At 46.7% G+C, this 144,179-nt stretch overlaps 1 protein-coding gene across 2 annotated transcripts; it reads left to right on the top strand.

Annotated features, from left to right (window-relative positions):
- Positions 1 to 73,034: 73,034 nt before the first annotated feature.
- On the top strand, positions 73,035 to 104,390 carry LOC123052732 (probable (S)-ureidoglycine aminohydrolase). Of its 2 annotated transcripts, XR_006425010.1 has the most exons (13): positions 73,035 to 73,374; positions 78,604 to 78,691; positions 78,774 to 78,850; positions 79,284 to 79,323; positions 79,468 to 79,534; positions 80,388 to 80,473; positions 80,783 to 80,864; positions 81,198 to 81,254; positions 81,686 to 81,724; positions 81,933 to 82,003; positions 91,224 to 91,384; positions 103,744 to 103,797; positions 103,878 to 104,390. XR_006425010.1 is itself a non-coding variant. In XM_044476055.1 (12 exons), exons 1-12 carry the CDS (start codon positions 73,200 to 73,202, stop codon positions 103,948 to 103,950), a joined length of 909 nt encoding a protein of 302 aa, XP_044331990.1. In that variant the 5' UTR covers positions 73,037 to 73,199; the 3' UTR covers positions 103,951 to 104,390. The 2 variants fall into 2 exon arrangements, 1 of the variants encoding a protein (XP_044331990.1); XM_044476055.1 differs by lacking the exon at positions 91,224 to 91,384 and having other exon boundaries at positions 73,037 to 73,374.
- The last annotated feature ends 39,789 nt before the right edge of the window (positions 104,391 to 144,179 follow it).

A 144,179-nucleotide genomic window follows, 5' to 3' on the forward strand; every position in this document is an offset into this window, starting at 1 on the left:
AAGCACATCCAATTTGGATTCCTTGAAGGATTCGGTACCTTCGTGCATATCAATCAAAGTATCCCAAATTTCCTTTGCATTCTCAAGACGGCTGATTTTGTTGAATTCGTCGGGGAACAATCCGTTGAAGAGGATATCGCAAGCTTGAGCATTGTATTGCAACATCTTCAATTCTTCCGTGGTCGCTTCACGATTAGGTTCTCTCCCATCGAATAATTCGCTTTGCAAGCCAATACACACAATAGCCCAAACGGCGGGGTTATGTCCAAGAATATGCATTTTCATCTTATGCTTCCAACTAGCAAAATTAGTACCATCAAAGTAAGGATCTCTACGGTGGTAACTTCCCTCGCTAGATGTCATACTCTCCTAGGTTGTGAAACCAAGGCTATGATCACCAAAGCTATGGAAATCAAGGCAAATGGAGACCAAAGCTCTAGTACCACTTGTAGAATCGAAAGTATGTCTAGAGGGGGGTGATTAGACTACTTGACCAAATAAAAATCTAGCCTTTTCCCAATTCTAAGTCTTGGCAGAATTTAGCAACTTAGCACTAGTCAAGCAATCAACCTACACATGCAATTCTAGGAGTATAGCAGCGGAATGTAAATCATTGCATATGAAGGTAAAGGGGAGGAGTTTGGAGGGAGCAAACACAATGAAGACACGGAGATTTTTGGTGTGGTTCTGATAGGTGGTGCTAACGTACATCCACGTTGATGGAGACTTCAACGCACGAAGGGTAACGGCTGCGCGAGTCCACGGAAGGCTCCACCCACGAAGGGTCCACAACGAAGCAACCTTGTCTATCCCACCATGGCCATCGCCCATGAAGGACTTCCCTCACTAGGGTAGATCTTCACGAAGTAGGCGATGTCCTTGCCCTTACAAACTCCTTGGTTCAACTCCACAATCTTGACGGAGGCTCCCAAGTGACACCTAACCAATCAAGGAGACACCACTCTCCAAAAGGTAATAGATGGTGCGTTGATGATGAACTCCTTGCTCTTGTGCTTGAAATGATAGTCTCCCCAACACTCAACTCTCTCTCACAAATTTGGATATGGTGGAAAGATGATTTGAGTGGAAAGCAACTTGGGGAAGGCTAGAGATCAAGATTCTTGTGGTTGGATTGAAATGTCTTGGTCTCAACACATGAGTAGGTGGTTCTATCTCAGAAAATAAATGTTGGAACTGTAGGCACGTTCTGATGGCTCTCCCCCCGAATGGAGGAAGGGTGGAGGGGTATATATAGCCTCCACACAAAATCTAACCGTTACACACAATTTACCAAACTCGGTGGGACCGAATAGTGAAACTAGGTCAGACCGATTCAGTTCAAAATGTGAACGTTAGGATTTTCAGTGGGACCGACATGATCAACTCGGTGGGACCGATGTGCTAGGGTTAGGGCATAACTTGATCTCGGTGAGACCGATCACATGAACTCGGTGAGGCCGATTTCAGTAATAGGCAAACAGAGAGTTGGTCAGGCAAACTCGGTGGGACCGATCGCTCATTTCAGTGAGACCGAAACGTTACGAAAAGGAAACAGAGAGTTTGCATTGCAAACTCAATGGGACCGATCGCTCATTTCGGTTAGACCGAAACGTTACAAAGGGAAATAGAGAGTTTGCAATCCCATCTCAGTAAGACCGAGATCCCTATCGGTGAGACCAAACTGATTAGGGTTTCTGGCTATGGCTATGTCAAATGAACTCGGTGGCGCCGGATAGATCAAATCGGTGGGGCCGAGTTTGACTTTAGGTTTAGGACATATGTGGAATTGAGAAAGTGGTTGAGGGCTTTTTGAGCATATCACTAAGCATTTTGAGCAAACAAGCCATTAAGCAACACCTCATCCCCTTTTAATAGTATTGGCTTTTCCTATGGACTCAATGTGATCTTGGATCACTAAAAGGAAAATTTAGAGTCTTGAGCTTTTGCCAATATTGTCCTTAGCATTATGAGGGGTCCACATCTCTAGTCCATGCCATGCCAATCATTGAACTTTCTGAAATGATCATCTTGAAAGAGTATTAGTTCAATGAGCTATATGTTGTTAAGAATTACCAAAACCACCCAGGGATTAGTTGCACTTTCAGTATGAACCATGGAAAAGTTGGAATACATTAGATATTACACCAATATAAATAAATAATGAGTTCACAACAGTACCAAAAGTGGTGATTTATTTTCTTATACTAACGAAGCTTATGAGATTTTTTGTTGAGTTTTGTGTTGTGAAGTTTTCAAGTTTTGGGTAAGGATTTGATGGACTATGGAATAAGGAGTGGCAAGAACCTAAGCTTGGGGATGCCCAAGGCACCCCAAGGTAATATTCAAGGACAACCAAGAGCCTAAGATTGGGGATGCCCTGGAAGGCATCCCCTCTTTCGTCTTCGTCTATCGGTAACTTTAATTAAGGCTATATTTTTATTCACCACATGATATGTGTTTTGCTTGGAGCGCCTTGTGTGATTTGAGTCTTTGCTTTTTAGTTCGCCACAATCATCCTTGCAGTACACACCTTTTGTTGGGGATATTACTACTGGGCGTAAACCGGCCAGGAAAGGCCGGGTTAGCCCTATAATGGTTCAGTGTATCTGAAGCCCATGAAGACAAAGACGGTGACGCTTTATGAGGGCCGAGGGCCCAAAAGCCGGTTTAAGGCCTGTAGACATAAACCGGTATTAGTATGTAAACTTGTGTTGTAAGATAGAAAGAGCAGAGACCGAGCCGGACACGTCTATGAGCCTGCCTCGGGATTCTGTAAACCGACGGGCATCAACCCATGTATATAAGGGGACGACCCGACGGCGGTTCAAGGACAACAGACAACAACTCGAGACTCAGGCAAAGCGTATTCGCTCCCTAGTCATCGAAACCCTAGCAATTCCACAACAACTGGATTAGGCTTTTACCTTCACCGCAAGGGGCCGAACCAGTATAAACTCCCTGTGTCCCTTGTCCGCTTTAACCCCTTTAAGCTAAACCGCGTGATGGCTCCACGACTAAGTCCTTTCTCTAGGACATCTGCCGTGACAAAACCACGACAGTTGGCCCCACCATGGGGCTATCGCACGATGGTTTCGAGTTCTTAGAGGGCAGCTTCGAAGGACTCAAGGGCTACGCTATGGGCCGGATGACCAAGAGTCGTCGTGTCAAGCTCTACATCAACGATGCAGGCTGGGGCCCCGAGGCCGGCTCAATTGAGTACGGGTACCGGGTCCCTTTGGTGGCATACACGTTTTCATTGGCAAGATCGGCGAACCGGGCCCTGAGCCGGACATCTGCACCGACCTCGTCGAAATGGCTCAGCGTGCGAGATCTTCCCGGGTCAAGCCTGTCATGAAGCGTGCCTTCGTGGGACTCATCCACGGAGGGGAATCTGAGGATAGATCGGAATCTGGTGGTGAAACCGTCATTTATTCCGGCGATGAGTCATCGACTGGAGAGACCGAATCGTTATATCAGTTGCAAGATGGCCGGATTGGGGGCAGTTCCGATGGCGACAGTATTCCGGGCCCCATTGATCCGCCGAACCAGGTTGCAATCTTCATGGCCGGTACACAACCAGCACTCCAGTCTTCGACCGCAGCGGCGATGATTTCCGGATCAACAGCAGTGGCAGCGGCCGGGGCAGGAGGCCCTGTGCGACCGCCGGCTCAGGTTCTATCTGATTTGTTTGACGCTTTGGCAACGCTGATGACGGAGATTAACCCGGCGGACCAAGACGCACATAATGCGGAAATCGCAAAGGTGAAAGATCAGATCACCCAGGCCAAAGCCGACTTGGCAACAAAGGATATCAGGATGGCTGCGGTATGGGCCGCATTGGATGCACAGGCTTACCGGCTTGTGCTGGATCAGAGTGCGTCAAATGTTGTCCTGAAGAGGAGGTACCAATCTCGCCTGCCGCCGGTTTATGAGGCCAGGAAGCTCTTTAACACCCCAGGAGCGAGGACCAGTAATCCACCGATGTTAAATCGGGCGGAAGCACCTGGAGCGGGGGCGCCGGTTCAGCCACGTTTGATAGATCTGCCTCGCCAGAATCACGTTTCACCACAGCATGTCCCAACACCACCGGGTCATTACTCTAAACCGATGGACAACATTGTCGCTGCCGCTTCACGGCTGGCGGCCCTTCCGATCAAAGGCGAGTCTCCGGTGGCAGTCGAGACACGACGGGCTAGGGAGCTTCTTCAGACAGCTTTGGTTCAGCAGCAGGCTTATTCATATAGTCGAGAGAGGATCCATTCTACTCCCCGCCCAAGCTGGAGCTACAGCAGGCGTATGGATGAACCGGCTTTATCAAGCAATGCGCGGAACCGTGATCTGCCCCGTGGCCATAACCCGGTGGGTGGTGGTGGTGATGCTCAGGATGTGGTGGATCGCGCTAGAGCTCGTCGAGAAGCCGAGTTAGCAGCACAGCATGAGGCCCGCCAACTTACTCCGATTCGACCAACCACATCGGTGGAACCAGGGGTTACCTCTAGCTCTTTGGGAGTACTGTGTCTCGTCCCAGCGCTGCGCAACGTGCGCCTGCCTAAGGATTTCGAAGGCCCACAAAAAGTGCCGAATTACACCGCCGATTTATCCCCCGAGTCATGGGTGGAAAGGTATGAGATGCCAATGGAGATGCTGGATGTGGACGATGCAGCGTGCGCTAAATACTTCACCATGATGTTGGAAGGAACGGCTTGAACTTGGTTGAAAAAGTTACCAGCTAACTCCATTGGGCCATGGGCCGAGCTGAGGGCCCGGTTTATCCAGAACCTCAAGGATACGTGCAAGCAGCCCATGTCAATTGTGGACCTAGCTGCCTGTGTCCAGGAGGAAGGAGAATCAACAACTCATTGGGTGCGCCAGGTTTCGGAGATTTTGCATTCATCGGACCGCATTAACGCTGACACAGCAGTTTTAACGTTGGAAGGCAATTGCCGGTTTGCACCTCTGAAGTTGAAGTTGGGACGGCTCAAACGCCACTGCAATGATATGGGGACTCTCATGGCTGCTCTGGTGAAATATGCCGACTCTGATGGTACCAAGGACCCCGAGTCTGACGATGACAAGACGGGGAGGGGAAAGAAGAGCGGACATACCAAGGGGCAGCAGCACAACCCGGCGGGCCATGGAAACAACGGTAAGCGTAAAGCGGATAATAGCTTGGACTTTGTGGCTAATACCAACGCGCAGGATAAAGGCCAACGGCGTAAAGGTAAACCGCCCCAGCGCGGTGGAGGACCAAGTCCTAATCCAGACCGCCTATCTTATCTATTGAACCAGCCTTGCCCAAAGCACAGGACGAAGGAGAACCCGTCCACGCACCACTGGAAAGATTGTTACATCATGCAAGAGTTCAAAAACTCTGAGGTTTTTCGGTATGATCATGGACCGGGTGGCGGTTCAGGCCCCGGATCTCATGGGCCGGGTTACGGTGGAGGTAATTCGGTTCAGGCTTTCACGGCAACCAGAGTGGACAGGGCAATCAAGGCAATCAGGGCAACCAAGGTGGTTATAATAATCAGGGGAATTAGCAACAGCAGCAGCAGCAATCGGGTTACCAAGCAACCCGAAGCAGTTGAATAGCGGGCAGTATCATGTCTTCACCACTAGCCTGGACAAGCGCGATCAGAAGCTTCATAAAAGGGCAGTGAATTCCGTTGAACCGGCGGTTCCCCGATACTTACGCTGGTCTGAACAGCCTATTGTGTGGAGTCGAGAGGATCATCCGCCCCGGGTTGATAATCCGGGTCATCTGGCGTTGGTGGTGGCACCTCAGGTGGGAGGTTATAAGTTCACCAAAGTACTCATGGATGGGGGGAGTAGTATCAATATCCTTTATTATGAAATCTTCCGTCGCATGGGGTTAACAGATAAAAATCTTAAACCGTCCAACACGGTCTTTCATGGTGTGGTACCTGGTAAATCGACATATCCTGTTGGTAAGATAGCTCTGGAGGTTGCTTTTGGCGACGAGCATGATTCAAGATCAGAGAAGTTGACCTTTGAGGTGGTGAAAATCAAGAGCCCATATCATGCCCTGTTTGGACGACCGGCTTATGCTAAGTTTATGGCAAGGCCCTGTTATGTCTATTTGCAGCTCAAGATGCCGGGTCATAAGGGGACTATCACAGTGCACGGGAGCCGCAAGATCGCTTTGGAGTGTGAAGAAGGTGATGCGGCTTACGCTGAGTCAGTTTGTGCAACTGAGGAATTGAAGTTCTATAAGGACAATGTTGATCCGGCAGATATGACTTCATTGAAGAAACCAACTACAGAGCATGATCCGGCCTTGAAGTTTAAATCGGCTGATGAGACTAAGCTTGTTGACTTCGTGCCCGGCGATTCGTCCAAGCAGTTTAGCATCAGCGCTAAATTGGATCCAAAATAGGAAAGGGCGCTCATCGAGTTCATCCGTGAGAATCGGGACATCTTTGCGTGGAAGCCTTCTGACATGCCAGGTGTACCGAGAGAACTCGCTGAGCACACTCTCAATGTTGATCCCAAGTATAAACCGGTCAAGCAATTTCTTCGCCGGTTCAATGAAGAAAGGCGCAAAGCTATTGGTGAAGAAGTTGCCAGGCTCTTGGCGGCTGGATTTATCGTTGAAGTATTTCATCCTGAGTGGCCGGCTAATCCGGTGCTGGTGCTCAAGAAGAACGGCACTTGGCGTATGTGTGTGGACTACACAGATCTCAACAAAGCCTATCCAGCTGATCCTTTTGCCCTCCCTCGTATTGATCAAATCATTGATGCTACGGCGGGTTGCGAGCGTTTGAGCTTTCTGGATGCGTATTCTGGCTACCATTAGATCAAAATGGCAGTTAAGGACCAGGAGAAGACAGCCTTCATAACTCCTTTTGGAGCCTTCTGTTATCTATCTATGCCCTTTGGGCTAAAGAGTGCCCAAGCGACCTATCAGCGGTGTGTGCAGAATTGTCTTCATGATAAAATCGGCCGCAATGTTCATACATATGTAGATGATATTGTGGTGAAATCAAGGAAGAAGGAGACATTAATTGATGACTTGAAGGAGACCTTTGATAACCTGCGGGTTTATAAAATGATGCTTAATCCGGCCAAGTGCGTCTTTGGTGTACCGGCAGGCAAGCTCTTGGGCTTTGGGGTGTCTAACAGGGGCATTGAAGCTAATCCGGAAAAGATCAAAGCCATTACTTCTTTGGCCAAACCGAAGTGTATCAATGATGTGCAATGCCTGACAGGCCGGATTGCCGTGTTGAGCCGGTTTATCAGCCGCCTTGGCGAGAAGGCCATCCCTTTGTATCAGATGCTGAAGAAAACGGATAACTTCGTCTGGAGTGACGCCGCTAATGAAGCATTTGAGGACTTAAAGCGGCAGCTGGCTAATCCGCTGATTCTTGCTGCTCCGGTTGACAAAGAGCCATTGTTGCTATATGTGGCAGCTAACGCCCGGGCTGTTAGTGTGGCTATTGTGGTGGAGCGCAAGGAGGCAGGAAAGGAATATCCGGTTCAGCGGCCGGTTTACTATATCAGTGAGGTACTTATTGAGTCCAAGCAGAGGTACCCGCATTGGCAGAAGTTGGTGTATGGAGTTTTCATGGCAAGCCGGAAGCTTAAGCAATATTTCCAAGGTCATCCCATCACGGTGGTCAGCTCTGCTCCTTTGGGGGATATAATCCAGAACAGGGAAGCAACTGGCCGGATTGCTAAGTGGGCCATCGAGCTCGGGCCTCACGGGTTGAAATACATACCCCGAACGGCGATCAAATCTCAGGCACTTGTGGATTTTATCAATGATTGGACAGAACTACAGGCGCCAGAAGAGAAGCCGGATCATACTTATTGGACTATTCATTTTGATGGGTCCAGGCAATTGGAGGGCTCGGGGGCTGGAGTCGTATTAACTTCCCCACGAGGTGATAAGTTTTGTTATGTTCTCCGTTTAATGTTCCCTTGCACTAACAATGCAGCTGAATATGAGGCCTTACTCCATGGTCTTCGAATGGCTAAGGAGATGAACCTAAGCCGAGTTAAGTGCTTCGGTGACTCGGACCTGGTGGCTCAACAAGTGTCCGACACTTGGGATTCTAAGGACCCACTCATGGCGGCATATCGTCATGAGGTGGATATTGTTGCAGGTCACTTCAAAGGTTATCAGGTGGATCATGTGGACCGGCAGAAGAACGAAGCGGCGGACGCTTTAAGCCGTTTGGGTTCTCAACGTAAACCGGTTCCACCTAATGTCTTCCTGGATGTGTTGCATAATCCGTCCGTCAAGCTCCCTGGTGAAGAGGATTTGGCTATTCCTGATCCGGAAGCTCAGTTGGTGGCGGCTCTTCATGTTATTCCAGATTGGACGGTTCCATATTTGGCGTATATGAACCGGGGCGAGTTACCAGAGGATGAAACTTTGGCCAGGCAGATAATCCGGCGGTCCAAGTCCATGACGATTATCAATGGAGAGTTACATCATTGCAGTGTGACAGGGGCGTTTCAACGCTGTGTGTCTCCTGAAGAAGGCCGTGAAATTTTGCGTGAGATCCACGAAGGAGATTGTGGTCACCACGCCGGTTCAAAGTATTTGGTGGCCAAGGCATTTCGTCACAGTTTTTATTGGTTAACAGCTCATGTTGATGCCGAGGATTTGGTCAAAAGGTGTGATGGATGTCAAAATTTCTCACGACGTGCTCATGTACCGGCTCAAGAACTGAGGATGATTCCAATCACTTGGCCGTTTGCAACTTGGGGGCTGGATATGATTGGGCCCTTCAAGAGATCCAAGGACAAGAAGACCCACCTTTTGGTGGCGGTTGATAAGTTCACGAAGTGGGTGGAGGCAGAGCCAGTCAGTAAGTGTGATGCAGCTACGGCGGTTCAATTCATCAAGAAGGTGATCTTCCGATTTGGCTTTCCACACAGCATTATAACAGACAATGGTACCAATCTGTCAAAGGGTGCCATGAAGGAGTTCTGTCAACGTGAGCACATCCGGCTTGACGTATCATCAGTGGCTCACCCCCAGTCCAATGGTCAAGCGGAGAGGGCCAATCAAGAGATCTTGAGAGGCATCAAACCCCGGCTTATGGTTCCTTTGCAACGGACGCCGGGTTGTTGGGTTGAGGAGTTACCTTCTGTGTTATGGAGCATCAATACCACACCCAACAGATCAACAGGGTACACACCGTTCTTCATGGTTTATGGAGCGGAAGCGGTTCTTCCAAGTGACATCCGTCATGACTCACCTCGTGTAGCGGCACATATGTTGAAGCTGACAACGAGAAGGCACGGCAGGAAGCTCTTGACCTGTTAGATGAGGAGCGTGACATAGCAGCAGCCAGTTCAGCGATTTATCAGCAAGATCTGCGTTGTGATCACAGCTGTCGGGTTAGAACCAGAACCTTTCAAGAAGGCGATTTGGTGCTTCGGCTCATTCAGGATCAGACGGATATGCACAAGCTATCCCCCCTTGGGAAGGACCCTTTGTGGTCAGCAAGAATCTACACAACGGGTCATACTACGTAATCGATGTTCGAGAGCGCAAAGACTCATGTAAGTCGGAGGAGGAGACCAACTAGCCATGGAATATTGCTCATCTTCGGCCCTACTATACTTGAGCCATAGGCTCTGCTTATGTACATATTATGACAATGTATATATTATGATCAATATAATAAACTGGAACCTCAGCTAAAGCGGGGTATCCGTTTTTTTCTCACATCAAGTGTGGTTACATGGAGCTTCTGTTTATAAAGCGGTGTCCGGTTTACCCCTTGATTCAGCTTCTCAAAGCTTTATGTTACATCACTTGGGGGCTTGGTCGTATTCGAACCATAGCTACACCTCTTGATTGGCGCAATGCCACAGCGTCACTTGGGGGCTTGGTCATATCCGAACCATAGTCACACCTCTTGATCGGCTCAAAGCCAAATCAATCAGGGGCCAAAGAGAGTGTTGTAAAACAACAACTCAAACATAGGCACCCACTGAGCACAGCTCAAATGTTACTTGGGGATTCTTTGCTGTCGAAATGAACAAAGAATCTACACTTGTAATAGGCTATCAAGCCATGGCTTGGAAGCCTGGTGTATACACCTAAAACCCCGGGTTAACCTGCCTATTTAAGTAAGTTACTCCGCCCAGGTAAACCTGGTATGACCCTTCAAACTTTGACAAGTTATTCTAAAATACAGCCCTGAACTTGTCAAGTTAAAACGATGATTGGTTAAGGATTGAGGACCATCTTAAAAGGCTTTGTGAAATGGTTTAACTCAGTGGCCTGGCAGCCCATGAAAAGCCTCGAATTTGGGGCCTGGCAGCCCGTGAAAAGCCTCGACTACAAGGGTTTTTATTCGCTTTTTGCTAAGTTTTTACTCTTTTTGACAAGATTTGTGATGTTTTTAAACCGGTGTTCATCAACCCGGTTAGGCTGTCAACTCCAAGTTGTCAGTACATGATCAAACTATAATCCGGAGACTATCAGCCCGGTCTGGTTTTGACTCAAAGTCACCAGTATGGAATAAATCGGTGTTTATCACAGCCGGGAACGGTTTTCTGATAAACCGGCATCATATAACAGGAGTTACTTATACTCCGGATTAGGGTTATTACCCTCACTACAAAGTTGGCCAGCCAACACTATGCCTAAAGGTCACAGGTATCATATATTTCCATATTTGGTTATCTTTTACAACCTTGGTTATAAACCTTGGTCATATATATATATATATATATATATATATATATATATATATATATATAATATATTTGGGTATCATGACCCGCCCGGTGGTAAACCGCCAGGGTGCTTTAAGCTTCTTATCTGCAGGAACAGCTTGAATAAATAGCTATGGATTATGAACATCATATCTTAAGCATGGCGGATTAGCACGCATCAGTTGCAGATAAATATGCACGAAGGCATAACAGACCAAGTGTTTTAACTATCCTATTACAAGGCGTTTCAGTGCCCAAAGGGATAATTTTTTCTCAATAAGCATTGCAGCACGTGGAAGACTAAACCGGCCCCCGGATTATGATTGCTTATCAGATTGACCTGACGGCTGCGGATCATCTTGCACCGGTTCTTCTTCTTCGTCTCTACCCAGCGGCTGGAAGTCAACAATTGTCCAGTCGATCCCAGTTAAAGCTTGGAACACAGCTTCGTCGCCTATAAGGGTTGACGGTTCAATATCAGGGGCATAAGTGTGCTTACGGATTGGAGGGATCAGATTTTGCGCTTTAGGAGTCGGTGCAGCAACCCGTTTGTTATTGGTGTCATAGCTCGCCTGGTAAAAAGAAAGATCAGCTTCTTCAGCCAGTGGACGTACTTCCCGGTTTATGGCGCGAAGATCCTCCTGATCAAATTATGATCCGTCTTCTTTTAAGCTAGGATAGCCTTTAGCCACTTCCACCGGATCAAGGTCAGTTACCCATGCTTTTGCCCGCGTTAGTGCGGTCAAAGCACCCGCCGTTGCAGCAGATCTCTTTAGCTCTTCTACCCGGCAGACAGCATCGACAACCTTGATAAGGTTTCCTTAATTAAAGTGGGGGAGGCTTGTTGTGTGAAGCGGCACAGATGATCCGTTGTGCACCGGTATATAACTGCTCTATAAGGGTATAGGCAGCCTTCAGCTTCTTCTGAACATCAGAGCCCAGATGGCTAATGCGAGTTCCTGCATCATTTGACACATCAGTAAACCGACAACACATGGGAAGATATGATTGAAAGTATAAGGAAAAGATGTTTACCGAACACAGCAGCAGTCATGGCATGAATCTGCCGCTTTACGCCAGTCAGCTCATCTACCACCGGTTTAAGAGCTGCTTCTGCGTCTTCGACCCTTTTTCGCAAAGCGGATTTTTCTGTCTCCCAATCCGCCCGCTCTTTGTTGAAGCTTTCTTTCAGTTTCTCCATAGCATCTAGAGCGCTGATCAACTCTTCCTTGGCCTTGGAGGTTTCGGCTTGCTGGGACTTGATGTTCTCTTGCAGATCAGCGGTTTGGCTTTCCTTCTTGCTCAGCTCAGCCTATAAAGAGACAGATGTATAATGAGTTGACATTACATATTTGAAGTACCAAGCACATAACAAGTTATGCCCTTGATACTTGGGGGCTAATGCATATTTGCTCCTTATCAGAAATTTCTACAAGTCCCAAGCACAATACAAATATTAATCTTGGCACTTGGGGGCTAATGTGTGTTTGCTCAAAAACTGTTGGTATGGGAATTTTTCTACAGTCCCGGTTCATCTTTATAAAGTTAAACCGGCCCTTGGGGGCTATACCGGTGAAAGAGCAGTATGGACAATTTTAAAGAACCGGTTCATCTTAAAGAGGTAATCCGGTCCCTGGAGGCTAAATATGCAAAGTTAAGTTATGACAAAAGTCCCGGTTTAGATTGGTATCATAAACCGTCACTTGGGGGCTACTAGGAGTTGACAAACTGCAATTGGACAAAAGAGAAAAATAGTACTTACCTCATATCGCTCCTTCATCAAGTTTACCAAACTGGCTTCATAGTCACGGCTAGTATACAGACGGTTCAAGAAGCCAGAGTGAATGTCTTGAGCATTGAGATGGGCGTAGCTTGATAAATCGGTATTCCATTTGCCTTTGCCAATAGCAGAGAGCTCATCCTTGGCAGTATGCTTTGACAAAGTGACAGGATTGCCAGGAGTGGTGTGGCCAGTGCCAGTAATCATAATGTCATCATCTTTGTCATCAGCAGCCTTTACTAGAGTTGGCGGTTTGTTAGTATCCTTAACTGGACTGACCGGTTTGTCATCAGTTCGGACAGGGCTGGTTGGCTGGTCTGCATGGCTTGTAGTGTCAACTTGCACTTGTTCAGCAAGGAAGTCGTGATCTTGAGGCGGCGGATCATTAAGCATGGCGTCAGCGTCGGTTTCTTCCGAATCTGGAGTTTTTTCCGGTTCAACAGCTACATTATCATCAGCTGGTTTACTTAACCGAGCCTTCTTGCTAGGTCTCGGCTTGGTGCTGAGAAAAGATAAACATGAGGATCAGTACAGTATGTAAAGATAACACATCAAGAATAAAGACAAGTGCATAACTCACCCAGGAACTGTTTTGATGGCTGGAAGCTGTGTGGCCGATGACTCGCCAGAAGATGAGTGAGAAGTACCCTGGTAATTTGAATCAGATGGGTTAAGAGGCTGGCGGAAACAACCCGCTTTGGGGCATGAAGTGTCAAGGGTATAAGAGACCTCTGATCAGCGTTTCCGAACCAGAGTGTTCGGTAAACCGGCGGAGGTAACTACCTGGCCGCTGTGCCAGGTTGTGCCGCGAGCCTCGTGCTGCTGCGTCTTCAAAAGAAAGTTTGGGTCCAAGTAAGCAAGGGGGTGAGAAAATTTTACTTTCCGGTTTGCTCGACGGATTTTTGATGTTGGCAGAGGATCTGAATCAGAGGAAAGAATGATTACCTCTACATCATCAGCGTGACTGCCTTCAGCATCGTCCTGATAATAATCATTGTCAATGAGGTGTACGAAAAATGAACCAAGAGAGTCAAGTTCTACCTCTGATCCCGGGTTACCCACATCGTCATCAGCATTCAGCTCGGAGGATGCAGTGGTCCTTTTCTTGGCAGGTTTCTTAACAACCTTGGTCTTTGGGCGAAGTGGCTTGGCCGTTTTGTCTTGCGGCCTTGCCGGTTTGTCTTGTGGTTTCTTGTTCCAGGACGGATCATCACCCTGTCAGAAAATAGTAAAACTTTCGGAGAATATTTTGATAGAAGCAACCTAAGATAAAAAAAGAGTTATATGATTCTTACAGCTGGCGGTTTGTTGAAGGTGCAGAAAGGGAGTAGTCCGGTCTGGCTACAGACAGCCTCCAGTTCATTCAGCATCTTCTTTACAGCCTCAATAACTTCCGCATCTGTAAGCTGAGTATCAATGTGTCATTGAGCATCCTTCAAACTCCCTGTGTACTCACACATCAAACCGGAGCGTCGGCTTAAGGGCAGAATACTCCAGCTTATCCAACAACGGGGAAGGTCAACCCCTGTCAAAACGTTTGCCATGAAGGCTCTAAGCTTTGATAGTTGGGGGGCATAGTTGGCCCTTTCTTTTGCAGTCAACCTCTGAGGAAAAGGATGTGTATTACTAAGGCGGTGAGGGCGGTAACCCGGCAAGGGGTTCTCATTGGTTGGAGATGTATCTTTGCAGTAAAACCAAGTTTGGTTCCATTCTTTGGGGTGACTGTGGAGCTTGGGATGAGGGAAAGTAACTTCTTTCCTTTTCTGAACTACCATTCCACCCAATTCTGTATTGGGTCCATCCGTGAACTCTGTGCGATGGTTTAAGTGAAAGAAATCTCTAAACAGTTCGACTGTAGGTTCCTCTTGAAGATAAGCCTCACAGAAGACTTGGAAGTGGCAGATGTTGGTCACAGAATTTGGACCGATGTCTTGAGGGTGCAGCTGAAAACTGGCCAGTACATCTCGGAAAAATTTTGAACCGGGAGGGCTAAAACCTCGACCCAGGTGATCAGCAAACACAACTATCTCTCTGTCCTGGGGTGTAGGAGGATTTTTCAGGCCAGGGACCCTCCAGTGGATGACATTTTTCTTGGCTAAAGCGCCCATTGCAACACAGTTGTTTAACTGATCTTCAGTTACTCGAGAAGGAACCCAATTGCATTCATAGACTTGCTTGGCCATGGCAATGAAGATCTGAAACATGATTATTGACGGTTTAAAATTTACAATGGACAACTATAAAGCGGTATAAGGATGTAAGCATATTGTTAAACCGGAGTTGGTTATTTGTAAACCGGAGTCTGACAATGGAGACAGTACAATGATGAATGCATTGGCGGTTCAACAGGGGACTAATGGTATCTACTGGGTCATCATTTTTCTATGAAGTTAAACCGCCTATTCTGGTATTAAAGGTATATGTCTAAAAGGTGCGTAAGTGAAGGAAAAAACAAGTTTCACATCTTGGCTTGGTAATTTCAGATCTACCGCGCGTTGGAAAAACAAAATATATTCTAACCTAGTTTCCAGCGTGTTAAGAGTTCACCAAGTTCAGATGAGTTTTATATAAGGCAGATGTTCTAACAAGGAAGCAGGAGTTTAAAGTACAAGGGCATTGGAAAAAAGCAGATCTAACTAGCCATTGATACTACTGAAGAGAAACAAGGAAGAACATATTCAAGAACTTTGAAGAACTATGAAGAACACCGAGCCCTAATGGTGGATCTGGAGTGAGGAAAGAAGGAACTGACTGGTGCTAAGGAAGCAGCGGAGGATCGCCGCGTTACTCTGGTACGGTCTGGTTGATGCAGCGGCCGTCGTTGAGGCAGATGCGAAGGACGGCGGCGGCGGCAGAGCTTGAGGGTCAGACGGCGTGAGGAAGAAGATGACGCAAAGGGGCACGAGGGGGAAAGTGAAAGGGACCCCTCGGCCTTATTTATAAGGTGAATGGATAAAAGGTAGGCGCGAGAATCGAGGAGCCCAAAAAAATGGGATATATGACAGTTCTATTGCCTCGATTGTCGGAGGCCCATCAATGAAGGCGGGTTATACGCAGTTTTTAATAACAGATGACGTCATGGCGATTTATCATGGTCCTGGAAGGTGACGTCACGGCGGTTTACAAGACTATGTGAAGGTGCTGAAGAAGATTCTTTTTAAGTATTGAGGATTGACATGAACCAGTTCAAATCGATCTGGGGCCTAATGTTGGGGATATTACTACTGGGCGTAAACCGGCCAGGAAAGGCCGGGTTAGCCCCATAATGGTTCACTGTATCTGAAGCCCATGAAGACAAAGACGGTGACGCTTTATGAAGGCCCAGGGCCCAAAAGCCGGTTTAAGGCCTGTAGACATAAACCGGCATTAGTATGTAAACTTGTGTTGTAAGATAGAAAGAGCAGAGACCGAGCCGGACACGTCTATGAGCCGGCCTCGGGATTCTGTAAACCGACGGGCGTCAACCCATGTATATAAGGGGACGACCCGGCGGCGGTTCAAGGACAACAGACAACAACTTGAGACTCAGGCAAAGTGTATTCGCTCCCTGGTCATCGAAACCCTAGCAATTCCACAACAACTGGAATAGGCTTTTACCTTCACCGCAAGGGGCCGAACCAGTATAAACTCTCTGCGTCCCTTGTCCGCTTTAACCCCTTTAAGCTAACCCGCGTGATGGCTCCACGACTAAGTCCTTTCTCTAGGACATCTGCCGTGACAAAACCACGACACCTTTTGAGAGGGACATGCATGAATCATGATTTATTAGAATACTCTATGTGCTTCACTTATATCTTTTGAGCTAGGCAATTTTGCTCTAGTGCTTCACTTATATCTTTTGAGCTAGGCAATTTTGCTCTAGTGCTTCACTTATATCTTTTTAGAGCACGGCGGTGGTTTTATTTTATAGAAAATATTGAACTCTCGTGCTTCACTTATATTATTTTGAGAGTCTTTAAAAAAGCATGGTAATTTGCTTTGGTTATAAATTTAGTCCTAATATGATAGGCATCCAAGAGGGATATAATAAAAACTTTGATATAAGGTGCATTGAAACCTATGAGAAGTTTGATTCCTTATGATTGTTTTGAGATATAAAGATGGTTATATTAGAGTCATGCTAGTGAGTAATTGTGAATTTGAGAAATACTTGTGTTGAAGTTTGTGATTCCCGTAGCATGCACGTATGGTGAACCGTTATGTGATGAAGTCGCAGCATGAATTATTTATTGATTGTCTTCATTATGAGTGGCGGTCGGGGACGAGCGATGGTCTTTTCCAACCAATCTATCCCCCTAGGAGCATATACCTTCCTCAAAACAGCCACCATACCTACCTATTATGGCATTTCCATAGCCATTCCGAGATATATTGCCATGCAACTTTCCACCGTTCCGTTTATTATTGCACGCTTCATCATTGCCATATTGCTTTGCATGATCATGTAGTTTACATCGTACTTGTGGCAAAGCCACCATTCACAATACTTTCATACATGTCACTCTTGATTCATTGCACATCCCGATACACCGCCGGAGGCATTCATATAGAGTCATATTTTGTTCTAAGTATCGAGTTGTAATTCTTGAGTTGTAAGTAAATAAAAGTGTGATGATCATCATTATTAGAGCATTGTCCCATGTGAGGAAAGGATGATGGAAACTATGATTCCCCCACAAGTCGGGATGAGACTCCAGACGAAAAAAAAGAGGCCAAAAAATGAGAGAAGGCCCAAATAAAAAATGAGAGAAAAGAGAGAAGGGGCAATGCTACTATCCTTTTACCACACTTGTGCTTCAAAGTAGCACCATGATCTTCATGATAGAGACTCTCCTATGTTGTCACCTTCATATACTAGTGGGAACTTTTCATTATAGAACTTGGCTTGTATATTCCAATGTTGGGCTTCCTCAAATTTCCCTAGGTCTTCGTGAGCAAGCGAGTTGGATGCACACCCACTTAGTTTCTTTCTGAGATTTCATAAACCTATAGCTCTAGTGCATCTGTTGCATGGAAATCCCTACTCACTCACATTGATATCTATTGATGGGCATCTCCATAGCCCGTTGATACGCTTAGTTGATGTAAGACTATCTCCCTCTTTTTGTCTTCTCCACAACCACCTTCTATTCCACCTATAGTGCTATGTCCATGGCTCACGCTCATGTATTGCGTGAAAGTTGAAAAAGTTTGAGAACATCAAAAGTACGAAACAATTGCTTGGCTTGTCATCATGGTTGTGCATGATTTGATTTTTTGTGTGATGAAGATGGAGCATAGCCAGACTATATGATTTTGTTGGGATAAGATTTCTTTGGCCATGTTATTTTGAGAAGACATAATTGCCTTGTTAGTATGCTTGAAGTATTATTGTTTTTATGTCAATATTAAACTTTTGTTTTGAATCTTAAGGATCTGAACATTCATGCCACAATAAATAAAATTACATGAATAAATATGTTAGGTAGCATTCCACATCAAAAATTCTGTTTTTATCATTTACCTACTCGAGGACGAGCATGAATTAAGCTTGGGGATGCTTGATACGTCTCCAATGTATCTATAATTTTATTATTGTTCCATGCTATTATATTATCTGTTTTGGATGTTTTATATGCATTAATATGCTATTTTATATTATTTTTGGGACTAACCTATTAACCTAGAGCCTAGTGCCAGTTCCTGTTTTTTCCTTGTTTTCGAGTTTCGCAGAAAAGGAATACCAAACGGAGTCCAAACGGAATAAAACCTTCGTGATGATTTTTCTTGGACCAGAAGATAACCAAGAGACTTGGAGATGAAGTCGGAAGAGCCACAAGGCGGCCACAAGGACGGAGGGCGCGCCCCCCACCCTTGTGAGGCCCCCGTGCACCTCCTGACCTAATTCTTTCGCCTATATATTCCCAAAGGGTGGACGACAAAGTCCTTTGCCGTCAGCCAGCAAACGGGCCCATGTCCGGCTGAATGAACTAGGCAAAGGGCTGCTTTGCCATCAGCCATCCTAAGCAAGCAGACGGCAATGGACCTGGACGGCAGAGGGATAGGGTTAGGTCCATTAGGTGGCTAACGGCGTGATGTGCCGTCTGCTGGTAGACGACAAAGAAGCAAAGATCTTTGTCGTCTGCCAGTAGACGGCAAAGTGTCCAAATAGGCCAGCCCAGGTGCGCGTGCTGGGCCGTCTACTGGCAGACGACAAAGACCTTTGCTTCTTTGTAGTCTGCCAGCAGACGGCAAAGTGTCCAAATAGGCCAGCCCAGGTGCCCCCAGGTTGCACAGGTAGCTGCCACGTGGCAGCTTTGCCGTCCGCTGGCAGACGGCAAAGTGCCTGTATTGCCCTGGTTAATTCTGTTTTTTCTTAAATTCAATCAATTTCACAGATATATATATTCATTTCAAAATACTTTCAACAAGCATACATATCCCTGCCATATGGATATGATCATCCAACACATAAATATACCAAATCAAAAGTCCATATCCAACATATATATAGCCAACATATCCAACAATTAAGCAAAAAGTCCATATACAGTGGTTTCATCTATACATACATATATGGGTAGCTAGTTTCACATTGTTCATCCTACAAAATCAAAACAAAAAGGAAAGACAAGGAGAAGAGTAGACTCCATCAACGCAAGCTTCCGTGATCTGAAGCAAATCTGCAAATTGGGAAAGCAGAAAGTTAGAAGAAGAAGACTAGAAGAAGAAGAAGAAGAAGACTAGAAGAAGAAGAATTTTCTTCTCTTTCTTTTTCTCCTCTTCTTTATCTTCTTCTTCTTCTAACTAAGGTAACCTAGGTACTTATGCCATTTTTTAGCTAACTAAGCATATTAAGTCATTTTGGAGGAAAAAATGCTAAGTGTAGGTCATTTTAGAGCTAACCTAGGTAAATAGGTCATTTTGGAGCTAAGTAAGGTTATTATGTCATTTTCGAGGAAAATAAGCTAACTATATGTCATTTTGGAGGTAACCAAGATTATTATGCCATTTTTTACCTAAGTATGCTAAGTATGTCATAAATGAACTAAATAAGCTAAGTATAGGTCACTATTGAGCTAACCTAGGTAGTTATGCCATTTTTGAGCTAACTAAGCATATTAAGTCATTTTGGAGGAAAAATGGTAAGTTTAGGTCATTTTAGAGCTATCCTAGGTAAAATCGATCATTTTGGAGCTAGGTAAGGTTATTATGTCATTTTGGAGGAAAATAAGCTAAGTATATGACAGTTTGGAGCTAAACCAAGGTTATTATGTCACGTCGATGTTGTGTGGGCAAAGGAGGACTTTGAAGTAAGGCGGATCCCACAAGCATGTCTTGTGAGTCCATGCGTGTTTCTAATTATATCCCTTGAAATACCCTGGACGCTCTGGATCTGGCTCGAGAGCGTTTGACTGATTCAGGATCTCTTGACCTGTCAATGCAGGTGGTGCAGAGTTTTTTACAACTCTACCTTTGATGAAGTTCTTCTTGTCTTTCCTGAACTTATGGCGAGGATCCAGGAACTGTCTATGCAAGTCGAAGCAAGAAAACTTGCGACCGGGTTGCAGCAAACGAAACTCAAGAGATGCCTTGCATGTGGGGCACGGGAACCTTCCATGCACACACCAGCCAACGAATAGCACATACGCCGGTAAGTCATGCATCGAGTACATGTACCCGACATGCATTATGAAGTTCTGTTTGCTAAAGGCGTTGTATGTCTTCAACCCATTATCCCAAGCTTCTTGCAATTCGTCCTTAAGCGGCTGCATGTACACATTCATATTCTTTCCCGGATAGTTGGGCCCTGGAATTATCAACGTCAGGAAAATGTTCTTTCTTTGCATAATCTGTCTGGGGGGAGATTGAGTTGAATGACAAATACGGGTCAACAACTGTATTGGACTGCTGTCAGACCAAACACACTGAACCCATCCATGCTGATGGCGACTCGAGGATACCTTGGATCTGCCGCTTTTTCCGCATGTAATGCATCGAAGCACCTCCACGCTTCACCAACCGGTGTGTGCACCATCATCAGGTTCCCTTCTGTATCCAGTTGGGTTCTTTTGCCTGTTTTGTGCCATGTCATCTGTCTGGCCGTCTCTTTGACCATGAAAAGATGTTGAAGTCTTGGTACGATTGGCATATACCAAAGAACATTAACGGGGATTTTGGCCCGCGTCTTCTCACCCATACCGTTGTCTACCACAACATACCTGGATGACTTGCAAATGGGATAATAGTTCAAGTCCGCATACTGAAGCCTAAATAAGGCACATCCTTTCTCAAAGGCATGTATCTTCTCATAGGGCATCTTAAGAGCATGGAGGATTTTGTCTGACTGGTACAGGTTTGCAGGTAGTACATGGCCTTTGGGTAGAAAACGTCCAAATACTGTCATCATCGCGTTGTAGCATTCACTGCCCAAGTTGAATTGAGCCTTCAGAGCCATTATTTGTGAGATGGCATCCACCTGACAAAGCTTAGTATGCTCGTGGAGAGGATGTTTTGAAGACTCCAACATTTCATTGAAGTCCTTTGCAGATTCCTCCATCTAATTATCCGAGTCCCGAGCATCATCAAAGTTTTGCACCATGTCTTCCATCCCGATACCATACTCGTCGGTGCGACGACAAACCACCTCGGCTCTGGCATGTTGGGTAGACTCACCATGAAATGGCTAGACCGTATAAGCAGGCGTAAAACCAAACTTCTGTAGGTGTTTACTCATTTCAAGCTCGTTCCTCCTATGATACTTGTCGCACCGGACACAGGTGTTGGGGAACGTAGCATGCAATTTCAAAAAAATTCCCACGATCAAGCAAGATCTATCAGAGATGCATAGCAACGAGAGGGGGAGAGTGTGTCCACATACCCTCATAGAACGAAAACGGAAGCGTTAGCTTAACGCGGTTGATGTAGTCGAACGTCTTCTCAATTCAACCGATCAAGCACAAAACGTACGGCACCTCCGAGTTCTACACACGTTCAGCTCGATGACGTCCCTCGAACTCTTGATCCAGTAGAGCGTCGAGGAAGTAGATGAGTTCAATTAGCACAACGGCGTGGTGACGTTGATGATGAAGTTATTCGCACAGGGCTTCGCCTAAGCACTACGAAAATATCACCGGAGGTGTAAACTGTGCAGAGGGGCGCCACACACGGCTTGGAACAATTGTGTGTATATGAGGCGCCCCCTCCCACGTATATAAAGGAGGGAGAGTGGAGGAGGCCGGCCAAGGCGCGCCCCCAAGTGGGGAGGAGTCCTACTAGGACTCCAAGTCTAATTCGGACCCCCTTCCTTTTACCGAAGAGGGAAAGGGGGAAGGGGAGGGAGAAGGAGAAAGGAAGGGGGGCGCCGCCCCCTTTCCTACTCCAATTCGGACCGCTTCCAAGTGGGGGAAGCGCCAGCCCCTTGTGGGCTGGTGTGCCTCCCTCCCAAGGCCCATGTGGCCCATAACTTTCCCCGGGGGGTTCCGGTAACCCCCCGGTACTCCGATATTTCCCCGGAACCATTTCGGTGTCCGAATTCTATCATCCAATATATCAATCTTTACCTCTCGGTCTTTTTGAGGCTCCTCTTCATGTCTGTGATCTCATCCGGGACTCCGAACAACATTCGGTCATCAAATCACATAACACAAACAATATAAGTCGTCATCGAACGTTAAGCGTGCGGACCCTAGGGGTTCGAGAACTATGTAGACATGACCGAGACACCTCTCCGGCCAACAACCAATAGCGGAACTTGGATGCTCATATTGGCTCCCACAAATTCTACGAAGATCTTTATCGGTCAAACCGTAATGACAACATACGTCATTCCCTTTGTCATCGGTATGTTACTTGCCCGAGATTCGATCATCGGTATCTTCATACCTAGTTCAATCTCGTTACCGGCAAGTCTCTTTACTCATTCCGTAATGCATCATCCCGCAACTAACTCATTAGTAACATTGCTTGCAAGGCTTATCATGATGTGCATTACCGAGACGGCCCAGAGATACCTCTTCGATACTCGGAGTGACAAATCCTAATCTTGATCTATGCCAACCCAACAAACACCTTTGGAGATAGTTGTAGAGCATCTTTATAATCGCCCAGTTACGTTGTGACGTTTAATAGCACGCAAGGTATTCCTCCGGTATACGGGAGTTGCATAATCTCACAGTCAAAGGAATATGTATAAGTCATGAAGAAAGCAATAGCAATAAAACTTAATGATCATTATGCAGCTAATGGATGGGTCTTGTCCATCACATCATTCTCCTAATGATGTGATCTCGTTCATCAAATGACAACACATGTCTATGGTCAGGAAACTTAACCATCTTTGATTAACGAGCTGGTCTAGTAGAGGCATACTAGGGACACTGTGTTTTGTCTATGTATTCACACATGTATCAAGTTTCCGGTTAATACAGTTCTAGCATGAATAATAAACATTTATCATGATATAAGGAAATATAAATAACAACTTCATTATTGCCTCTAGGGCATATTTCCTTCAGTCTCCCACTTGCACTAGAGTCAATAATCTAGATTAAATTGTAATGATTCTAACACCCATGGAGTCTTGGTGCTGATCATGTTTTGCTCATGGAAGAGGCTTAGTCAACGGGTCTACAACATTCAGATCCGTATGTATTTTGCAAATCTCTATGTCTCCCTCCTTGACTTGATCACGGATGGAGTTGAAGCGCTTCTTGATGTGTTTGGTTCTCTTGTGAAATCTAGATTCCTTCGCTAAGGCAATTGCTCCAATATTGTCACAAAAGATTTTCATTGGACTCGATGCACTAGGTATTGCACCTAGATCGGATATGAACTCCTTCATCCAGGCTCCTTCATTTGTTGCTTCCCAAGCAGCTATGTACTCCGCTTCAACGTAGATCCCGCCACGACGCTTTGCTTGGAACTGCACCAACTGACAGCTCCACCATTCAATATAAATATGTATCCGGTTTGTGACTTAGAGTCATCCAGCTCAGTGTCAAAGCTAGCATCAACATAACCATTTACGACGAGCTCTTTGTCACCTCCATAAACGAGAAACATATCCTTAGTCCTTTTCAGGTATTTCAGGATGTTCTTGACCAATGTCCAGTGATCCACTCCTGGATTACTTTGGTACCTCCCTGCTAAACTTATACCAATTTTGGGGAACGTAGGATGCAATTTCAAAAATATTCCTGCGATCACGCAAGATCTATTTAGGAGATGCATAGCAACGAGAGGGGGAGAGTGTGTCTACGTACCCTCGTAGACCGAAAATGGAAGCGTTAGCTTAACGCGGTTGATGTAGTCGAACATCTTCTCGATTCAACCGATCAAGCACCGAACGTACGGCGCCTCCGAGTTCTACACACGTTCAGCTCAATGAAGTCCCTTGAACTCTTGATCTAGTAGAGCGTCGAGGAAGTAGATGAGTTCCGTCAGCACAACGGCGTGGTGACGGTGATGATGAAGTTATTCGCGCAGGCTTCACCTAAGCACTATGAAAATATCACCGGAGGTGTAAACTATGGAGGGGGGAGCCGCACACGGCTTGGAACAATTGTGTGTATAGAGGCGCCCCCCTCCCGCGTATATAAAGGAGGGAGAGGGAGGAGGCCAGCCAAGGCGCGCCCCCAAGTGGGGAGGAGTCCTACTAGGAATCCAAGTCCAATTCGGACCCCCCTTCCTTTTACCGGAGAGGGAAAGGGGGAAGGAGAGGGAGAAGGAGAAGGAAAGGGGGGTGCCGCCCCCTTCCCTACTTCAATTCGGACCCCTTCCAAGTGGGGGCGCGCCGGCCCCTTGTGGGCTAGTGTGCCTCCCTCCCAAGGCCCATGTGGCCCATAACTTTCCTTGGGGGGTTCCGGTAACCCCCCGGTACTCTGATATTCCTCGAAACACTCCGAAACCATTCCGGTGTCCGAATACTATCGTCCAATATATCAGTCTTTACCTCTCGATCTTTTCGAGACTCCTCGTCATGTCTGTGCTCTTATCCGGGACTATGAACAACATTCGGTCATCAAATCACATAACTCAAACAATATAAATCGTCATCGAAGGTTAAGCGTGCAGACCCTACAGGTTCGAGAACTATGTAGACATGACCGAGACACCTCTCCGGCCAATAACCAATAGCGGAACCTGGATGCTCATATTGGCTCCCACATATTCTACGAAGATCTTTATCGGTCAAACCGTAATGACAACATATGTCATTCCCTTTGTCATCGGTATGTTACTTGCCCGAGATTCGATCGTCGGTATCCTCATACCTAGTTCAATCTCGTTACTAGCAAGTCTCTTTACTCGTTCTGTAATGCATCATCCCGCAACTAACTCATTAGTCACATTGCTTGCAAGGCTTATCATGATGTGCATTACCGAGAGGGCCCAGAGATACCTCTGCGATACTCGGAGTGACAAATCCTAATCTTGATCTATGCCAACCCAACAAACACCTTCGGAGATACCTGCAGAGCATCTTTATAATCACCCAGTTACGTTGTGACATTTGATAGCACACAAGGTATTCCTCCGGTATTCGGGAGTTGCATAATCTCATAGTCAAAGGAATATGTATAAGTCATGAAGAAAGCAATAGCAATAAAACTTAACGAGCATTATACTAAGCTAATGGATGGGTCTTGTCCATCACATCATTCTCCTAATGATGTGACCCCGTTCATCAAATGACAACACATGTCTATGGTTAGGAAACTAAACCATCTTTGATTAACTAGCTAGTCTAGTAGAGGCATAGTAGGGACACTGTGTTCTGTCTATGTATTCACACTTTTATCAAGTTTCCGATTAATACAATTCTAGCATGAATAATAATCGTTTATCATGATATAAGGAAATATAAATAACAACTTTATTATTGCCTCTAGGGCATATTTCCTTCAACAGGGGCACCAGGTTTTTCTCTGGCCATTTGCAAATGCGGCTCTCACAAACCCCTTGGTTTTTGTTAACCATTCATCAGTCATGTCTTCCTGACTAGTGTGACCGGTGTACATCCATGCACGATCACTCATCTTGCCTAGCTACTGGACACACAAGAAATATATACATAATTCAGCAAACCATATTCATCAGTTAATGGAGTTTTTCAGTTTTATTACGTCCATGCAACCTAGATGCTAATAGGTAAAGATAGGTCCTAATCCCACCCTGAGTATGTGTAGATTGGGTTTGTTTTCCCATGCTCTACTCCGGATCCGACGAAAAATTTCGGCAGCACCTCCCCGCTGTTCTCCTGATACACGTCTCGGCAATAAGCAGAGAGGATGTGTACCCGGAGAACAACAGGGAGGCACTGACGAAATTCTGCATCGAATTCGGAGCAGAGCATATGGGAAAACAAACCCAATCTGCACATACTAGGACTATCCATGGATAATGTTGTACAATTCAAAAGAACCACGGTTATAAATATGCAAATGCATGCATATTTATAGATGTAACCCTTTCGAACGGGAGACGCATAGTGGTCATGCATACTGATGATGGAAGACACCTATAGCTAGCAAGTTTCATCGGCACGAAGACCGAAACAGAGCAAATGAAGGGGGGAGGAGGAGATGTCATTTATGCTCACCCACGAACGCAGGGGTGGAGCTCGTCGAATGCACGGGGAGGTCGTCGAACACCAGACCCTCGCAACGACGAAACAACTGCACATTTAAATCCACCCGATCAACACAAATATGATGTTTTTTATAACAAAATCGAAAAATATATGACCTAACTCATAATTCACAAATATATGACCCCGTCGGCATCTAGAAGGACGAAGAGCACCTTTTCGTTCAACAGGAGGCCGAAGAGGAGTCGGGGGTCGGGGGTCGGGGGTGTCTGATGACCCACAAGTATAAGGGATCTATCGTAGTCCTTTCAATAAGTAAGAGTGTCGAACCCAATGAGGAGCAGAAGGAAATGATAAGCGGTTTTCAGCAAGGTATCCTCTGCAAGCACTGAAATTATAGGTAACAGATAGTTTTGTGATAAGATAATTTGTAACGAGCAACAAGTAACAAAAGTAAATAAAGTGCAGCAAGGTGGCCCAATCCTTTTTGTAGCAAAGGACAAGCCTGGAAAATTTCTTATATGGAGAAAAGCGCTCCCGAGGACAAATGGGAATTATCGTGAAGCTAGTTTTCATCACGTTCATATGATTCGCGTTCGGTACTTTGATAATTTGATATGTGGGTGGACCGGTGCTTGGGTGCTGTCCTTACTTGGACAAGCATCCCACTTATCATTAACTTCTATTGCAAGCATCCGCAACTACAAAAGAAGTATTAAGGTAAACCTAACCATAACATGAAACATATGGATCCAAATCAGCCCCTTATGAAGCAACGCATAAACTAGGGTTTAAGCTTCTGTCACTCTAGCAACCCATCATCTACTTATTACTTCCCAATGCCTTCCTCTAGGCCCAAATAATGGTGAAGTGTCATGTAGTCGACGTTCACATAACACCACTAGAGGAAAGACAACATACATCTCATCAAAATATCGAACGAATACCAAATTCACATGACTACTAATAGCAAGACTTCTTCCATGTCCTCAGGAACAAACGTAACTACTCACAAAGCATATTCATGTTGATAATCAGAGGAGTATTAATATGCATATAGGATCTGAACATATGATCTTTCACCAAATAAACCAACTAGCATCAACTACAAGGAGTAATCAACACTACTAGCAACCTACAGGTACCAATCCCAGACTTAGAGACAAGAATTGGATACAAGAGATGAACTAGGGTTTGAGAGGAGATGGTGCTGGTGAAGATGTTGATGGAGATTGGCCCTCTCCCGATGAGAGGAGCGTTGGTGATGACGATGGCGATGATTTCCCCCTCCCGGAGGGAAGTGTCCCCGGCAGAACAGCTCCGTCGAAGCCCTAGATTGGTTACGCCAAGGTTCCGCCTCGTGGCTGCGGAGTCTCGTCCCGAAAGCTTGCTTATGATTTTTTCTCGAACGAAAGACTTCATATAGCAGAAGATGGGCACCGAGGGCCAACAGGGGGCCCACGAGGCAGGGGGCGCGCCCCCCACCCTCGTGGCCAGGGTGTGGGCCCCCTCTGGTATTTCTTCCGCTCAGTATTTTTTATTATTTCCAAAAACAACTTTCGTGGAGTTTCAGGACTTTTGGAGTTGTGCAGAATAGGTCTCTAATATTTGCTCCTTTTCCAGCCCAGAATTCCAGCTGCCTGCATTCTCCCTCCTTATGTAAACCTTGTAAAATAAGAGAAAATAGGGATAATTATTGTGACATAATGTGTGATAACAGCCCATAATGCAATAAATATCGATATAAAAGCATGATGCAAAATGGACGTATCAACTCCCCCTAGCTTAGACCTCGCTTGTCCTCAAGCGGAAGCCGATAATGATAAATATGTCCATATGTTTAGAGGTAGAGGTGTCGATAAAATAAAATACGGACATGAGGGCATCATGGTTAATCTTATAACAGCAACATATATGGATATTGTCATATGATTTCTTATGCTCAAGTAATAATCTATTCACAATGCAAAGTATGAATCAGAAACTTCATTGAGAACTAACAAACTATAATCTCAGTCATTGAAGCAATTGCAATTTATCATAACATCAGAAAGAGTCTATGTCAGAGCTTTTTAGCAAGTCCACATACTCAACTATCATTTAGTCTTTCACAATTGCTAACACTCACGCAATACTTGTGGTGACGGAGTTTTAATCGGACACAGAGAAAGATAGGGGCTTATAGTTTCGCCTCCCAACCTTTTACCTCAAGGGTAATGTCAACAATAATAGTTCATGCTAACTTACATCCAATTAGATATATATATATATATATATATATATATATATCAGGATCTTTCCAACATCTTGTGCTTGCCAAAGGATAAAATGTAAAAAGGAAAGGTGAAGATCACCCTGAATCTTGCATAAGGTAGAAGATAATAATAAAAGATAGGCCCTTCGCAAAGGAAGTAGAGGTTGCCATGCGCTTTCAGGGTTGGATGCACAAAATCTTAATGCGAAAGAATGTCACTTTATATTGCCACTTGTGATATAGACCTTTATTATGCAGTCCGTCGCTTTTATTTCTTCCACATCACAAGATCGTATAAAGCTTATTTTCTCCACACTAATCAATCATACATATTTAGAGAGCAATTTTTATTGCTTGCACCGATGACAACTTACTTGAAGGATCTTACTCAATCCATAGGTAGATATGGTGGACTCTCATGGCAAAACTGGGTTTAAGGGTTTTTGGAAGCACAAGTAGTATCTCTACTTGGTGCAAAGAATTTGGCTAGCATGAGGGGGAAAGGCAAGCTCAACATGTTGGATGATCCATGACAATATACTTTATCTCAGATATAAGAAAACATAACCCATTACGTTGTCTTCCTTGTCCAACATCAACTCTTTAGTATGTCATATTTTAATGAGTGCTCACAATCATAAAAGATGTCCAAGATAGTATATTTATGGGATAATTAGATTTATGCCCCTAGTTGTGTCCCACTCGGCTGTTTTACCCCTAATTTCCAAAACTCACCGCTTCTCTCCAAGTCACTTCGCTCCTCTTATGCTTTTGCCCTTTGACCGTTTGACCATCAGTTTGAAAGCTTCATAGCTAATTCATACTAAATCAGAAAAATGCAAATAAGATACCAAAATGTTTGGAAAAACATCAGCTATATGTCAGTGTCATTTGCATTCATGAAAAAAGTGTTTGAAAGTACCCATCTGAGTTTTAGCTCTTATGCTACTACCATGAATAGTAAAATCTAAAAAAATTCAAAAAATCAAAAAAAAATTGGTGGCCAAGAATGACAAATGTTTTAAGTGCTTGCCAAGTTTCATCAGGGAATGACATTCGTGGGAGCCCCGGCAAAAAAAACAATCAGCACTCCAAAATAGATTATTTTTTTGCCACGACTTCCATGAATGTTGTTCCCTGATGAAACTTGGCAAGCACTTAGAACATTTGTCGTTCTTTGCCACCATATTTTTTTTGAATTTTTTTGAATTTTTTTAGATTTACTATTCATGGTGGTATCAAAAGAGCTAAAACTCAGATGTGCACTTTCCAACACTTTTTTCATGAATGCAAATGACACTGACATATAGGTGATGTTTTTCTAAACATTTTGGTATCTTATTTGCATTTTTCTGATTTAGTATGAATTAGTTATGAAGTTTTCAAACTGACGGTCAAATGGTCAAAGGGCAAAAGCATAAGAGGAGCAAAGTGACTTGGACAAAACCGGTGACTTTTGGAAATTAGGGGTAAAACAGACGAGTGGGACACAACTAGGGGCATAAATCTAATTATCCCTATATTTATATATGAAACTTCTCTTTCTTTATTACTTCCTATTAATTGCAACGATGACCAAAACTATGTTTGTCAACTCTCAACAACTTTTAATCATCATACTCTTTATATGTGAAGTCATTACTCTCCATAAGATCAATATGATCTCTTTGTTTCTTTTTATTCTTTCTTTTTCTTTTATTCCCTCCAGATCATGGCAAAGTAATCAAGCCCTTGACTCAACACTAATCTTTATTATATAGCTCATGGACTCGATTACATAGAGGGATCATAAAACAAAACTCAAAACTAGATCATACTAAAACTTTATTCTACTAGATCAAGATAGTACTAAAAGGATCGAACTAAGAAAAAGGTAAAGATAGAGATTTTATGGTGATACGATACCGGGGCACCTCCCCCAAGCTTGGCAGTTGCCAAGGGGAGTGCCCATACCCATATGATTATATCTCCCTTGCTGGTGAGGAAGGTGGTGGAGTTGTTGATAATGTGGGCTTGTCGTCCATCTTCCAAGGCATAGGCTCACCATCATAGAAGGATGATCGAGTCTCCGGGATCCTCAAATCTGCAGCCAAACTCATCCTCTTGAATCTATATTCATACTCACAGTTTTGGTTTTGCAGGTCATAGATTTGGGCTTGGAGGTGCTCGATCTTCTCGTGAAGCTTGAAGATGGTCTTCCCAATGTTCTTGGCATCCAGCTTGTGGTTGTTGGTGAACTCCGCGATCATCATGTGGTTGGAGTTGAGTCCACGTTCCACCATCCCCTGGCACTTGAAAACTTGTTGCTCTATTGCTTCGAGCCTCGTCTCCATGCTTCCGGTCCCCTTCGGTCCCTCAACATCGCGGATGTGCAGCAACCCATCGTGCATCTCAATGGTTTGAGGGTGTCGCAGCACCTCCGCGAGGTAAGGGTTGATGACCTTCTCAAAGAACCTGTCCTTGGGGGTGCTTGGAGACGTCATGATGATCTAGATCTATCAGAAAAACAACTCGAAACGAAAACAGAGGACAATTGCGTGATACAGGAGTCAAAACCTTCGGGAGATTATATAATGAATTTTTACCGACCAAAATACGTACCATGCAAGAAAACGGAGTCCGGAGACCGCACGAGGTGCCCACGAGGCAGGGGCGCGCCCTCCACCCTCGTGGAGCCCTTGTGTCCTTCTCGGACTGCTTCTTATTTTTCTATTTTTCTAAATATTCCAAAACGGAGAAAATTGCCATTAGAACTGTTTTGGAGTCGGTTTACTTACCGTACCACATACCTATTCCTTTTCGGAGTCTGAAACGTTCCGAAAAGTGTCCCTTATGTATTCCTCCGGGGTTACGATTTCAATTACATTGGTTTCAACATTTATGGGATTACCTGAGATATAATGCTTGATTCTTTGACCGTTCACCACCTTCGGATTTGTGCCCTCGAAGTTGTTGATTTTTATGGCACCGGAACGATAGACCTCCTCGATAACGTAAGGACCTTCCCATTTAGAGAGAAGTTTTCCTGCAAAAAATCTTAAACGAGAGTTGTATAATAATACATAATCACCCACATTGAACTCACGCTTTTGTATCCTTTTGTCATGCCATCTTTTAACTTTTTCTTTAAACAATTTGGCGTTTTCATAGGCTTGGGTTCTCCATTCATCAAGTGAGCTAATGTCAAATAACCTCTTCTCACCGGCAAGTTTGAAATCATAAGTGAGCTCTTTAATAGCCCAGTAAGCCTTATGTTCTAGTTCGAGAGGCAAGTGACATGCTTTTCCATAAACCATTTTATACGGAGACATACCCATAGGGTTTTTATATGCAGTTCTATAGGCCCATAATGCATCATCAAGTTTCTTGGACCAATTCTTTCTAGATCTATTAACAGTCTTTTGCAAAATTAATTTTAGTTCTCTATTACTCAATTCTACTTGACCACTAGACTGTGGGTGATAAGGAGATGCAATTCTATGATTAACATCATACTTAGCAAGCATTTTACGAAAAGCACCATGAATAAAATATGAACCACCATCAGTCATTAAATATCTAGGGAATCCGAACCTCGGAAAAATAACTTCTTTAAGCATTTTAATAGAAGTGTTGTGATCGGCACTACTAGTTGGAATAGCTTCTACCCACTTAGTAACGTAATCAACAACAACTAAAATATGTGTATATCCATTAGAGGCAGGGATTGGTCCCATATAATCAACGCCCCAAACATCAAATGGTTCAATAACAAGTGAATAATTCATAGGCATTTCTTGACATCTACTGATGTTACCAATTCTTTGACATTCATCACAAGATAAGACAAACTTACAAGCATCCTTGAAGAGAGTAGGCCAATAAAAACTGGATTGCAATACCTTATGTGCAGTTCTATCTCCAGCGTGGTGTCCTCCATAAGCCTCGGAGTGACACTTGCGTAGGATCTCTCCTTAGGGAGATCAACATGAGTAGCAAAAGATTCACAAAAGGAAGCTACTATCTCAGAGTCAAGTCCAAGTTTAGTGCTAAATTTACGGAAAACATCGGTATCCATAAAAGATTTAACACAATCAAACTTAGGTGTCATACCTGACTCCTTACCTTCGTCGAGGTCCCAATCTTCAGAGTTGTGTTTAATTCTTTCCAATAAATCCCATTTGAATTCAATAGTCTTCATCATAAAAGAGCCAGCACAAGAAGTATCGAGCATGTTGCGATTGTTATCAGAAAGCCGAGCATAAATTTTTTGAATAATCATTTCTCTTGAGAGCTCATGATTGGGGCATGAATATAACATTGATTTAAGCCTCCCCCAAGCTTGAGCGATGCTTTCTCCTTCGCGAGGCCAAAAAAATTATATATATATATAATTGTGATCACGATGAACAAGATGCATAGGATAAAACTTCTGATGAAATTCCAATTTCAATCGCTTGTAGTTCCATGATCCCATATCATCACATAGCCTATACCATGTCAATGCATCTCCCTTCAAAGATAAAGGGAAGACCTTATTCTTGATAACATCACCGGGCATACCTGCAAGCTTAAATAATCCACAAATCTCATCCACATAGATTAGGTGCTCATCAGGATGTAATGTTCCATCTCCTGCAAAAGGATTAGCTAGCAGTTTTTCTACCATACCTGAAGGAATTTCAAAGTAGACATTTTCATTTTCAGTAGGTTCAGTAGGTTGAGGAGCAACTCTTTGCTCTACTGGTCGGGGTGAAGATACCCCAAACAAGCCCCTCAGAGGATTACTTTCCATAGTAACAATTGACAGTAAATTTCAGCACACTATATAAATTTTCCCTTACCAAATTCCACCTACCAAAGGTACTTCACTCCCCGGCAACGGTGCCAGAAAAGAGTCTTGATGACCCACAAGTATAGGGGATCTATCGTAGTCCTTTTGATAAGTAAGAGTGTCAAACCCAACGAGGGGCAGAAGGAAATGATAAGCGGTTTTCAGCAAGGTATCCTCTGCAAGCACTGAAATTATAGGTAACAGATAGTTTTGTGATAAGATAATTTGTAATGAGCAACAAGTAACAAAAGTAAATAAAGTGCAGCAAGGTGGCCCAATCCTTTTTGTAGAAAAGGACAAGCCTGGACAATTTCTTATATGGAGAAAAGCGCTCCCGAGGACACATGGGAATTATCGTTAAGCTAGTTTTCATCACATTCATATGATTCGCGTTCGGTACTTTGATAATTTGATATGTGGGTGGACCGGTGCTTGGGTGCTGTCCTTACTTGGACAAGCATCCCACTTATGATTAACTTCTATTGCAAGCATCCGCAACTACAAAAGAAGTATTAAGGTAAACCTAACCATAACATGAAACATATGGATCCAAATCAGCCCCTTACGAAGCAACGCATAAACTAGGGTTTAAGCTTCTGTCACTCTAGCAACCCATCATCTACTTATTACTTCCCAATGCCTTCCTCTAGGCCAAATAATGGTGAAGTGTCATGTAGTCGACGTTCACATAACACCACTAGAGGAAAGACAGCATACATCTCATCAAAATATCGAACGAATACCAAATTCACATGACTACTAATAGCAAGACTTCTCCCATGTCCTCAGGAACAAACGTAACTACTCACAAAGCATATTCATGTTGATAATAAGAGGAGTATTAATATGCATATAGGATCTGAACATATGATCTTTCACCAAATAAACCAACTAGCATCAACTACAAGGAGTAATCAACACTACTAGCAACCTACATGTACCAATCCCAGACTTAGAGACAAGAATTGGATACAAGAGATGAACTAGGGTTTGAGAGGAGATGGTGCTGGTGAAGATGTTGATGGAGATTGGCCCTCTCCCGATGAGAGGAGCGTTGGTGATGACGATGGCGATGATTTCCCCCTCCCGGAGGGAAGTGTCCCCGGCAGAACAGCTCCGCCGGAGCCCTAGATTGGTTCCGCCAAGGTTCCGCCTCGTGGCTGCGGAGTCTCCTCCCGAAAGCTTGCTGATGATTTTTTTCTCGGACGAAAGACTTCATATAGCAGAAGATGGGCACCGGAGGGCCAACAGGGGGCCCACGAGGCAGGGGGGCGCGCCCCCACCCTCATGGCTAGGGTGTGGGCCCCCTCTGATATTTCTTCCGCTCAGTATTTTTATTATTTCCAAAAACAACTTTCGTGGAGTTTCAGGACTTTTGGAGTTGTGCAGAATAGGTCTCTAATATTTGCTCCTTTTCCAGCCCAGAATTCCAGCTGCCGGCATTCTCCCTCCTTATGTAAACCTTGTAAAATAAGAGAGAATAGGCATAAGTATTGTGACATAATGTGTGATAACAGCCCATAATGCAATAAATATTGATATAAAAGCATCATGCAAAATGGACGTATCAGTGTCGTGTCTGGGTGTCGTGGTGCTGGGTGTCGAGGTGTCGGTGTCGGTGTCGGGGGTCGGTCTGTCGTGTCGGGGTCGGGGTGTCGTGTCGGGGTCAAGGTGTCGGGGGTGTCGTGTCTGGGTGTCGTGGTGTAGGGGTGTCGGGGTTACGGGGTGTCACGGCGCCGTGTCGGGGTTGGGGTGTCGTTTTCTTCTTCCTCCTCCTCTTCTTCTTTCTTCTTCTTCATCTTCTTCTTCTTCTTCCTTCTTTCTTCTTCTTCTTCTTCTTCTTCTTCTTCTTCTTCTTATTCTTCTTCCTTCTTTTCCCTTCTCCTCTTTTCTTCTCATCTTCTCCTCTTTTTCTTCTTCTTCTTCTTCTCCTCCTCCTCCTCCTCTTCTTCTTCTTCTTCTTCTTCTCCCTTCTACTTATTGTACTTTTCTTCTTCTTCTTCTTCTTTCATCTTATTTTACTTCCTTTAATTATGACTATTTAACTAAAACCTAGCACTAATCTAATCTAATCTAGCACTAAACCTACAACTAACATATCTAATCTAACAATTAAACAACAAAAATAAAACAGGAAAAAAATGGCTCACTGGAGAGGGCGTGGACCGGGGCTTCGGAGCGGCAGGGCAGCCGTGGCAATGGGGGCGACGGGGCCGGGGGGGCGGGGCGGCGGGGTCGATGGGGCGGCGGTGGCGCCAGGGGTGGCGGTGGCACCGGAGAGGCGGGCTGGTGGGGCGGCGGGGTGGTGGGGCGACGGGGTGGCAGCGGGTGGTGGGGTCAGCAGTGATCATCGACGAGGAAGAGGGAGAGAAACAGAGAGAGGGGGACGGGGTGGGGCGTGGCCGTTAGTTAAATTAAACGTTTGACGTATGCCACCCCTTTGCCGTGTGCCGTTTTGCTCTTTGTCGTTTGCTAGCAGATGGCAAAGAGTGGGGCCGTTAGGGTTTGCTAGTTAGTAGGCCAACCTCCCTCTTTGTCGTCTGCTAGCAGATGGCAAAGAAGTGGCTGATGGCAAATATGACCTTTGCCATCAGCTAGTTCTTTGTCGTCTGTTTTTTGGAAGCTGACGGCAAAGCCATCCTTTGTCGTCTGCTAGCAGATGGCAAAGAAGTGGCTGATGGCAAATCTTCTGATTCTAGTAGTGATAGAAGTCTCCGCTCCTCGGGAGGCAGGCTTGGGGAGCCGCCACTCGGGAGGTCTTGGCATCGTCCGCCTCGTGAGGCTGGGGGCCCTGGCGAGGGTCTTGTCTTGGAGGTCTTGTAGCTGGGCCATACCGGGCCGGCGATGGGCCCGCATCCTGGGCCGCAGGCAGGCAAGGCTGGGTACCCCCGATCCCAGAACACCGACAGTGCTCATTAACTCCTCCCTCTCCAGCTTGCTCCTGTTCATCATGAGCTTCTACAGTCTCCACGAGACCCACCAGCACGAGATCGCAAAATATCAAGGGCACTTCTACTGGGTCGGTGAGGGGGGCAAACATAAATTCCATATGGTTAGCTGGCCCGACATCCATAAGCCCCGTAACCAAGGCGGCCTCGGGATCATGTCGTCTAAATGCATGAACATTTCCTTGCTAACATGTTGGTTGTGGCGGATCATGAATGGTGAGGGCGGCCTCTGGTTGGACATCATCCGGAACAAATACCTTCGTGGGTAGCCGCTAGCCTTTTATTAGCGTTCTGGCGGCTTCCAATTCTAGCAATCGGTCATCCAGTTGCTTCCATCCTTCTCATTGGGACCTCCATTGAGATGGATTAGGGACCTCCACCCTGTTCTGGCTAGAAAGGTGGGTCGGGGACACCCCCTTTGCCGCACGATTCCCAACCGTGTTCAACATTATGGCCGAACCTAGAATCTTCGTCGGTATGTCCCTTAATGACTTAGGGCGTCTCGCGTTCCGGAGGTCATTTGGACCCCCGAATCTGGCCTCCTGGGAGGACCTTCTTGAGTGCATCGCCCTGCAACCCCTTGACGTGGATCAATCGCTTGATCGCATCTCCTGGCGCTTGGAGACATCCGACCGATTCTCAACCAAATCTCTCTACCAGGCTATTGCGCCAGTTCTTGCTCCCGCGCCATTTGTCCAGATTTAGGCAATTAGACTCCCTCTGAAGATTCGCATCTTCCTCTAGCAATGGATTCGGGGCCGAGTCCCCTCTGGAGTAGAGGTGCTCAGGAGGAATGGCCCTGGTGACGGACTCTGCCCCCTATGTGGGACGGAGGAGGACTCTAACCACATCTTCACGTGTGTCTCTGCTCAATTCCTTTGTAGTTGCTTCCGCGAAGCGATCGGTGGACAGTGGTGCCACACCAACTTCCCTGACCTATTTGAGAAGATATAGGCTTCCCCCAAACGGGATCACCACATTAGATGGTTGGGCATTGGGGTGCTCTCCTGCACACTTTGGACCATTCGTAATAAACTTGTGATCCAACGGATTCCTCTTCAACGTGGTACTAACGCGGTGTTCAACATTTGTGGGTATATGCAGCTTTGGCGGCCGCTTAGCCGCCCTCAGGATCGGGATGCCATCAACATAATCATTGCAGATCTTCGCTCGATGGCCATGAGACTGGCGCCTCCACTTCCTCCTCCACCTCCGGAGCTGGATTAGGCCTTGTGCTTTTGTTGTTGTTGCCGCCGCGGTTTCGTTCTTGTTTTAGGGCTTGTTGAGCCGTGCCCTCAGCAAAACCCTTGCACTCTATTTGTTCTATCGTTTTTGCAACCTTCTATGTGCGTGTGCGGTGTGAACTATTGTTAGATTTGTAGCTCTGGTGATTTTTTTATTTATAAAATGGGACAAAAGCCTTTTTTGATAATAAAGACACCAAGGTAATAAAGACAGAGAGCCTCAAAGGAAAAAGATCGAACAAACGCCGCTAGGAACGATGAAAGGCTTCATGAAATGCATACGAAGGTTTTGTCCATCGCGCGAGTGCTGCGATATGGCAACCGTCCTTAGCGCTCTCTCTCGCCCTGGCGACTAGTGAGTTCTTCGGTTGGCCCACGTTTCAGATCGCGATTTCTTCATGATTTCTCTTTCTTCCTGGGATTCTGATTTGCTCCGCGCCCGTGCTGTCGTTCGGGGTCCTTCTGCTCGCGGTTCGGGGTGATTCAGGGGCGATCCTGGCATCATTTCCCACCCTTGGCTGTGGTCGGTTGTTATACGTTCTTCTCGGCCATGGCTGGAGTAGGCAGGACCGTGGAGACTGAATATCGGGCCTTTGCTAGCGTGTCCCAAAATAGTGGTGGCACCCTAGTGTCGCCGCTGTTGGATCCCGGGATTTCGCTGCGGGGTGTCCCTGATGTGTCGTCGGGTGCGGCTGGCTCTGTCCAGGGCTCCCGTGTTGAGGAACTGTCTGAAAGGCTTCGATTGACGACAATTGAAGCCCAAATTGTGATGCTGGATGACGAAGATGAGGCAGACCCGATGGACCTGGCCCGAGCTCTTGTTGGGAAAGTTTTGGCCCCCAACGTTCTTCACATCCAGACTATCTCTGCGGCCATGAGGCCGGCTTGGGGCAATCCGAAAGGACTGCAGCTCCACCCTGCAGGGCATAACATGTTTGTTGCTGAATTTGGTTCGCAAGCAGATCATGCCCATGTGATGAATGGGTCTCCATGGATGTGGGGAAACATGTTGTATTTCTTAAGCTTTTTGATGCGGAGACCCAACTGCTACTGGTTAAGTTCGATCATCTGACCATATGGGCTGGGATTTTGGCATTACCTCCAAGATTAATGAAGGCGAAATTTGGAATGGAGTTTGCTAAGCCAATTGGCAGGATTATTCATGTGGAATCAGATGCTGATGGACGATGCTGGGGTGCCTACATGCGTGTCCGTGTCGAGATTGATGTGCAAGAGCCTGTGATTCGATATGTGACTGTGACCTCAGCGAAGTTAAAGACAACTGAGATGTACTCTGTAATGTATGAGAAACTTCCTTTTTACTGCTTTTCTTGTGGTCTGCTTGGTCATTCATCTATGTTGTGTCCTAATCCGAGCATCCGAGATGAGAACGGGGAGCTACCTTATGCATCTAGGAAATTGTGTGTTGATGATCCCTTGAGGAAAGGAGGCAGTCATGGCTCCAGCGAAGCTTTGTCTTCCTCTGAGTTCATGGGACATGCAGGACCTAAGTCTTCTTCGGCTGCTGGTACCGGTGCCAAAAAATCTGCTTGACAATCTGTTGGGGCTGATGTGGTCTCCTCGCCTATCACAAGAGGGTCGCAGGTCGGGGGTAGCCGTGGATGGTCTGGTCGTGGCCATGGTAGAGGGAGGTCTAACGGAGCCAGCAAAGAATTATTTGATGTGAATATTTCAAATCAGAGTTTATCTGGGCATAAGCGCAAATCAGCGAAGGCCCTCCATGAGGGGTCTACAAGCAAGGAGGCTGAGAAGGAGAGCACCGATTCTTTGGCCCTTGTGCTATTGCGGGATACTATAGAGGTAATAGGTGCTTGTGTGGTGCAGTCTAATGAGGATGGCAAGAAGAAACAGAGAACTACTCCAAACCGATCGGCGTATCCGGCGGCGGCTGCGGTGCAGCCCCACCAGACGCAATGAGTATCTTGTGCTGGAACTGTCGAGGCCTTGGGTCGGACTCGACAGTTGGCGAGCTTCGCTGGTTAGTGAAGCTTTACCGGCCCACCCTCCTCTTTGTGTCAGAAACGAAGATGAGGGAATCACGTGTACGGAATTTAATGTGGTCTTTGGGTTTTAAGGGTTGTTTTGATGTGGGTAGTGATGGTCTGAGTGGTGGCCTGGCCTTGTTCTGGTTAGAGTCTGTTGATGTTTCTCTGAAGACCGCCAACAACAGATGTATTGATGTTCATGTCACATTGGATGGTGGCCCTACTTGGCGTGCTACTTGTGTGTATGGTGAGCCACGAAGGGAAGAGCAGTATCATTTCTGGAATTTCCTTCACCGCATGCGGGCACAATGGAATGGTCCATGGATATGTTGTGGTGACTTTAATGAAGTTTTGTCCCAAGATGAACACTGTGGCCCTCGGGATCGTTCAGAAAATCAAATTGCTGCGTTCCGTGATTGCCTGTCTGAGTGTGAGCTCGTGGATTTGGGCTTCCCTGGACCTAAGTTCATGTGGTGTAATCGCCAGGATATGGACAGTCATGTGAAGGTTCGTCTTGACAGAGCAGTTGCAAATGGTGATTTCACTCGGTTATTTGATGGTTGTTGTGTGGAGAATGTCATTACTACTACCTCCGACCATTATGTTGTACTGATCCAGTTTTATCAAGAGAATTCTTTGAGGCGTCATATGCCTGTTCAGCGTGGTTTTAAATTTGAAGCTATGTGGTTGAGAGCGGATGACTACAGGGAGACTGTGGAGCAAGCTTGGGAATATGAAGGGACGGTTCTATGTCCTTACAATCCACCTGGTCAAATTTGAATCGTGTGGCTGGATGCCTTCGAACTTGGAGTAGGGACTCCTTTGGTTGCGTCCGCAAGCAGATTCAGAAATTGGAGAGAAGACTCAAGACAATCAGTTCCTCTCCTATTTCAGAGGCTATGCTGATCGAGGAGCGGACAATTGAAGGCCGCCTCTGTGAGTTGTTTGATCGGGAAGAGATTATGGAGCGTCAGCGTTCTCGGTGGACTGGCTTCATGAAGGGGACAGAAACACCGAATTTTTTCATGCCCGGGCAGCTGCAAGGCATCGAGCTAATAAATTTTCTGCTCTAGTGCGTGATGATGGCTCAGTTTGTAATTCGCAAAGCGAGATAAAAAAGGTATGGTTCAGGGTTTCTATGATAGTTTATTCACATCTAAACCTTGTGTTGCGATTGATGATGTTCTGGATTCTATTCCTCGAAAAGTGTCACCGGAAATGAATGAATATTTATGTAGACCGTACACTAATGCGGAGATCAAAACAGCCTTATTTCAGATGGGTCCTACTAAGGCGCCTGGTCCAGATGGTTTCTCTGCTTTATTTTATCAAACACACTGGGCGTTCCTGGAGGAGGATATTTGTCAGACCGTGCGAAGTTTTTTGGAGGGACGGCTAATTCTGGAGGGATTTTGTGATTTTGTGATCGTGCTTATCCCTAAAGTTCTGAGGCCAAAACAATTGAAGAATTTTCGCCCTATTAGCCTCTGCAACGTCCTCTATAAAATTGCTTCCAAGGTTTTGGCTAACGACCTTAAATTAATTTTACCTGTGGTGATTTCTGATTATCAGAGTGCTTTTGTCCCGGGCAGACTTATCACGGTAATACCTTAATTGCCTATGAATGCATGCATACAATCCGTCGTCAACGGGTGAAGCAACCATTTTTTGCTATGAAGATTGATATGATGAAGGCATATGATCGTGTTGAATGGTGCTATCTTCATGGTTGCCTTACGAGGCTTGGTTTTGCTCCGACATGGATTGACTCTGTCATGCGTTGTGTCACTAATGATCGTTATGCTATCAGGGTTAATGGTGAAACTGACTGAAGTTGTTGTTCCATCACGAGGTATCCGCCAAGGTGACCCAATCAGCCCCTATTTGTTTGCACCGAAGGTTTGTCAAGTCTGTTACTACAGAAGGAGAGATGTGGCGAGCTCCAAGGTATTCGTAATGGTCGTTATGGCCCACCTATCTCACATCTTCTCTTTGCCGATGATAGTATCTTCTTTGCAAGAAGTGATCCACAGAGTGTGGTTGCTCTGGAGGCTACCTTAGACAGGTACTGTAATGGTTCTGGTCAGCTTATCAATAAAGAGAAATCATCCATTTTCTTTGGAAATCATTGTGCTGAAGCGGTGAAGATTCGGGTAAAATCTTAGTTGGGTATTAGTAGTGAAGCACTTCAAAAATCATACTTGGGGATGCCCACTGAGGTAGGATAGACGCCTACGGCCATTTTCAAAATTTGGCCTGACAAGGCTTGGTAGCGGATGCATGCTTGGTCGGATCGTCCCGTGTCTCGTGCGGGCAAGGAGGCACTTTTTAAGTCTGTTATTCAAGCAATTCCGAGACATGTTATGAGTTGCTTCCAATTTCCCATCACAACGTGTGACAAATTCCGACAGATCATTGCCGACCAATGGTGGGGATGTGAGGATGGGAAGAAAAAATGCACTGGCGGTCTTGGGAATGGCTTACCACACCAAAATTTCTTGGCGGGATGGGATTCTGCGACATGGCCCTGTTCAACCAGGCCATGCTTGGACGGCAAGGCTGGCGCATGCTCACTTCGCCGGACTCCCTTTGCGCTCGCGTTCTCAAAGGCAGATACTTTCCTCATGGTGATTTCTGGCATGCCGAAGCCCCACGATCGGCCTCCTATACATGGCGCAGCATTTTGTTTGGTCGGAAGTTGTTGCAACAGGGGGTGCAATGGGGTATTGGCAATGGAGCGGCTGTTCGAATTATGGGTGATCACTGGATACCGTCCACACCGCCGGAATTGCTGCAAACTATGTCTCTGATACCGTCTTCTGCTACGGTCAAGTGTCTTTTGAACGAGGATCAAGGTTCCTGGTGTGAGGAAACGGTTCGAGCTTTCTTCCAGGACGAGATTGCAAATGAGATTCTGTTGCTTCCAGTTGGTCGACATGGTGAGGAAGATTATGTGAGATGGCCTCATACAAAATTTGGTGAGTACTCAGTTCGCTCGGCTTATAATCTGGCTCGAACTATTCGATTCCAAAGAGTACATAGTGTTTCTAGGCGTGGAATGACATCTGATGGTGAGGCTCCTAAAAAGAACTAGAAATCTATTTGGTCTATCAAAGCCCCTAACAAGATGAAAGTGGTTTTATGGAGACTTGCTCACAACTGCCTCCCATCTGGTGTCCAACTTCATCGCCGTCATGTGCCGACGTCCTACCTGTGTTGTTTTTGTGGAAGAACGGAAGGTATCGAACACTCACTGTTGTTCTGTCCTTTTGCTTATGAGGTTAGGTCGCATGTGAAGCAATTTTTTGACATTAAGTTATGGCGGTCTAATTTTTCTTCGCCAATGCAGTGGCTCTTTGATTTCCTCACACGTTCTTCTGACTTGATGGCTACAATCATGGCCGTATATATTTGGCATATTTGGGAGGCGCAAAATTCTGCACGAAACAATGAAGATGAGCCGCATCCTCTTCGTACTGCTTTCAAATTAAAGCTTATGTTGATCTGATCTTTCGGCATCTATACAAACTAGATCCTGCTCATAGGCGCGAGAGCATTGCTTCAAGCACTATTTGGTCTCCGCCGCCACCAGGTTATCTTTTATTCATGTCTGATGCTGCTATCTTCTAAGAACTAGGGAAGGTTGGTACAGAAGTGGTCGCTCTAAATTCTGATGGTCAATATGTTGTTGCCTGCCGAGAAACGACCAATGGAAGGCCTGTTCCTGAGTTGGACGAGGCCTTGGCTCTTCGACGAGCTGTTTATCTTGAACGACAGGAAGGATGCGACTCGGTGGTCTTCGCCCCAGATTGCCTTTCCCTGGTGCAGCGGGTCAATTCTCCTGTCCGCGACCGTTCATGTAGCGACCAGACCTCAAACAATCTAGTCTCTGTGCATCAGTGTCATCCCTGGATCGGTAATGCTGACAGGCACAGTACTTGAAGGATTTATAACAGAGTAGCAATCACACACTTATTACATCGAATAGTCTCAAGAGAGAACTTATTACAATAAATATGGCTTAAGGCCATCTATATACGATAACAACGGAAGGCTTGGAAGATAAAGTGAGTCCATCAACTCCAACGGCATCACTGAGTATAAGACCATGACCTATGGCTCCTTACTCGTCGTCTGAAAAGTCTGCAACATGATACGTTGCAGCCCGAAAACGGGTCAGCACATGGAATATGCTGGCAATGTAACACATAGAGAGTAATGAACAGAATAATGCTATCACTGCATGCATATTTGGCTGGTGGAAAGCTCTATGGTTACAGTTTTGCGAAAAGCCAATTTTTCCCTACTGCAAAGGAATATATTTTTATTTAACTACAAAGTTGGTTGAAAAATATTGAGAAGGTAAACCCCCTCTCAATCCCAATTAAAAGTAATCATTAACAACCCAACAAAATTAGTTAAGTATAAGATGATGAGATTCACATGATAATCCAAGAACTAGATACTCAAGATGTCCATAACCGGGGACACGGCTAACCATGATTAGATTGTACACTCTGCAGAGGTTTGTGCACTTTTCCCCACTAGACTCGATCTCCTCCGTTGGATTTCTCGCACTACATGGTGTTTGAGAAACGGATGACCGAGACACAGTCTTTCAGAAGCGTTAGCACCTTACGATGGGTAGACAGTTACACCTACTTTCCCCTACATCTGCTAGTCTACCACTGTAAGAGTTCACACGACTTAATCAACTATGCTAGAGCCCATAATAGCATGTGGCTACACACGGGAGTTTCTAGCATGAATAATCTCATGATCCCTTTGAGCCTGGGTGGCGGTCCATAAAAAAGGCAATCACTGGAATACCCAGGTGCCTCAATCCACCCAGATGTGTGTTTAAGTTGCCACCTTAAGTAAACCATTAATTAACAATCTCGCATCTGTCATGGATACACTCACCCAATCCACGTCTACTAGCATAGCATAGCAATAAGCAAACGTAGAAGTAACTCCCAAAGGTTGATAATAAAATAGGTAATAGGTACTACCTCATCTACTTCCCGATACCCACAATTTAATTAGATCCTAATCATGCACTTGTTTGAGGATTGATCTAATGCAATAAAACTGGGTATGAAAAGAGGTATGATCAAAGTGTTACTTGCCTTGCGGATGATCCGTGAAACCTAGAGACTCGAAGTAGCACGCTGCGCACTCCGGGTACTCTATCGCAAACAAACAAGCATACAATAAGCACTCATCTAATGCATAGGTAATACTCAAATAAAAGATCTAACCAGAAAGTTCAACTTAAGAACCCCGGTTTGCAAAAAGAATCAAATCAAACGAAGCAACAAAAGTCAAAGGGCGAAAGAAACAATCTTCGTTTACTAATCTGGACGTAAATCAAATTTTACAGTAGCAAAAACTTGTTTGAGTTGGTTAAACAGAAAGAGGGTTTTGATACGAAACTCTAGGCGCTTGAATCGCCTGATTCCGATAAACGAGCGAAAAGTTATACTAGAACGAAAAACAGATCGGAAATCGTGATCAGAAATAATCGCGGAAAATCCGAGAAAAAGAAAATGGACGTACAGGCTAACAATCGAACGTTCACTGTCTGCGAAAAAAACGAAAACCGTTCGTTAAAACGAACGAACGAGTGTTCGCTAAATAAACTAAACCGAAAAAACAGATATAGGTTTTTTTTTAAACGAACGAAAACCGGACGGAAAACCGAACAGTTTTCTCGAGGAAAACCGCCGGCGGCGGGGCGGTGCTCAACCTCAGCGGGGCGACGGGCGGCTCCGGTGGGGCGGCGGGGTCGGCAGCGGGACGACAGCGGGGCTCTGGCGTCGGGCGGCGGGACGGCGGGCGGCGGCGGCTCGGGCGACGGCGTTGGGCGGCTGCGGCGGCACGCGACGGCGGCGGCGGCGGAAAATCGGGCTAGGGTTAGGGTCTTCGGCGGCGGGGGCGACTTGGGCTGACGGGGCCTCGGGGGCGCGCCTTATAAAGGCCTGGCCGGGCGGGGTCCTGGCCGAATACGGCCCAAGGTCGGTTCGCGTTTTTTTTAAATAATTTCACGCAGAAAAACAAATAAAAGAAATACTAAACGGACTCCAAAAATCCCGAAATAAATTTTCCCCGACTTCTAAAAGCAAGCCGGACAAGATGAACATTTATTTGTGGCCTAAATGCAATTTTTAAAAACGCATATTTTTCCTAATTCAAATAATAATCAAATAAAATCCAAATAAAATCAAATATTTGTTTTTAATATTTTCCTCCAATATTTCATTATTTGTGGAGAAGTCATTTTATCCCCTCTCATATATTTTGATATGAAATATTTTCAGAGAGAAAATTAATTAAAACAAATGATCCTATTTTTAAAATTTGAGAAAACCCAAAATATGAAAATAACAAAATCCCCAACTCTCTCCATGGGTCCTCGAGTTGCGTAGAATTTCTAGGATCGCAAAACAAAATGCAATAAAATATGTTATGCATGATGATCTAATGTATAACATTCCAAATTGAAAATTTGGGATGTTACAAACCTACCCCCCCTTAAGATGAATCTCGCCCTCGAGATTCGGGTTGGCTAGAAAATAGGTGAGAGTGGTCCTTCCGTAGATCTTCCTCTCGCTCCCAGGTGGCTTCATCCTCGGTATGGTGACTCCACAGAACTTTGCAAAACTTGATAACCTTGCTGCGGGTGACTTGGCTGGCATATTCGAGAATCTTAACCGGTTTCTCCTCGTAGGTCAAATTACTATCCAACTGAATCGCTTCCAGGGGCACTGTATCTTTCAGTGGTATCTTAGCCATCTCCGCGTGGCACTTCTTCAACTGGGATACGTGGAACACATCGTGAACTCTCGACAATCCTTCGGGCAATTCCAACTTGTAAGCAACTTCTCACATACGCTCCAAAACTTTGTATGGTCCTACAAAACGTGGCGCTAACTTTCCCTTAACTCCAAAGCGCTTCACTCCTCGAAGTGGTGATACTCGAAGATAAACTCTGTCTCCGACTTCGTAAACTGTCTCCTTGCGTTTAGAATCCGCATAACTCTTCTGCCTGGACTGGGCTACCTTGAGCCTATCGCGAATCAACTTCACCTTCTGTTCAGACTCTTTAATCAAATCTGGTCCAAACAACTGACGGTCTTCAACTTTGTCCCACAACAACGGTGTCCTGCACCTCCTTCCGTACAGAGCTTCGAAAGGGGCCATCTTCAAACTGGATTGGTAGCTATTGTTGGAATAAAACTCTGCATATGGCAAATTGTCGTCCCAACTGGATCCATAATCTAGCGCACAAGCTCTCAGCATGTCCTCCAAAATCTGATTGACTCTCTCGGTCTGTCTGTCTGTCTGTGGATGAAAAGCGGTACTAAACTCTAGCCTGGTACCCAAAGTTTCGTGCAACTGATTCCAAAACTTTGAAGTAAACTGGGTTCCTCTATCTGATACAATGGTCCTCGGAACTCCATGCAGACATACGATCCTGGTCATGTATATCTTTGCCAACTTAGCACTAGTATAAGTGGTCTTTACTGGGATGAAATGAGCTACCTTCGTCAAATGATCGACTACAACCCATATCGAGTCATAGCCTGAACGAGTCCTAGGCAATCCCGTGATAAAATCCATGCCTAGCTTATCCCACTTCCATTCGGGTATCGGCAATGGTTGTAGCAATCCTGCTGGCTTCTTATGCTCTGCCTTCACTCTCAGACATACATCACAAACCGCTACATACTCCGCAATATCCTTCATTCCAGTCCACCAGAAACTGTCCTTCAAATCCAGATACATCTTGGTATTTCCTGGGTGAATCGAATATGGTGAATCATGGGCCTCTTGCAAAATCAACTTCCTAATCTCCGGATCATTGGGCACATAAACGCGGTCCTCAAACCATAAGGTATCGTGCTCATCCTCACGAAATCCCTTGTCTTTTCCTTTACTCATCCTTTCCTTTATCTTAGCAATTTCCTTGTCTGTCTTCTGAGCTTCTCTGATCTTATCCATCAAGGTAGACTGAATCTCCAATGCTGCTACATAGCCTCTCAGAACTATTTCCAAACATAGTTCGCGAAGATCCTCTGCTAACTCCTTGGGTAACTCTCCAGTCATGAGTGTGTTGACATGGCTCTTGCGGCTCAACGCATCAGCTACTACGTTAGCCTTCCCTGGGTGATAATGCAATCTCATATCATAATCCTTAATGAGCTCCAACCATCTCCTTTGCCTAAGATTCAACTCCTTCTGCGTGAAAACGTACTTCAAACTCTTGTGATCCGTGTACACCTCACAATGGTTTCCGATGAGAAAATGTCTCCATGTCTTCAACGCATGCACTACAGCTGCTAGCTCCAAATCATGTGTAGCATAATTCAACTCATGGGGTTTAAGTTGTCGTGAGGCATATGAAACAACTCTTCCCTCCTACATTAGCACTGCTCCAAGTCCTCAGCGAGAAGCGTCGCAATATACTTCATAATCCTTGCGTTGATCTGGCAGAATCAATACTGGCGATGTAACCAAACGTTTCTTCAACTCCTGGAAACTAGCCTCACATTCCTCAGTCCAATTGAATTTGGTGTCTTTCTTGAACAACTCCGTCATAGGCTTTGCAATCTTCGAGAAATTCTCAATGAATCTCCGGTAGTATCCTGCGAGTCCAAGAAAACTCCTGATTTATCCAACTGTCGTGGGTGCTTCCCAATTTGTCACAGTGTTAACCTTGGTGGGATCAACTGCTATTCCTTCTCCGGAAATAACATGTCCAAGGAATCCAACTTCCTTTAACCAAAACTCGCACTTGCTGAACTTGGCATATAACTGATGTTCTCTGAGCTTTCCAAGTACCAAACGCAAATGCTCCTTATGCTCTTCTTCATTCTTCGAATAGACCAGAATATCATCAATGAACACTACGACGAACTTATCCAAAAACTCCGTAAACACTTTGTTCATCATGTTCATGAAATAGGCGGGTGCGTTAGTCAGGCCAAATGACATAACGGTGTACTCATATAGCCCATACCTTGTGTAAAAGCTGTCTTGGGTATATCCTGCTCTCGAATCTTCAACTGGTGGTATCCTGATCGCGAATCAATCTTGGAAAATACTTTAGCTCCTTGTAGTCGGTCAAACAAATCATTGATCATCGGCAGTGGGTACTTGTTCTTGATTGTTACTTCATTCAATCCACGATAATCAACAACCATCCTCAACGATCCATCTTTCTTCTCCACTAGAAGTACTGGTGATCCCCAAGGTGACGAACTTGGGCGAATATATCCTTTATCCAGTAACTCCTTAATCTGCTTCTTAATTTCCTCCAAATCCTTAGCGGGCATCCTGTACGGTCTCTTAGATATTGGCCCTGTGCCTAGCAAAAGCTCAATCAAAAACTCAATGTCTCTATCCGGTGGCATGCCTGGCAACTCCTCTGGAAATACGTCAGGGAAATCCTTCACCACTGGCACTTCCTCCTGTAGAAATCCTGATAAGGAATTCACTTGAGTCCTCTTCGGCACATGTCGGGATACATACTTAATCCTTCTTCCTTCTGGGGTAGTAAGCAGGATCGTCTTACTGGCGCAATCGATGTTTCCTCCATACATCGATAGCCAATCCATTCCCAAAATCACATCCAAACCTTGCGACTCCAAAAATATTAGGTCTGAGGGGAAAACATGCCTACCTATGGCCAATGGCATTTGAAAACATCCTTGGCTTGCCATATACTCTGCTCCTGGCGAGGTTACTAACATAGGTGTTCTAAGAACTTTGGTGGGCAACTTAAACTTATCCACAAATCCCCTTGATATGTATGAATGCGATGCACCAGTATCAAAAAGGAATGATTGCAGTAAATGACTTAACCAAAAACTTACCTATTACTGCATCGGGCTGTGCTTCAACCTCCTCCACATTCACGTGGTTCACATGTCCTTTGTTGAAAGGGTTGGGCTTCTTCCCAGAGCTTCCATTGCCATTTCCATTCTTAGCTTCGGAACATTCATTTGCATAATGTCTAATCTTCTGGCATTTGTAGCAAGTGACTTGGCTTAGATCCCTCTTGGCTGGGGTCGATGGGTTGGTACGGTTCTGTCTGTTGCTTCCTCCATTCCCATTACCATTCTTGGGTCCACTATGGTTGTGCGAACCTCCTCATCCATGGGTATGCTGAAAAGGTCCTCCCGAATTTGGGGTAAAACGTGGCTTCTGATGAGCTCCAGAATTGTACTTGCCTTGTCCATACTTCCTCTTGCGGCTTTCAATCTGCTGCTGCTTCCCTTCAATCATGAGAGCTCTATCTACCAACTCCTGGTAGTTGTTGAAGGTTGCTACCATCAACTGCATGCTCAGCTCATCATTCAATCCTTCCAGAAACTTCTCCTGCTTGGCTGCATCTGTAGCAACGTCATCTAGGGCATAACGTGCTAGTTTACTAAAGTCCTCCACATACTGGCCTACGGTGCGTCCTCCTTGGCGTAAGTTGCGAAACTCACGTTTCTTCATGGCCATAGCTCCTACTGAAACATGGGCAGTACGGAAAGCTTGCTGAAACTGGTCCCATGTGACAGTGTCAATAGGGTGTGTGGCTGTGTAATTCTCCCACCATGATGATGCGGGTCCATCAAGCTAATGTGCGGCAAAACGCACTCTCTCCGCATCTGTGCATCCTGCAGTGGTCAGCTCCCTTCCAACCTTGCGGAGCCAATCATCTGCCACAATCGGCTCGGTGCTGTTGGAGAACACCGGTGGATTCAGCCTAATGAAAGTATGATGGAGACTCCCACCCCTCTCCTCGCCACCTCTGGCGACTCCCATGGCGATTCTAGGGTTTAACCCTACGATCTCCATCCGGCGAATCCAATGGACGGCCTCCTCCATTGGGACTTCTCCCCCGGCCTTAAGTTCGAGGCACAGGCGCGTGCACGGTTTGGATCTACGGTCCACTTCGTCACCAACCCCGGCTCTAAGGAATTCTTCCTTGAAGTTTCCTTCTCCTCGACCTCTTTTCCCCTCTCGGTGGATTCGGTTGGTTTGGCTCTTCAATCATGTATTTGAGGGCTCAGTGATGGTTTCAATGTTGTTCGCTTGGGTGATCGTCATTTCCGGTTCTCGGTGGCATCAAATCGAGTGGGTCACTTTATCTTTGGTCTACGGGATCGTATTTGGCCAGATTTTATCTGTCACTTTCATTTGCACCGTGGTACGGACGATCGCCCCCGGATTCAATCATGGCATGCGGACTCTATGCTGACTGGTTTGGCTTCTTCACCAGGTTCGGCTATCAAATCTAAATGGTTATCTTCACAGCATAATGTGCCTATGGATCCTGCATCTATTCCAGTGTTTCAGAATTTGGGTTTGATCCCGCCGCCGACGGACTTGCATTCTGGCGAGCCTCCTGCTGAGATCTCTTTGGTAGTTTTTTGGCTCCGGTTTCTCCGGATATTTTTCGGATTGGGTCCATATCCCTACCTATCTCCTCCGATAATCCGGCCAAGTTGCCTTCTTTTCGAGGTGGGTTGTTTAATATGGGATCATGGGAGTCCATCCCTGATGATACTCTTTACTCCATCTTGGATGGATGGCAGGCTGGTTATGATAATGACAGTGTTAAGCTCATGGTACAAATTTCATCAGTTCCAACCAAAGATTATATATACAAAAGGCTTAAACATTGTTCTATATGTGATCGGCTTGGACATGTCGCAGACACTTGCACTGGGTACTTTTGTCAAAGTTTTGGGGATGTTTCTGGGGATTGTTCTTGTTTTTCTTCACGTAGAAACTCCCACAAGCATGTGCCATGCAAGGTGGGCCCGGACCATTTAGGTCATCCATGCAATGCTTGCTCTGCAACTGACCACATGACTAGGCTTTGTCCTGGGCTTCGTCGTTGCACGCTTTGCCACCGTCTGGGTCATGCGGCCCGTTAGCCCAGATCTTGCAAATTTTTACCTCATTGGGCTTGGACACAAAAATCACTACAAGTAACAAAATCTAAGAGGATCTTGCCTCGGGGTGAGTCGGGTGTGTCTGCGTTTGGAAATTCTATGGTTGTTGGTATGGCCCGTGTTGTGAGGGATACGCGTGCTCGTTGCGTTTGGAAATAGAAACAGAAAATCCCACGCTCCTCGGACGTGGCCACCCCCCATTGCTTGACGATACGCCTCCCCGGTTAGGGTGTAGTCAATTCAGCCTGCCAAAAACCCCAATCGGGTGAGCCGATGTCTTCCTCGAGCTCACCACCCCCACCCTCATCGCCCCCGCTCCCATCGCCTTCGTCTCGGAGCAATCTCTATCCGTCATCGGCGATCTCCCTTCGGGCGGATACTAAACCTCCGGCAACTCAAGCTATGGCAAACTTCCCAGTGCGCCCGTTTGCCTTCGCTCCAGCTGGATTGACCTTCGACCATGGCCCTGCTCATCGAGTCCAGCGCCATGTCATGGTGGTAGATGATCCGCCCCTTAACCATGACAGGTACGCTATTGTTTTAGTCCATCCTCCAGTCCCTGATCATCAAAAGGAGTTCTGGCTAGCCGAGGTCTGTCGCATTATCACTGGGGATCTAGAGTATGATTTGGTGGATGATTTTATTTACCCGCTGGGAATTGGATGTGTGGTTTTTGCGGATATGGAGAGTAGGGATGCTGCCATTAGAGAGGGGCCTCACGCTCTGACTGAGGATTCTACTTTCTCTTTAGTCCCTCATGACGAATGTTTCAATATGCGCATGCCTGCTTTTGAATATGAGGTTTGGGTCATGTTTCTCGCTCTCCCAATGGACTATCAGACTGAACACTATATTCATAAGGCTGTCTCTAACTTTGGAAAACTTCTTGTCTGGCCACGCCCGGGTCACAACAAAGCTAGAGTTCTGGTTAAGTGTCATATCAAAGATGTTGCTGAGGTGCCGCATAGTCTGTTGGTTACCAGGGTTGGTTTGCTGCCAGGTCTTGCTCGATCTTGATCTGTCCCTGTGTATGTTCTGAATGGCAGAAATACTATTCCCAACTTAGTTGGTAATGAGGATGTTCCTCCCCTTCTGAATGCATCACCCCACCCATATGAGCTTCCATACTACACCCTCATGCAGCAGGCAAGAATTGATGAGATGACTGCACAAGATGCTCTGAATGAAGAGGCATGGAACGCCCCGGAACCTACCCAGGAGCACATTCAGGAAAATGGTTGGCCTATATCACTACTGGAATCAGCTAATTTGCCATCTGCCAGCTCTTTGCCGTCTGCTAGCTGACGGCAAAGAAGCTCTTTGCCATCAGCTACCCAAAAGCAGACGGCAAAGAAACGGCAGACGGCAAAGAAGCTCTTTGCCATCTGCGAGCTCTTTGCCGTCTGCCAGCAGACGGCAAAGAATCTTTGCCGTCCGCTGGCAGACGGCAAAGAGTGAGGTGGCCCCCACCCCCCGCCCGTTTGGGAAAAACTTAATGGCCCACCTCTTTGCCGTGCAAAAAGGCGGACGGCAAAGAGAGGCGGACGGCAAAGAAGGCACTACCTAATGGCCCGTACCCCCCGCCCGTTACTCAGTTTCTCCTCGCCGTTCTCTCGTCCCACCCCGCCGCGCGCCGCCGCCCCCACCACTCGCCGCCGCCCCGGGGCCCCGCCGCCCCACCGCCCGTCGCCCCCGCCGCCCGTCACCCGCCGTCGCCCCACCACCCGTCGCCCCCGCCGCCCCGTCGCCCCACCGCCCCGGCTCCCCGCCGCCCCACCGCCCCACCGCCCCCCCCCCCGGCCCCCCACCGCCCCGGGCCCGGCCCCCCGCCGCCCCAGGCCGCCTCCTCCACCGCCCCGCCCCCCTCCTCCACCGGCCTCCTCCACCGGCCCTGCCCCAGGTGAGCCCCCCCTTTTTCTGTTTTTTTCCTTTTTAGTTTTAGTTTAGATTTAGTTTTAGTTGTAGTTTTAGGTTTAGTTTTAGTTTAGTTTTAGTTTTAGGTTTAGTTTTAGGTTTAGTTTAGTTTGAGGAAAGAAGAAGAAGAAGAGAAAAAGAGGAGAGGAAGAAGAAGAAGAGGAGGAGGAGAAGAAAAAAGAAGAAGAGGAAGAAGAAGAAGAAAAAAGAGGAGAGGAGGAGAAGAAGAAGAGGAAAAAGGAAAGGAAGAAGAAGAAGAGGAGGAGGAGAAGAAAAAAGAAGAAGAGGAAGAAGAAGAAGAAAAAAGAGGAGAGGAGGAGAAGAAGAAGAGGAAAAAGGAAAGGAAGAAGAAGAAGAGGAGGAGGAGAAGAAAAAAGAAGAAGAGGAAGAAGAAGAAGAAGAAGAAAAAAGAGGAGAGGAGGAGAAGAAGAAGAGGAAAAAGGAAAGGAAGAAGAAGAGGAGGAGGAGGAGAAGAAAAAGAAGAAGAGGAAGAAAAGGAAGAATAGGAAGAAGAAGAAAAGGAAAAAAGAGGGAAAAACCCCGACCCGACACGGCACCCCGACCCCGACCCGGCACCCCGACCCCGACCCGGCACCCCGACACGACACCCCGACCCCTAGACCCCGACCCCGACACCCCGACCCCGACCCCGACACCCCGACCCCGAGCCTGACCCGACACCCCGACCCCGACACCGACACGGCACCCCGACCCCGACCCGGCACCCCGACCCTGACCCCCACACCCCGACCCCGAGCCTGACCCGACACCCCGACCCCGACACCGACACGGCACCCCGACCCGACACCCCGACCCCGAGACCCCGACCCCGACACCGACACCCTGACACCACACCCACCCTTACCCCGACACCGACACGGCACCCCGACCCCGACCCGACACCCCGACCCCGAGACGGCACCCCGACCCGACACCCCGACCCGGCACCCCGACCCGACACCCCGACCCCGAGACCCCGACCCCGAGCCTGACCCGACACCCCGACCCCGACACCTACACGGCACCCCGACCCCGACCCGGCACCCCGACCCGACACCCCGACCCCGAGACCCCGACCCCGACCCCGACACCCCGACCCCGACCCGACACGGCACCCCGACCCGACACCCCGACCCCGAGACCCCGACCCCGACCCCGACACGGCACCCCGAGACCGACACGACACCCCGACCCCCGACACCTCCCGAAAAGGTGTTCTTTGGCCTTCCAGAAGCCGACGGGGTCATATATTTGTGAATTATTAGTTAGGTCATATATCTTTCGATTTTGTTATGAAAAACATCATATATAATTGTGTTGATCGGGTAGTTTTAAATGTGCAGTTGTTTCATCGCTGCGAGGTTTGGTGTTCGACGACCTCGCCGTGCGTTTGACGAGCTCTGCCCCTTCGTTCGTGGGTGAGCACAAATGACATGTCCTCCTCCCCCATTAATTATTTGATCTATTCCGATGAAACTTGATAGCTAGCTATATATGTGTCTTGAATCATCAGTATGCGTAACCAATATGTGTCTCCCGTTCGAAAGCGTCATAGTTATAAATATGCATGCATTTGCATATTTATAACCTTGATTCTTTCGAATTGTCCAACGCTATCCATGGACAGCCCGAGTATGTTTAGATTGGGTTCGTTTTCCCATATGCTTTGCTCCGGATCCGACGCATAAATTTCGTCAGTGCCTCCCCTGTTGTTCTCCGGGTACACATCCTCTCTGTTTATTGCAGAGACGTGTATCAGGAGAACAGCGGGGAGGTGCTGCCGAAATTTTGCGTAGGATCCGGAGCATAGCATGGGAAAATGAACCCAATCTAAACATACTCGGGTGGGATTAGGACCTATCATTACCTATTAGAGTGTAGGTTGCATGGACGTAATAAAATTGACAAAGTAGATCAACTGATGAATATATACATGGTGAATTATATATATATATATATTTGTTGTGTGTCTAGTAGCTCTGAAAGTCAAGATGAGTGATCGTGCGTGGATGTACACCGGTCACACTGGTCAGAACAAATGGAGCACTGAATGGTTCACAAAAACCAAGGGGTTTGTGCGAGCCGCATTTGCAAATGGCCAGAGGAAAACCTGGTGCCCCTGTTTACGGTGCGGCAATTGGGAAAAGAGGACAGAGGCTGAAATGGGCAAACACCTGCAGAAGAGTGGTTTTACGCCCGATTATACGGTGTGGACATTTCATGGTGAGTCTGCCCAACGTGACCGAGCTGAGGTGGATCGTCGTCGCACCGACGAGCATGGTACCGGGATGGAAAACATGGTGCAAGACTTTGATGATGCTCGGGATTCGGACGAGGAGATGGAGGAATCTGCAAAGGCCTTCAATGAAATGTTGGAGTCTTCAAAACGTCCGCTCCATGAGCACACTGAGCTTTGTCAGTTGGATGCCATCTCACAAGTAATGGCTCTGAAGGCTCAGTTCAACTTGGGCAGAGAATGCTACGATGCAATGATGACAGTATTTGGACGCTTTCTACCCAAAGGCCATGTAATGCCTGCAAACCTGTACCAGTCGGACAAAATCCTCCGTGCACTGAAGATGCCCTATGATAAGATACATGCCTGTGAGAAAGGATGTGTCTTGTTTAGGCTTGACTATGCGGACTTGAACTATTGTCCCATTTGCAAGTCTTCCAGGTATGTTGTGGTAGACAACGGTATGGGTGAGAAGACACAGACCAAAATCCCCGTTAGTGTTCTTCGGTATATGCCAATCGTACCAAGACTTCAACGTCTTTTCATGGTCGAAGAGACGGCCAGACAGATGACATGGCACAAAACGGGCAAAAGAACCGAACTAGATGCAGATGGGAATCTGATGATTGTACACACATCGGATGGTGTTGCGTGGAAAAAGTTTGATGAATTACATGGTGACAAAGCGGCAGATCCGAGGCATCCTCGAGTCGGCATCAGCACGGATGGGTTCAGTGTGTTTGGTATGACGGCAGCCCAATACAGTTGTTGGCCCGTATTTGTCTTTCCACTCAATCTCCCCCCCGGACAGATTATGCAAAGAAAGAACATTTTCCTGACGTTGATAATTCCAGGGCCCAACTATCCGGGGAAAAATATGAATGTGTACATGCAACCGCTTAAGGACGAATTGCAAGAAGCCTGGGATAATGGGTTCAAGACATACGATGCCTATAGCAAACGGAACTTCATAATGCGTGTCTGGTACATGTACTCGACGCATGACTTGCCGGCGTATGCGCTATTCGTTGGCTGGTGTGTGCATGGAAGGTTCCCGTGCCCCACATGCAAGGGAGCTCTTGAGTTTCGTTGGCTTCAGGCCGGTCGCAAGTTTTCTTGCTTCGACATGCATAGACAGTTCCTGAATCCTCGCCATAAGTTCAGGAAAGACAAGAAGAACTTCATCAGAGGTAGAGTTGTCAAAAACTCTGCACCACCTGCATTGACAGGCCAACAGACCCTGGATCAGTTAAACGCTCTCGAGCCAGATCCAGAGCGTCCAGGGTACTTCAAGGGGTATAATTCTAAGCACGCCTGGACTCACAAAACATGCTTATGGGATCTGCCTTACTTCAAAGACCTCCTTTGCCCACACAACATCGACGTGATGCACACTGAGAAGAATATCGCCGAGGCACTTTTTGGTACATTGTTCGGCATAGATGGGAAGTCAAAGGATAATACTAAGGCTAGAGTCGATCTGGAGGCGCTATGTGATAGGCCGTTACAAAACATGAAAGAACCGAAAGGAAAGCAGAACTGGACGAAGCCAAAGGCATGGTTCAATCTTGGAAGGCCAGCTATGAGGGAAATTATCTTGTGGGTGAAAATGCAGTTGATGTTCCCCGATGGGTATGCAGCGAATCTACAGAGGGGAGCCAGTCTTGATAAATTGAAGATATTTGGTCTCAAGAGTCATGATTGGCACATATGGATTGAGCGGGTAATGCCGGTGATGTTGCGTGGCTTCATCCCTGAGGATGAATGGCTAGTACTGGCAGAACTCAGCTATTTCTTCCGTGTTCTTTGTGCGAAAGAACTATCGCCTGGCGTGCTAGAAGAAATGGAAGAGTTGGCGCCGGAGTTGATCTGCAAGTTAGAGAAGATCTTTCCACCGGGCTTCTTTAATCCAATGCAACATTTGATTTTGCATCTCCCGACCGAGGCAAGATTGGGGGGGGCCCGTGCAAAATCGTTGGTGCTACCCAACTGAGAGGATGCAGAAGACGCTTCGACAAAAATGTAAAAATAAACGTAGAATTGAAGCATCGATGGCTGAGGCATTCATCACTGAGGAGGCGGCAAACTTCGTGACAGCACACTACGAAGCCAAAAATCGTCATTTGCATAATCCGAAGCCTCGGTACAATGCTGACGACCCTAAAAAGGGTGGATCCAACCTCAGCCTATTCAAAGGGAATCTCGCACCAGCCAGTGTTTCAAATCCAGTATCTTTGGATAACGAACAATGGCGGACCATTTCGTTGTATATCTTCAACAACCTGATAGAAGTGCGGCCGTACATCGAGTAAGTTCTCGGTACATAGTTTCGCAACTTCTATTTCCTTTGAACTGCTCTTATTCCTGGATATTTCATACAGTCGATACGTCGCCTTATTCTCGTATGGAGCGGTGATCCAAAAGGATTCTGTCGAAGAGTATGAGCTTCTCGCAAAGCAAGGAGGCGGCTATCCCGGTTTCATCTCTTGGTTCAAACAAACGGTAATTTCTATTAGACTTGTAGGCTAATTTGTAGGCGGCTATCCCGGTTTCATTCGCTAATTTGTGCGTAATGCAACAATCCTTTCATATTAAACTTGTAGGCTAATTCAGAGTCTATGGACGCCGAATTGAGACAAGTCGCTAATGGTTTTGACTATAAGGTCCGTTCATTTGACAAATACGACATCAACGGGTATCGCTTTCGTACCTATGGCAAAGAGCTATCTATGGCCGACCGAAAGTCTACAAATTGTTGTGTATCTGCTATCGGCGAAGGAGGTACCGAGTATTATGGGAGAGTTGAAGCAATTTATGAACTTCTATTCTATGGTGAAAACCCACCGAATGTCGTAGTCTTCAAATGTTATTGGTTTCAGCCGAAGGAGACTAGAAGGACTCATGAACATATAGGGCTAGTTGAAATCAACCAAAGCACCCATTTAGATGTTCCTGATGTCTATATTACGGCTCAACAGGCGACCCAAGTATTCTATCTACCGTGGGCCTGCCAAACTAATCCAAATCTGAAAGGTTGGGATGTCGTTTATGAAGTGCCGCCACGTGCTAGACTATCTCCCCCAAAGGAAGAGGATTATGAACCTCACATTAACCCAGACACATATGAAGGAGAATTCTTCCAAGAGACACGTCTTTCCAAAAAGCGTTTCAAGAACCGCTATACTTCACCCCAAAACATTGAAGTAGACAGCGACAGTGAATCCGACATCACCCCAGAGGAGGAACAAGAAGAGCCGGAACAAGAAGAGGTTACTGCTGCGGATGACCTGTCATTGCTTGACCGATTACGTCAAGGTGGCCTTCCACATGTTGATGCCACTGAACCCTATGAGCCCGTCATTGATTATAGTGATGATGATGATTATGCATTTATTGATGATACTGATCGAGATTATTAGTAGTGTCAGGTATTAAATTTTTTAATGTTGTACTTGATGATGATACACTTAAGTGATACACATATTATTATTCATGTCGGTCTTTTTTTATGTTGTACTAATTTCGTTTACTGTTTGTCATGGCAGGTGTTGAAAGATGGTGGGCGCTGGTCGGGAGCGCGCCAAGGCCCCTTCTTCGTCGGCGCGTGGTCTGAGGTCTTCGATTCCAGACGCACCTCTCCGCCGAGCGTTGCTGGACAGTATGTCCACACCGCCGGGCCCTTCTTCGTCGACCGCGGTGCCCAGCAGGGGACGAGGTAGGAAGAGAGGAGGTGGGGCACGTGGTCGCGGGAGAGGAGGTAGGGTGACTGCTACGGCGCCTTCCTCGCCGCCACCCCCAGCTGTTTCACCCGAGCACGTGACTGCTAGGGTGGACTCGTCCGAGGAGGAGGCTACACGGACTCCGGTCCACGAGCCTCCGGTCCACGGGTCTTGGGCCCACGAGCCTCGGGTCGACTGGCCTTCGGCCCACGAGAGTTCGGCCCACGAGACCCCGGAGGAGCACACGTCCGGATGGGGTACCTGGCCGGATCAGCCCGAGGAGCCGAGTGGCCATGCTGATGATGGCGGGGAGCCGACTGATCTTGAGGAGGAGGGTGGCACCGTCTACCAGCGTGGTGCTACACGGCTCCCGTCCGTGCCGGCGACCCGCGAGCAGAGGTGGTTGATTTTCCCTGATGGGGAGAGGTACGTAAGTGCATTTAATATTTTTGTACCTTCTGCATTCACGTTTCTTCAAATAACTAATGCGTTGGCCTTGTCATGCTGCAGGGGTTGGGACCACCATCATAGTGTCCGCCGGCCCAACTCCGTCCTTGGAGTTCTTTGCCGGCAAAACTTCCCGGGGTTTGTCACGTTGCCTGGTGAGGGTAGGCTTCCAGAGCTTGGATTGAGCTGGGAGCACTACGTGGCTGCCCCGGCCCCGCCGGATGAGATTATCGACGGTGTCGTGTGCGACACGAGGGCAGACATGGTGATCAGAAAGTTCTGGGTAATTTCTCCTTTACACATTTCAAAATCTTCAACTAGCTAGTTATTAATTGTACTAATCAATATTGTCTCATTTGATTGCAGACATTCTACAGGTGTGAGGAGGGATACGAGGAGGACGCGGCACATGTTATCGAGAACGTCTGCAAGCGCCTACTCCAGAACTTACGGCACGAGGCTCGGGTGCAGGCTGTTCGAGACTACTACGCCTTGCGTGGTATCAAGAAGACCAAGCCGGCGTGCCGCGATAAGTTCCTGAGTAAGGAGCAGTACATGAAGGTAATTCTTAAGGCCTTCTACTTAAGTTCCTTCATTTAGTAATTCTTAGCCGTAGCGCTCAAGTTTCTATTTGCTAACTTAGGCGCCTCCGAGATGGTGTGCGGATCGGATGGATTGTTGGGAGGTGTTGGTCGATGAGTGGTGCTCAAAAGAATGGCTAGCCCTCCACAACGAGGCCAAGGACAAACGTGCCCAAATGGAAGGTGTGCCACACCATCAAGGCAGCTCCAACTTATATCAGTTCGGGCGCAACTGGGTATGTGGTTTGCTTCATGATTCATGCAATTCATTCATCATGCTAGCTTGAGCCCTTTAATTACTAATTTTCATTGTTTCTCTCTTTCAGGCACGCCACAATAAGGCGGATAAGGTGCCAGAGGTGTACGACCTGTATGCCATGGCCCACACTGCCTCTTTCAAGAAAGTCAAGGCTTTCTCTCAGTCTGACCTCGATGATGCAAACAACTTCACCAACATCTCCTCCCACAACAAGCTCGTGAGATATAGAGATGAGGGGAAGGCGAGGAAAGGGGAGGACTTTAACCCGAGCCAGGGTCCCATTGATCCAGAGCTGGTGATGATATCTGGTGGCGGGAGGTCCCATGGCTCCATAGCCATTGGAGATGGACTTATCCGTTGTCCTAGCACTCTCCCGGAGATCAAGGCGCGCCAGTCGAGCTCCGCTCCTGAGATAAGGCCTCGTGAACGGCCAGTGCAACTCGCCATCAAGGTTAGTGATACGTACTCAGTTATCTTTCTCCATTACATTGTGTGCGCTTCCATCAATGATTACAAATGGTCATGTGAGTGGTGTTGCAGGCTGCTATACAGACTGAGAGAGATAGAACGGAGAAACTTCTGGCGGAGGCGGCGGAGAGGCAGCGGGAGATGGAGGAGAGGACGAGAAAGATGATGGAGGAGGAGAGGGCACGGAATGACATGCAGGCAAGGGCCATGTACGAGCTCCTTGTGGTAAGTTTCTTCTGCAGATTACTTGCTAGTCTTAACATTTGAGTCTCATTACTAACTAGTATGACTCTGTTGTGAAAACCAAATGTGCAGTCTGTGTGCGAGAAGTCCGGTCAGCCCGCTCCGCCGATGCCAGTGATTGCTCCTGGGAGCACGGTGAGTTTAATTTGAATGGACATTACTTGCTAGTCTTAACATTTGAGTGTCATAATGCTAACGAGACATTGGAAATGATCTTTGGTGCAGCTTAACTCCAGAAACGCATCGCACGATCCTTCTCCAGGTAGCGGCACTAGCCACCCCGCTCCTACACCTCCCTGATCACGGTAAGTTTCTCTAGTGTTTTGCTTAACAAATGCATAAAGACCTAGACTTAGCTTTATTTCCTCCAATATGCTTACCATAATGACCTAGAGTTAGCTTCTTTTCCTCCAAAATGACCCATTTTACCTAGGTTAGCTTATAAATGATGCAGTTCATCCAAGTTAGCTCAAAAATGACCCATTTTACCTAGATTAGCTCCTAAATGATCCATTTTACCTACGTTAGCTTTAAAATGGCCCATTTCACCTAGGTTAACTCCAAAATGACCCATCTTACCTAGGTTATCTCATAAACGATCCATTTCAACTAATTTAGCTCATAAATGATCCATTTGACCTAAGTGAGCTAAAAAACGATCCATTTCACCTAAATTAGCTCTTAAATGATCCATTTCACCTAAGTTAGCTCAAAAAGATCCATTTCAACTAAATTAGCTCATAAATGATCCATTTCAACAAAGTTAGCTCAAAAAGATCCATTTCAACTAAATTAGCTCATAAATGATCCATTTCAACAAAGTTAGCTCAAAAACGATCCATTTCAACTAAGTTAGCTCATAAATGATCCATTTGACCTAAGTGAGCTAAAAAACGATCCATTTCACCTTAGTTACCTCAAAAACGATCCATTTGACCTTAGTTAGCTCATAAACGACCCATTTCAACTTAGTTAGCTCATATATGATCCATTTCACGTAAGTTAGCCCATAAATGACATACTCTTCTTGTTCTAGTCTTCTTCTTGTTCTAGTCACCTATTTCTAACTTTCTTATTTTTCATTTTGCAGATTTCATTCACTTGACGAAAGCTTGCATAGATGGAGTGCTCCTTATCCCTTTCTCTGTTTCTTTTGTATCGTTGAACTATGCATGTATCTTGGTAGTTGGATGAACTATGCTATGTATGATGGAACTTGGTAGTTGGATGGAACATATGTGATGGAACTATGTATGATGGAACTCTGCATGTTGGATGGATATCTTATATGTTTGCTGTGAAAATTGTTGTCATATATATCATATATATCTTATATGTTTGCTGTGAAATATATCTATATATGTCATATATATTTGTGATGAAAATTGTTGGATTTAATAAAAAACAGAAAAAAGAGCCAATATGCAGGCTCTTTGCCGTCTGCCACCGACGGCAACGGGCTCTTTGCCGTCTGCAGCGGACGGCAAAGAGGCCACGTGGCATCCAGCTGTGCTTCCTGGGAGCTGACCCATTTGGTCAATTTGCCTACAGTGGCAGACGGCAAAGAGTAAAAGAGTTTGCCGTCAGCGGCGGACGGCAAAGGCCTGCCATGTAGTGACGTGTAGATGACATCATATGGCAGACGGCAAAGGCACTAGAAAGTTTGCCGTCCGCGGCGGACGGCAAAGGCCTGCCGTTAGCCACTTAACGGACTGAAGGCACAATTATTGCCGTCCGCCCTCTTTGCCGTCCGCGGCGGACGGCAAAGGGCCTTTGCCGTCAGCCGCCAGGAAGCAGACGGCAAAGTAGCTGTTTACCGTAGCCTACTTTGCCGGAGCCTGTTGCCGTCCGCGGCTGACGGCAAAGGCCTTTGCCGTCCGCCGTTCGTGCCTTTGCCGTCCGCCGTGGCAGACGGCAAAATAGCTGATTCCAGTAGTGTATGGCCCGTGGTTCCTCCGCCATACACAGGGTTCAGTTTTAGAACTTTCTTCCAGTATGACGGGCCGTCTCTGATGGATGGTGTGGACCCAGAAAACAATGTCCAGGACAACCTGTCTGATATTTGGTCTTCTGATTCAGAGTTTCAGGCGATGGAAGCGTTGGCTGATGGTTTTGTGCTTGGGAATCCTGCTGCACGACTGGCGTTTGTCAGAGCAGGAGGGGTTTCAGTTAATTTCTTTATGGTTGTTGATCATGAGCTGTTGCTTTGGATGGGGGGATGCTCAAACGCATATATACGCCGGCCCTCACCTTTCAGCAATCTGAGGCTGTTATGTTACCTCTTAACCCGTTCAAGTTTCTCCAGAACCAACTGAATGCTGCTGCGGCTGCCTGGCTTGAAGGCATGGTCCCAGAGCGTGATGTTATGTCAGCGGTGTTCAGTTCAACCTTTCAGTTGGGGGCTGTCATCATACCCTCGTCTCTGCTGCTGGAGTCTGCTGAGCCCAGGTCTGAAGTGATAGATACTGATTGGGAGATGGCAGCTCGCTCTCCTGGTCTCAAGGCGATCGCACGATTTGTTTCTGAAGATGCAGAGTTACAGTCAGTGCCCCTGTCAGATCAAGATACTGCTCTTTAGGTGATTGCTTCTGCTTCTCTTTATAATGCTTCTCAGCCCCGCAATGTGCTAGTGCCTCTAGACACAACCACTGTCGGAAGAAGCACTCGATCTAACAAGTATGATGGCTTCAAGATCAATCATGTCTCTGACACCAAGCGCTCTAAGTCACGGGTGAAACCACGCGAGACCTCTTTTATCACAGCTGTTTCTTTGGCTGCTGCCCCCGTGCAGGTTATGACTGGTGCTTGTCCCCCTCCTACGTCGATTGAAGATCTTCAACAGATGGGTAGCCGTTGCGGGATTGCACAGGATGTTCTTTTCTCCCGAGAAGCTGCTGGATGATCAGCGCTCGTCCACTGGAGCTGGCGATTGAATTTTCACTCGCTCATGAATAAGTCGTGGAATGTACTGTCGTGGAACATCAGGGGCATCAACTCTGATGCTAAGACTTTGGCTCTTAGGAATGCTATTGATACTAGCGGTTGTTCTGTGCTATGTATCCAGGAAACTAAGCGTGAATATTTTGATCTGGCGTTTATTAAAACTTTCTGCCCTAAGCGTTTTGATAAATTTGTGTTTGCACCATCAGTGGGTGCCTCTGGTGGTCTTATTATAATATGGAATAGTTCTGTGTTTGTGGGCACGCCTTGGTATGTTGACTCGTTTGCTGTGGGTGTCTCTTTTGTTGCTACTCTGTCTAGTGATTCTTGGAAATTGATCAATGTCTATGGTCCATGCTCTGGTCAGCGTCAGGTGGATTTTACTAACTGGTTATTTGACCTGAATATACCTGATGATGAAAATTGGTTGATCCTTGGAGATTTCAATTTTATTCATTCCACGAATAATAGAAACAAGCCTGGGGGCGACGCTGCGGACATGTTGTTGTTTAATGAAATCATTCGAGCGCAGTCTCTGATGGAGTTACCTGTGAAGGGCAGAGCATATACCTAAAGCAACATGCAAGACGACCCCCTGCTCGAACAGCTCGATTGGTTCTTTTCTTCCTCTTGTTGGACTACCTCCTTCCCAAACACGATGGTCCTGCCATTGGGGAAATCGGTGTTTGATCATATTCCGTGTGTGGTTGCAATTGAATCTAATATCCCCAAGTCCAAGCTCTTCCGCTTTGAGAATTTTTGGGTTAACCATGTTGGGTTTACTGATGTGGTTGCCGCCTCTTGGTCCAAGGCATGCCATGCCCCGAACGCTGCTGCCCGCATTTGTAAAAAACTGAAAACCCTGAGATATGATCTCAAGAGATGGAGCAGAGGTATCTCAAAGCTGAAAATTATGATCCAGAACAGTAATGAATCTTTAGTTATGATGGATAATCTCGAGGACAAAAGACCTCTATTTATCCAGGAGTCAAACTTTAGGAGGATTTTGAAATCTCACTTGCAGACACTGCTCAAGTTTCAGAACGAGTACTGGAGGAAAAGATGCACGATCAGGTATTTCAGATTTGCTGATGAAAACACCAAGCTCTTTCAATCTCTGGCCACTGAGAGATATAGACACAATTCTATTGCCATGCTTCGTGATGATGCTGTGGAAATCCATGACCACGTTGGCAAGGAAGGGGTGCTGTTCAAAACTTATAAGGAACGTTTGGGTTCTTCTAAACCCACTAACATGTGTTTTGATCTTTCTAGAATCATTCGTCGGATCGAGGGACTGGATCAATTGTCGGCACCCTTTTCCAATGAAGAGATCGATACTGTAATTAAGGAAATGCCGAGTGACAGGGCTCCGGGCCCTGATGGTTTTAATGGTTGTTTCCTTAAGAGCTGCTGGCAGATCATCAAGTCGGATTTCTATAAGCTGTGCCATGCCTTTCATGCTGGAGGGCTAGATATCACCAACATTAGTGAGGGGTACATCACCTTGATCCCTAAGATCTCTTCTCCAGAAACTGCAAATGATTATAGACCAATTACTTTACTGAATTGTTGTCTGAAAATCATCACAAAGATCTTGGCTAACCGGCTGCAGAAAGTCATCCTCAAAATCATCCACCAAAACCAGTACGGTTTCATCAAAGGGAGGACAATCCAAGATTGCCTGGCATGGTCGTTTGAATACATCCATCAATGCCATACCTCAGCGCGGGAAATTATCCTCCTCAAGTTAGACTTTGCTAAGGTGTTTGACACGATTGAGCACGCCCCCATGATGGAGATCATGAAGCACATGGGTTTTGATGACAAATGGCTCTGATGGATGAAAACGATCTTTGGCTCGGGGGTTTCTTCTGTACTCCTTAATGGAGTTCCTGGCCGGAAATTTAATTGTAAATGTGGTGTGCGACAGGGTGACCCTCTCTCACCGTTGATCTTTGTCCTTGCGGCTGACCTTCTCCAAGCAGCAATTAATGATGCTTTCGCTAGAGGACTAGTTGAGCTTCCTCTCCCTCGTGACAGTGCGGGTGACTTCCCCGTTGTTCAATACGCTGACGACACGATTTTGGTTATGCAGGCATGTCCTGAACAGGCTGCCCGTATGAAAACTATCTTGGAGGATTATGCTGTTTCGGTTGGGCTGAGGATCAATTTCCAGAAATCAACTCTTATACCCATTAACATTGATCACCAGCGTGCTTCTGAATTGGCCGAGGTTTTTGGCTGTTCTGTTGGTTCCATGCCTTTCACCTACCTCGGCCTCCCAATGGGGACGACGAGGCCAAGTGTTCTTGATCTCATGCCGCTAGTACATGCAGTCGAGAGGAAGACGTCCACTGCGTTGTCGCTGATGTCATCCGGGGCCAAACTGACTTTGGTCAATTCTGTTGCGACTTCGATGTTGATATATGCAATGTGCACAATCAAATTGCACCCAAAAGTGATCGAGCATCTGGACAAACTGCGCAGATATTGCCTCTGGGCAAAAAATTCCGACGATGGGGTCAAGAACAACTCCCTTGCGGCCCGGGAACTTGTCTGCCGCCCAAAACGCTGCGGAGGCCTTGGTGTTATTGATATCAAAACACAGAATGTTGCCCTTCTCCTGAAACATCTATTCAAATTCTATAATCATGAAGATGTCCCCTGGGTGGAGCTGGTTTGGGACGCTTACTACAGAAACAAAATACCGCATGCAACTAATGCAGTGGGCTCTTTCTGGTGGAAGGATGTGATGCAACTCAGTGGGGTCTTCCGGGGGATCACCAAAGTCACCCCGGGGGATGGCTCTAGCTCTTTATTTTGGAAAGATGTTTGGTTTGATAGTAGTCATGATTCCCCACTCATGGACATGTACCCACGGGCTTTCTCATTTTGCTTGAATGAAGATGACTCCATTGCTAAGGTTCTTACTGCAACTGACCCAGCCATGATCTTTAGTTTACCTCCCTCGATCCAGGCGAGAGAGGAAATCAAAGAGATCCAGCAGGGGTCGACGCAAATTCGTGTGGCCAACGACCGTTGTGACATTTGGGAATGCACGCTCGGGCGTTTCTCGTCCAAGAAATTCTATAATCACTGCTACAAGCAGGTTGTGGCAGATGAGGCGTTCGGTTGGCTCTGGAAAGCCAAGAGCCCGATCAAATTCAAGATGTTCGGGTGGCTACTCCTAGTTGATCGTCTGAATACCAGGAATATGCTCAAACGCAGACATTTTGCTGTCGCGGGGGACAACTACGCATGCATGTTCTGTCAAAACCCTCCCGAGGAAACTGTGGAACATCTGTTCTTCAATTGCCCCTTTAGTTAGCACTGCTGGAGTAAAGTTGGATTGGCGTGGCCGATAGGTGCCAACAGATTGGCTTTGCTGCGTGGGGGTAGGGATAACTGGAGGCAACCTCTTTTCATGGATATATTTCGTTTGGCTGCTTGGAGTCTATGGATGGAGAGAAACAACCAACACTTCAGAGGGATTCAGCATTCCTTCGGAGCATGGCTGGCTAGATTCAAGCATCTCTTGGAGTTGCTAACACATAACTGCAGAGAGGAACTTCGCCCCTTCCTGTCTAGTTACATTGTAAATTTGGGTCACTAGGGTTGTAGCTAGCTTGCACGGCCGGGGGGCCACAAAAACCCTTTGTAACGCATATGTAACTGTTCCTTTGTGAGTAATACAAAGTCAGTGGGAGCCTCTCCCACTGTCGTTCACCTTTCAAAAAAAAAGAAAACAGGCTAAGTGGTCCACAGGTGGTGGTGGTGGTGGGTTGTTGTTGTTGTTGTTGTTGTTCCCCTGGTTCTGAACTAGCACTTGCATCAGGGCATTCTGCTGCTGAATCAACTGAGTGATCTCCGGTGGGAAAACAAATCCGGTGTCGCATCTCGGAGGCATCTGATGGTTTTTTTTAGAAAAGATGAGAAAATAGAATAGAATGAGGTCTAGAGGGAAAACACTACCCATATGCACATGTGACAAACACAATCATATCACTCCAATCAATTCAAACAAGGCATACAATCGATCTAACTATCGTTACAAAGTGCTTGGACTATACTATATACATGGTGGAATACTACTACTAATTTGGTGGTCTACTAGAAAAATTGCTCAGTCGAAGACTCCATGATATCTGCTCCGGCTTCATCCTCCCAATCATCCTCACTGGGGTCCGAGTCGGTGTCGTCGATGATGATGTAGTTCTCCGGGCAAGTAGAATCGTCATCTTCTCCTCCTGGTGCTGGGTCTCCCATGAATACTCCTAGCTTCTGTGTCAGGTCGCTGTTCTTCCTCACTAGTCCGACGATTTCCTCCATATAATCCTCGCGTGTAGCCTTAAGTTCTTCTTCCAGTTCCATGATCCTAGTCTTTGCCTTCTTCAGATCTATCATGTCTGCACACATCTGGTTTTCCTGGCGACGAATGTGCTGGTTTAACTCCTGAATGAAAGCTGCAATAGATCTATCCTTCCTGGTGTTGATCATCTCCCATTGCTCGTCTCGGTGCCCACAAATCTGGTAGATAGTATCCTTGAGATCATTGTGGTACACTTCTCCAATGCGTCCCATGGTAATGTGAGCTGCCATACTCTTTCCTAGACTCCAGGTTGGTGCATCAAAGGAAAACTCTATGGGTTCAGTGACTAGCGTGAACGTCCTTCCTGGAACTTGAACTTGAATCATCCAGCGCTCCTCTTCTGGTAGTGTGGCGTTGTAGGTCCCGGTGAAGCTTGGTATTCCGATGTTCATGTACCTAGTAACTACCTTCAAGTGTCGTCCAAAAGGTGTATCCTCATCCGGTTGCGCGAACTTGTTCCTTGCATCCGCCATCCTAAAAGAGTGGAAGAAAGGAGAGGAGTCAGAAATGAGAAGAGAGTAGTGATCTAGGGCTTTAGCTTAGTGTCGTGTCCTACAGTCAGCGTGTGCTCTGATACCATCTTTGTAGCGACCAGACCTCAAACAGTCTAGTCTCTATGCATCAGTGTCATCCCTGGATCGGTAATGCTAACACGCACAGTACTTGAAGGATTTATAACAGAGTAGCAATCACACACTTATTACATTGAATAGTCTCAAGAGAGAACTTATTACAATAAATATGGCTTACGACCATCTAAATACGATAACAGTGGAAGGCTTGGAAGATAAAGTGAGTCCATCAACTCCAACGGCATCACTGAGTATAAGACCACGACCTATGGCTCCTTACTCGTCGTCTGAAAAGTCTGCAACATGATACGTTGCAGCCCGAAAACGGGTCAGCACATGGAATATGCTGGCAATGTAACACATAGAGAGTAATGAACAGAATAATGCTATCACTACATGCATATTTGGCTGGTGGAAAGCTCTATGGTTACAGTTTTGCGAAAAGCCAATTTTTCCCTTCTGCAAAGGAATATATTTTTATTTAACTACAAAGTTGGTTAAAAATATTGAGAAGGTAAACCCCCTCTCAATCCCAATTAAAAGTAATCATTAACAACCCAACAAAATTAGTTAAGTATAAGATGATGAGATTCACATGATAATCCAAGAACTAGATACTCAAGATGTCCATAACCGGGGACACGTCTAACCATGATTAGATTGTACACTCTGCAGAGGTTTGTGCACTTTTCCCCACAAGACTCGATCTCCTACGTTGGATTTCTCGCACTACATGGTGTTTGAGAAACGGATGACCGAGACACAGTCTTTCAGAAGCGTTAGCACCTTACGATGGGTAGACAGTTACACCTACTTTCCCCTACATCTGCTAGTCTACCACTGTAAGAGTTCACACGACTTAATCAACTATGCTAGAGCCCATAATAGCATATGGCTGCACACGGAAGTTTCTAAGAATAATCTCATGATCCCTTTGAGCCTGGGTGGCGGTCCATAAAAAAAGAGGCAATCACTGGAATACCCAGGTGCCTCAATCCACCCAGATGTGTGTTTAAGTTGTCACCTTAAGTAAACCATTAATTAACAATCTCACATCTGTCATGGATACACTCACCCAATCCACGTCTACTAGCATAGCATAGCAATAAGCAAACGTAGAAGTAACTCCCAAAGGTTGATAATAAAACAGGTAATAGGTACTACCTCATCTACTTCCCGATACCCACAATTTAATTAGATCCTAATCATGCACTTGTTTGAGGATTGATCTAATGCAATAAAACTGGGTATGAAAAGAGGTATGATCAAAGTGTTACTTGCCTTGCTGATGATCCGTGAAACCTAGAGATTCGAAGTAGGACGCTGCGCACTCCGGGTACTCTATCGCAAACAAACAAGCATACAATAAGCACTCATCTAATGCATAGGTAAAACTCAAATAAAAGATCTAACCAGAAAGTTCAACTTAAGAACTCCGGTTTGCAAAAAGAATCAAATCAAACGAAGCAACGAAAGTCAAACGGCGAAAGAAACAATCTTCGTTTACTAATCTGGGCCTAAGTCAAAGTTTACAGTAGCAAAAACTTGTTTGAGTTGGTTAAACGAAAAGAGGGTTTCGAGACGAAACTCTAGGCGCTTGAATCGCCTGATTCCGATAAACGAGCGAAAAGTTATACTAGAACGAAAAACAGATCGGAAATCGTGATCAGAAATAATCGCAGAAAAGAAAACGGATGAACAACCTAACGAATGAACGTTCGCTGTCTGCGGAAAAAAACGAAAACCGTTCGTTAAAACGAACAAATGAACGAGTGTTCGCTAAATAAACTAGACCAAAAAAAAACAGATCTAGGGTTTAAAAAAAACGAACGAAAAACCGGACGGAAAACCGAACGGTTTTCTCGAGGAAAACCGCCGGCGGCGGGGCGGTGGTCAACCTCGGCGGGGCGACGGGCGGCTCCGGTGGGGCGGCGGGGCTCCGGCGTCGGGCGTCGGGCGGCGGCGGATCGGGCTAGGGTTAGGGTTTTCGGCGGCGGGGGCGACTTGGGCTGAGGGGCCTCGGGGGCGCGCCTTATAAAGGCCTGGCCGGGCGGAGTCCTGGCCGAATACGGCCCAAGGTCGGTTCGCGTTTTTTTAAATAATTTCGCGTAGAAAAACAAATAAAAGAAATACTAAACGGACTCCAAAAATCCCAAAATAAATTTTTCCCGACTTCTAAAATCAAGTCGGACAAGATGAACATTTATTTGGGGCCTAAATGCAATTTTGAAAAACGCGTATTTTTCCGAATTCAAATAATAATCAAATGAAATCCAAATAAAATCAAATATTTGTTTTTAATATTTTCCTCCAATATTTCATTATTTGTGGAGAAGTCATTTTATCCCCTCTCATATATTTTGATATGAAATATTTTCCGAGAGAAAATTAATTAAAACAAATGATTCTATTTTCAAAATTTGAGAAAACCCTAAATATGAAAATAACGAAATCCCCAACTCTCTCTGTGGGTCCTCGAGTTGCGTAGAATTTCTAGGATCGCAAAACAAAATGCAATACAATATGTTATGCATGATGATCTAATGTATAACATTCCAAATTAAAAATTTGGGATGCTACAGTTCACTTGTGGGCTCAGTGGTGTCGGACATCCAACATGGCGCGTCGAGCATCTGTTCGGTGCTGTTCAAGCATATTCGTCGGCAGTCTAATGTTCTAGCTCATGATTTAGCTAAGTCTTGTGTGAACTATGAGAGTGAATTGCAGAAAACATCGATATTGAAGGCTAGGTTTGCAGGAATCACAATTCTACAGTTTTGTGCCAAAAACCACTAATTCGGAGGCTATTTTTTTGCAAAAAACACTAGTCACCAGCTTAGGACGTTTTGAGCATAATTATGACAGGAGGGTCCTGCTGGATAGGGTGACGTGGCACAATATAACAGATCACAAATAGAAAAAATAGCATGGACTAAACTGTAAAAGGACTGAAGAGGATAAGGTTCGTGCAGTAAACAAAAAATCTGGCATCGTCTTCCTGCTGCCCAGCCGCCGAGCTCGGCCCCGGTGTGCACATCCGGTCTGCTCCCGGCGTCCAGCCGCGCCTCTGACGTCCACCGGTGAGTACCTGGACCCGTCGCTGCCTCCAAGTCCTTCGTCGCGGACCCGTTGCTGCGCGCCGCCGCCGCCCCGCAGGTTCCGCGGTGGCTGCGTGTCGACCACGGAGTTCAACGTCTCCACGCAGAAAAGCTCGTCGGCGCCAAGTTCTTTGCAAGGAGCTCATTTCCTCCTCCTCCCCTCGGCGCCGGCCTCCCAATCCCCACTCCTTGGCCCGCGTTGGCGTGGTGACTGGTGAGGGAGGGTGCCTCACCACGACCGGAGCTCAAGCCGCCGCCGCCCTTGCTTCTTACCTGCATCGGCGCCGGCTAGGTGACGGGGAGGCACACCGGATGGACGCGAGTAGCTATGCCCGCCGCACGGGCGCGAGCAGCAGTGGCGTCGACCACGCTCACCGTCCATCCCGGCCTCACGCCACGTTTCCCCCGGCTCTCAATGGTGGCAGCCCGGAGAGGAAGTGGCCAGGGGCGTCCACCGCCGGACCAGTGGGAGACGTTGGTCACGGAGGACCTGATTGCTTTTTTTTTCAAGGGTCCTTTTGCAAATCACGAATCTATCAGGGTGTAATTAGCTTTTTTTCTTTGCCACATCGCCCTGTCGAGTGGGACCCCCTGTCATAATCGTGCTTAAAACCTCCTAAGCCGACTACTAGTGTTTTCTGCCAAAAATTAGCCTCAGAATTAGAGGTTTTCGGCACAAAACTGTAGAATTGTGATTTCTGCAAACCTAGCATTCAATGTCGATGTTTTCTGCAATTCACTCGAACTATGATGGTCTTTGTGTTTTTCATTCTACTTCGCTTTGTATCCGGAGGACTCTATGTAACTATGTTGCTCGATTAATAAAGAGCCGACCTTCTCAAAAAAAAAAGGCCTCTTGGAAACCGAGTCATCATAGTGGGCTCTACGAAGTAGCCGCCACCCACCCACTTGTGCGCTCCGGCATTTCTCGAAAAATAAAAATAAAAAAATAAATTTGTGCGCTCCGGCTCTTCTCGCGACGGGCCTTCTCCTCCTTCGCCGTCTTCCAACCAACTCCTCCACCCCTGTCCCAATCCCAAAACCTCGCGGGCTCATTGCAGCACACCTGCGCTGCGCGAGATGTTCCCCGCAGGCGACCACCTCCTCCTTTTCGCGCTCGCTTCCCTCGGGGGCGCAGCGGCGGCCGGCGCCGGCGAGGGGTTCTGCTCGGCGGAACCGTCAAACGATTGTTCTCAGTCGCCGCCGCTCTACTCGAAGGTCACCAGTCCCACTCTCGCACCCGTGCATTTGCAAGGTACTGTACATCTACACGACCACACTCGGGCGCGCCGTGTCGCCCCCTACTCAGATTTTCCGATTTTAGGATGCCCGTGGCCATAGAAAATGTTGTTGTTGTTTTTTATATGATGATCACTCATGCAGTCATGTATCAATTCGCTCAATAAAGTAGTCATGTGTCACAATAAGCACCAACACCATCATACATAGCATGACAAAACCAAAGTCTTACATTATGGGACCGAGGGAATACATTCTATGCCCTAATTTAACTGATGGAGCGATAGTGATGGTCCACACAAATAGCGAGCTCTTGGAAAATGGATGCATGCTACTAAATATACAGCCAAGGAAATTAGAAGGATGTTTTGATTATTAGTCATATCAGTGATTGTATGTTGTCCCCGTGGTGCAGTAGGGGCCACTCCTTTTCCACATTTTTAGATCATACAAGCTCTTCCACTGGATGCGGGATTGCAATTTAGTGGTGGTTTTATGACTTGGTAGCACTGTGGAGGTGATGGTGTTAGATCAAATGGCAGGTGCAATAGTGTCATGGGCGCATATGTGAGGAAAACCAGATTCAAATATCTTGTTCCATTGTTCTTCTTAGAGCATCTCCAACATAAAACAACTGCCATTTGGGTCACTTTGGGCCAAAAAAACAGATGATGCCCTACACCTATATGTGCCCCAAAATTTTAACATCAGGCCCAAAATTTTGCTACAAGTGTTGCATATTTGGAAAACCTCCAGCAGCTGCCACAAAAATGAAAACGCTGCTGCACGAACCCAACCGCCCCCGCTGAAACTAACCCCGGCAGCTACCTTGTCGCTGTCCCCGATTTTGGCGGCCCTACGCCATCGCCCCTGATTTTAGGATGCCCGTGGCCATAGGATTTTTTTTATATGATGATCACTCATGCAGTCATGTATCAATTCGCTCAATAAAGTAGTCATGTGTCACAATAAGCACCAACGCCATCATACATGGCATGACAAAACCAAACGTCTTACATTATGGGACGGAGGGAATACATTCTACGCCCTAATTTAACTGATGGAGCGATAGTGATGGTCCACTCTCGGTGAACCAGAGTGCTTTCATCGCCGGGAGGAGTGTGCACGACAACTTCCTCCTCGTGCAGCAAACTGCCTACCTCCTGCACAACATCAAGGCGCCGCGTATCCTTTTGAAGCTTGATATCGCCAAGGCCTTCGACACAGTGTCCTGGCCCTTCCTCCTGCAAACGCTCCTGGACCTCGGATTTGGTTGGAGGTGGTGTGAATGGATCTCCATCTTGATTTCCACGGCCTCCTCGAGGGTGTTGATCAACGGCAATCAGCCCCCCCCCCCCCCCCCCCCCGTGGACCACGCACATGGGCTCCGCCAGGGAGACCTGATATCTCCGATGCTCTTCGCCATGGTCATCGACTCCCTCAACTCCCTCCTTCAGCACGCTGTGGCCTCCGGCATGCTCCAACGCCTAACCACTAGGTATGCCCCGTCGAGTATATCCCTCTTCGCGGACGATGTGGTGATCTTCTACCACCCGGACCCGCCAGAGCTCGCCACGATTCGTGAGCTGCTCCGCGTCTTTGGCGACGCCTCCGGCCTACGCACCAACTTTCTCAAGTGCTCGACCACACCTATCCGATGTGATCCCGAGGTCTCCGACAGCATTGCCTCAACACTCTCGTGCACGGTGTCCACCTTCCCCCTCCAGTACCTCGGTCTGCCGCTCTCCATCCGCAAGACCCACGCCACGGCCCTCCCCCCTCTGGTTGACAAGATGGTCAAGCGGCTGGCAACTTGGAAGGCCACCCTGCTTTCGCGCGCCGAGCGCCTCGCCCTGGTACGGCATGTGCTCACGGCCATGCCCGTGCACATTCTCCTCGCCATGCCCCTCAACCCGTCAATTCTCAAGAAGATCACCGGGATCGTGCGCGACTTCCTCTGGCACGGCCGCAAAGACGCCAAGCCAGGCTGCTGCCTTGTGAGTTGGCCGAAGATCTGTCGACCCCTGTCGCTCGATGGGCTCGCCATCCGCGACCTGCACCGTTCGAGCATCGCTCTTCGTGCGCGCTGGCTTGGGCTGCAAGTGACTGACCCGGAGCTACCCTGGAGCCACCTGCACCTTCCCATCGATGAGGAAGTGAACCAATTCTTCCGGGCCTCCATGACCTGGCGCATTGGGGACGGTAGGACTTGCCGCTTTTGGTGCGACCATTGGCTGGATGGCCAATCCATAGTTGAGATTGCACCGGCCATCATTGCGCTTGTTCCTCGGCGTAGGCGGCGCCAGCGTCTGGTCTGCGACGGGCTACATCAGCAATCCTGGATCCGCGGCATCCATGGCTTCCCCGGACCGGCGGCTACGATAGACTACTTTCGCCTGTGGCAGCGCATCCAGCTTATTCAGCTGTCGGCGGGCCCTGACACGGTCACCTGGAAATGGACGGCCAGTGGATCCTACATGGCTACCTCGGCCTACAACGCCCTCTTCTCCGGCTCCACCATTGCGCCCTTCTGGCGCCTCGTCTGGAAAACTTGGGTGCCCAGGAATGCCAAGTTTTTCCTCTGGTTGGCTACCCTTGACCGCTGTTGGATGGCCGAGCGTCGAGCACGCCATGGCTTGCCTCACGACCCCGCATGCTTGCTATGCGGCCAGGAGCTCGAGACTATTGACCACCTGCTTGTCCGGTACGTTTTCTCCCGGATCACGTGGCATGAGGTCCTCTCATGGTGTCGACTGCCAATCTCCCTGCCCAGCGACACCGCACGATTCTTCTAGTGGTGGGAGGCCACGGTCGGCACTTGCCCGGCCGGTTTGCGGAAAGGTTTCAACTCCCTTGTCGTGCTCGTTGCCTGGGAAACCTGGAAACATCGCAACGCCGCTGTCTTTGATGGGCAGCGGCCGTCTAACGCGGTGCTATTGCGGGTGGTCAAGGACGAGGCGAAGCTTTGGGCCTGTGAGGGCGCCAACGGTCTACAGATTGTTATCCCTGTAACCTGATCGATTGTGATAGTCGAGGCTGAGCACCCTCCATCATGCTCATCTCGCACTCCTCGAGCCGCCAGCTTGTGTACAGCTCGATGAGTTGCTCCCCACCCTTTTTTGTTGTACGCGCTTGTCACTCTTCTACCCTATCAATGCAATGATACGCAACAATGCGTATTCCCGGAAAAAAAGATAGTGATGGTCCACACAAATAGCGAGCTCTTGGAAAACAGATGCATCCTAACTATAATACTACTAAGTATACAACCAAGGAAATTAGAAGGATATTTTGATTATTAGTCATATCAATGATTGTATGTTGTCCCTGTGGTGCAATAGGGGCCACTCCTTTTCCACATTTTTAGATCATACAACCTCTTCCACTGGATGCGGGATTGCAATTTAGTGGTGGTTTTATGACTTGGTAGCACTGTGGAGGTGATGATGTTAGATCAAATGGTAGGTGCAATAGTGTCATGGGTGCATATGTGAGGAAAACCAGGTTCGAATATCTTGTTCCATTGTTCTTCTTAGAGCATCTCCAACATATGATGTAAAATAACCGTCGTGCCCAAACAACTGCCATTTGGGTCACTTTGGGTCAACAAAAAAAACCCGTCTCCAACAGATGATGCCCTATACCTATATGTGCCCCACATTTTTAACATCAGGCCCAAAATTTTGTTACAAGTGTTGCATATTTGGAACACCTCTAGCGGCCGCCACAAAAATGAAAATACTGCCACACGAACCCAACCGCCCCCGCTGAAACTAATCCCGGCAGCTACCTTGTCGTCGTCCCCGATTTCGGCCGCCCTACGCCATCGCCGCCACCCCGCCGGCCAATCCCGCCGACGAATCCAGCCGTCATCTAGTTGCAGCCAGCCCGAGCCTCCGCAACAGCCGCCGCCGTCGCTGCCCGAATCCGGCCACCCCCGTCTTCCCTGCCGCCGGATACGTCCTCCCCGCTGCCGAGCTCCTCCGCCATCACCGTGGGAGATTTCCCAGCCGCCACTGCTTCCGCGCCTGCCAGCCGCGAGCTCCACACCGTACCATGGCGTGTGGCGTTGGCCGTCGTGCCACTTCGCGGTGGAGATCTGCAACCCCGATATGGGGGAGATGAAGTGGCTCGGCACCTTTGATACCGCGGAGCTGGTGGCGAGCACGTATGACGTGAGAACGCTCCGGTACTTCCGGCACTGGCGGTGCTCAATTTCGCCGAGGAGGCCGAGTATGTGGATTTCATCGGCCTTCCCATAAGGAAGAGAAGCCACAACGCCAAGGCCGACGATGCACTCTATATAGCGAAGCTCATTGACGCCAATCTGGAGCTCCTTGCGCTAGACATTGCATACTCCGAGGAGGAGGCGCAGCACAAGAAATTGCATAAGGAGGAGGAGAATCGCAAGATCGAAGCCAAGGTCGATGAGTTGTTCGACCAGCTCGAGATGGAGCTCTTCGAGGAGGAGGAGGAGGAGGTGAAGCCGTCGGGTAGGTCTACGACCAATTAATACGAGGCCGGCCCCTCCGGCACCGGGGTGATGGACATCTCCTCTGATAAGGACTTCGACGACTACTGCCAGCATCACGCTACGCCGTATAGTTAGGTCTATCACAATGTACTGCTAGGGATCTATGAGAGTGGTAGTGTTTAAGTTTGTCGTTTCATGTTTAATGTGCAACATTTCGTATTATAGTTCGAGCAATGAATTTATGTGCTTTTAGTTCATTTTTCAAATTTTAGGGCATCTAGAAAAGAAAAAAACTTTTCTGGTGGCCTAAAACCTTCTCTCTCCTCACCTAAAATCGTTTTTAGGGCACCAAATTTTTAGTAATCTGTTGGAGATGCTCTTAATGGGTTTTTTCTTTGATGAGACTTGAGACCTTGAGTAATTGAGCTGTGCACTAAGTACTGCTTGATTGTTCATGCAGACTGTGTCTCATATTCCACTCTTATGGGACTAGAACTAGAATGATACCATCTGCAATCTCTCCAGTTCATCTTGTTTACTTTAATTGTATTAGATTGTCTTCCAGCTATGAATTTTAGATTGTCCTGTCACACCCTTGCTAAGAATCCTATATATTCATTCCAGTTATTGCTTCTGTCTATATGCATAGGCTTAAAGCCTCGAGAGTTTCGTCATCATTTACTATTAAGCTATGGTTTTATTTTCTTGAAGATGGATGCTCTTATACATTGTCCAGTTAATGCTAATTTTGTTCATTTTGTGGATCTCCAGATTTACCTGGCTTCACACGTAGTGTGTACAAAAAGGATCATGCTTTAATAACACCAGAAAGCCATGTATTCAGTCCTTTGCCTGATTGGTAAGGCTCTGTCTTTCCCGTGTACTCTAATTTCTATGCAAATTATGTGGCTATATTAACACCAACCGTTTATTCTCTCTAGGACCAACACGTTAGGAGCATATTTGATTAGCCCAGCTCTTGGTGCACACTTCACTATGTACTTGGCAAACATGCAAGGTGTGTTGTTTATCCCATTTACTGTCATGTGGTTACAAAGAATGCTATAATCATATGTACTCCCTCCGTTCCAAAATAAGTGTCGTACGGAGGGAGTAACTGCATATATCAACTCATAAGACAACATACTAGTCAATATAGTTGCTAAACATCAAGTTGGATGACAAGATGCTTATTTACTGGATCTAGTATTTCTGTTCATGTATGGGAACAATAATGATAGCTCTAACTTTTTTATATATATTCATACATGACTTAAGCAACTTTTGTACATCTGGATATGTACTACATTCTTGGGCCAAAATTGCCAAGCTCGGTAGCGCTCAGTTTAAAGTCCTTTCTTTTCTTGTACATCATCATATGTCATATTTATTTTGCTGGAACTACGTTGTTGGCAAAAGCAGCCTATTAAGGTCTTTGTTGCATTATGCAGATGGATCAAAATCAGCCTTACCACCGAAAGATGTTGAAAGGTTCAATGCTTAACTTGCTAGTTAAACACTCAGACATAGATTAACGGAGGGATTAATTCATTTGTCAGCATCCTTCTCTTTGTCTGACTTGGAATTATCATCACCTCCTTAATGAGATTTCCAGCGCTCCCATTTTATTTCCAGGCTTATCTTTGTAGTTCAAGGCAGCATTGCATTGTCTGTGGAGAGCGGAACAACCCACTCCCTGTTGGTAAGATTACATGAATGCATGCTTTTTGTGAATTTTTTATCAAATTAATTGTGTATTTAACAAAGAATTGGGGTACTTTAAATATCACTGATTCCATAACAACCTGCGGGGTTCATATGGAATTGTTTTTGGTTCAGTTATGCATTTCTTCGCACATCAGTTAGTTTCAAGGCAGACTCATACCCAGCTCATTGATATTCTTTCTATTTGTTACTAAGAATTATATTTGACCTTATCATCATATATACCATCATAGCAGATTGTGATCTTGTAATACAGTGTCTCAGTGGTGATCATGTATCTTGGTCTATCTAGTCTTGGTTTGTTGTTATATTGTCATAGCATGTTTTAACTTGTAAAAATGTGAAATAAAGACTACAAAAGGTTGAAATCCGATGCTGATATAGTGATATTACATCAAAGTTTGTGAAAGATAATAACAGTCAAATTTATAAAACAGGAACTGTGTATGGTATTATTAAATTTTCAGATTCAACATTGTTTTCATTATTTGGCATGGCTAGATGAATGAAACTGCCACTTATCAGTTATGATTCTTTGGCAGTAAACAATAGGAAAAGTCCATTTGGCTCTTTCATTTTCCCCTCCTCATACTCACTGGGGCAAAATGGTCTTTGCAAAAACCCACTAAGGTTTTTCTCATGCAATGTTGTCAACTACAGACTGTGGTTCTTGGGAACTATCCAATGGCATATAAGTTCTCCTGAAGCAACGTAGTTCATCCCACAATCATGATTTTTTCCCCCGACTGTTGCCTCTTTTGAACAACCTTTAAGAAGTAAAGCTTGACCAGGATGGTTTGATTTGATAAATGACTTGATGATGGTTGCAGGTAGACTCTTATGCTTATCTTCCTGCAAACATGAAGCACTCTGTGATATCAGACAAACCAAGCACTCTTGTAATCTTTGAGAGGAGGTACCCACTGTTTTGCAAATTTGATTTTTATTTACCATTCATGTAGACCTAGCTGCATTGTTCTTGTTGAAGGTCATCTGTCAGTTAAGCATGTTCTAGTTCTCCAAGATTGAATTAAGTTCCATGACAGATATTGGCCTACATCTAGTCAATTATTATTATAACCATTGCCCCTTTTCCCCTTTTATTCTGAGCACGATTCACTTAACTCAGGTACAACTGTACAAGTGTCTTTCATCAGTGCTTTTTTTTTGCTGTTTTCTGCTAACTCAATTAATACCAAGTTCTGTTGCAATTATGTTCCTTTAGGTACACAGCCGTTGGGGATTACCATGCTGATCTAGTTGTTGGTTCAACAGATAAGCAACCCCTCCTTGAAACCCCAGGAGAGGTACAACATTTTTCTTTGCATCATCTTTCCTACAATATCTAGGATCCTATTAACTTGGATTGCCTGCCATTTATTAAGTCTTTGTTATATAGTACTACATGTATTCCAGATGAAGGAACCACTAATCAACAAACTTAATGTGTATTTCAGAATATGGATGTATATATTAACATGTGGCTTGCTTTCACTCACAAATTTGTCTTGTTTCTGATCCTCTTTGCCACATAGACTCCTTGCCAACTTTGAACGTCCATAAAACATTGTTGCTTTCTTTCCTGTTAAAATGTTCCGTCTTCTGTGCTGGCCTGAAATTCTTTGCCTCTTGTTCACCAGGTATTTGAGCTGAGGAAGCTGCTACCCACCTCTCTTCCTTATGACTTTAATATTCATGTAAGTTTGATTATCTTTTGCTGGTTAAGTTGCTTATTGTGTCATAAATTGTTCGACCCAACGTTGAGTTCCAGCCAACCAGGCATTTTATTTAAAACCATTTCTTGTCCACTTCGAGTTAATCATCAACTTCCATCACAATAAAAGGGGAGTTATTCACTGACTTTCAGCTGAACAAAGAAATATTTTGCATGTTGAAGCATTTGTTGTTGGAAAAGGTTTTGCGCCACTCTTATTAGAGGGGACCAGTAACAATCTTACAAAATATACCGTACAACTCAGAATTACATTGATGGCTTATTTTCGGGTTAGGTGTTGTGGGCCCCACAACATAACATAAAGTCTGAAGTTGTTCATTCAGATTAGAAGTGTCTGCTTCTGAATGTTGATTGAAGAACGACTTTCTTGATATGCTTCTCCCTCACTTACAGATAATGGACTTTCAGCCAGGCGAGTATCTCAATGTGAAGGTATGTACATCTTTGTGTGTATATTATGTTACTTTTAATAATTTTGATAATGCCTGTTTGATGGGGCGAACTGTGATCATATTCTGTTTTTTAATCTAAAACTTCTCACCAGAGGATATGCGATGCTATTTTCTATGCATACGTTCACAGCAGTAACACCGGTCCTATTCTGAAGCCTCAGTCTTCTTTTTCGATTTGATTCTACTAGGAGGTTCATTACAATCAACATGGGCTGCTGCTTTTAGAGGGACAAGGAATATATCGATTGGGAAATAGCTGGTAAGGATGCAGTATAAATTTTCTTGTTTGTTTTATGACTAGAGATGGAAGTTGTTTCATGAAAGAGGTCATATCTTGGTTGTGATGCACTAGAGGATGTGCGCTCCATAGTCGTTGCCGAACAGGCAATTACTCCACCTTATTGACATACAGTAACTTCTACTCCCTCCGTCCCAAAATAAGTGTCTCAACTTTGTACTAACTTTAGTATAAAGTTGTACTAAGGTTGAGACACTTATTTTGAGATGGAGGGAGTAATATGCGTGATAGGAGCTAGGGTCCTACCGGGTCTCGACCGTAGGTTGTAGGGGTGAGAGGTGGGTTGGTGAGAGGTTTGGCGCGGCCGGTGGCTCGTCGGCGCTGTGATCGCGCGGAAGGAGGCGGCGGCGGTGGTGAGAGGCGGCTAGGGTTTAGGGTTCCGGCTCCTAAGGGGAGTCGGGCAATAGTTATGACTTATTGCTTAATTCCAAAAGGTAGCCTTACATCTGTTTATATAATCCTTGCTGCTAATAAAAATAAGATAAGTTGGGCTAAGCCCCTAACTAGACGCGCCCAACGGGCCTCCTCCGGCTATAAGTGACGCCGGTCATAACATCTCTCCCCGCATGCGCAAACAGCTCGTCCTCGAGCTGGAAGTCTGGAAAGTGTTGGCGGAACTCGTCAAGCTGCTCCCAAGTGGCGTCCTCCTCCGGAAGGCCTTGCCACTAGATCAACAAGTGCCACACCCCGCGACGCTGCTGGACCTGCAACACCTTCGCCGGTCCTGGAAGAAGGCGCCCGTCGGAGGTCGGAGGAAGCACCGGCGCGGTCGCCGGCGGGTCCTCGCGGAAGGGCTTCAGCGACCCCACATGGAAGACGTCATGGATGTGGGCACCGGCCAGAAGCTGAAGGCGGTAGGGAACCTTTCCGATGCGCTCCAACACGTAAAATGGCCCGGCATAGCGAGGACCCAGCTTGCGCTTTGTGCGCGGGTCGAGGGACCGCGTGGAGCGGTGAAGGAGGCGCAGCCACACCCAGTCGCCCACCGCGAAATCTGCTCGCGGTGGTGGGCGTCGTAGTAGTGCTTGGACAGCTGCTGGGCCTGGAGAAGTCGTTGGCGCACCTTCGCAAGCATCTCATCCCGGCTGCGAAGAAGGTCGCCAGCCGCCTCCGTCCTCACCGTCTCGGAGTCAACCGGTAGGATGGGCAGGGGCGGTCGGCCATAGACCACCTCAAAAGGCGTGGCGCACAGGGCGGAGTGGTATGAAGTGTTGTAGCAGTACTCCGCCCATGCGAGCCAGTCCACCCAAGCACGGGGACGATCACTTGTAACACAACGCAAATACATGGCAATCACCTTGTTGACCACCTTAGATTGATCGTCCGTCTGAGGATGGAAGACCGTACTCAGGTGCAGCTTCACGCCCGCCATCCGGAAGAGATCGTGCCAGACATGCCCAGTGAACACCGGATCCCGGTCGCTGACAATCGAAGAGGGGAACCTGTGTAGGCGGACGATGCCGTCGAAGAAGGCACGCGCCACAGAGGCGGCAGTGTAGGGATGGCCGAGCGCGATGAAGTGCGCGTACTTGGAGAAGCGGTCGACCACCGTAAGGATGACAGACTTGCCGCCAACCTTGGGGAGGCCCTCGATGAAGTCCATGGAGATGTCGGCCCAAACCTGAGAGGGCACCTCCAGGGGCTGGAGCAGCCCGGCCGGTCGCAGTGTCTCCGTCTTGTTGCGCTGGCACGTCAGGAAAGACCGCACCCAATCGCGGACCAGGGCCCGGTTGCCGGGGATGTAGAAGTCGGCGCGGAGACGGTGGAGGGTCTTCTGCACGCCCTCGTGGCCGGCTGAGTGGGCCAGCAGCAGGACCTGGTGACGGAGGTCGCCGTGATCCGACACGAAAAGCCGGCGCTCGTGCAGGAGCAAGCCATCCGCCAAGCGCCATGGCTCCTCCAAGTCGCCAGCGTCGAGGCGCTGTCGAAGGAGCTGAGTGTCCGTAGCGTCCACGGTGGCCCGGCGGATGTCGTCAATGAGGGTGAAGGAGGGCCCCGAACGGATGTAGAGGGCCGCCCCCGCGGGGTCGATGGCGTCCGAGTCGGGGTCGGCATCGCGGCGGGACAGGGCATCGGCCACGGTGTTGAGGCGACCCGGGCGATACACGACAGTGAAGTCGAAGCCAAAGAGTTTGCTGATCCACTGATGCTACGGCACGGTGGAGAGCCTCTGGTCCAATAAGAACTTGAGGCTGTAATGATCCGTGCGGATACGGAGCGGCCTCCCCCAGAGATACGGCCGCCAATGGCGCACGGCCTGCACCAAGCCAATGAGCTCCGTCTCATAGGCCGCGAGCTTATGATGGCGCGCGGCCAAGGGCCTGCTGAAGAACGCAAGCGGCCCGTCACCCTGATGAAGGACGGTGCCAAACCCCATGCCCGAGGCGTCGCAGTCCACCATGAGCGGCGTGTCGAAGTCGGGCATCTGGAGGACCGGACCCGTAGTGAGAGCCCGCTTGAGGCCCTCGAACGCCTCGGTCGTCTCAGCATCCCAGGCAAAGGCATCGCGGCGCAACAGGCGCGTGAGCGGGGATGCGATGAGGCCAAACTCCCGGATGAATTTCCGGTAGTACCCTGCGAGGCCCAGGAAGCGTCGTAGTGCCCGCGGCGAGTGCGGCGTCGGCCAGGACGCGACAGCCGCCACCTTGTCGGCATCCATAGCGACACCCTCGGCCGAGATGACGTGGCCGAGGTAGGCGACCGAAGGCGTGCCGAACGAGCACTTCGAGCGCTTGAGGTGAAGATGGTGCGCTCGAAGCTCGTTGAAGACGATGGCGACGTGCTGAAGGTGCTCCGCCCACGAGGCACTGTAGATAAGAATGTCATCAAAGAAAACGAGCACAAACCGGCGCAAGTAGGGGCAGAGAACATCGTTTCATCAAGGCCTGAAAGGGCGCCGGGGCGTTGGAGAGACCAAAGGGCATCACCAAGAACTCAAAGTAGTCGTGGTGAGTCCGGAACGCCGTCTTCGCGACATCGTACGGGTGCATCCGCACCTGGTGGTAGCCTGAACGGAGGTCGAGCTTGGTGAAGAAGCGTGCCCCATGTAGCTCGTCCAGGAGCTCGTCGACGACCGAAATGGGAAATTTATCATTAAGCGTCTGGGCGTTAAGAGCACGGTAGTCGATGCAGAAACGCCACGTGCTGTCCGCCTTGCGGACGAGGAGGACCGGCGCCGAAAACGGCGAGGTAGAGATCCGGATGATGCCCAAGGTGAGCATGACCGCGCACTGCCGCTCCAGCTCGTCCTTCTGCAGCTGGGGGTAGCGGTAAGGGCGCACCGCAACAGGGGCTGTGCCCGGCAGGAGGTGAATGCGGTGGTTGTACGCCCGGGCTGGCGGAAGGCCCTGGGGCTCGTCGAAGAGGTCGCAGTGCTGCTGCAAGAGATGATCCAACAGGGGGTGCTTAGGCCCTGCAGTAGTCGCCGTCAGCTGCAGATGCGACGTTGCTGGGGAGGCGCCACCCACGCCCTCCCACCGGACGCAGTGACCCAGGCGCCAGAAGGTCTTTGTCATGGCGTCGAAGTCCCATAGGATGGGACCCAGGGTCCGCAAGAAGTTGACGCCGAGGATGAAGTCGAAGCAGCCCAAGTCGATGCCGGCGCATGTGATGGTGAAGTGCTTGTCGCCGATGGTGATGGGAACGTTCCGCGCAATCCCATGACATCTGAGGCGGCCGCCGTTAGCCACCGTGACCTGGAGCTGCTCTCCGCCCGTTGGTTGTAGCGCCAAGCGGCGCATGGTCGACTCGGGCAAGAAGTTATGCGTGGAGCCCATATCCAGGAGGGCCACGAGGCGCTCGCCGTGGATCATCACCGGCAAGAGCATCGTTTGCTCCGCTCGTATACCTGCGAGGGCATGGAGGGAGACCACGAGAGCCGTCACCGGAGCGGGCGCCGGCGCGACCTCCGCGGCAACTGGGGCGGGCAAGTCGCCGAGCCCGGTGGCGGTGGTGTCCTCCTCGATGTAGTCGGCCGCCTCCAAGTAGAAGAGCCGCGGGCAGACGTGGCCTGGCACGTAAGGCTCGTCACAATTATAGCAGAGCCCTTGGCGGCGGCGCTCGAGCTGCTCGGCCGGGGTGAGCCGGCGGAAGGGTCGCGTCGCGGCCGGAGGCGGACGCCCCGGCACAGGTGGTGTCGGGGGCGGCCTGGCGGGCGCCCCGAGATGGCGACGCCTGCTACAATGCCCGCGGGCGATGCTCGAAGGCGCGGGCATAATACAAGGCCGTCTGGAGTTCCTGAGGTCCCCGCAGCTCCACGTCCACGCGGATATGATCCGGCAGACCGCCGACGAAGAGCTTGGCCTGCTGGCGAGCCGTCATGCCGGGCGCGTGACACGCCAGTGCCTGGAAATGGTCGGCGAAGTTCTGCACCGTGGAGGTGAAAGGTAGGCGACCCAGCTCCGCCAGCCGGCTCCCGCGTATCGGCGCCCGTAGCGAAGGAGGCAGAGCTCGCGAGAACGCTCCCATGGAGGCATGCTGCCCTCGTCCTGCTCGAGAGCGTAATACCAAGTCTGTGCGGCGCCTCGGAGGTGATATGAAGCGAGCCAGGTGCGGTCTGACGCGTGCGTGCGTTGCCCCCGGAAGAACTAGTCACACTGATTAAGCCAGCTTAGGGTGTCCTCGGTGCCGTCGTAGGTGGTGAAGTCAAGCTTGGCGAAGCGCGGCGTTGTGTGATTATGGCCGCCGTGGGGGTACGTCTCGTCGGCGCGGAGCAGCGAGGGGGGCGGCGCCGGGTCGGTGGTCATGGGGGGCCCCCGTGGAATGGCGGCCCGTCGAAGTACTGCAGGGTTGGCGCCGACGGCGACTATACGTGCGGCGGCCCTGAGGCCATTGTGTAGACCGGCTACGACGACCCGGCAAACCAGGCCGGTAACGGTGACGACGAGGGCGGGAACCTGACCTGGTGGATCGGGACCCCCGCCGGCGTGGTAAGGGCCGGCCCGGAGCTGACAGGTGGTGGCGGCGGTAGCTGCAGCGGCTGCTGCAACGGCCCGACGGGCGCGGCGGTGAAAGTGCGTTATATCGACTGGAGGGGGGGGGGGGTGAATAAGCGATTTTAGAATTTCGTCAGAATTTTGTCACTGAGGAAATTCAGGGTGAGGAATGTCCTAAGCAACGAACTACTAGCAGCGGAATAAGTACTTAGATGCATGCATAACAGAACAGTAGCACAGTCATCATGATGAAATGAAACATACACAGAGCACAAGTAGCGTGTAAACAGGATAGCAGGCCGAAGACAAAGTGACTGAAGAATTGGGATCGAGGAAATTGAGAAAGTCTTTAGTCAAAGTCTTCAAACAGTAACGATTAATTTCATCAACACATGAATAAGAAAATGAAAGGGTTGAGAAAATAGAACCAGTAGCTTGATGAAGATGATGATTTGATAGACCAGTTTCAACAGCCGTGACAGTTGTATGTCTGGTTGGAGCGGCTAGGTATTTAAACCTGAGGACACACAGTCCTCACCGTATTCTCCTTGAGCTAAAGTCACACAGACCTCGCTTTATCACTCGTGGTAAGTCTTCAGGTGACTTCCAAACCTTCACAGAATCAGTCACTCGGCGATCCGCAATTTTCTCTTGGATGCTCTAGACCATGACACCTAACCATCTGGAGGATGCACAGTTCTTAAAAGTAACAAGCTTCCGCTCCACATAAGAACAATCTCTTCGGTGATGCTCAATCACTTTGGGTTTGTAGGTGTTTGGGTTTGGGTTTTTCTTCACAGATGATTTTCGCTCAAAGTCCTCGGAGGATGGGATGCTCTCAATGACAAGTGTCAGTTTCTTTCGGAGCAGCCAACCCACTAGTGGTTGTAGGGGGCAGCTATTTATAGCCCAGGGAGCAGCCCGACATGATAAGACATAAATGCTCTTTAATGATATGACCGTTAGGTGGGTAGGATATTTTGGGATAGCTGACGCATAGCACAGCAACGGTCGGAAATTTGAGCTTTCAAATTCCTCAGGGCTATTATGTTCCTCACTTGTAGGCAATCCGCACTGGCGAAATCCTAACTCCTCAGTCAGGACAAATTCCTTAGAGATCAGAAAATCTTCGTCTCTGTCACGGAAGAAATTGACTGAACTGTATGAGATATCCAATAGCTCACTCGAAAGAATTGGGTAGGTGTAGGATTTGAGATGAGCATCACTTGGAAACTTTTCCTTAGTTTTACCTACAGTACGGTGTTTTCTATGACTCGAGAAAGAAAAAATGAAACTACAAAAACAAAAGTCTTCACACTTCATAATCCTCACATCAGTATCGAAGTCTTTAAGGTCACACCAATTTCCTCACTTTCAAAGTCTTCAAGAAAACCAAAGTCTTCAACAGAAGACATTCATTTTTAGGGCTCGACTTTCATCGTAAATATCAAACTCCTCATAGACTTATAGAACCTGTGTACACTCACAAACACATTAGTCCCTTAACCTATAAGTCTCCAATACACGAAAATCACTAAGGGGCACTAGATGCACTTACAATCTCCCCTTTTTGGTGATTGATGACAAATAGGTTAAATTTTCAACGGGATAAACATATGAAGTGTAAATACTGATATTGTGGAATTTGATTGCAAGACATAGAAGAACCCCCCCTGAAGATGTGCATATTTGAGGAATTTGCTTTGGATAGCAAATGCACATTGTAGAGTAAAATCATGGAGATCTCCCCATATATCTTGTAGTTCATACACACATTTAATATATGATTTGAAAAATTTAAAATGCATGATGAAATATGGTGTCTGACGAAATTCAGCATGCATCCATTAAGGTAATTGAGGAAAAAGCATGCAGAAAAGCAGTTCAAAAGAGTCATAGCATCATAGGACCTAAGTTTACAACTCATCAGAGCAAACACCTCAGAAGAGCAAGAGTTGTATCTTAACGAAAAAACGCCCATATATAAGAGACACGTTTGAAGACTAACTCAAATTTCTCCCCCTTTGTCATCGAATGATCAAAAGGGACGAAAAATGAGGACTAACGCTCCTGAAGAATAGCATCATGATGTCAATGGAGGAGAGCCAGCGTTGTTGGGGCGTCCGTTGATGTAGGGCCTGCTGCAGTGTCGTTCAAGTCTTCAGCTTCATCCGTCTCGCGCGATGAAGAATATGAACTGACGAAGAGCTGAGGAATTTTGACTTTCTTGAATTTATTCGAAGGTGGCCGTACCCAGTCAAAGTCCTGTTGAAATTCCATCTCCTTAAGATCTTCAGCACTATAAAGATTAGAGAAAATAGTCCAAGTGCGGTCAAAGACTTCATGCAAATAGTAGTGATTCTTATTCACAATATTTTGAGTGACTGTCATGTTCTGAAGAATTGTACCAAACTGACGCTTGAACCACTTGTGATTTCGATCAACTTTCTGATGAAGACTGAGGAGAAGTTCACGATCTGTCATTACACACGGAGCAGTGGCTTGAGGATTTTGCTTTGAAGCTTTGGCGGCAGAGTCTTGTGTTGCAGAGTCATCATTAGTAGAATAGGATGCAGCTTTGCGAAACTGTCCATTGATCCATTCAATGGACGAGTGCCTTCATCTATGACAGCAGCCTTGCCCTTCTCATCAGCTGAGGAAATAGTCCTTTTGAGGACTTCAATAGGAGGCAAATAACTGAGATGATTTTGAAAGTCAACCTTATAATGAATTGAAGACCTTGATCTGATGAATTTCATGATCCAGGGAGCATAAGGCTTCAACTCAAAAGGTGACAGAGCAGCATTGGCCAAAGTCCTCATGAAGAAATCGTGGTAGTTGATAGGAATACCATGAATAATGTTGAACAACAAATTCTTCATGATGCCAACAACTTTTTCGGTAGAGTTGTGGCCCTTGATTGGACTGAGGGTTTTGGTCAATATACGATACACTGTCCTTGGCACATAGAGCAATTTCTTCACGAGGAATGTGGTCCTTGGAGCTTGGCCAGCCTTCAAAAACTTCATAAGCACTTGCACCAAATGATTTGAAAATTCAGGTTCTTCATAGATGATCATTGCACCTTCAGTGGGAAGACTGACTGGGATGGCGTGAAGCAATTCAGAAGCCGGTGCTTTGTAATGAGTATTTTCAGACATCTAGTCGAGCACCCATAAATTCATATCTTCAACATTTTCAGTGATGTGCAGTGTGGCGTAGAATTGAAGAATGAGTTTTTCATTCCAGTCGCAGATGTCAGTACGGAGGTTTAGCAACCCAGCGTCATGAAGAACACTCAGGACAGGAGTGAAGCACAAAAGAGATTCCATATCCACATGAGGAATTTGTTGGTGCTCAAATACCTTGTCCTTATCAAATAGGAATGAAGAATAAAAATTTATCTAACTGGCCGTCCAGAAGTGCTTGCGTCAAAGTTTTGCAGTCATAGGGATTGTAATCCGTAAAGAAATGAAGCTCAGCAAAGAAATCATCAGTTTTGAATTTCTGCTTCTTGATATGAGGATTTTGTGGCTTAGGCTGAAGATTAACAGTTGAAGTCTTTACAGCCTTTTGGCGCACAATCTCTGGAGTCACAGGCTTAGGAATTTCAGCAGCAGATTCAGGAGTAACAGTCTTGGTCTTCATTTCTTTAGCATTAGTAGCTGGAACTTCTTCTGGAATAGAATGAAGAGAAGTTTGACGTCCTTCAGAGCTCGTATGAATTTCTTCAGTCTGTACAGGGGACTGAGGAGTTTGATGTAGAGGAGTGGTCAATGATGAATTGGGATGTAGCCTTTCCCAATAGTCATCATTCAAAATAGGTGTTGTAGACCCAATGTCCACATCCTCATCTTCTTCATCTATTTCTTCAACGCCAGCCTCTTCAGCTGTGAACTGAGGCATGGGCAATAATACCAGAGGAGTTGAAGGGATATCATCCACTTCAATATCTTCATCCAACTGCTCTGAAGAAGCAGCAGAAGGATTCTCTTCATCAATGTCATCAGGTATGACATATTCCTCACCAAAGAGAACAATCTCCTTTGATGACATGCTTGAGATAGGAACCGTTTCAATGGGGTTGATTATTGAGCTTGCCAAAGTCTTCACTTTCTTGGGAGCTGAAGACTCTGCAGTTTTTGATGCTTTCCTTTTCTTGATGGCTTCTTTTTCTGCAGTTTTAGTTTTCTTCACTTCTGATGCAGAAGGAAGAGTGACATTCTTTATCTGAGATGACTTTGCAGGAGGAGCAGATGAAATTGGTGCAGTTTCTTCAGGCAGAACTGATGCAGTTGCCCTGGCATGTTTAGATTCTTCAGGCGCAGCTACAGATGCTTCAGCTGGCCTGGGTTGTTCTTCAGGCGCAACATGGGAGGTTGCCCTGACAATTTCTTCAGCAGCCCTGGTACTTTCAGTTTCTTCAACAGTCTGATTTTCATCAGCTGTGCTAGCATTTTCTTCAGTAGGCTGAAGCATCAGATGCTTCAACCTGATGAATTTCTTGTTACGATGTAGCTACAACATTTGGTTTGAATCCCTTCGCCGTTCTGACGAATCTGACTTTGGCACCCAGCCAATCTGCACGATATGCGTCAAATTTATCACTTAGATCTTTGATCTCCTTTTGCAGATTCACAAGTTTTTCAGGAGACATGTTTACAACATTCTTCTTCAAAAAACGCTCCTTCTTGTACCGAGCTTTCTTCATTTGTCTGGCCTTCTCAAACTTTCATTTTTCTTCAATAATGAAGGCCGTCAACATGTGACTTTGGCTAGGAGTGAGGTCCAGTGACAGAGGCACAACACTGCCTTTGGCTCTAGCGGTCCTTTCTTGCCTATTTTTGATGATCTCAGCCAATTCTTCATCATCAGCTTCATCGTCACTTGATGGAACTTTAAAGGCAACTTGCTTCTTGTGAGGACTTGGCCATGTGCAACGACAATAGTCATCAACAATAACAAAGCCACATAGAGAAACTGTATTTGTTAGTGAGGCATAATGAGTAGGGCCAAAGAGATCCATGTGAAGCAATTCAAATGGACCAGTGGTAGTCATGATAGTCTTTGAGGAATGTTTGGACTTGGTCATCTTTCCAGCTTCACAAGCTCCACACAGTTGAACCTTGAGGAATTTGACACCCTCGATGCCAATGACGTGCTTCTTCTTCGCGAGTGTGTGTAAGTTCCTCATGCCAGCATGACCTAGTCGTCGATGCCATAACCAGCCTTCTGAAGCTTTTGCAAGTAGACAAGTGGCAGGCTGTGGTCCTGCAGAGAAATCAACAATATACAATTCTCCTCTCCTAAAGCGTTCGAAGACTTTGAAATTGTCAGATTCCATGAGCACAATGCAACGATATTTGCCAAAGACAACAACCATATCAAGATCACAAAGCATTGAGACAGACATGAGGTTGAATCCTAAGGACTCGACAAGCATGACTTTGTCCATGTGTCGATCCTTTGAGATTGCAACCCTACCTAGACCCAATACCTTGCTTTTGCCTTTGTCAGCGTAGGTGATATGCTTCAGATGCGATGGAGATAAAGCAGTGTCCATCAATAAGTTCTTGTCACCGGTCATGTGAGTTGTACATCCACTGTCGAGGACCCACTCAGTAGCTTTGGGTTGATCATCCTGCAGATGAATTAGTACATCTTAAGAACTCATATACTTCATCAGTGAAGAATATGACATCAAATTCATCAGATTAAATTTCATCAAGCAATACAACAAATATAGCAGTATGATGACATGAAAAATGAATATTCATTTCTTCATGATTAGTTTGCGTCCTTTCAAGCATATTCAGGTCTCCAGCAATTCATCAGACGTTCAAGTTCGTCTGGAGACCTGACCCTGCATAAAAGATTAGTTCTTTTTCTTCGCCACCCACATCTAGAGGGGTGGCAGAGAGTTCATCATTCTGCGAGCTCCATATGAGAAAGGTGGCATAGAAGCCAGTCCACTTCGTTTCACAGAAGAGGGGTTAGAGTAAGCCCCTTAACCATGACAGGTACGCTATTGTTTTAGTCCATCCTCCAGTCCCTGATCATCAAAAGGAGTTCTGGCTAGCCGAGGTCTGTCGCATTATCACTGGGGATCTAGAGTATGATTTGGTGGATGATTTTATTTACCCGCTGGGAATTGGATGTGTGGTTTTTGCGGATATGGAGAGTAGGGATGCTGCCATTAGAGAGGGGCCTCACGCTCTGACTGAGGATTCTACTTTCTCTTTAGTCCCTCATGACGAATGTTTCAATATGCGCATGCCTGCTTTTGAATATGAGGTTTGGGTCATGTTTCTCGCTCTCCCAATGGACTATCAGACTGAACACTATATTCATAAGGCTGTCTCTAACTTTGGAAAACTTCTTGTCTGGCCACGCCCGGGTCACAACAAAGCTAGAGTTCTGGTTAAGTGTCATATCAAAGATGTTGCTGAGGTGCCGCATAGTCTGTTGGTTACCAGGGTTGGTTTGCTGCCAGGTCTTGCTCGATCTTGATCTGTCCCTGTGTATGTTCTGAATGGCAGAAATACTATTCCCAACTTAGTTGGTAATGAGGATGTTCCTCCCCTTCTGAATGCATCACCCCACCCATATGAGCTTCCATACTACACCCTCATGCAGCAGGCAAGAATTGATGAGATGACTGCACAAGATGCTCTGAATGAAGAGGCATGGAACGCCCCGGAACCTACCCAGGAGCACATTCAGGAAAATGGTTGGCCTATATCACTACTGGAATCAGCTAATTTGCCATCTGCCAGCTCTTTGCCGTCTGCTAGCTAACGGCAAAGAAGCTCTTTGCCATCAGCTACCCAAAAGCAGACGGCAAAGAAACGGCAGACGGCAAAGAAGCTCTTTGCCATCTGCGAGCTCTTTGCCGTCTGCCAGCAGACGGCAAAGAATCTTTGCCGTCCGCTGGCAGACGGCAAAGAGTGAGGTGGCCCCCACCCCCCGCCCGTTTGGGAAAAACTTAATGGCCCACCTCTTTGCCGTGCAAAAAGGCGGACGGCAAAGAGAGGCGGACGGCAAAGAAGGCACTACCTAATGGCCCGTACCCCCCGCCCGTTACTCAGTTTCTCCTCGCCGTTCTCTCGTCCCACCCCGCCGCGCGCCGCCGCCCCCACCACTCGCCGCCGCCCCGGGGCCCCGCCGCCCCACCGCCCGTCGCCCCCGCCGCCCGTCACCCGCCGTCGCCCCCACCACCCGTCGCCCCCGCCGCCCCGTCGCCCCACCGCCCCGGCTCCCCGCCGCCCCACCGCCCCCCCCCGGCCCCCCACCGCCCCGGGCCCGGCCCCCCGCCGCCCAGGCCGCCTCCTCCACCGCCCCGCCCCCCTCCTCCACCGGCCTCCTCCACCGGCCCTGCCCCAGGTGAGCCCCCCCTTTTTCTGTTTTTTTTCCTTTTTAGTTTTAGTTTAGATTTAGTTTTAGTTGTAGTTTTAGGTTTAGTTTTAGTTTAGTTTTAGTTTAGGTTTAGTTTTAGGTTTAGTTTAGTTTGAGGAAAGAAGAAGAAGAAGAGAAAAAGAGGAGAGGAAGAAGAAGAAGAGGAGGAGGAGAAGAAAAAAGAAGAAGAGGAAGAAGAAGAAGAAAAAAGAGGAGAGGAGGAGAAGAAGAAGAGGAAAAAGGAAAGGAAGAAGAAGAGGAGGAGGAGAAGAAAAAAGAAGAAGAGGAAGAAGAAGAAGAAAAAAGAGGAGAGGAGGAGAAGAAGAAGAGGAAAAAGGAAAGGAAGAAGAAGAAGAGGAGGAGGAGAAGAAAAAAGAAGAAGAGGAAGAAGAAGAAGAAGAAGAAAAAAGAGGAGAGGAGGAGAAGAAGAAGAGGAAAAAGGAAAGGAAGAAGAAGAGGAGGAGGAGGAGAAGAAAAAAGAAGAAGAGGAAGAAAAGGAAGAATAGGAAGAAGAAGAAAAGGAAAAAAGAGGGAAAAACCCCGACCCGACACGGCACCCCGACCCCGACCCGGCACCCCGACCCCGACCCGGCACCCCGACACGACACCCCGACCCCTAGACCCCGACCCCGACACCCCGACCCCGACCCCGACACCCCGACCCCGAGCCTGACCCGACACCCCGACCCCGACACCGACACGGCACCCCGACCCCGACCCGGCACCCCGACCCCGACCCCCACACCCCGACCCCGAGCCTGACCCGACACCCCGACCCCGACACCGACACGGCACCCCGACCCGACACCCCGACCCCGAGACCCCGACCCCGACACCGACACCCTGACACCACACCCACCCTTACCCCGACACCGACACGGCACCCCGACCCCGACCCGACACCCCGACCCCGAGACGGCACCCCGACCCGACACCCCGACCCGGCACCCCGACCCGACACCCCGACCCCGAGACCCCGACCCCGAGCCTGACCCGACACCCCGACCCCGACACCTACACGGCACCCCGACCCCGACCCGGCACCCCGACCCGACACCCCGACCCCGACACCTACACGGCACCCCGACCCCGACCCGGCACCCCGACCCGACACCCCGACCCCGAGACCCCGACCCCGACACCCCGACCCCGAGCCTGACACGGCACCCCGACCCGACACCCCGACCCCGAGACCCCGACCCCGACCCCGACACGGCACCCCGAGACCGACACGACACCCCGACAAAGAGCTTGATGCCCTTTGAGGCTTTTGTACATGCCTGTCACATACAATTCCTTCAACCCTGCATTGTCAGTGATACTTGTGGTATCCTCAGATGGGGAATTTGTGAACACAGAGACAGTTGAAGAATTTGCAGCAATAGAAGCATTTGAACTTTCAGGTGAGAAATAGCAGATTCATGTTCAATGCATTTCAAACATGGTGGAATGAATTCATATTGAGCGGAACTGATCTGTTAAGCAAGCAATGAATCGTTTTCCTTCTGAAGATCTTCATAGCTCACCCTTAGCTTTTCAAGATCTTGCTTTTTTTTTTAAGAAATTCATAAGAAAGCTTCTCATGATCAATTAAGAGAGTGTTATGATGACTTTGGAGATTATCAAACTTAGACTAAAGTCTCTGAAGATTTTCAGTCACAGTTTGAGTTCGATCCTTTTCTTCACCCAACAGGTCATCGCTTTTGTCTAGCAAATTTTGACATTTTTCAAAGCTTTTTGTTGTTTAGTGGCAATAGTAGCAAGCTTGGAGTAGCTGGGTCCAAAATCATCATCAGATTCATCAACACTAGAGTCAGATGAGGAACATTCGGTTACCTTTGCACCTTTTGCCATGAGGCATGGTGCTGAAGATGATGGTTCAGGTTCGAAAATCATCGTTTTGAGTGATTCTTTGAAATCATCAAATCAGGGATCATGACGAGTTCGATGACCTTCATAGACATCAAAGATTCGGTCCCAAATAAGCTTCGCATTGCAGAGATGCATAATGAGCCTGAACTGATCTCTGGATACGCAGGAGCAGATGATATCTTTCGCCATGATGTCAAGTCGAGTGTACTTGCGAATATCATCAGCATCCGCCATCTTGCATAGATCGGTAAGACCAATCTCAGTGATGGTCCATAGCTCGCTGTTCATTGCCATGAGGCGCTTCCTCATCATGACCTTCCACTTGTGATAATCATGAGCGTCAAAGATGGGGCATGTCACTTTCTTCATTTCTGCGGTCGACATAACTAAAACTCCAGGTGGTTAAACCAAAATCACACAGAACAAGGGAGTACCTTGCTCTGATACCAATTGAAAGTGCGTTATATCGACTAGAGGGGGGGGGGGTGAATAGGTGATTTTTACAATTTCGTCACTGAGGAAATTAAAGGTGAGGAATTTCCTGAGCAACGAACTACTAGCAGCGGAATAAGTACTCAGATGCATGCATAACAGAACAGTAGCACAATCATCATGATGAAATGAAACATACACAGAGCACAAGTAGCGTGTAAACATGATAGCAGGCTGAAGACAAAGTGACTGAAGAACTGGGATTGAGGAAATTGAGAAAGTCTTTAGTCAAAGTCTTCAAATAGTAACGATCAATTTCATCAGCACACGAATGAGGAAATGAAAGGGTTGAGGAAATAGAACAAGTAGCTTGGTGAAGACGATGATTTGCTAGACCAGTTCCAATTGCTGTGACAGTTGTACATCTGGTTCGAGCGGCTAGGTATTTAAACCTGAGGACACACAGTCCTCACCGTATTCTCCTTGAGCTAAAGTCACACAGACCTCGTCCAATCACTCGTGGTAAGTCTTCAGGTGACTTCCAAACCTTCACAGAATCAGTCACTCGGCGATCCGCAATTTTCTCTTGGATGCTCTAGACCATGACACCTAACCATCTGGAGGATGCACAGTTCTTAAAAGTAACAAGCTTTCGCTCCACATAAGAACAATCTCTTCGGTGATGCTCAATCATTTTGGGTTTGTAGGTGTTTGGGTTTGGGTTTTTCTTCACAGATGATTTTCGCTCAAAGTCCTCAGAGGATGGAATGCTCTCAATGACAAGTGTCAGTTTCTCTCGGAGCAGCCAACCAAGTAGTGGTTGTAGGGGGCGGCTATTTACAAGTGAAACTACGAAAACAAAAGTCTTCACGCTTCATAATCCTCGGATCAATATCGAAGTCTTCAAGGTCACACCAATTTCCTCACTTTCAAAGTCTTCAAGAAAACCAAAGTCTTCAACTGAAGACATTCATTAGGGGTCGACTTTCATCGTAAATATCAAACTCCTCATACACTTATAGAACCTGTGTACACTCACAAACACATTAGTCCCTTAACCTATAAGTCTTCAATACACCAAAATCACTAAGGGGTACTAGATGCACTTACAGGCGGAGGCCGCCTGGGGCGGCGGCTGCTACGGCAGCCACGGCGGCGCAGTGGCGGTGATGGGCGGTGCGGCTGGGGGCGGCCCTTAGGACCCGGTCAGGAACAAGCGGATCCCCTGGACCGCCCGGGTGAGGTCTCGCAGCGCCCCGGACACCTCCTCCGGGGTGAGGACGGCGGGGGCGGGCGCGACGGAGGAACCCAGCGCGGGCAGGAGCGGGGCGAAGGCCGTGGTGGTCACCGGAGGCGACGAGGTGGCCGCCAGCGGGAGGGACGGGGTGGGCTGTGGCGTAGACATGATCGAACCAAAGCTAACTGATACCAGATTCATAGGAGCTAGGGTCCTATCGGGTCTTGACCGTAGGTTGTAGGGGTGAGAGGTGGGTTGGCGAGAGGTTGGGCGCGGCCGGCGGCGTGTCGGCGCCGTGATCGCGCGGAAGGAGGCGGCGGTGGTGGTGAGAGGCGGCTAGGGTTTAGGGTTCCGGCTCCTAAGGGGAGTCGGCCAATAGTTATGACTTATTTCTTAACCGCCTTACATCTGTTTATATAATCCTTGCTGCTAATAAAAATAGGGATTTTTACATCTGTGCCCCTGGTTCCTTAGCTCTACTCATCCATCCCCACACTCTTAACTTTTGCTCAGTTTTCCCCACTCCTTTGCCCGAAACCCTCAGAAGAGGTCACAACGGACGTCCCGTCGGGTCAGTGCTTTGACCGTTAACTCTGACGAGTGGGGCCGTGTTGGGGGTGTAGCTGTTCGACCGTTGGGCCGTGGTTTCGTTGGGCCGTCCCTTGCATTAAACGCCTACGCGCCGCCACGACAGAAGCCTGCTATGCATGCACCCAACAAGCCTGCCTGCATGCGTCGATGCGCCGACCGAGCCTGCATGCACTGATGCGTGCCGCCACGATGCACTGGCCGAGCCGCTTTCGTGCACGCCAGCCTCCACGGATGCAGCGGCGGTCGCTACTGCTGGTTCCTCTCTTCCCGCACACTTGTCTCCTCGATTTAGAGCATCGTTTTTACAATCAGTTGCAGTCTTTTCGATCCACTCGCACCTGCACCCGTTTTACTACGACAAATAAATTGAACAAATATGTTGTGGCTGCATGCACTAGCTAGGTGGCTACATATTTGTGGCTTGTGTAAGAAAAGAAGGGTTCGTTGTGGCTGCATGCAGTAGGTGGTTACTAACAAGGTGAGCTCTCTAAGAAAACAATCAACATACATGTAGATAGGGCCAACAAGCCCATAGCACGATCACATAGTTGAAACTAGGAAGAACTTCATAATAGAATAGATAGAAAACTTAATAATAGAACTTGATAAAAGGGCCAACAAGTCCATAGCATCTCTTACATAGTTCAATGGGATTACAACTTAACATGACATAGACTAAAAAATAAATAGATAGAGGGTTTAGAACCCTAGACGCCGCCTTCTCCACCTCGCTCCTCCTCCGGGCGCCCTTCACTGCTCCTCCGGGGCGTTGTCCATGGGGTACAGAAGAGTGTGCATGCGGGACGCGGTGGGGAAGATGTTGGTGTACTCCGTGAACATGTTGTGGGTGGTGAAAGCGATGAACTCGCAGCCACACCAAAACACCTGGCCGAGGAGGTAGAAGGCGTCGAATGTGTTGGTGAAGTGGGCAAGGAGAGCAACCACCACCCCGTTTTGGATGACCTCCTCGACACGGAACATCCTTGGAGATCCCCGCGGGAGGTGGTGGTAACCGGACGCGAGGAAGAACTCGGTGAAGTTCCTTGCGGTCCTTGACCTTGATATTGCCCACACACGTAGTGTGTGCTCAACGTACACGCCAGGAGGGTAGAGCCTCTCCGGCACGGTGGGTGGGAAGTGGTAGGTTGGTCCGGTGTACTGCATGGCTGAGGATGTGCTAGAAGAAGGAGAAGTGGTCGAAGAGTAAGAAGGGCAGATGGCAGAGAGGATGGGAGATGGATGAGGGATGGCAGAGGCAGAGGGTGGCTTAAATAGCCGTAGTGCTATGTGTTATTTGGCCGTGGCAATAACGGGGTCAAATGTGAAGTAACCCGTTTTCAAACCCACCGCAGTATCGGGAGTGTACACGCGTGGGAAACGGTGGTTTGAAAAAGAAGAAGAAAAAGAAGCTAATTGCACGCGTGGGAATCCGTGGTCATATATATTATATGAACAAAAAGAGACGATTTTTGAATAGTTTGTGGCCATTTTGCATGATAAAAATAAATTTGGCCCTTAAAAATTTGGTCATTTGCTACGCAATGTCAATTGATTTCAAACGATGCAAAAATACAGAACCAACACGTTCACAAAAAACAGAGCAAACGATGCAAAAAAACGACGCAATTCTACGGCCCAACCAGAGCTTGATTTCCTTTTGGGCCCAATAACAACGTTTTTTTCGAGGAGTCAGTGGTGGGCGAGCAGCCGAGCACAACCAATAGGATCGCCTCTCGCGGATCGCCCCACGATCCAACGATGCGGAGCCGTCCTTGTGATCCAACGGCGCGGAGCCTGCATGCAGCCAGCCCACCTAATTCCTTCTAGAAGATCAGATCTGAGGGCTGTCGCTTGGCGTGAGGGTATGATCGGACGGCTGACGTTGGGAGCTAGGGTTAGGCGAAACCCCGCGGGGTTTAGAGGGGTTTTGAGCTGGTCAACGGGGTTTCGAAGGCTTTGACTGAGCATAACTAATTTAAAAAAAATGAAAAATATGAAACCTTCGATGTTTGTCGTTTTATAAGACAAACTAACGAGGAAAAATACTAAACTTGGTCTATGGTCATTTTCATGAAAAAACCCTAACTGGCACGATCAAGGTCAAATGAGCACCATTAATTTTGAAAAAATCAAAAAAATATAAAACCTGCGCACAATGTTGTCTTATGTGACATGTTACCAACCAAAAATCATAAACTTGGTCTATGGTCATTTTCATGAGAAAACCTTCACACATATGAGCTATCATATACATGATTTCATAAAGTTCAAGGAGAGGAGGTGATGTTACCTTCTGTTTTTGAAAATTAAAAAAAAATCATCAAAGCTTTATTTTAAAGTGAATAAGAAGGATCTTAAGTTAGTTTTCCATTTTCATATTTCAAAACGTGTTTTTAATAGTTTTTATATTGAATCATATGTTTTCAAAAGAAAATGTAAAAATATGAAAATTAATTCAGAAAATAGTGAGACTTCGAATCTACACTATGGAAAATGAATATGTGTTAATAAAAAAACATTTGCCTCATTTAGGGTAGGTCCAAAAAAACTTGATTACAAATGGGCTGTTTACCCTAGCGTGGGAGCTCATTTGGAGCACATGTCTCAAATTCAAATTTATTTGACTTCCTCTAAATCACTTTAAATTTTGCACACATGATCTCCTACACAAACATAGATAATTTGCCAAGGTTTTACTTGTTTTTGCATTTTCTTAAATTTATACTGTCCAGGTTTGCCAAGGTTTACATGATCTCATTTGGAGCATGCATTTGATTTCTTACACAACATGTGTGATCATTGCAACACCTAAAATCATAGTTCACAACATCTAAACATAACTAATCGTAGATTCAGGACAGACAAATATACCACAGGCAAATTTAAGGACAGATAAATGTAGATAGCAACCAGATTACTAGCATAACCAACGAGATGCAGTTCAACATACCATAACCAACGAGATTCAGTTCAACAAACCAAAAGTAACCCAACAGTTCAACAAACCAAATAAAAAATAACACAACATTACATCATCGATCACATCACGCCAGAGTCAGGGCCTTCGCGAGGGCGGCATGCTGCCCCCTGATCATGTAGTCCTCCTTGCGAATCGCTACATCCTGAGCATGAGACAGAAGGTGATCGAAGTGGCCATCCCTTGGCTTTGGCTTGGTGGTGCAGTAGGGGCAGTGCCACTTCTTGAACTTGCGGTTGTAGAAGGAAGCAACTCCCTTGGCCTTGATCTTCTCCACCTCCTTGGCTGTGAAGGACGCGACGTTGTCCTTGTACACATCATCTCCAGAATCATACTGCACACATGAATGAATTGCATTAATACATTATAGATTCATATACACCATGTCAAAGGAACTAAATGAACAAGGGATAGGCTTACCTCATATTCAGAATCGTCACTAAATGCCCCCTCATACGGGTCGTAGTCGGCCAGCTTCCTCTTTCTCCCCCCCCCCGGCAACCATCATCCTCCTGAATATACAATTACATCCATCACTAGTAGCCAATTGAAAATTTAGATATGCACACATGACACATTGATCATAGGGCTAATACACTCCCAATATCAGAAATGTTTTAGAAGTGGGTTTTTTTTATTTCTGTGCCCCTTAGCTCTATGCATTCAAAAACCACATCCATCACTAGTATATCAATGTATTAGATTTGTACACACATTGATCAAAAACCTCAATATGACATTCAAATAACACATTGATCATTGGTCATGCACACACATTGAAGAACAGAGCTAATATAACTACATATTTTGAAAAAAATTATATACTAATGAATCAAATAACTTCTTAATCAATGGATTCCATTTGGGCATATGACATTCAAACCCCCAATCTAAATAGCATTCAAAAACAAATCTAATAGGGACCCAATCTAAGGCAACGAATTTGAGTAGCATTAAAAACCCCAATATGTGAGCACTAAAAACAAATCTAATAAGCATCATAGCATTAAAAACCCCAATCTGTTCACAACATCTAGCATTTTTGCAACAAATTTATCCAAATCTAAAAACAAATCTAAAAACCCCAATCATTGCAGCACCTAAAATCATAGTTCACAACATCTAGCTAGCATTTTTGCAACGAATTTATCCAACAAACCCTAGTCAAAAAACCCCCATCCCCCCAACCCATACAAAAAACCCCGGCCCATCCGTCAAACCAACTACTCTAACCATCTGAACTACCGTATGAATCACAATCTAACCAATGCAACTAGGGAGCAACTAACTCTACAAGCTAAGCAAGTGCAAATACCTGCTCCTCCACGGCAGATGGCGCAACTGGGGCATCGGGATGGACTGCGCCGCTTGACGCCGTCACCTTCTGCAGCGATGAGGCGGAGCCCGCCACATCCGCAGCGGTTGCGAGTTTCCCCGCACCGCCGTTGACGCCGCCGACATCCGCGGTCACCGCGCCCTGACACTGCAGCTCCACCACATCTCCGGCCGCTGCGCCGGCGTCGCCACGAGCGTCGGCCATCTGACAGATGGAGGCGATGAAGGTGAGGAAGAGGATGCGGTGGGGTAGAGCGAGACGGTGCGGTGGAGGAGAGCGAGACGACGCCGGTGGGGGAGAGGAAGACAATGCGGCAGGGAGGGGATTTGGGGAAAAATGGTAGGGAAGATGGAAGTGGTTGCCCTCTTTATATGATGGGACGTTTCGGGCATGTCCATGGACACGTGCTACCCCACGACCGCGGTCTTGCATCCGCCCACGTATACGCGGCCCCACTCGTCAGCTAACGGTCAAAGGCATTGACCCGACGGCAACGTCCGTTATAACCTGTTCTTAGTGTTTCGGGCAAGGGAGTGGGGAAAAGTGAGCAAAAGTTAACAGAGTGGGATGAATGAGTAGAGCTAAGGAACCAGGGGCACAGAAATAAAAATCCCATAAAAATAAGATAAGTTGGGCTAAGCCCCTAACTAGACGCGCCCAACGGGCCTCCTCCAGCTATAAGTGACGCAGGTCATAACAATGCGGGACTGTTTTTAATATGCATAATTTACCATATATTAATATTCTTTTTCCGTCCATTGCCCTTCAAATGTTTACATATTTTTGACTTAGAATTGTGACATTATGTTCTCAAAGCCAAACATACAGTGTTCTTTCCTGAGAGTAAAAGGTCAACTGCTGTTTGCTACTGGCATATATTCCATAATGTTCCATATTCCACTAGAGTATTTTGCATTGATGATACAGGTATCCGGTGCAAGCAGGCGATACCATTTGGATGGCGCCATTTGTGCCTCAATGGTTAGTGTGCGAACTTTGCGTTCATCATTGATGGACTTGGCTTTTGTAGGTAGCTCATGGCTGTTGCCTTGCTGTTCCAGGTATGCTGCCCTTGGTAAAACCAAGTCTAGGTACCTGCTGTACAAAGATGTCAATAGGAATCCACTGATATGAGCAAAGGCACTCACTCTTGATGGATGGCAGTCGTTCACCATAGAGAGCTATGAAGAGTTCTTCTAGAAGATGGCCTCCAAAAGACATTGCTCCAACTGCTTGCTGGCGAACTGCACAGATTCCAGAGAATCTGTGTAATAAAAATAATAATAGCAAATGAGTACTTGGAAAATTGTGATCTTCATGGCTGCCCATTGGTGCTTGGAGGATGATATGAAATCTGATACTTTCCCCCTTTTTCGAGATTGAACCTTGGAACTTCCATGTATTCGTGTCTGGACAGAAATTGCCGTAGCCGTGGCACTTCAGTAATCTCGACTGGCTAATCCGTTGAAAGAAGTTAAATGCATGCATTGATGTAAAGAAGAGGAACAACTGTCACTTGATTCACTCGATGAAATAGTGGATGTGCAAACCCACTGCGCATGTTATGTCTTTAATCGAGTAAATTAAGTGACTTAGGTCATCTCCGACGGTGACCCGCAAATTTCCTCCTGCATTCGTCTGTGGACGGTGTCCGAGGACTAGTCCGTGGACACGGATGTGGGAGGCTTCCATCCAAGCTGCCTGCATGCATCCGGCATCACTCATTTTTTTAAGTCTGCACATTCAAATAGCCGCATACATACAGTTCAAGCGTTCAAGTAGCTGAACTCACTCATTTTTTAAGTCCGCACTTACAAATAGCCGCATACATAGAGTACAGATGTTCAAATAGCTGCATGCAACACCAGTTCAAATTTTAAAAAGTTCAAATATTACATTTCAACATTGTTGTCCCCTTTAACCACCCACTAATGCTCAATCAGATCTTCCTTTAGCTGCTCGTGAGTTGGTTGATGCCGAATTTGTTGATGCATTTGAATAAACTCTTCAAATGTGGCTGGATTCTGGTCTGGAAGTTTGATAGGATTAACCATGTTCTCAAATTCTAGAGCTGCGGCATCATCCTCACCCTCATCCTTGACGATCATTGTTGTGCATGACCACACAACATGTCATCACCTCCCACAAGGTCTCCGGGTCCCATTGTTTGGCAGGCCCACGAGCAACTGCAAAAGGATATGTAGAACTCCAAATGTCTCTCGACATCTTTCTAGCTGCTTCTTGTCTTTGGGCAAAGTGAGACTTTTTCTAGCTAATTGGGTTAGAGGTGGTGCTGACAAAGGTAGCCCACGGAGGATAGATATCGTCAACCAGATAGTATCCCATGTTGTACTCATGTCCATTGATAGTATAGTGGCAAGGAGGAGCTTTTCCTTCAGTTATCCTCGTAAACAATGCTGATCGCTGGAGCACATTGATATCATTGTGAGACCCGGGCATATGCCAAATCCAAAGATCATGTGATGCGATTGCTTCAAGAATGATGGTGGGCTTCTTAACATGACCCTGATATTGACCTTGTAAAGCCTTTAGGTAGTTCTTCCATTTTCAATGCATGCAGTCAAGAGATCCAAGCAAACCTGACCACCCTCTTGCTTCTGAGATTGCCAAGAGACTCTCGGTGTCTAGAACAATTGGTTCTCTTAGGTACCAAGGTCCAAACACCTCAACCACGGAAGTTGCAAATCTGACCATGGCATCTCCGCATGTGCTCCCAGACATCCGTAGGTACTCATCCCACGAATCAGCGGTCGTGCCATATGCAAGCATCCAGAGTGCGGTTGTGCACTTCTGGTAACCAGAGAAGCCAATCGTTCCCACACCGTCCTTCTTCAAGATGAAGTAGTCATCATAGGACCGGACGCCATGGTACAAACGATCGAAGACAGTCTTGCGCATTCGAAAACGCCGGCCAAAATGGGTAGCGAAGAGTGCATCAGGGGCAAAGTAGTTGGTAATCAGTGCCAAATGGCCACATGCCCTGTTGCGGTTGAGCACTCGGTGACCCTTGATCGATCCCTTGAATTTGAGAACATGCTCCTCCGCACGCTCCACATCTTCAAGGACTACCTACATCATCACTGTCTCATTCGTGTAGTCGTCCTCTTCGGACGATCCATCAGACGACTCAACATAGCACTAGCATATGTACTCTGAATCGGAATCCATTGCTAGAAAGAAGGAAAACTTTTTTTAGCTCTGACAATTCATCGAACAATTGGCGGGCGTGGTGAGTATAGTAGTAGTAGATGGTACCTGGCAGGGAGGTATGAGGAGAGGGATTGAACGACGTTGGAGGAGGAGCGGGTGGAGCCCGACTAGAATGCTGGAGGTGACGGAGATGTAGAGTTCCAACAGGGGAGTGGCATGGTGGCCGGGGTGTTGGAGCTGCGGCGAAGGAAGGAGAGAAAATGGGGAGGATGGAGGCGCGGGGTCTGGGAAGGGTTTTGGGTGGGCCAGTGGCATCAGAGTCCTACGTGTCTGCTGTCTGGACCCCTCGCAAAGCCCCCATGTTTGTCTCGGCTTTTCCGGAAAAAGTACGTCTGCACCGCTCGGTGGACCGATACATGCCCGCGTTGGATGGAAAACTGCGTCCAGACCGTGCGGTCCGAACGGTTGCGGGCGGTTTGCGGGTCCGCCTGGGAGATGCCCTTAGAACTTGTTGGTGACCCTCAAAAGTGGCATTACTCTTATAAAGGATATTGGTGTACCTGCTCCCCGGGGGCCTTCACGGACGAGAGTGCTCTCCACGCCATCTATTTCCCGGTCGCGTGCCGTGGGAGGCTCTTTGTGCCATCCGATTTTCTTGGACGGCGTGCACCCGGGTGATCTGCCTCGGGGCTTCAGGGTGGGAGGACCGCAAGTGTGCGTGGGGCCACAGTCATGCAGTGGTTTTGCTTTGCGCCCGCATGCGCTGTCTTGCGCACCCGCGTGTAGTGTCTTGCATGCCCGCATTCGGCCCCGATAGGTGATGGTGCATAATTCGTCAGTACCGTGAGTAGGGCAGCAAACATGGTCGAAAGTACGAGATCGGAGGTCGCACAAAGAGTTTACCCAGGTTCGGGCCTCCGATGAGGAGTAATACTCTATGTCCTACTTTGTGTTATTTATGGTGGGATACATCATGCGAGGGATTACAATGAGGGAGATGTGTTTGCTACCGAGAGTCTAGTCTATGCAAGTATACGAGAATTAGAGCCTCGTAGCCCTCCCCTTATATGTACGGTGAGGGATAGGGTTTTACAAGAGGTAGATCCAATCTTGGTCGCTGCCATGCTGACTTGGGGGCCAAGATAATCCTTAGACGTCTATCCGATCGTCCGGGTTCCCTTTTGTCGCTAGCTTCTTGGTGGGCCTGCTGCCGAACTCCCTGTGGAGAAGCCACCCTCGTTGTGCTACACCGTTAGTAGCCCGCGAGCTTGTCTGGAGTTGGAGTTCTTCGATCTTCGAGAAAGCAGGTAAGTTCCTTGTCTTTATGCTAGCCGTCAAGACATGCCTTTGGGAGCTTGGCCTTGAGGATACCTGTGGGCCTACTGATGACCCACAAGTATAGGGGATCAATTGTAGTCCTTTCAATAAATAAGAGTGTTGAACCCAACGAGGAGTAGAAGGAAATGACAATGGTTTTCACCAAGGTATTTTCTGCAAGCACTGAAATTGTCGGTAACATGTAGTTTGATAGCAAGATAATTGGTAATAAGCAAGTAAAGGTAACGGTAAATAAAGTGCAGCAAGGTAGCCCAATCCTTTTATGGCAAAGGACAGGCCAAAACGGTTTCTTATAATAGGCAAAGCGTTCTTGAGGGTACACGGGAATTTCATCTAGTCACATTCATCATGTTGGTTTGATTCGTGTTTGCTACTTTGATAATTTGATATGTGGGTGGACCGGTGCTTGGGTGCTGTTCTTACTTGAACAAACCTCCCACTTATGATTAACCCCCTCGCAAGCATCCGCAACTACGAGAAAAGTATTAAGATAAAATCTAACCATAGCATTAAACATTTGGATCCAAATCGGTCCCTTACGAAATAGCGCATAAACTAGGGTTTAAGCTTATGTCACTCTAGCAACCCATCATCTAATACCTACTCCATAATGCATTTCCTTAGGCCCAAATATGGTGAAGTGCCATGTAGTTACGTTCACATGACACCACTAAGGGAATCACAACATACATATCATAAAATATCAAACACATATCAAGTTCAGATGATTACTTAAAACAAGATTTCTCACGTGACCTCAAGAACAAAAGTAACTACTCACAAACGATAATCATGCTCAAGATCAAAGGGGTATTAAATAGCATAATGGGTCTGAACATATAATCTTCCACCAAATAAACCATATAGTAATTAACTACAAGATGTAATCAACACTACTAGTCACCCACAGGTACCAATCTGAGGTTCCGGTACAAAGATTGAACACAAGAGATGAACTAGGGTTTGAGAGGAGATGGTGCTGTTGAAGATGTTGATGAAGATTGGCCTCCCAAAGATGAGAGGGTTGTTGGTGATGACGATGGCTTCGATTTCCCCCTCCGGGAGGGAAGTTCCCCCGGCGGAATTGCTTTGCCGGAGGGCAAAAGTGCTCCTGCCCAAGTTCCGCCTCGAGACGGCGGCGCTCCGTCCCGAAAGTCCTCTCCTTATTTTTTCTAGGTCAAAATGACATATATACGAGAAGATGGGCACCGGAGGTGGGCTGGGCTGAGCACAACCCACCAGGGCGCGCCATGGTGTCTTGTGCTCACCAGGTGGCCCCCCTCTGGTAGTCATTTGCTTCAGTATTTTTTATATATTTCAAAACAATTCTCCGTAGATTTTCAGCTCATTTGGAGATGTGCAGAATAGGTAACTCTGACATAGCTTTTTCAGGTCCAGAATTCCAGCTGCCGGCATTCCCCCTCTTTGTGTAAACCTTATTATGAGAGAGAAGGCATTAGAATTACTCCATAAACATTATTATGCATAAAAATATTGTAAATAACAGTAGGAAAACATGATGCAAAATGGACGTATCAACTCCCACAAGCTTAGACCTCGCTTGACCTCAAGCGAAAGACTGATATCGACAAACATGTCCACATGCTTAGAGAGAGAGAGAGAGGTGTCGATAAAAACAAAATACGAACATAGAAGCATCATGCTTATTATTATAACAGCAACAAACTTTGTCATAGAACTTTATCACATAACTTTTATCATATAACTTCTCATGAACAAGTAACAATTTATCACAACATCGAAGTAAAAGCATAAACTCTATTGAAAACCAACAAACTATGTTCTCGGTCAACTTTGCAACTACAATTCATAACAGGAAGGGTCTCGTATCCGAGCCTTTTGGCAAGTCCACATACTCAACCATCATATAATCTTCTATGATTGCTGACACTCACCGCATACCCATAAGCAAAAAGTTTCAACCAGACACATAGAAAGATAGGGGCTTATAGCTTCGCCTCCCAACATATTCACCACAAGGGTGCTGGCAACAATAATAATTCATGCTCACTCATATCCAACTAGATATATGTGCCTAGATCTTTCCTCACCACATGATGCTTGCAAAAAGAGAAAATAAAAAGGAATAGGGAAGAATACTTTGACTCTTGCATAAAACTAAATACATAAAAATAAAAGATAGGCCCTTCGTTGAGGGAAGCAGAGGTTGTCATGCGCGTTTTGGTTTGTATGCTCAATCTCTTAGTGCAAAAGAACGTCACGTTATATTGCCCCTTATGATAGCAACCTTTATTATGCAGTCTGTCGCCTTTATTACTTTGCCATCACAAGTTCGTACAATGCTCAATTTTCTCTTACACTAAATGATCCAACACATTTAGAAGCAACTTTTATTGCCTTATTGCACCGATGACAACTTACTTGAAGGATCTTACTCAATCCATAGGTAGGTATGGCGGACTCTCAAAACAAGATTTTGGTTTAAGGTTTTTTTGGATGCGCAAGTAGTATCTCTACTTAGTGCAGAATTTTTGGCTAGCAAAGATATTGGGAAAGCACCACATGTTAAAGGATCTATGACAATATAACTTCTATGTGAATAAGAACAAGCATAAATCATCACATTGTCTTCCTTTCCCAACGCCAACAACTTTGGCATATAATAATTTGATGGGTGCTCACAATCATAAAAGAAGTCCAAGATAGTGTATTTGCATGTGAATCTTCTCTTCCCTTATTAATTCTTTCATGAATTGCATCATTCACCAATGCTACGTTTGTCAATCTCCAATAAATTTTACCACTTTTACTTTTCTTTATGTGATGTCATTACCTACCATAAGATTAGCATATGATCTTTTTCATTATTTCCCCCCTTTTTATTTTGATTGAAACATAAAAGTAAAGAAAGCAAAACTCGAACTAAACTTTATTATATATCTCACACACGATTACATAGATAGATAGATCACTAAGCAAGCACTCGAAGATAGATCAAACTAAACTTTTATTCAACTAAATAACAAGATAATTAAAGTCGAACTAAGATAGATAAAGGCAAAGAAGTGGGTGTGATACGATACTGGGGCACCTCCGATTGGGTCATGTGAGAGCCGGCTTACGGAAAGTGAGGATAAACCAGTGGCTATCATGCTAGTTTCATTGAAGTAAAACTCGAGTTTGAGATTTGGGCTTGGCGGCCTATAAAAGCCTTGTTTTTTTTTTCTGGATTTCTCTCTTTCCTGAATATTTTGAATTTATATCACCCTTTTTCTCTTCCCATATGGTTTTCATAATTCGTCCCAAGCAGCCCTGACTATGTCTCATATTTGAGCATCTTTGAGTTTCATAACCCGCCCTAATAGCGGATTGTAAGCCGCCAGGGTATTTGCCTTGAGCAATCAACATCATGATATTTCATGTCTACGGCTTATAATTATCAAAGGAATTAACATGATATCAATCTACAGGTATGTTTTTCCATGATGTTGTGAATATTTGGTGCTTGGTAAACCGCCCTGATTTTCGACTAATCGCCAGAATACTTCCAGCTTAGATGGCCTTTATCCTAGTCTTTCTATACAATGTTTCAAAGACTATTATATCAAGATTTGTTACCCGCCTTGGCTTAAACCGCCAGGGTGTATACTGTTTACTTTGTGTGCATAAAATACGAAAACTTTGATCTGCCCCACATTGGTGACAATGAAAAGGAAAAGTGGCGATTCATAAACCGGTTATATCGGCGGTTTAACTGTTAAACGACTAAATATGCGCGATGGCATAACAGATCATTGTTTGAAAACCTAGGCTATTACAAGGCTACAGTGGACCTACAAAATGGGATTTCAGTGTTTTTCAGCGCATTGTGCTTGTGCCCTGATTTAAGAGCCGCCTGGTATCAATGGCCTTCGTCACGCGGGTTGATGACTCCGGGTCATCCTGCTCCGGCTCTTCCTCTTCGCCGATCTGGAGGTTAGGAGACGTCCAGTCGATGCCGATTAAGGCATCGAATACAGCTTCATCATTCATAATTGGGGATGAATCAACATCAGGAGCAAAGGTATGCTTACGCGTTGGAGGGGTGAGATCCACGATGTCATAAGCCGACGCTTTAATTTTGGCATTCTCCATGGTGTAAGCCGACTGATACCTGGATAAATCAGTTTCCTCAGCCAGCCTGCACGCAAAGGGACGCATCTCCTTTACACACTTTCCAAAATCCGTCTGATCAAAAGGAGACCCATCTTCTTTAAGGCTAGGACAACCAGTGGCCATCTCCTCCGGATCAAGTTATGCTTGCCATGCTTTGTCTTGGGTAAGAGCTGTAATGGCGCCAGTGTGGGCGGCTGATCATTTGATCTCTTCGAGTTTTTGGGGCATTACAGACAGCTTGTCTAGCACCTCCCTGAGGAGGGTCGACGGCTCTTTACCATTGGAGATAGCTACAAGAGTCCTTTGTGTGCCAGTGTATAATTGTTCCACCAGAGTATACACGGCTTTGAGCTTCAGCAGCATGTCTTGGCCAAGATTGGCGCTCCTGGGGCCTATTGAGTACACATGCAGATGAGTCGCCAGGCAAGTTAAAAATTATGAAAATTTTGGAAAGGTTGAAACATTCTGATTTGCTTACCAAAGATAGCAGATGTCATCTGTGAGATATGGCGTTTTAAGCCGGTCAGCTCTGCAGTGGTCTCCTTCAAGGATGATTCAGCAGCTTCTGCCCTTTGCAGTAAGGTGACCTTCTCCTTCTCCCAGCCAGCTTTCTCTGTGGTAAATCCGGCTTTGAGCTTCTCGTTCTCCTCCAGGCTAAACTTAAATTTGGAGTCAACTTTGCGTGTTTTAGCTTCTTGGTGTTCAAGTCTGTTCATCACATCCACCAATTGGGACTCAGTCAAGCTTAAGGCATCCTGCAAGTAAGAAACAAAAGGTTATAAACATATTTGTCAGGACATAATTTACATATAAGTCCCAAGCACATTGCAAGCAAAACACTTGGCACTTGGGGGCTAATGTATGAGGAATTTCTTTTCAAATTGTATTACGGACGATCCAGTTCATCTTTATCAGATATGCCGGCCTGTGGGGCTATGAAGTGAATTTATCCTGGCAAGGTAATAGAGGTGATCTGGCTCATCTTTGTCAGATAAGTCGGTTCAGGAGGGCTATGAATGGAATTGCAATCGCATATTGATAAGTCTTCAACCATACTCAACATATTATTTCCTATGGATAAGACTTGGGGGCTGGAGGAATGTATATGCAGGTGAAGAATGTACTCATACCTCGTATTTTTGTCGCATTGCTTTTAACTAAGTCAGCCTCCAGGTCACGACCCGTATGCAGATGACTCAGATAACCAGAGTATAATTCATTGACACCCAAGTTTGAGTAGCTCGCAATGTCAAATTTGGTTTTACTCTTCTCAATTAATTCCTCCTTGGCAGAATGCTTAGCCAAAACAGTGGAGTTCCCCGGTTCTGCATAACCAGTGCCAGTGACCAAGACATCTTTAGTATCTTCTTCGGTGGGCTTGGTGGGGCTAGGCGGCTTAGCACTTGATGGGTCAACACCCATTGGGTCCACGGGGGTGTCATGAGTTTCTGGCGGCGGGTCATTAGCGGTGTCTTCGGGGTTCTGATTTGAAGCTTCTCATGCTGGCATCTGTTTCTCCGGCTCAATGACCTTAGGATCTTCGGCTGGTTTTCCTATCTTCAACTTCTTGCTTGGTTTGGCTATACCACTGAAAAGAGGGCACATGAGGATGTGAATATATCATTTTAAGGTGTTAAACAAAGAAATAAAATATTCTTACCCAGGAGCAATCTTAAAGGGAGGCATTTGAGTCCCGGTAGAGTCGCCAGAAGATGAGTGAGAAGTTCCCTGATAATTTGAGTCGGAAGGATTAAGTGGTTGACGGATAAGACCCGCTTTTGGAAAGGAGAGGATTGAACTCTGTGGCACCTCTTTCCGGCGTTTGCGAGGGGCCGACGTGTTGGGTAAGCCGGCAAAAAGTTCTTTGCATCCACTGTTCCGGGTTGTGCGCCGGTGTAACGCCCACGATGCGGCTATATCTCCCACGTGTCGAGGCACGACTTAGAGGCATAACCGCATAGTGGTTTTGTCGCAAGAGGGGTCATCTTCACACAATCCCATGTAATGAACAAGAATGGGATAAAGAGTTGGCTTACAATCGCCACTTCACACAAAACATAATAAATATCATCATTCATCATTCAAAATACAATCATATAGACCGACTACGGTCAAAATCCAGATGAAAATAAGACAACCCCAAATGCTAGATCCCCGATCGTCCCAACTGGGCTCCACTACTGATCATCAGGAAAAGACACATAATAACGGCCACGTTCCTCGTTGAACTCCCACTTGAGATCGACGCCATCATCTGCACTGGCATCGTCGGCACCTGCAACTGGTGTTGGAAGTATCTGTGAGTCACGGGGACTCAGCAATCTCACACCCACGAGATCAAGACTATTTAAGCTTATAGGACAAGGAGGTGCAAAGAGGTGGAGCTGCAGCGGCAAAAGCATATATGGCGGCTAACTTACGCAAATGAGAGCGAGAAGAGAAGCAATGGAACGGACGTCATCTAGCAATGACCAAGAAGAGGTCCTGAACACCTACTTACGTCATACATAACACAGACCGTGTTCACTTCCCGGACTCCGCCGAGAAGAGACCATCACGGCTACACACGCACTTGGTGTATTTTAATTGGGTCAAGTGACAAGTTATCTATAACCGGACATTAACAAATTCCCATCTGCCTCATAACCGCGGGCACGGCTTTCGAAAGATATTACCCTGCAGGGGTGTCCCAACTTAGCCCATCATAAGCTCTCACGGTCAACGAAGGATAAACCTTCTCCCGGAACGACCCGATCAGTCTCGGAATCCCGGTTTACAAGACATCTCGACAATGGTAAAACAAGACCAGCAAAGCCACCCGAATGTGCCGACAAATCCCGATAGGAGCTGCACATATCTCGTTCTCAGGGCACACCGGATGAGACATCCTACGAGTAAAACCAGACCTCGAGTTTCCAGGAGGGGGCCCCGCAGTCTGCTCAGTTCGGACCAACACTCGAAGGAGCACTGGCCCGGGGGGGTTAAAATAAGATGACCCTCGGGCTCGCGAAAACCCGGGGGAAAAGGCTTAGGCGGCAAATAGTAAAACCAAAGTTGGGCCTTGCTGGAGGAGTTTTATTCAAGGCGAACTGTCAAGGGGGTCCCATAAATCACCCGACCGCGTAAGGAACGCAAACTCAAGGAACATAATCCCGGTATAACAGTAACTAGGGCGGCAAAAGTGGAACAAATCACCAGGCATAAGGCCGAGCCTTCCACCCTTTACCAAACTATATAGATGCATTAATTAAATAAGAGATATTGTGATATCCCAACATATCCATGTTCCAACATGGAACAAACTTCAACTTCACCTGCAACTAGCAACGCTATAAGAGGGGCTGAGCAAAAGTGGTAACATAGCCAAACAACGGTTTGCTAGGAAAGGATGGTTAGGGGCTGACATGGCTGAAATAGGAGACATGATATAGCAAGAGATAGGTAGCGAGCATGGCAATAGAGCGAACAACTAGCATAGCAAAGATAGAAGTGATTTCGAGGGGTGGTCATCTTGCCTGCAAGATTCTCAGAGTTGTCGAAAGCTTGATCCTCGTAAGCGTACTCGACAGGTTCCTCGTTCACGAACTCGTCTCCTGGCTCTACCCAAGACAAGAACACAAACAAACGGAAACACAATCAACAACGAGGAATGCGCAAGCAACATGATGCAAAACATGTATGATATGCAAGATATGATATGCGATGCCTATGCGTGCTCCGGAAGGAAAATGATGAACATGGTAGTAACTTGGCAAACCAAGCATGCCACTGGAAAGATGAGATGATTTCGGTCGAAATCGATATAAGGATCACCGGAATCGGATGCACGGTTTGCAAATGACAAGCAAAACAAGAATGACCCTAATCTGCGATAAACAGCAAGATAACACTTAAAATGCAACAAGTAGCAATGCTAAAGCACCCCAACATAGCAACAAAGCACATGGCAGTAATCTACAGGAGATTCTTGACAAAAGATGAACACTGAGCCACTGCTAGTTCACAACATATCAAGCTCAAACAAGCATGGCAAAAGTGCAAAAGATTACAGGTTCACAGACTTAGTGAAAAACTGGACATGGCAGAAATCAGCATCAGGTAGCAATGTTCAGAGCACGAAATCTATATGCTACAGGAACTTAACATAGCAAAACAAGGCATGGTAGTGTTCTACTAAAAGCACATGACAAAAGTCCCTTACTGACCATAACCAAAAAAGGACCAGAAGAAATGATGGCAAGCATGTAAACATAGCAAGTTTCGTTATCAGGTTTCAGACTTGGCAGAAAACAGAGCATGGCAGAAATATTAATATGTAGGCCTCTTTGTGAGCTTGATGCACTCACTACAGAGCAATGCATGAAAAACCAAGCATACCTACAGCAAGATGGCATGTTTATGAAGCTATACATGGCAAGAACAATTGCATATCATGTATGGATCAACTACAATAAGCTTGGCAAAAATGCATGTCATGTTAAGAATCTGCCAGAAATATTTTATAGCAAAAGTAGAGCAAGATTGAGTCATGCTATGGTACTCTAAAATTGCAAAAAATTGCAGGAATGGATCAATTACAACTATAGCTACAAAACATCCTTACTGAATATCTCCAAAATATGCATGGATCTCTCTGTAACATCAAGTTTACATGGCAACAAAATTACAGCAGACAAAGACAGAGAAATCACTAAGTCCCTGAAATCAGAAATATTACGGGGCCTACTTTGCATGCTTGTGCTAGTCACCACAAATACCAAAAAAATACATGGACTATACCACTAGAAAGATGGCATGGCATACTTCAAAACACATGTAGAGCTCATGCTTAAAAGATGCACAGAATAAATGATACAAAAATGACAAATCTCCAAGTTCTGATAAGAACCAGAGATTAACAGCAACTAGCCCTCTTCCAACGAAGATTTGGGCATCAAGATGGCCTCTAATGAAAATGGTGCAATTGAACAAAATGAAGAGCATCACGAGTCGAACAATTTGACATATTATACACGCGAATCGGAGCTACATGCACAAAGTTATCGCATCGGGAACAAGGGCACATGCTGATGGAATCTCTAGACTTGGAGAAATAGAGGGGGAGCGCGAAGTCAACGGGGCCACAGTACCGATCGGATCTGGCCGGCTGCTCGGGCTCGTTCGCCGGAGGAGAAGAAGGGCCGGCGGTCTCGGGCGTCGGCGGAGGAGGAGGGGACCCGGGGGCGGCGGGTCCGGCGGCGGGGCCCGGAGGGGAGGCGGCGGCGCCGGAGGAGCGACGGGCGGCGGCCGGCGACGAGCTCGCCCGGCGCGGCGGCGATGAGACCCGGCGGCGCGCGGGTCCGCCGGCGGGTGCGGGGCGGCGCGCGCGCGGGCGCGGAGGAGGCGGCGGCGGGCTCGCGGGCCGGCGCGGAGGGAGAGGCCGGCGGGACACGTGGCAACAGCGGATTCGCCGGGGCGCGGCGGCGGACTTGTCCGGCGCGGGCGGACGCGTCCGGCGCGGCGCGGAGGGAGAGGGTTAGGGTTCGTCTGAGATTTCGTTTTTCGGGATGCCCACTCATTTATAGGTAGAGGGAGCTAGGAGACTCCAAATGAGGTGCGGTTTTCGCCCACACGATCGTGATCGAACGACCTATAGCATGGAAGAGAGTTTGGTGGGCTTTGGGCTGGTTTTGGAGGGGTTTTTTTGCTGGATACTCAAATGGACATTGCGGAGGCCCGGTTAACCGATGGAGTACCAAACGACCTCCGAATGGAACGCAACTTGACCGGTAGACTCCGGGTGGTATATTAAGACCAGTTGACAAGCCTCGGTCCATTCCGAGAAAGTTTGACACACGCACACGAAAGAAAACTAGAGGGGTGCACCGGGGGAGATAGGAGCGCCGGATTGGAAAACGGACAACGGGGAAAATGCTCGGATGCATGAGACGAACACGTATGCGAATGCAATGCACATGATGACATGATATAAAAATGCATGACATGACAAAATACAAAACGAAAGACAAAACCCGACAACGGAGGGAAAAACATAACACATAGCCGGAAATGGCAAGAGTCGGAGTTACAAATATGGCAAGTTACATGCAGGGTGTTACAGCCGGGCTCCATGCTGTTGCTTCTGAAAAATAAAGTTGGGATCCAAGTAAGCTAAAGGGTGAGAAAACCTTACTTTCCGGGTCACTTGCCGAACTTTGTGTCTTGGCAAGAGCTCTGAGTCGGAGGAAATGATAGTTACCTCTTCAACATCTTCCTGGCTGGTCTCCGCGTCATCCTGAGAGGAATCATCGTCAATAAGATGCATAAAAAAGGAGCCAAGAGAATCGAGTTCTACCTCCAACTCATCATCCAGGCCGAATAGCTTTGTTATGTCTGTTTTCTTCTTGGTCTTCTTTGAAGCCTTGGTTTTTGCCCTAGCCTTTTTGGCCGGCATATCCTGCAGTTTCTTGTTCCAGAAAGGAGAGTCGGCCTGAAGAAAGCAAGTGATGATAAGGAGAATGCAATGTATGAGAATAATGAATAAAGTAAAGATGGCTTGAAATACTTACAGCTGGAGCCATGTTAAGGGCGCAGAAGGGATTCAACCCCGTCTTAGCAGCTTTCTAAGCTTTCCACGAGCAGTGTTTTAGTTATCTTATTGATCTCTTTGTCTTCCAGACACATTTGACAATGACGATGTGGATCTTTGACATCACAAGTGTATTTGCACATTAAGACGGGCCGGCGGCTCAAAGGTATGATCCTCCAGGCGACCTAGCATCGGACCAAATCAACTTCGGTTAATCCATTAGCCAGCAAGGCTCTTACCTTTGAAAAGGTAGGCATATACTTAGCCCGTTCAGTAGTGCTGATCCGATCTGGAAGTGGATGTTTTGGGCTAAGCCGGCAGTCGTGAAAACCCGGCAGAGGATGTTCGCCAGATGGAGATGTTTCTTGGCAATAAAACCAGTCTTTGGGGTGACTGGGAAGTGCGGCTACGGGGAAGATAGCATCTCTTCGCTTTTGAATTGAAATTCCACCAAGTTCTAGGCTGGGCCCGTCTGTAAACTCGGTCTGGCAGTTCAAATAATAGTACTATCTGAAAAGGTCAACGCTGGGTTCTTCTTGAAGGTACACTTCACAGAAAACTTGAAAATGGCAAATGTTGGAAATGGAGTTTGGTCCAATATCTTGGGGGTGAAGTTGAAAAAAAGTGTAGTACATCGCGAAAGAATTTTGAGCCGGGTGGTGAGAACCACAGATCATATGGTCAGCAAAAACTATGACTTCACCTTCCTTTGGTTGAGGTCTAACTTCTGTCCCCGGAACCCGCCAGTGGATAACACCTTTGGCTGATAAGACACCCACTTGAACATAGTCATTAAGAGTTTGCTCCGTAACAGTGGAAGCGACCCAATCACATGAGGTGACGGTCTTAGTCATTTTTTTTCTTGTTAGAAGGCCTGACAGTGAAACATTGGCGGGTTAATGTTCGCATTAAGGAGCAGATCAATGATTAAGGAGAAAGCTTGTTATGCATGAAAGGATAGATTGCAATGGACGACACAGATAAACAGTTTGCTTAAGCCGGCAAGGTGCCGGCTGGTTATACAGTCATGATTAAGAATGAACAGATACTAGCAGTTCAAAAGTAAGCCGGCTGGTGTTGGCGGGTTGCAAGGTATTATTTGAGCCGCCCATACAACAAGTGGTCAAGCAGGCATTTACAGATCTGGATTTGAGTAAAAATTCACTAAGTGCTAAACAAACAAGTTTCACAGGACCAGCTTATGATTTTGGATCCATGGCAGTTCGAAAACAGATGGAAATTGTTAAACCTAAAACACGAGGACGAACTACTATGTTGGGGGGTGAATCTCGGAAGGACGGAATAGATCTATAATTGATAACAGATACTAAGGTAATCAAAGCATGACTTCAGCATCGCGTTTGGGTTCGACTAAGAAGTTTGGCAGAGGAACTACAAGCAAGCACGACGAACCTCAATGAACACCGAAGAACTGAGAAACCCTAATGCAGATTGGAAGCAAAAGGGGATAGGTACCTGGTGACGCCGATGGACAGTAGAGGGGCGCCGCAGTTTTTCTGGTCGAAATCAGGTTGATGCAGCAGCCAAGGTGAAGCTGTTGACTGGGGCGGCGGAGCTCTGGTGGCGTCGGGCGTCGCGATGAAGAAGAAGAAGAGGCAGAGGCAGGGGTAAAAGTGAGAAAGAGGGCCCCCTGTCCCTATTTATAAGGAGGTGATAAGATGGCATGCGCGGAAATCGATGAGGCAAAATGATTATGCTAACAGTGCGGGCGCCTCGATTTCCTGGAAGCCCATTAAAGATAAAGATCTGTTGAGATATCCTGGGTTTTGTATGGAATTAATGCACATGAGGTCATGGCGGGTTACAATGATTCTGTTTATATGACGTCATGGCGGGTTATAGCGGTCTGCATAAAATTCGGCACCGATGCACAGTCTGTTAAGTTAAACAGTGAAGATTGAGATGAACAAGTTCAAATCAACCTGGGGCCTAATGTTGGGGATATAGCTCCGAGGTGTGACCCGCCCAGGAGGGGCCGGGTTATTATCATTGGCGGTTTAATATGAAGAAGGTCCAAGGAGGCCCAAGGTGTGAAGATGGCGGCTCATGGAAGCGGGCCTGGTGAAAGCACAAGACCCGGGCCTGTGAACCGTCGTATGATGACTTGCCCTGTAAGGCATGACTAGTTAGAAACCGAGCCGGTCACGTTGTGTGAGCCAGCCGAGACTCTGTAAGCCTCCGGGTCTCGACCTGTGTATATAAAGGTGAGACCCGGTGGCGGGTTAATTGAAGAGACAACCAATCGAGAACTAGGTCAAGTGTATTCGCTCCCTTGTAATCAAAACTCAAGCAATACTACTAGAAGCAGGAGTAGGCTTTTACCTCATTGAGAGGGGCCGAACCTGGGTAAACCCTTTGTGTCTTTTGTTCCCGTTCAACCCCTTCAAGCTAACTATACTGCGATGGCTCCACACCTAAGTCCTTTTGCTAGGACATCTGCCGTGACAAATCCACGACATAATCAAAACCCCAAACTTCAAATGGTTCAACAACAAGTGAATAATTCATAGGCATTTCCTGACGCTTACCAATTTACCAATTCTTTGACATTCATCACAAGATAAAACAAACTTACGGGCATCCTTGAAGAGAGTAGGCCAATAAAAACCAGATTGCAATACCTTGTGAGCAGTTCTATCTCCCGCATGATGTCCTCCATAAGCTTAGGAGTGACATATCTGTAGGATTTTTTCCTATTCATGCTCAGGTACTCATCATCTAAGAATACCATCCAATCCTTCTTTATAAACGTGTGTGTCATCCCAAAAGTAATGTCTTAAATCATAAAAGAATTTTTCTTTTGTTGGTATGTGAAACTAGGTGGTATATATTTAGCAACAATATAATTAGCATAGTCAGCATACCAAGGAGTATTATGAGAAACATTTATTGCAGCAAGTTGTTCATCAGGAAAGCTATCATCAATAGTTAGTGGGTCATCAAGAATATTTTCTAACCTAGACAAGTTATCAACTACGGGGTTCTCAACTCCCTTTCTATCAGTAATATGTAAATCAAATTCTTGTAGCAAAAGAACCCACCTAATGAGTCTAGGTTTAGCATCTTTCTTTTCCATAAGATATTTTATAGTAGCATGATCAGTGTGAATAATTACTTTGGAACCAACATTGTAACATCTGAATTTGTCACAAGCAAACATGACTGCTAAAAATTCTTTTTCAGTAGTAGCATAATTTCTTTGGGCACTGTCTAGAGTTTTACTAGCATAATGAATAAAATTTAATTTCTTATCAACTCTTTGTCCTAGCACAGCGCCAACAACATAATCACTAGCATCACACATAATTTCAAAAGGCAAGTTCCAATCAGGTGGTTGAACAATAGGTGTAGAAGTTAAGGCTTTCTTGAGTGTTTCAAAGGCATCTACCCAATCATTCATAAAAAACAAATGGAACATCCTTTTGTAAAAGATTTGTAAGAGGCCTAGAAATTTTTAGAGAAGTCTTTAATAAACCTCCTATAGAAACCAGCATGACCGAGGAAACTATGAATACCTTTAATATCTTTAGGACAAGGCATTTTCTCAATTGCATCAACTTTAGCTTTATCCACCTCAATACCTCGTTCAGAAATTTTATGCCCCAAGACAATACCTTCATTAACCATAAAGTGGCACTTCTCCCAATTCAAGACAAGATTAGTTTGCCCACATCTTTGCAAAACTCGATCAAGGTTGCTTAAGCAATCATCAAAAGAAGTTCCGTAAACAGAAAAATCATCCATGAAACCTCAACAATATTTTCACAAAAATCAGAGAATATAGCAGTCATACATCTTTGAAAGGTAGCAGGTGCATTGCATAAACCAAAAGGCATACGCCTATAAGCATAAGTTCCAAAAGGACAAGTAAAGGTGGTTTTCTCTTGATCACGTTGTGAAACAGGTATTTGAGAAAAGCCAGAATATCCATCAAGAAAACAAAAGTGTGTGTGCTTAGATAGTCTTTCTAGCATTTGATCAATAAAAGGGAGAGGGTAATGATCTTTCCTAGTTGCTTTATTTTAATTTTCTGAAATCAATTGCCATTCTATAGCAAGTGACAATTCTTAGTGGAATAAGTTCATTTTTATCATCAGGAACAACAGTAATACCTCCCTTCTTAGGGACACAATGAACGGGACTTGCCCATCTACTATCAGCTATGGGATAGATTATACCTGCTTCCAGAATATTTAATATTTCAGTTCTTACCTCTTCTTTCATTTTAGGATTCAAAGGTCGTTGGTGATCAACAACTGGTTTAGCATCAGGTTCCATATTAATCTTGTGCTAGCAGAGAGTGGGACTAATGCCCTTAAGATCATCAAGAGTATACCCAATAGTAGCTCGGTGCATCTTTAGAATTTTCAATAATCTTTCTTCTTCATGTTCTGAAAGGTTAGCACTAATAATAACAAGCTATATCTTTTTCTCATCAAGATAAGCATATTTCAAACTGTCAAGCAATTGTCATGATCACCTTTAGGTGGAGGAGGACCTCCTAGAGTTTCAATAGGCACATTGTGTTTAAGCAGAGGTTGTTGTTCAAAGAATATTTTATCTATTTCATTTCTTTCACGCAAGTGCATATCATTTTCATGGTCGAGCAAATATTGTTCTAATGGATCAGTAGGAGGCATGGCAATAGAAGCAAGACCAATTATTTCATATTTATTAGGTAATTCTTTTTTATGAGGTTGTCTACTAAACTTAGAGAAATTGAATTCATGAGACTCATCACCAAAGTTAACACTGATAGTTTGTTTATGACAATCTATAGTAGCATTGACAGTGTTCAAGAGGTGTGATGGTGTCTCTATTAGCAAGTTTAATAGTAACATCTATGTCTTCTATTTCAGCGTGTGCTATATCATTCATAATTTCTTGGTATAAGGTAAAAGGAATAGCACTCACACTAGCACCTAAATCACATAAACCATGATATCAGTGATCTCCTATTTTGACTGAGACAAGAGGCATGCCAACAATAGGTCTATGTTTATCTTTTTCATCAGGTTTGGCAATTCTAGCAGCTTCAGCACAGAAGTAAATAACATGCCCATCAATATTTTCTACCAGGAGATTTGCTACTTCTTGAGCTTGCATTGGTTTTTCCCTTGAAGAGGAAAGGGTGATGCAGCACAGTAGAGACAAGTATTTCCCTCAGTTAAGAACCAATGTATCAATCTAGTAGGAGAAACGCGCAAGTCCCCAGTAGATGCGCCTGTGCAAACAATCAAACACTTGCACCCAACGCGATAAAGGGGTTGTCAATCCCTTCACGGTCACTTGCAAACGTGAGATCTGATAGAGATAGATAGAACTAAACAGAAGATAAAATATTTTTGAGTTTTTTGGTTTATAGATCTAAAAATAAAATATTGCAAAATATTAGATCGGAAACTAATATGATGGAAAATAGACCCGGGGGCCATAGGTTTCACTAGAGGCTTCTCTCATGAAGGCAAATAATACAGTGGGTGAACAAATTACTGTCGAGCAATTGATAGAAAAGCACAAAGTTATGACGATATCCAAGGCAATGATTATGCATATAGGCATCACGTCAGTGTCAAGTAGATCGACTCCTACCTGCATCTACTACTATTACTCCACACATCGACCGCTATCCAGCATGCATCTAGAGTACTAAGTTCATAAAGAATGGAGTAACGCCTTAAGTAAGATGACATGATGTAGAGGAATAAACTCAAGCAATATGATGAAAACCCCATCTTTTTATCCTCGATGGCAACAATTCAATATGTGTCTTGCTACCCCTACTTTGTCACTGGATGAAATCATGCAAGATTGAACCCAAAGCTAAGCAACTCTCCCATTGCAAGAAAAACCAATCTAGTTGGCCAAACCAAACCAATAATTCGAAGAGAAATACAAATATATCAAATCATGCATATAAGAATTCAGAGAAGATTCAAATAATATTCATAGATAAGTTGATCATAAATCCACAATTCATCGGATCTCGACAAACACATGGCAACAGAAGATTACATCGGATAGATATCCAAGAACATCAAGGAGAACATGGTATTGAGAATCAAAGAGAGAGAAGAAGCCATCTAGCTACTAGCTATGGACCCATAGGTCTGTGGTAAACTACTCATGCTTCATCGGAAGGGCAATAGAGTTGATGTAGATGCCCTCCGTGATCGAATCCCCCTCCGGCAGGATGCCGGAAAAGGCCCCAAGATGGGATCTCACGGGAACAGAAGGTTGCGGTGGTGGAAAAGTGTTTTCGTGGGTGCTTCTGAGGGTTTTGGAATATATGTGAATTTATAGGACGAAGGGCTAGGTGAGGGGAGTTCCGAGGGGGCCACAAGGTAGGGGGCGCCCCTAGGGCGCGCCCTCCACCCTTTCCGCCGCCTCATGGCTCTTCTGGCTTGGACTCCAAGTCCCCTGGGTGTCTTCTGGTCTAAGAAAAATCATCATGAAGTTTTATTCCATTTGGACTCCGTTTAATATTACTTTTCTGCGAAACAAGGAAAACAGAAAGTGGCACTGGGCTCTAGGTTAATAGGTTAGTTTAAAAAGTAATATAAAATAGCATAATAATGCATATAAAACATCCAAAATAGATAATATAATAGCATGGAACAATAAAAATTATAGATACGTTGGAGACGTATCAAGCATCCCCAAGCTTAATTCCTGCTCGTCCTCGAGTAGGTAAATGATAAAAACAAACTTTTTGATCTGGAATGCTACCTAACATATTTATCCATGTAATTTTGTTTATTGTGGCATGAATGTTTAGATCCATAAGATTCAAAACAAAAGTTTAATATTGACATAAAAAGATAATACTTCAAGCATACTAATAAAGCAATCATGTCTTCTCAAAATAACATGGCCAAAGAAAGCTATCCCTACAAAATCATATAGTCTGGCTATGCTCCATCTTCATCACACAAAGTATTAAATCATGCACAACCCCGATGACAAGCCAAGCAATTGTTTCATACTTTAGATGTTCTCAAACTTTTCAACTTTCACGCAATACATGAGCGTGAGCCATGGATATAACACTATAGGTGGAATAGAATATGGTGGTTGTGGAGAAGACAAAAAGAAGGAGATAGTAACAGGTAGTTTGATAGCAAGATAATTGGTAACGAGCAAGTAACGGTAATGGTAAATAAAGTGCAGCAAGGTAGCCCAATCCTTTTGTGGCAAAGGACAGGCCAAAACAGTTTCTTATAATAGGCAAAGCGTTCTTGAGGGTACACGGGAATTTCATCTAGTCACTTTCATCATGTTGGTTTGATTCGTGTTCGTTACTTTGATAATTTGATATGTGGGTGGACCAGTGCTTGTGTGTTGTTCTTGCTTGAACAAACCTCCCACTTATGATTAATCCCCTCGCAAGCATTCACAACCATGAGAAAAGTCTTAAGATTAAATCTAACCATATCATTAAACATTTGGAGCCAAATCGGTCCCTTACGAAGTAGCGCATAAACTAGGGTTTAAGCTTCTGTCACTCTAGCAACCCATCATCTAATAACTACTTCACAATGCATTCCCTTAGGCCCAAATATGGTGAAGTGTCTTGTATTCGACATTCACATGACACCACTAAGGGAATCACAACATACATATCATCAAAATATCGAACACATATCAAGTTCACATGATTACTTGCAACAAGATTTGTCCCGTGACCTCAGGAACAAAAGTAACTACTCACAAACGATAATCATGCTCAAGATCGGAGGGGTATTAAATAGCATAATGGATCTGAATGTAGGGGAACGTAGTATTTCAAAAATATTCCTATGATCACGCAAGACCTATCTAGGAGAAGCATATCAACGAGCGGGGAGAGTGTGTCCACGTACCCTCGTAGACCAAAAGCGGAAGCGTTAAGTAACGCGGTTGATGTAGTCGAACATCTTCGCGATCCAACCGATCAAGTACCGAATGCACAGTACCTCCGTGATCTGCACACATTCAACTCGGTGATGTCCCTAGAACTCTAGATCCAGCTGAGGCCGACGGCGTGTTGACGGTGATGATGAACTTACCAACGAAGGGCTTCGCCTAAGCACTACGACAGTATGACCGAGGTGGAAATCTATGGAGGGGGGCACCGCACACGACTAAGAAATCAACTTGTCTGTCTATGGGGTGCCCCCCTCCCCCGTATATAAAGGAGTGGAGGAGGGGGCCGGCCGGCCTCATGGGGTGTGGCCCAAGGGGGAATCTTACTCCTACTAGGACTAGGTTCCCCCCATTCCTAGTCCAACTAGGAGGGGAAGGAAAGGGAAGAGGGAGAGAAGGAAAGGGGGGGGGGGGCGGCCCCCCTCGCAATACAGATTGGGCTTGGGGGGGGGGCGCCCCTCCACTTGGCCGCCTTCTCCTCTCTTCCAGTAAAGCCCATGAAGGCCCATTAAGCCCCCGGGGGGTTCCGGTAACCCCTCGGTACTCCAAAAAATGCTCGAACCTATCCGAAACCTTTCCGGTGTCCAAACATAACCTTCCAATATATCAATCTTCATGTCTCGACCATTTTGAGACTCCTCGTCATGTCCGTGATCACATCCAGGACTCCGAACAACCTTCGGTACATCAACTCACAATACATATCGTCATCAAACGTTAAGCGTGCGAACCCTACAGGTTCGAGAACTATGTAGACATGACCGAGACTCATCTTCGGTCAATAACCAATAGCGGAACCTAGATGCTCATATTGGTTCCTACATATTCTACGAAGATCTTTATCGGTCAAACCGCATAACAACATACGTTGTTCCCTTTGTCATTGGTATGTTACTTGCCCGAGATTCGATCGTCGGTATCATCATACCTAGTTCAATCTCGTTACCGGCAAGTCTCTTTACTTGTTCTGTAATGCATCATCCAGCAACTAACTCATTAGTCACATTGCTTGCAAGGCTTATAGTGATGTGCATTACCGAGAGGGCCCGGAGATACCTCTCCGACAATTGGAGTGACAAATCCTAATCTCGATCTATGCCAACTCAACAAACACCATCGGAGACACCTGTAGAGCATCTTTATAATCACCCAGTTACGTTGTGACGTTTGATAGCACACTACGTGTTCCTCTGGTATTCGGGAGTTGCATAATCTCATAGTCATAGGAACATGTATAAATCATGAAGAAAGCAATAGCAATAAACTAAACGATCATAGTGCTAAGCTAACGGATGGGTCAAGTCAATCACATCATTCTCTAATGATGTGATCCCGTTCATCAAATGACAACTCATGTCTATGGTTAGGAAGCTTAACCATCTTTGATTAACGAGCTAGTCAAGTAGAGGCATACTAGTGACACTCTGTTTGTGTATGTATTCACACATGAATAATAAATATTTATCATGATATAAGGAAATATAAATAACAACTTTATTATTGCCTCTAGGGCATATTTCCTTCAGTCTCCCACTTGCACTAGAGTCAATAATCTAGATTACACAGTAATGATTCTAACACCAATGGAGTCTTGGTGCTGATCATGTTTTGCTCGTGAGAGAGGCTTAGTCAACGGGTCTGCAATATTCAGATCCGTATGTATCTTGCAAATCTCTATGTCTTCCTCCTTGACTTGATCGCGGATGGAATTGAAGCGTCTCTTGATGTGCTTGGTTCTCTTGTGAAATCTGGATTCCTTTGCCAGGGCAATTGCACCAGTATTGTCACAAAAAAAATTCAGTGGACCCGATGCACTAGGTATGACACCTAGATCGGATATGAACTCCTTCATCCAGACTCCTTCATTTGCTGATTCCGAAGCAGCTATGTACTCCGCTTCACACATAGATCCCGCCACGACGCTCTGCTTGGAACTGCACCAACTTATAGCTCCTGCACTGCTGGAATCAGCTAATTTGCCATCTGCCAGCTCTTTGCCGTCTGCTAGCTGACGGCAAAGAAGCTCTTTGCCATCAGCTACCAAAAAGCGGACGGCAAAGAAATGGCAGACGGCAAAGAAATGGCAGACGGCAAAGAAGCTCTTTGCCATCTGCCAGCTCTTTGCCGTCTGCTAGCAGACGGCAAAGAATCTTTGCCGTCCGCTGGCGAACGGCAAAGAGGGAGGTGGCCCCCACCCCCCGCCCGTTTGAAAAAAACTTAACGCCCCACCTCTTTGCCGTCCGCCAGCGGACGGCAAAGAGGCAAAAAGGCGGACGACAAAGATTGGCGGACGGCAAAGAGCCGATTACCTAACGGCCCGTACCCCCCCGCCCGTTACTCTCTGTTCTCTCCTCTCTCTCCTCCCCGACGCGCCCCGCCACCGTGCACATCCCGCCCGCCCGCCGCCGCCGCCCGCCGCCGCCCCCGGCCCTCGCCGCCCGCCGCCGCCCCGCCGCCCCGTCGCCCCGCCGCCCCCCAGCCCTCCGCCCCCACCCCTCCGCCCCATCGCCCCCTCCGCCCCCTCCGCCCCGTCGCCCCGTCGCCCCCCACCCGCCGCCCGGCGCCGCCCCGTCACCCCCTCCGCCCCGTCGCCCCCACCCTCCGCCCCGTCGCCCCCCCCACCCCTCCGCCCCGTCGCCCCCCACCCCTCCGCCCGGCCAGCGCCACCCCGCCGCCCCTCCGTCGGCGAGCGCCCCTCCGACGCCCCTCCGTCGGCGAGCGCCCCACCCCTGCCGCAGGTGAGCCCCACCCCTCTTCTCCTTTTTTTTTTTCTGTTTTTTCTTTTTTTAGTTTAGTTTAGTTTTTAGTTTTAGATTTTTAGTTTTAGATTACTTTTAGTTTAGTTTTAGATTTAGTTTAGTTTAGTTTTAGATTTTTTTTCTGTTTTTTCTGTTTTTTAGTTTAGATTACTTTTAGTTTAGTTTTAGTTTTGTTTTAGGTTACTTAGTGGTAGGTTTAAGAAGAGGAAAAAGGAGAAGAAGAAGAAGAAGAAGAAGAAGAGGAGGAGGAGGAGGAGAAGAAAGAAGAAGAAGAAGAAGAAGAAGAGGAGGAGGAGGAGGAGAAGAAAGAAGAAGAAGAAGAACAAGAAGAAGAAGAAGAAGAAGAAGAAAGAGGAGAGGAGGAGGAGGAGGAGGAGGAGGAGGAGAAGAAAGAAGAAGAAGAAGAAGAAGAAGAAGAAGAAGAAGAAGAAGAAGAAGAAGAAGAAGAAAGAGGAGAGGAGGAGGAGGATGAGGAGGCGAAAGCTAGAGGAGAGGAGGAGAAGAAGAAGACCACCGACACCCCGACCCCGACCACCGACACCCCGACCCCGACCACCGACACCCCGACACCTGACACCCCCGACCACCGACACCCCGACCTCGACGACCGACACCCCCACCCCGACGCGACACCCCCACCCCGACACCCCGGCACGACACCCCGACAGGACACGACACGACACCCCGACACGACACGGCACCCCGACCCCGACACGACACCCCGACACCGACACCCTGACACCACACCCACCCTTACCCCGACACCGACACGGCACCCCGACCCCGACCCGGCACCCCGACCCGACACCCCGACCCCGAGACCCCGACCCCGAGCCTGACCCGACACCCCAACCCCGACACCGACACGGCACCCCGACCCCGACCCGGCACCCCGACCCCGAGACCCCGACCCCGAACCCGACCCGGACCCCGACCCCGAGCCTGACCCGACACCCCGACCCCGACACCGACACGTCACCCCGACCCCGACCCGACACCCCGACCCCGAGACCCCGACCCCGACCCCGAGACCCCGAGCCTGACCCGACACCCCGACCCCGACACCGACACGGCACCCCGACCCCAACCCGGCACCCCGACCTGGCACCCCGACCCCGAGACCCCGACCCCGACCCCGACACCCGGACCCCGAGCCTGACCCGACACCCCGACCCCGACACCGACACGGCACCCCGACCCCGACCCGGCACCCCGACCCGACACCCCGACCCCGAGACCCCGACCCCGACACGGCACCCCGGGACCGACACGACACCCCGACCCCCGCACCTCCCGAAAAGGTGTTCTTTGGCCTTCCAGAAGCCGACGGGGTCATATATTTGTGAATTATTAGTTAGGTCATATATCTTTCGATTTTGTTATGAAAAACATCATATATAATTGTGTTGATCGGGTAGTTTTAAATGTGCAGTTGTTTCATCGCTGCGAGGTTTGGTGTTCGACGACCTCGCCGTGCGTTTGACGAGCTCTGCCCCTTCGTTCGTGGGTGAGCACAAATGACATGTCCTCCTCCCCCATTAATTATTTGATCTATTCCGATGAAACTTGATAGCTAGCTACATATGTGTCTTGAATCATCAGTATGCGTAACCAATATGTGTCTCCCGTTCGAAAGCGTCATAGTTATAAATATGCATGCATTTGCATATTTATAACCTTGATTCTTTCGAATTGTCCAACGCTATCCATGGACAGCCCGAGTATGTTTAGATTGGGTTCGTTTTCCCATATGCTTTGCTCCGGATCCGACGCATAAATTTCGTCAGTGCCTCCCCTGTTGTTCTCCGGGTACACATCCTCTCTGTTTATTGCAGAGACGTGTATCAGGAGAACAGCGGGGAGGTGCTGCCGAAATTTTGCGTAGGATCCGGAGCATAGCATGGGAAAATGAACCCAATCTAAACATACTCGGGTGGGATTAGGACCTATCATTACCTATTAGAGTGTAGGTTGCATGGACGTAATAAAATTGACAAAGTAGATCAACTGATGAATATATACATGGTGAATTATATATATATATATATATATTTGTTGTGTGTCTAGTAGCTCTGAAAGTCAAGATGAGTGATCGTGCGTGGATGTACACCGGTCACACTGGTCAGAACAAATGGAGCACTGAATGGTTCACAAAAACCAAGGGGTTTGTGCGAGCCGCATTTGCAAATGGCCAGAGGAAAACCTGGTGCCCCTGTTTACGGTGCGGCAATTGGGAAAAGAGGACAGAGGCTGAAATGGGCAAACACCTGCAGAAGAGTGGTTTTACGCCCGATTATACGGTGTGGACATTTCATGGTGAGTCTGCCCAACGTGACCGAGCTGAGGTGGATCGTCGTCGCACCGACGAGCATGGTACCGGGATGGAAAACATGGTGCAAGACTTTGATGATGCTCGGGATTCGGACGAGGAGATGGAGGAATCTGCAAAGGCCTTCAATGAAATGTTGGAGTCTTCAAAACGTCCGCTCCATGAGCACACTGAGCTTTGTCAGTTGGATGCCATCTCACAAGTAATGGCTCTGAAGGCTCAGTTCAACTTGGGCAGAGAATGCTACGATGCAATGATGACAGTATTTGGACGCTTTCTACCCAAAGGCCATGTAATGCCTGCAAACCTGTACCAGTCGGACAAAATCCTCCGTGCACTGAAGATGCCCTATGATAAGATACATGCCTGTGAGAAAGGATGTGTCTTGTTTAGGCTTGACTATGCGGACTTGAACTATTGTCCCATTTGCAAGTCTTCCAGGTATGTTGTGGTAGACAACGGTATGGGTGAGAAGACACAGACCAAAATCCCCGTTAGTGTTCTTCGGTATATGCCAATCGTACCAAGACTTCAACGTCTTTTCATGGTCGAAGAGACGGCCAGACAGATGACATGGCACAAAACGGGCAAAAGAACCGAACTAGATGCAGATGGGAATCTGATGATTGTACACACATCGGATGGTGTTGCGTGGAAAAAGTTTGATGAATTACATGGTGACAAAGCGGCAGATCCGAGGCATCCTCGAGTCGGCATCAGCACGGATGGGTTCAGTGTGTTTGGTATGACGGCAGCCCAATACAGTTGTTGGCCCGTATTTGTCTTTCCACTCAATCTCCCCCCGGACAGATTATGCAAAGAAAGAACATTTTCCTGACGTTGATAATTCCAGGGCCCAACTATCCGGGGAAAAATATGAATGTGTACATGCAACCGCTTAAGGACGAATTGCAAGAAGCCTGGGATAATGGGTTCAAGACATACGATGCCTATAGCAAACGGAACTTCATAATGCGTGTCTGGTACATGTACTCGACGCATGACTTGCCGGCGTATGCGCTATTCGTTGGCTGGTGTGTGCATGGAAGGTTCCCGTGCCCCACATGCAAGGGAGCTCTTGAGTTTCGTTGGCTTCAGGCCGGTCGCAAGTTTTCTTGCTTCGACATGCATAGACAGTTCCTGAATCCTCGCCATAAGTTCAGGAAAGACAAGAAGAACTTCATCAGAGGTAGAGTTGTCAAAAACTCTGCACCACCTGCATTGACAGGCCAACAGACCCTGGATCAGTTAAACGCTCTCGAGCCAGATCCAGAGCGTCCAGGGTACTTCAAGGGGTATAATTCTAAGCACGCCTGGACTCACAAAACATGCTTATGGGATCTGCCTTACTTCAAAGACCTCCTTTGCCCACACAACATCGACGTGATGCACACTGAGAAGAATATCGCCGAGGCACTTTTTGGTACATTGTTCGGCATAGATGGGAAGTCAAAGGATAATACTAAGGCTAGAGTCGATCTGGAGGCGCTATGTGATAGGCCGTTACAAAACATGAAAGAACCGAAAGGAAAGCAGAACTGGACGAAGCCAAAGGCATGGTTCAATCTTGGAAGGCCAGCTATGAGGGAAATTATCTTGTGGGTGAAAATGCAGTTGATGTTCCCCGATGGGTATGCAGCGAATCTACAGAGGGGAGCCAGTCTTGATAAATTGAAGATATTTGGTCTCAAGAGTCATGATTGGCACATATGGATTGAGCGGGTAATGCCGGTGATGTTGCGTGGCTTCATCCCTGAGGATGAATGGCTAGTACTGGCAGAACTCAGCTATTTCTTCCGTGTTCTTTGTGCGAAAGAACTATCGCCTGGCGTGCTAGAAGAAATGGAAGAGTTGGCGCCGGAGTTGATCTGCAAGTTAGAGAAGATCTTTCCACCGGGCTTCTTTAATCCAATGCAACATTTGATTTTGCATCTCCCGACCGAGGCAAGATTGGGGGGGCCCGTGCAAAATCGTTGGTGCTACCCAACTGAGAGGATGCAGAAGACGCTTCGACAAAAATGTAAAAATAAACGTAGAATTGAAGCATCGATGGCTGAGGCATTCATCACTGAGGAGGCGGCAAACTTCGTGACAGCACACTACGAAGCCAAAAATCGTCATTTGCATAATCCGAAGCCTCGGTACAATGCTGACGACCCTAAAAAGGGTGGATCCAACCTCAGCCTATTCAAAGGGAATCTCGCACCAGCCAGTGTTTCAAATCCAGTATCTTTGGATAACGAACAATGGCGGACCATTTCGTTGTATATCTTCAACAACCTGATAGAAGTGCGGCCGTACATCGAGTAAGTTCTCGGTACATAGTTTCGCAACTTCTATTTCCTTTGAACTGCTCTTATTCCTGGATATTTCATACAGTCGATACGTCGCCTTATTCTCGTATGGAGCGGTGATCCAAAAGGATTCTGTCGAAGAGTATGAGCTTCTCGCAAAGCAAGGAGGCGGCTATCCCGGTTTCATCTCTTGGTTCAAACAAACGGTAATTTCTATTAGACTTGTAGGCTAATTTGTAGGCGGCTATCCCGGTTTCATTCGCTAATTTGTGCGTAATGCAACAATCCTTTCATATTAAACTTGTAGGCTAATTCAGAGTCTATGGACGCCGAATTGAGACAAGTCGCTAATGGTTTTGACTATAAGGTCCGTTCATTTGACAAATACGACATCAACGGGTATCGCTTTCGTACCTATGGCAAAGAGCTATCTATGGCCGACCGAAAGTCTACAAATTGTTGTGTATCTGCTATCGGCGAAGGAGGTACCGAGTATTATGGGAGAGTTGAAGCAATTTATGAACTTCTATTCTATGGTGAAAACCCACCGAATGTCGTAGTCTTCAAATGTTATTGGTTTCAGCCGAAGGAGACTAGAAGGACTCATGAACATATAGGGCTAGTTGAAATCAACCAAAGCACCCATTTAGATGTTCCTGATGTCTATATTACGGCTCAACAGGCGACCCAAGTATTCTATCTACCGTGGGCCTGCCAAACTAATCCAAATCTGAAAGGTTGGGATGTCGTTTATGAAGTGCCGCCATGTGCTAGACTATCTCCCCCAAAGGAAGAGGATTATGAACCTCACATTAACCCAGACACATATGAAGGAGAATTCTTCCAAGAGACACGTCTTTCCAAAAAGCGTTTCAAGAACCGCTATACTTCACCCCAAAACATTGAAGTAGACAGCAACAGTGAATCCGACATCACCCCAGAGGAGGAACAAGAAGAGCCGGAACAAGAAGAGGTTACTGCTGCGGATGACCTGTCATTGCTTGACCGATTACGTCAAGGTGGCCTTGCACATGTTGCTGCCACTGAACCCTATGAGCCCGTCATTGATTATAGTGATGATGATGATTATGCATTTATTGATGATACTGATCGAGATTATTAGTAGTGTCAGGTATTAAATTTTGTAATGTTGTACTTGATGATGATACACTTAAGTGATACACATATTATTATTCATGTCGGTCTTTTTTTGATGTTGTGCTAATTTCGTTTACTGTTTGTCATGGCAGGTGTTGAAAGATGGTGGGCGCTGGTCAGGAGCGCGCCAAGGCCCCTTCTTCGTCGGCGCGTGGTCTGAGGTCTTCGATTCCAGACGCACCTCTCCGCCGAGCGTTGCTGGACAGTATGTCCACACCGCCGGGCCCTTCTTCGTCGACCGCGGTGCCCAGCAGGGGACGAGGTAGGAAGAGAGGAGGTGGGGCACGTGGTCGCGGGAGAGGAGGTAGGGTGACTCCTACGACGCCTTCCTCGCCGCCACCCCAGCTGTTTCACCCGAGCACGTGACTGCTAGGGTGGACTCGTCTGAGGAGGAGGCTACACGGACTCCGGTCCACGAGCCTCCGGTCCACGGGTCTTGGGCCCACGAGCCTCGGGTCGACTGGCCTTCGGCCCACGAGACCCCGGAGGAGCACACGTCCGGATGGGGTACCTGGCCGGATCAGCCCGAGGAGCCGAGTGGCCATGCTGATGATGGCGGGGAGCCGACTGATCTTGAGGAGGAGGGTGGCACCGTCTACCAGCGTGGTGCTACACGGCTCCCGTCCGTGCCGGCGACCCGCGAGCAGAGGTGGTTGATCTTCCCTGATGGGGAGAGGTACGTAAGTGCATTTAATATTTTTGTACCTTCTGCATTCACGTTTCTTCAAATAACTAATGCGTTGGCCTTGTCATGCTGCAGGGGTTGGGACCACCATCATAGTGTCCGCTGGCCCAACTCCGTCCTTGGAGTTCTTTGCCGGCAAAACTTCCCAGGGTTTGTCACGTTGCCTGGTGAGGGTCGGCTTCCAGAGCTTGGGTTGAGCTGGGAGCACTACGTGGCTGCCCCGGCCCCGCCGGATGTCATTATCGACGGTGTCGTGTGCGACACGAGGGCAGACATGGTGATCAGGACGTTCTGGGTAATTTCTCCTTTACACATTTCAAAATCTTCAACTAGCTAGTTATTAATTGTACTAATCAATATTGTCTCATTTGATTGCAGACATTCTACAGGTGTGAGGAGGGATACGAGGAGGACAGCGCAAATGTTATCCAGAACGTCTGCAAGCGCCTACTCCAGAACTTACGGCACGAGGCTTGGGTGCAGGCTGTTCGAGACTACTACGCCTTGCGTGGTATCAAGAAGACCAAGCCGGCGTGCCGCGATAAGTTCCTGAGTAAGGAGCAGTACATGAAGGTAATTCTTAAGGCCTTCTACTTAAGTTCCTTCATTTAGTAATTCTTAGCCGTAGCGCTCAAGTTTCTATTTGCTAACTTAGGCGCCTCCGAGATGGTGTGCGGATCGGATGGATTGTTGGGAGGTGTTGGTCGATGAGTGGTGCTCAAAAGAATGGCTAGCCCTCCACAACCAGGCCAAGGACAAACGTGCCCAAATGGAAGGTGTGCCACACCATCAAGGCAGCTCCAACTTATATCAGTTCGGGCGCAACTGGGTATGTGGTTTGCTTCATGATTCATGCAATTCATTCATCATGCTAGCTTGAGCCCTTTAATTACTAATTTTCATTGTTTCTCTCTTTCAGGCACGCTACAATAAGGCGGATAAGGTGCCAGAGGTGTACGACCTGTATGCCATGGCCCACACTGGCTCTTTCAAGAAAGTCAAGGCTTTCTCTCAGTCTGACCTCGATGATGCAAACAACTTCACCAACATCTCCTCCCACAACAAGCTCGTGAGATATAGAGATGAGGGGAAGGCGAGGAAAGGGGAGGACTTTAACCCGAGCTAGGGTCCCATTGATCCAGAGCTGGTGATGATATCTGGTGGCGGGAGGTCCCATGGCTCCATAGCCATTGGAGATGGACTTATCCGTTGTCCTAGCACTCTCCCGGAGATCAAGGCGCGCCAGTCGAGCTCCGCTCCTGAGATAAGGCCTCGTGAACGGCCAGTGCAACTCGCCATCAAGGTTAGTGATACGTACTCAGTTATCTTTCTCCATTACATTGTGTGCGCTTCCATCAATGATTACAAATGGTCATGTGAGTGGTGTTGCAGGCTGCTATACAGACTGAGAGAGATAGAACGGAGAAACTTCTGGCGGAGGCGGCGGAGAGGCAGCGGGAGATGGAGGAGAGGACGAGAAAGATGATGGAGGAGGAGAGGGCACGGAATGACATGCAGGCAAGGGCCATGTACGAGCTCCTTGTGGTAAGTTTCTTCTGCAGATTACTTGCTAGTCTTAACATTTGAGTCTCATTACTAACTAGTATGACTCTGTTCTGAAAACCAAATGTGCAGTCTGTGTGCGAGAAGTCCGGTCAGCCCGCTCCGCCGATGCCAGTGATTGCTCCTGGGAGCACGGTGAGTTTAATTTGAATGGACATTACTTGCTAGTCTTAACATTTGAGTGTCGTAATGCTAACGAGACATTGGAAATGATCTTTGGTGCAGCTTAACTCCAGAAACGCATCGCACGATCCTTCTCCAGGTAGCGGCACTAGCCACCCCGCTCCTACACCTCCCTGATCACGGTAAGTTTCTCTAGTGTTTTGCTTAACAAATGCATAAAGACCTAGACTTAGCTTTATTTCCTCCAATATGCTTACCATAATGACCTAGAGTTAGCTTCTTTTCCTCCAAAATGACCCATTTTACCTAGGTTAGCTTATAAATGATGCAGTTCATCCAAGTTAGCTAAAAAATGACCCATTTTACCTAGATTAGCTCCTAAATGATCCATTTTACCTACGTTAGCTTTAAAATGGCCCATTTCACCTAGGTTAACTACAAAATGACCCATCTTACCTAGGTTATCTCATAAACGATCCATTTCAACTAAGTTAGCTCAAAAACGATCCATTTGACCTAAGTGAGCTAAAAAACGATCCATTTCACCTTAGTTACCTCAAAAACGATCCATTTCACCTTAGCTAGCTCATAAACGACCCATTTCAACTTAGTTAGCTCATATATGATCCATTTCACGTAAGTTAGCTCATAAATGACATACTCTTCTTGTTCTAGTCTTCTTCTTGTTCTACTCTTCTTGTTCTAGTCTTCTTATTCTAGTCACCTATTTCTAACTTTCTTATTTTGCCATTTTGCAGATTTCATTATGTGCTGGATGGAGTGCTTGTTCTACTCTTCTTGTTCTTTTCTTCTCATTCTAGTCACCTTAGCTATGGAGTGCTTGTTTATGTATGGATGGAACTTGTTTATGTATGAAATGATGGATGGAACTTGCTTATGTAATATGTACGGATGGAACTTGCTTATGGACTTGCTTATGAATGCCTGTGAAATACATGAACTTGCTTATGGACTTGCTTATGAATGCCTGTGAAATATATCTATATGTCATATATATTTGCTGTGAAAATTGTTGGATTTAATAAAAAATAGCCAATATGCAGGCTCTTTGCCGTCTGCCACCGACGGCAAAGAGCTCTTTGCCGTTTGCCGCGGACGGCAAAGAAGCCACGTGGCAGCCAACTGTGCTTCCTGGGAGCTGACCCATTTGGTCAGTTTGCCTACAGTGGCAGAGGACAAAGACTTTGCCATCAGTGGCAGACGACAAAGAACCTTGCACTTTGCCATCAGCGGCAGACGACAAAGAACCTGCCATCTAGTGACGTGTAGATGACATCATACGGCGGACGGCAAAGACCATAGAAATTTTGCCGTCAGCGGCGGACGGCAAAGGCCTGCCGTTAGCCACTTAACGGACTGACAGCGCAATTATTGCCGTCCGCTCTCTTTGCCGTCCACGGCAGACGACAAAGGGCCTTTGCCGTCAGCCGCCAGGAAGCAGACGACAAAGCAGCTGTTTACCGTAGCCTTCTTTGCCGGAGCCTTTTGCCGTCCGCGGCTGACGGCAAAGGTCTTTGCCGTCCGCCGTTCGAGCCTTTGCCGTCCGCCGTGGCAGACGGCAAAGTAGTTGTTTCCTGTAGTGCTGCATTTAATACAAACATGTATCCGGTTTGTGACTTAGAGTCATCCGGATTAGTGTCAAAGCTTGCATCGATGTAGCCATTTACGACGAGCTCTTTGTCACCTCCATAAACGAGAAACATATCCTTAGTCCTTTTCAGGTATTTCAGGATGTTCTTGACCGCTGTCCAGTGATCCACTCGTGGATTACTTTGGTACCTCTCTGCTAAACTAATAGCAAGGCACACATCAGGTCTGGTACACAGCATTGAGCCTATGGTGGAAGCATAGGGAATGACCTTCATTTTCTCTCTATCTTCTGCAGTGGTCGGGCATTGAGTCTGACTCAACTTCACACCTTGTAACATAGGCAAGAACCCTTTCTTTGCTTGATCCATTTTGAACTTCTTAAAATTTTTATCAAGGTATGTGCGTTGTGAAAGTCCAATTAAGCATCTTGATCTATCTCTATAGATCTTGATGCCAAATATATAAGCAGCTTCACCGAGGTCTTTCATTGAAAAATTCTTATTCAAGTATCCTTTTCGGCTATTCAGAAATTCAGTATCATTTTTGATCAACAATATGTCATCCACATATAATATCATAAATGCTACAGAGCTCCCACTCACTTTCTTGTACATACAGGCTTCTCCAAAAGTCTGTATAAAACCATATGCTTTGATCACACTATCAAAGCGTATATTCCAACTCCGAGAGGCTTGCACCAGTCCATAAATGGATCGCTGGAGCTTGCACACTTTGTTAGTACCTTTTGGATCGACAAAACCTTCTGGTTGCATCATATACAACTCTTCTTTAAGATATCCGTTAAGGAACACAGTTTTGACATCCATTTGCCAAATTTCATAATCATAAAATGCGGAAATTGCTAACATGATTCGGACGGACTTAAGCATCGCTACGGGTGAGAAAGTCTCATCGTAGTCAACTCTTTGAACTTGTCGAAAACCTTTCGCAACAAGTCGAGCTTTGTAGACAGTAACATTACCGTCTGTGTCAGTTTTCTTCTTGATGACCCATTTATTATCTATAGCTTGCCGATCATCAGGCAAGTCAACCAAAGTCCACATTTTGTTCTCATACATGGATCCCATCTCAGATTTCATGGCCTCAAGCCATTTCGCGGAATCTGGGCTCATCATCATTTCCTCATAGTTCGTAGGTCCGTCATGGTCAATTAACATGACCTCCAGAACAGGATTACCGTACCACTCTGGTGCCGATCTTACTCTGGTTGACCTACGAGGTTCGGTAGTAACTTGATCAGAAGTTTCATGATCATCATCATTAGCCTCCTCACTAACTGGTGTAGGAATCACTGGAACTGATTTCTATGATGAACTACTTTCCAATAAGGGAGCAGATACAGTTACCTCATGAAGTTCTACTTTCCTCCCACTCACTTCTTTCGAGAGAAACCCCTTCTCTAGAAAGGATCCATTCTTAGCAACGAATATCTTGCCTTTGGATCTGTGATAGAAGGTTTACCCAACAGTCTCCTTTGGGTATCCTAGGAAGACACATTTCTCCAATTTGGGTTCGAGCTTATCAGGTTGAAGCTTTTTCACATACGCATCACAGCCCCAAACTTTAAGAAACGACAACTTGGGTTTCTTGCCAAACCACAGTTCATATGGTGTCGTCTCAACGGATTTAGATGGTGCCCTATTTAATGTGAACGCAGCCGTCTCTAAAGCATAACCCCAAAACAATAGCGGTAAATCAGTAAGAGACATCATAGATCGCACCATATCTAATAAAGTACGATTACGATGTTCAGACACACCATTACGCTGTGGTGTTCCGGGTGGCGTGAGTTGCGAAACTATTCCACATTGTTTCAAATGAAGACCAAACTCGTAACTCAAATATTCTCCTCCACAATCAGATCGTAGAAACTTTATTTTCTTGTTACGATGATTTTCCACTTCACTCTTCTTTGAACTTTTCAAATGTTTCAGACTTATGTTTCATCAAGTAGATATACCCATATCTGCTCAAATCATCTGTGAAGGTTAGAAAATAACGATTCCCGCCGCGAGCATCAACACTCATCGGACCGCATACATCAGTATGTATTATTTCCAACAAGTCTGTTGCTCGCTCCATTGTTCCGGAGAACGGAGTCTTAGTCATCTTGCCCATGAGGCATGGTTCGCCAGCATCATGTGATTCATAATCAAGTGATTCCAAAAGCCCATCAGCATGGAGTTTCGTCATGCGCTTTACACCAATATGACCTAAACGGCAGTGCTACAAATAAGTTGCACTATCATTATTAAACTTATAACTTTTGGCTTCAATAATATGAATATGTGTATCACTACTATCAAGATTTAGTAAAAATAGACCACTCATCAAGGGTGCATGACCATAAAAGATATTACCCATATAAATAGAACAACCATTATTCTCTGATTTAAATGAATAACCGTCTCACATCAAACAAGATCCAGATATAATGTTCATGCTTAACGCTGGCACCAAATAACAATTATTTAGGTCTAAAACTAATCCCGAAGGTAGATGTAGAGGTAGTGTGCCAACGGCGATCACATCGACTTTGGAACCATTTCCTACGTACATCGTCACCTTGTCCTTAGCCAATCTTCGCTTAATCCGTAGCCCCTGTTTCGAGTTGCAAATATTAGCAATAGAACCTGTATCAAATACCCAGGCGCTACTGCGAGCATTAGTAAGGTACACATCAATAACATGTATATCAAATAAACCTTTCACTTTGCCATCCTTCTTTTCCGCCAAAAACTTGGGGCAGTTCCGCTTTCAGAGACCAGTCCCTTTGCAGTAGAAGCACTAAGTCTCAGGCTTAGGTCCAGACTTGGGCTTCTTCACTTGAGCAGCAACTTGCTTGCCGTTCTTCTTGAAGTTCGCCTTCTTCCCTTTGCCCTTCTTCTTGAAACTGGTGGTCTTGTTGACCACCAACACTTGATGCTCCTTCTTGATTTCTACCTCCGCAGCCTTTAGCATCGCGAAGAGCTCGGGAATTGTCTTATCCATCCCTTGCATATTATAGTTCATCATGAAGCTTTTGTAGCTTGGTGGCAGTGATTGAAGAACTCTGTCAATGACACTATCAACTGGAAGATTAACTCCCAGCTAAGTCAAGTGATTGTGGTACCCAGACATTCTGAGTATGTGCTCATTGACAAAACTATTATCCTCCATTTTGCAGCTGTAGAACTTATTGGAGACTTCATATCTCTCAATCTGGGCATTTGCTTCAAATATTAACTTCAACTCCTGGAACATCTCATATGCTCCATCATGTTCAAAACATCGTTGAAGTCCCGGTTCAAAGCCGTAAAGCATGGCACACTGAACTATCGAGTAGTCATCAGCTTTGCTCTGCCAGGTGTTCATAACATCTGGAGTTGCTCCTACAACGGGTTTGGCACCTAGCGGTGCTTCCAGGACGTAATTCTTTTGTGTATCAATGAGGATAATCCTCAAGTTATGGACCCAGTCCGTGTAGTTGCTACCATCATCTTTCAACTTAGCTTTCTCTAGGAACACATTAAAATTCAACGGAACAGTAGCACATGCCATTTATCTACAACAACATAGACATGCAAAATACTATTAGGTAATAAGTTCATGATAAATTAAAGTTCAATTAATCATATTACTTAAGAACTCCCACTTAGATAGACATCCCTCTTATCATCTAAGTGATCACGTGATCCATATCAACTAAACCATGTCCGATCATCACGTGAGATGGAGTAGTTTTCAATGGTGAACATCACAAAGTTGATCATATCTACTATATGATTCACGCTCGACCTTTCGGTCTCAGCGTTCCGAGGCCATATCTGCATATGCTTGGCTCGTCAAGTTTAACCCGAGTATTCTGCATGTGCAAAACTGGCTTGCACCCGTTGCATGTGAACGCAGAGCTTATCACACCCGATCATCAAGTGGCGTCTCGGCACGATGAACTGTAGCAACGGTGCATACTCAGGGAGATCACTTGTACCTTGAAATTTAGTGAGAGATCATCTTATAATGCTACCGTCATACTAATCAAAAATAAGATGCATAAAGGATAAACATCACATGCAATCAATATAAGTGATATGATATGGTCATCATCCTCTTGTGCCTTTGATCTCCATCTCCAAAGCACTGTCATGATCACCATCGTCATCGGCTTGACACCTTGATCTCCATCGAAGCATCGTTGTCGTCTCGCCAACTATTGCTTCTACGACTATCGCTACCGCTTAGTGTTAAAGTAAAGCAATTACATGGCGAATGCATTTCTACAATAAAGCGACAACCATATAGCTCCTGCCAGTTGCCGATAACTGTTACAAAACACGACCATCTCATACAACAATTTATATATCATCACGTCTTGACCATATCACATCACAGCAAGCCCTGCAAAAACAAGTTAGACGTCCTCTACTTTGTTGTTGCAAGTTTTACGTGGCTACTACGGGCTTAGCAAGAACCGTTCTTACCTACGCATCAAAAACACAACAGTTTTTTGTCAAGTGTGCTGTTTTAACCTTCAACAAGGACCGGGCGTAGTCACACTCGATTCAACTAAAGTTGGAGAAACAGACACCCACTAGCCACCTGTGTGCAAAGCACGGCGGTAGAACCAGTCTCATGAACGCGGTCATGTAATGACGGTCTGGGCCGCTTCATCCAACAATACCGCCGAATCAAAGTATGACATGCTGGTAAGCAGTATGACTATTATCGCCCACAACTCTTTGTGTACTACTCGTGCATATAACATCTACGCATAGACCTGGCTCGGATGCCACTGTAGGGGAACGTAGTATTTCAAAAAAATTCCTACAATCACGCAAGATCTATCTAGGAGAAGCATAGCAACGAGCGGGGAGAGTGTGTCCACGTACCCTCGTAGACCGAAAGCGGAAGTGTTAAGTAATGCGGTTGATGTAGTCGAACGTCTTCGCGATCCAACCGATCAAGAACCGAACGCACGGCACCTCCGCGATCTGCACACGTTCTGCTCGGTGATGTCCCTCGAACTCTAGATCCAGATGTGGCTGAGGGAGAGTTTCGTCAGCACGACGGCGTGTTGACGGTGATGATGAAGTTACCGACGAAGGGCTTCGCCTAAGCACTACGACAATATGACCGAGGTGGAAATCCGTGGAGGGGGCACCGCACACGGCTAAGAAATTAACTTGTCTGTCTATGGGGTGGCCCCCTCCCTCGTATATAAAGGAGTGGAGGAGGGGCCGGCCGGCCTCATGGGGTGCGCCCCAAGGGGGGAATCCTACTCCTACTAGGAGTAGGTTCCCCCTTACCTAGTCCAACTAGGAGGGGAAGGAAAGGGAAGAGGGAGAGAAGGAAAGGGGGGGCCGGCCCCCCTCCCAATTCGGATTGGGCTTGGGGGGCGCCCCTCCACTTGGCCGCCTTCTCCTCTCTTCCACTAAAGCCCATGAAGGCCCATTAACCCCCCCCCCCCGGGGGGGGGGTTCCGGTAACCCCCCGGTACTCCGGAAAATGCTCGAACCTATCCGAAACCTTTCCGGTGTCCAAACATAACCTTCCAATATATCAACATTCATGTCTCGACCATTTTGAGACTCCTCGTCATGTCCGTGATCACATCCAGGACTCCAAAAAACCTTCGGTACATCAACTGACAATACATATCGTCATCGAACGTTAAGTGTTCGTCATTGGTATGTTACTTGCC

Source organism: Triticum aestivum, chromosome 2D (assembly GCF_018294505.1).
Source record: "Triticum aestivum cultivar Chinese Spring chromosome 2D, IWGSC CS RefSeq v2.1, whole genome shotgun sequence".
Classification (NCBI taxonomy): Eukaryota; Viridiplantae; Streptophyta; class Magnoliopsida; order Poales; family Poaceae; genus Triticum; species Triticum aestivum.

Bases quoted from the DNA above. Each gene is read 5' to 3' on its own strand.
- LOC123052732 (XM_044476055.1), top strand. From the start codon at position 73,200: ATGTTCCCCGCAGGCGACCACCTCCTCCTTTTCGCGCTCGCTTCCCTC. The intron at 79,324-79,467 runs GTTCAATGCTTA...TTTTATTTCCAG, and splicing joins CCACCGAAAGATGTTGAAAG to GCTTATCTTTGTAGTTCAAG. The intron at 103,798-103,877 runs GTTAGTGTGCGA...TTGCTGTTCCAG, and splicing joins GCGCCATTTGTGCCTCAATG to GTATGCTGCCCTTGGTAAAA.